At 37.8% G+C, this 122,588-nt stretch overlaps 5 protein-coding genes across 8 annotated transcripts; 3 read left to right on the forward strand and 2 right to left on the reverse strand.

Moving 5' to 3' along the window:
- The first annotated feature begins 8,761 nt into the window (after positions 1-8,761).
- Positions 8,762-71,324, forward strand: ncalda (neurocalcin delta a). 2 transcript variants are annotated; one of them, XM_084385546.1, is made up of 5 exons: positions 8,762-8,951; positions 13,558-13,635; positions 61,741-62,140; positions 67,060-67,165; positions 69,163-71,324. In XM_084385546.1, the coding sequence occupies exons 3-5, from the start codon at positions 61,763-61,765 to the stop codon at positions 69,258-69,260; spliced, it is 582 nt and encodes a 193-aa protein (XP_084241672.1). In that variant the 5' UTR covers positions 8,762-8,951; positions 13,558-13,635; positions 61,741-61,762; the 3' UTR covers positions 69,261-71,324. The 2 variants fall into 2 exon arrangements, with proteins under 2 accessions (XP_084241672.1, XP_084241673.1); XM_084385547.1 differs by lacking the exons at positions 8,762-8,951; positions 13,558-13,635 and adding an exon at positions 43,763-43,972.
- Positions 71,325-74,524: 3,200 nt separating this feature from the next.
- Positions 74,525-90,880, forward strand: grhl2a (grainyhead-like transcription factor 2a). Of its 2 annotated transcripts, none has more exons than XM_084385549.1 (16): positions 74,525-74,827; positions 75,724-75,910; positions 76,026-76,084; positions 76,456-76,801; positions 76,942-77,000; positions 78,528-78,684; positions 78,768-78,879; positions 82,728-82,822; positions 84,535-84,693; positions 86,009-86,093; positions 86,725-86,861; positions 87,047-87,084; positions 87,659-87,741; positions 87,859-87,944; positions 89,274-89,338; positions 89,438-90,877. In XM_084385549.1, the coding sequence occupies exons 2-16, from the start codon at positions 75,755-75,757 to the stop codon at positions 89,550-89,552; spliced, it is 1,752 nt and encodes a 583-aa protein (XP_084241675.1). In that variant the 5' UTR covers positions 74,525-74,827; positions 75,724-75,754; the 3' UTR covers positions 89,553-90,877. The 2 variants fall into 2 exon arrangements, with proteins under 2 accessions (XP_084241675.1, XP_084241674.1); XM_084385548.1 differs by having other exon boundaries at positions 74,536-74,814; positions 89,438-90,880.
- Positions 90,881-91,264: 384 nt separating this feature from the next.
- On the forward strand, positions 91,265-100,650 carry tapbpl (TAP binding protein like). Its single transcript, XM_084385550.1, has 9 exons — positions 91,265-91,491; positions 92,574-92,786; positions 92,877-93,155; positions 94,023-94,223; positions 94,303-94,470; positions 95,316-95,419; positions 95,520-95,748; positions 95,934-96,008; positions 100,385-100,650. Exons 1-9 carry the CDS (start codon positions 91,431-91,433, stop codon positions 100,390-100,392), a joined length of 1,338 nt encoding a protein of 445 aa, XP_084241676.1. The 5' UTR covers positions 91,265-91,430; the 3' UTR covers positions 100,393-100,650.
- Positions 100,651-104,885: 4,235 nt separating this feature from the next.
- vamp1b (vesicle associated membrane protein 1b) lies at positions 104,886-111,546 on the reverse strand (the record flags this gene model as incomplete). Of its 2 annotated transcripts, XM_084385552.1 has the most annotated exons (5): positions 104,886-105,194; positions 106,032-106,083; positions 109,624-109,782; positions 109,954-110,086; positions 111,008-111,546. In XM_084385552.1, coding segments are annotated over 5 exons (363 nt in total). In that variant the 3' UTR covers positions 104,886-105,177. The 2 variants fall into 2 exon arrangements, with proteins under 2 accessions (XP_084241678.1, XP_084241677.1); XM_084385551.1 differs by lacking the exon at positions 111,008-111,546 and having other exon boundaries at positions 105,069-105,194; positions 109,954-110,094.
- A 668-nt stretch (positions 111,547-112,214) lies between these two features.
- On the reverse strand, positions 112,215-119,638 carry psmd4b (proteasome 26S subunit ubiquitin receptor, non-ATPase 4b). Its single transcript, XM_084385185.1, has 10 exons — positions 119,561-119,638; positions 118,893-119,033; positions 118,674-118,788; positions 118,140-118,226; positions 117,942-118,010; positions 117,629-117,844; positions 117,448-117,556; positions 116,686-116,799; positions 116,523-116,587; positions 112,215-112,854 (listed from the first exon to the last, which is right to left on the reverse strand). Exons 1-10 carry the CDS (start codon positions 119,584-119,586, stop codon positions 112,681-112,683), a joined length of 1,116 nt encoding a protein of 371 aa, XP_084241311.1. The 5' UTR covers positions 119,587-119,638; the 3' UTR covers positions 112,215-112,680.
- Between the last annotated feature and the right edge of the window lie 2,950 nt (positions 119,639-122,588).

Below are 122,588 nucleotides of genomic sequence, written 5' to 3' on the forward strand. Positions count from 1 at the left end.
TGTGTGATTGTCTCTTCTCTGATATTTTTGATGAAATCTTGCATTAACAATCTACGTCTTTTGTTCCAGAGGCATTGGTGATTTTTTTTTCTTCTTTTTTTTTTTTTCTGGCCATCTATGATGATTCTGGAATGTGGTTAGTCTGGAGAGAGAGAGAGAGAGAGAGAGAGAGAGAGAGAGAGAGAGAGAGAGAGAGAGATGCTCATGTGACTCTCAGCTCTTCATTATTGGTCTTAATTAGCTTAATTAGTGTAATTACTTAATTGTGGTTAGTTAAAAAATGATAAATACCTACCGGTAAAAGATTAATCGCTTGTAAGAGAAATTAATGAGCTTATATTTCATTAATATAACTTTGACTCAGAGTATATTTTTCCTTTGAAATTCCATTCATCTTTTTTTCTTATTTAATAGTCTCACCTATTACCTATATGTGTTACTTTCTCATGAGCATATCTGAAATACAATTAATAAAATAATAATATTAGCGTTTTATTATGAGTTAAAAAATTAAAATATATTACAGGCCTGCACATATACAGTATATCCAGATGATTTTCAAATGAGCAGCATGTTGATCTGAGACTGTTTAAGTAAATGTTTTTAATACCTGAGATATTTTAGTGACAGACACTGATCATTGATCAGCAGTGAAAGAAGATGGGCAGAAAGCATGAATGAGCTTCTGGGCCACACGGAAACCAGGCTGTAGTGGTGCCAGCTGACTGGTCGCCAGCAATGGAAACTTCCCACAATTAACACAAATTACTGACAGTCTGCCAGCTATCAGCGCCTGGCATCAGCCTCGGGCCTGGCAGCCATGCAGAAATAGGAGGTGGGATCATATACAACAATGATAATGTGTGCTTCTGTGTGTTCATCCATTATCACCAGTGTCACTGCCAATATGTGTCTCATGTCTCTGCATGTCATTTCTAAGTGGCACACAAGTGTGTGTGTGTGTGTGTGTGTGTGTGTGTGTGTGTGTGTGTGTGTGTGTGTGTGTGTGTGTGTGTGTGTGTGTGTGTGTGTGTGTGTGTGTGTGTAAAAATTGTTAAGATGAATCATTCTCTATTTTAAAGTAGGCCTAGTCTTTAAACATGCCCAGTTTCAAAAGGCAAATCCAACTGTTTATTTCCCTTAAGTTCACCTGCATCTCCGATCATTAGGGTGTAGAAACGGTTATTTAACTTCTCTTGCCCAATTTTTATTTAGTGAGCCTATATCATTCATATTGTCCCAAATCCATCTAGTCTGTAAGAGGAAAACGGAAGGATGTGATGTGACATACGGGTTTAAAATCAGAAAATTTGCCATTTTGATTAGTTCCACACATAAAACCAGAAAAGGCTCAAATTGTTGCAGATTTCAACTGTTAGAATAGAGTTATAGCTCCATCTACTGTTGAAAAGTGGATGGCAGATTTCTAGCGCCTCTGATCACAATGCTGGAAAAGGTTTCGTTTTATGAAGAGTTTGTGATGTCCCCTCCATGCAATAATCATTAAAAACAATGTTTTGAAAATCTAAAACTACATTTTGTTATGTCCTACAAGAGTCTAGGGGTTTAAGCAGATGCAACAATATTAAAGGATTTAAAGTGCACTTGTCAGAGCCCTGCCACGGTACCACAAACAACCAGATCATATTCAATATTTTTAGTTACAGCCTGTAAAACAGAAACAATAACTTAAATAGGAAGTGTTAGCTTCAGGAGAAGGCAAGGCCAAAATAAGCAAGAGTCCTGACTTGGAAATAAAACCTTTAACTAAACTGCTCAAAGAAAAATAAATTAACAACAGAAATATACACTAACTCCCTACCTGGTCACAAAACAGGAGAAAAACGGGATACAACAAAAATGGCATCCACCTCCCTACAGCTTCCATTAGGGAAAAGAAACAAAACAACCGTTAAAGTGGCTAGTAGGCAAACAAAGAAACAAACATGTAAACGTTAACCCACACTTAAACTATACAATAAGTGTTGGAGTCACACGCAACAATCACTGAACTAACACAATGCCCAATTATGTAGGAATAGTGAATGAGGGGATGGGGGCGATTTCACAGCTAGGAAAAACACACCAGAATACACCAAAACACAGTTCTTTAACAACGATGATACCAAACTGTGACAAAGTCAATAACCCACTCGTAACAGCGATAAGAGAATACATCTCTGGACTTAAAATTTGCACATTTACCTGTTACAATAATCAGGGTTCTCAAGTTTTATCAAAAGCTTGACGTGAGATCACATGCGGTTAGGGGTGGAGCCCTAATGGAGCCCCGCCCCCCAATTTTACCTATTGTTCGTAATAGGCTAGTTGCACGTGGCCGAAATACATCTTCATTCCATCCCATACCCACTAACATTTCCCTTAGTTTCAGATAACATAAGCTAGCCAAGCTGAGCCAAAGCTTCTGGCCTGGTTGCAAAGTAGTTGTAGAGTTTTTGACTGCATCAATAATAATGTATACGATGGGCTATATATTAAATGTTCTAGCCTAAAAATGTTAGATGAGCTTTCTTCCAACTTACCTTCTCCATCACGACTTGTGTTCGCGCGATGTTGACGTACGGTGGCCGAGAATGTTCCGTCAACTTTCGTGTGTTCGCGCATCTATGTTGCCTATAGTAACAAACGCAATCTGGCCGAGATACGTGCTGGCGGCACTTTGTGTGCCTGTGCCTTGTATACAACGTTATATATAAAGCTTGCAGGACAACTTGGTTGGCATTGTCTTTTCAGCGTGAGAAATACACGGTGTGGCGTGTGAACTGGTTGAATTGCGTGTGTCTCACGGCCAATGCGTGAGACTTGAGAACCCTGCAATAATTCTAAATCTAACTACAAAAAGAGTAGGCTACATAACTAACTAAATGTATTTCATTATGCATTAATTTTCATTATGTTCAGTTCCTGTTGTGTCTGGACAGTTAAACAGTGTCTGGAGATTGTTTTGCATGCCTTTGTTTCAACCCGGTTAGACTATTGTAATGCTCTTTATCTAGGCATAAGTGAATCACTGGTTACTCGTCTTCAGCGTGTCCAAAATGCTGCAGCGAGATTCTTAACAAATACCAGAAAACGGAATCACATAACACCTTTATTGATATCCCTTCACTGGCTACCTGTTAGATACGGAATACAATATAAGGTGTTAATGTTTGTTTTTGAAGCACTACATGATCAAGCTCCTGAGTATATAAAGAACATGTTAATCCCTTATCGGTCTCAACGTCACCTTCGCTCCTCTCAGAACATGCTCTAACCGTCCCACGGCCTCTCTTGAGGCGTAGTGGAGATCGCGCTTTTTCTGTTGCGTGTTGCCATTATCTTTAAAATCCTCGTCAGGGATGGATATTTTTAAAAAGGAATTGAAGACTTGTTTATTTTATCAAGCTTTTGGCGTTTGATTAGGTCTGAGAACTGTGAGTGATTTGTTGTTTGATTCTGTTGGTGTCATGTTTTAATGTCATTTTATGTTTCTATGTATTTTAGAGTTATTTACTAGGCTACTTATGGACAGCACTTTGGTCCATTTTAATGGTTTTGAAAGTGCTTTATAAATAAAAGTTGAGTTGAGTTGAGAAGGGTGCTCGCGAGTGCGATGCAAAGGTGCCCTCGATGTGCACTTTTGCCGAGCCCACACTGATGCGGGCTCTGCAGCAGACTTCTTCCCGACAGTCAAAGCGGCATTACGTCACGAAAGTGTGGACTCATAGGAAGACCACGAGTGCTTAGGGTGCCAATTGGGACAGGGCCTATTGCAAAGGTTCTGCCAGTGCCAGTAGTGGGCACTCATGCAACGTAAGCAATGACGTAAATCCGAGTGAACGAGACGGAGGGAAGTAAGTGAGTGAAGGGCATGGCAATTTTGGACTGGAACGCAGCCCTATACTTGAAACAAACACACCCCTTTCTTCATTGCTCCGCTTCCAAAACTCACACACCAATTCTAATCCAATCCCCGTCTTGCTCCAAGTCGGTCTCCAACATCGATCCCCTGCTTGCGAGGCGAGTGCACTAACAATGACGCTAAACACAGAATTTACTACCAGTCACCAATTAAGGAGACTCACTAACTGGCCTCCGTTACACACGCAATCCAAGAGTGCCAACCCCCATCTCTATACGATGTTCTGATACAGAGAGATAGGAATTGCAAAATGGTTGCTAGGGTACTCTGGTTGCTAGGGAGTGGCTTGGCAGCTGCCAATCATGAAACTCCAAAGGCTGCTTGTCAGTATGAATGATATAAACCAACTCCCATGGCTCTGTGACAATCAGAATGGAAGATATCCCTCTATGGATTTTGGTTGCTAAGGTGATCGACAATGGTTGCTAGGGAGGGGCTAGGAAGTATTTAGGTGATTCATGATTGGCTGTTTGCTGCCCTGAGTCAAACAAGACCACCCTCATGTTTCCATGACAATTCAGTCCAGAGATATCCCTTTTATCTCTTTCAATGGAAGTCTATGGAACTTGTTGCTAAGGTGCTCTAAATGGTTGCTAGGGTATTTTGGGTGGTTACTAGAGCGTTTCTAGAAGGTTGCTAGAGTGTTCAGGGCAGTTGCTAAGGTATTTTTGGTGGTTGCTATGGTGTTACTAGGTGGTTGGTAGTTGTCACAGATAGTTACTATGGAATTCTTCAAATCTTTAGTAACGAGTGCCTTTAGTACAGCATTCGACCTGCAGCCTCGTGCCTATGGCCGAATCCCAGCCGTGCTGATATACAGCGAAATCGCAAGGCTACGAGTGTGATATTGCTAATTTAAAATGTATTTATTGATTTAGGGTGGTTGCCAGGGAGATTTTAGTGGTTGCTAGGGAGCTCTTAGTGGTTGCTAGGCTGTGGCTATGAACATTTTAGGCCATTACTTATTGGCTGCTTGATAATGTAAATTCTCTGAGTGAGAGAGAGATGCAGGGCTGTCAGGCCAACAAACATGTCTGTACGATAGTGTGGGGCTGAAATATAGATTATATATGTTGCAATATGGTTGCTAGGTGGCTCTAAACGGTTGCTAGGGTATTCTGAGTGGTTGGTATGGTGTTGCTAGGTGGTTGCTAGGATATTATGGTGGTTGCTAGGGTGTTCTGGGTGGTTGCTAGGGTGTTGCTAGGCAGTTGCTAGGGTGTTTTGGGTGGTTGCTATAGTGTTGCTAGGCGGTTGCTAGGGTATTCTGGGTGGTTGCTAGGGCGTTGCTAGGCAGTTGCTAGGGTGTTCTGGGTGGTTGCTATGGAGTTGCTGGGCGGTTGCTAGGGTATTTTGGGTGGTTGCTATGGCGTTTCTAGGCGGTTGCTAGGGTGTTCAAGGCGGTTGCTAAGGTATTCTGGGTGGTTGCTATGGTGTCACTAGGTGGTTGGTAGTTGTCACAGATGGTTACTATTGGAGTTCTTAGCATTTTCTTGGCATGATTTAGCACTTACCTAATTGCTATTAGCATGTAGCTATTCATAGCTAGCATGTGCAACATGTTGGAAATCCTGTTTGCTAGCATGAGTCAAAAGAGCCAACCCCCATCTCTATATGATGTTCTGACAGAGATATAGGTCTTGCAAAATGGTTGCTAGGGTACTCTAGTCTGCGGTAGGCTACTTCCGTTACATATGTATTGATACCTAAATGTATTAACTGAAAACAATACACAATTCCCTATTATAATTGCTAAGGTTTTACAGCAGAGAATAAAATGTTTGAGTTTATCAGATCTATGCAGATTTCAAGGTTATGGATCAAACACATCTTCATTCCCAGGACTAAAAGTGAGAAGTGTATTAAAAATAAATGCGGACGTGGAATTTTGGTTGTTAGGACGTATAGCCTACCTGCCATGCTCCAGCAACGTACAGTTATAACGTCACCACAACGAATACAGGAATCACAAAGTTATGCTGCTGGAACGTTATTTGGCACGCTGCACCGACTAATATGGTCCTTTGATGTTACGTCCTCGCAACATGCCAGTTTGGTCACTGAGACGTACCCGTTACGTTCTTGCGACATACCACTATTACGTCGCCACGACGATTATGGGAATCACAAAGTTACGTCGCTGGAACGTTATGTGGTACGTCGCTACTACGAATATGGTCCGGTCCGGTTACGTCTTCACAACGTAACTGTGTTAGCTGGGTTGTTAGTTGCCAACAGCACAGCAGCTCCAGACAAACAATGACACTCAAACCCAGTGTTACTCACGTGTGGAGCAAATCAAAGCAACCTCAGCATCTGTTTTCAGGCCTTCCCGCTTAGCTCTCAGCTTTTATAATATTAACGCGAGTCCTAAAGCTCTTGCCCAGCCATAACCCTTTATTTTCCAGTTATTTATTCTTCTTCAAATTTACACAGCAAGAAGAAAATAGCTGTCTATGAAATAGGACAACTAAAGGAAAAAGTCTTGCTGTATCAGTGCAAGTAAAAATTGTGAAGTTAATTTATTCAGTTGATAAAGGTATAGTGAGAATTGAACATTTAAGCTCTCATGTAGTCATATTTTATATTTTTATCTATATTGATTCTAAAGTGTATTTATAGTACCTTTGTATATTTATTTACAGTACCAGTCAAAAGTTTGGAAACATTACTATTTTTAATGTTTTTGAAAGAAGTCTCTTATGCTCATCAAGCCTGCAGTAAAAAAAAAAAAAAAGAAGTAATATTATGAAATATTATTACAATTTAAAATAATGGTTCTCTTTTTTAATATACTTTAAAATGTAATTTATTTTTGTGATGCAAAGCTGAATTTTCATCAGCAAGTACTCCAGTCTTTGGTGTCTTATGATCCTTCAGAAATCATTCTAATATGCTGATTTATGATCAATGTTGGAAACAGTTGTGCTGCTTAATATTTTTTTTATAACCTGAGATACTTTTTTCAGGATTATTTGATGAATAAAAAGTTAAAAAGAACTGTATTTATTTAGAATAGAAATCTTCTGTAACAATATACACTACCGTTCAAAAGTTTGGGAACAATAAGTATTTTTTTTTAAAGAAATTAGTACTTTAATTCAACAAGAATGCGTTAAATTGATAAAAGGTGATGGTAACGATTTATATTGTTAGAAATGTTTTTATTTTGAATAAATGCTGTTTTTATGAATAAATGCTGTTAACGTTTTACTCATCAATGAATCCTGAAAAAAGTATTCCAAAAAAATATATTAAACAGCACAACTGTTTCCATCATTGATAATAACTGAGTATCAAATCATCATATTAGAATGATTTCTGAAGGATCATAAGACACCAAAGACTGGAGTATTTGCTGATGAAAATTCAGCTTTGCATCACAAAAATAAATTACATTTTAAAATATATTAAAAAAGAGAACCATTATTTTAAATTGTAATAATATTTCATAATATTACTGTTTTTTTTTTTTTGTTTGTTTTTTTTTAACTGCAGGCTTGATGAGCATAAGTTTTCTTTCAAAAACATTAAAAATAGTAATGTTTCCAAACTTTTGACTGGTACTGTATTTAAACTGTGCGTAATTATATTTGATAAGCTAAAATTGTACATGTGTGATCGATTAAGTGTATATTAATGACATAAATAATATCAAAATGATACAAAAGTTTTATTCTAAATAAAAGCCAGACAATTTTGTCTTTAAAGTCATTTGCTATGTAGTGACCTTTCATTTGGAGTAGAAACAGGTGGAGTGACTTTATCGCATCAGACATGTGTCACTTTGCTCACAGCTGATTGGTCTAAGTTTGGTTTGCAACCTCTTACCTGGAACATAACCTGCCCCGGACCAGGTTAGCCGTGGAGCGTAAGTTACTATGGCAGTGAACACTGCTAAAAGCCGAACCACATTCATGGTGCCTAAAACTCATGCGCAAACTAAAATGAAACATACCTGGCTAGCCACCTAAACGGGCTTCAGGGTGTAGGCCCCAGACCTTGTGCTTTGGCCCTCACTTAATGCCCTTAATGGGAAGGTTAATTTCTGTCACTGCTCTGTGTGATGAATCATTGAAACATATGAAATTCACTATAAAATAATATCATTTTTATGCATAACACTTTTTGCACCTCACCTGTTTCTTAAAATTGTATTAGCATATCAGAACTATAATGATTTTAATTATTATTATTGTAAATGTATAATGTAAAAAAATAAATAAATAAATAAGTAGGTTATGGAAAATATAAACTATATTTGTTATTTGGTAGTGTGACATTGCTTGATCCTTAGCAGGACTCAATCGTATATTTTGAAATTGTATATAATAAAATATATTATAAAATTCAGATTTTGCGTTCAATAACATTTTTACTCGTTATGATATAACAATTACATGCAGAAGTTTATTTTAAAAAAAAATATGAAAATGTAGTAAACTACACGGCGGTCAGTGTTTTATAAATGTTACTGTAACACTCACCACTAGATGTCAGTAAATTCATAGATTTAAGAATATTTTCCCCATGACGTTTGATTCTTGTCATTTGGGTAAAATACATAATTATACGAAACATGCATGAGGTCAAATCAGACGGTTTCGTATTACGACCTGCATATTTAATTCTGGTTATCGCATATAATATTACCAAATAGAAATACAAATCCAACACGTGGATTTAATGACTTAATAAGACTGTTATGGGAAATCTAAAATCGTAGCCTGTTTAAAAAACAAAAGGTCGGTGAAGATGCACCCAGATTCCCTAATTTATACAACAAAAACGATATCAATAATGTATAAGAATAAAATCCTCACGCTAGTGCTAGTTGATGCAGCCATGAGGAAGGCGTGCCGCGCGCATGACGTCATCAAGCATTTATCGTGCCACATTCCCCAAACGGCGCGAGTGCAAAACCGTTTTCGGTTTATTTCCTCTTCAGTTCTCTGGTGTTGCATTGGACCCTACAGCTGCTTTAGGTTCTAGGCTTCCTCCAACCGTCTGCAGAAAGTTTGTTACCGTGAGTTTATTTTTTCTTCTTTTCCTAAACTTTTCTTCAAGTTTGCCGATGTTTGTCGTCATTTCTTTGAGCTCTGTGTTTTTGTTGTTCAACTCATCACTCTGTTCGTCGCCTATGATGAACAACATAGCAGTAAAAGCAGCTCAAGAGTTTCTTAATAACCGATAACGTCGTGTGTATTTTGTAACACAATTCGTGCGCTGATACAACGTGTGCTTTTAGCCAGTTAGCTTGAGAGTAGGAAGTCTCCTCAAAACTAATTTTGTTTAATTAAGGTTCCTTGACACTTAACAAAAGGGGAAGACTCGTTACACTAAGTTAAATGACTCTTCCAGTTCGTGACAAAATATTTTGTCTGGCTTCTAAAGACATTTTTGTCGTAATGTGTCACCGTTAGACATTAACATAAACAGATGGTCCCTCAGTGTTTTGATGACGCATGTTATCTACAGTAACGTTACACGAGCTCTGGTGTTTTCTTATTTCAATATGCTTGTTGTAGCTGTTGAAACGTTATGAGTTAAGGTTCTCATGATTGCGTGTTGGATTTCTTTATCATTGAGGACTTCCAGATCTCAAGTGGATGTCATGCTGTACACTGCCATCCTCCAGAACGAGTGAGGATTGACAGTGTAGGTTAGAGTCAATGTTTTTGTCTTGGTGTGAGATTGCCAAGGATGCTGACCTAAAGCAGTTTTGATTATGAAAACTCTATCTATATATTATTACTATTTAAGTCGTATCGGACTCTTGGTGACTCTATGGACATCTCTTGCCATACGCGAGAGACTGTCCATGAATTTTCTTAGCAATGATTTGGTTGCCAGGTCTTCCCCCAATCCTCCCCATTACATTACAATTCACCTATACTACATGTTTTTCGATAGTGGTGGAAACCCATGCAGACACAGGGAGAACATGCAAACTCCACACAGAAAGGCCTCCTGGCTCAGCAGGGACTCGAACCGGGGACCTTCTCGCTGTGAGGCACTTAATGTGATCATATTTAAAGGGATAGTTCACCCCAAAATGAAAATTCTGTCAGTAATTACTCACCCTCATGTTGTTCCAACCCCGTAAGACTTTCGGTCATCTTTGTCTTTACTAACTTTTCTTGGCTGGCAGATATCAATTACCTTGCTTGCAGCCTATGAAGGAGTGAGCCAGCTCTCAGATTTCATCAAAAATATCTTAATTTGTGTTCCGAAGATGAACGAAAGTCTTATGGGGTTGGAACAACATGAGGGTGAGTAATTACTGACAGAATTTTCATTTTTGGGTGAACAAACCTTTTTATGCGAAATATTTGTTAGATTCATTGTGATACTGAAGAAATCCTCTTGAAATCGCTATATATCTTGTTTTGGAATGGCTGCTTGTTTTTGAACTTATTTCTTTTAATGCACATGCTTCTTTTCTAGCCATGTTTGAAGAGTCCATCCATCCATGCCCATTACTTTTCCCAAAAAAGATGAAGTCCTTTGGTCTGTGTACTTTCATGACTGCGGTTGAGGAGCCCAGATCTGCCTCCTCCCGCATTCTCCCACTAATGCAGACCAGATGGAAATTAGAGCCACTGATGCAAGCCAAGTGATAACACTCACAACCGTGTGTTCCCATGCCAAATCCAACCCCCCCAAACAAACACGCGCACGTCTGTCCTATCTGTTGGCCAATTTCACTTAAGCATATAATTTGCCAAAGGCGGCTGATCATTCTGTTGTCACTTTGCATGAAGAAGAGGCACTTATAACATGCATAACATGTTGTGGAGGTGTCAACCTCGCAGGCATGGACCTCAGCAGCACTATGGGTAGCCACCCGACACAAGCAGGTTGGCATGCGTGACAGTGCAGATTGTGGTCAAGGACATGTAAATATGTGGTCTTATGAATTGACAGGGCTTGATGCTTATTTTTTTTCCCAAGGTGCACATGCTCTCTTAAGTTTAGATTTAGGAGAGCATGAAAATGATTTACAGTGGGAGCCAAAATGACTTCCACTGTGGCGGGAGATGGTTTAAATCTTTTGTCTTGTTATCCTTTTTTTTTTTTTTTTAATCACTTCACCAGATCCCCCGCCCTGCAGCTAATTTCATTGGTTAAGGTTGTAGTGATGTGTAGGTTTAGGGATCACTGTTTGTGTAGGTTTAGGGATCACTGTTTGTGTAGGTTTAGGGATCACTGTTTGTGTAGGTTTAGGGATCACTGTTTGTGTAGGTTTAGGGATCACTGTTTGTGTAGGTTTAGGGATCACTGTTTGTGTAGGCAATCAGTACTGTGATTGACATGACCAATAAAATCTTAAGAATCGGCTGCAGGGCGGAGTTTCCGCTGAATGGTTTTGGGCGAAAAAGCGCTTCAGAGATTACACTGCCATCTATCGGTCGGGGTTTAAACCGAACATGAAGCCACTACTACGAATCTTAGATCTAAACAAATATATAAACATTGATTTTTTTTTTTTTTTTTGAGAATCGATACAGTATCGCTAAACATAATATTGTGATATTCATGTGAGTATCGATACTTTCTTACACCCCATTTAAAATGTCTATGCTTTTCTAACTGCTTGTTAAAGGGGTCATATAATGGTACATGCACTTTTACAAGTTGATTGTACTGAAATGTGTGTTGGCAGTGCCTGTACACAACCATCATATAATGATAAAAATCCATCCAGTGTTTTTTTTTTTTTTTATCTTCTTATATGTTTTCCCCTGTCTCAAATCAAGCCTCAATCAAGGCGTCGATTTTGTGACGTCACAAAATCGACGCCCCTCCCACGATTGTTGATTGACAGCAGCGTTTCAACACAGACCCGCCCTCGCTCGTGAGCGAGCTGTCAATCATAGCCCGCGCGTCATTGTTGATAGAATGGCGTCTAAGCGATTGTGGTGTTCTGTTCTTGGGTGTAATAACGAACACAGCATAATTTTGATGTTCCTAAATCTGAACCGCTGAAGACGCAGTGGCTGAGTTTGTTTTCGAAGGGAATATTCCCCATGATCAACGTCAATGCTTTCATGTTGGCGCAAATCATTTCACACACCAGACTGTTTTACAAATGAGGGTCAGTAACGTTATAAAGCTGGTTTTGCTAAGAAGCTGCTCCTGAAAAAAGGATCGGTACCAACTATTCGTGTTCCTGCTGCACCTCCAGAAGAAGAAGTGAGTGTAACGTTTTAGTAACCTTTAATATTTATAATAATCTTTGCAAATCGCATGCACGCTTCACGATGAATGCGGCTGTTTACACTCAGGGTACATTACGGCATGTTTTCTATGTACGACGTTCTCAATATAATTCATAATCCCACGTTTATAATGAACAACGCGTTATGGTTATTGTGTTATTAAAACTGTGTACGCAGTACGCACAGAACAGAGGGGCGGGGTGAGCAAAGCTCATTATCATTTAAAGACGCATGCACTTAAACGGCGTGCTGAAAACAGAGCTGTTTTTGACCAGGTAAAATGAGTGTTTTCTTACAATACTAATGAGAATTTTTAATTAAAGTATATTACAAACTTTTAATTTAGACCCTAAAGAATCATATTAGCTTGTACAAAAATGGCATTATATGACCCCTTTAAGTCTAATGTCACGCATCACCGTTGCCTGGGTCCAAACCATAGACTGTAAAAAAAAATATGGACGTAGTGTTTGTGACGTCGGGTTTGTAAAGATCATTTTTGAAGCCCAAAAGTTGGCGGAGCCGGCCTTGGCCATCTTGGCAGCGCGCCACTTCCGGATAACCGAAACTGGCAAAGGGTGAGGTGACGTCACGGCTAACAGACAGCAGACAAACGGCTAGTAGGGACAGCAGCAGCAATCCACCTGTCACTCAAGTGGCCACGCCCTTAATTATGCAGAACTTTAAGGCTTAATAATATAATTTTTTTGTCAATATTGCACACCCCTAATGTACAGTATTTCTTCAGGTCTTAAAAAGCCTTAAAGTTGACTTTAAAAAGTGTGCAGCAACCCTGTAAGACATTATGCTGCACAATTCCTGGTTTTCCATTCCCAAATTTAAATCATCATAAAATTACAATTAAGATGCGTTTTAAAACATTTAACTTTAAGACCTTAAATTTCATAAAGCAAAAAAAATTTTTTTAAGGGCCTGTGGGGACTTTTGCACATATGCTGCTAAACACATTTTACAGTTCACAGACATCTATTTTAATCTCAAATTCGAGGGAAGCGATTGCATTGTCGAGCGCTGCCTATTTTAATATCAAATCAGCCCTAATATATTGTATTTCATAGCTTGTGTGTTTGACGTGTTTATTAAACCAGGTTCAGTAAACATCAAAGGGCTGATGAAGAATTGATGGCAGATGTACAGTCAGAGCTGTAGGTTCTGCTGTTTTATTTTTTTGTAGCTGTTGAACAACATCAGAACAATGAGGGGATGAGTCAAGGTTTCTGTTGCTTAGAAACAAGAGCACCCACCCAGAAGACAATAACCTCTTCTTTTTCAACCCATTCTTCCAATAATAGTTTTTTTTTGCCCTCATTTTTGTAATTCAACCCCTGATTGAGATATCTGGTTTAATACAAAGACTTCTCTAATGGGAATCTTTCTGTTGTCTTTCAGGTGAAGAGTTCCCTGGTCGGCAGCTAAAGAAAGCAGCCTGGTCAGTTGGTCAAGCCTGTGGATTTCTTCTGGCACTTGGTGAGGATCTGTGTTTCTTTAAGAATAACTTTCACGACTAATCTATCTGTAAATCTGTTACAGAACATTTGGTGGGTTTTGTTTTAACCAGAAAAGGAAGGAAGTGACCTTGAGGTTTATATTGTTGAATTACTTAATCAGTTGCATTTGTTTTTAGGTAGTAATGACTAATGATTCTTTCAAGAACATAACTTAGAACTTTCTTCGAGCTGCTGTTGCCTAGTTACAGAACGGAAATAAAAGCCCACCTGTGTCACTCAAATCAGTACATTTCTAGCATGGTGACTGTCTATTGAGAGCTCTGAAATGACAGTTTTACGTCATGATGTGTAGCAGTATTCTTTTAATATAATGAGAGTTTTTCTTGTCAGCACCAAGAACTCAGTACCATCCAAACAAATTTAGGCTGACAGACATTCGTTGTCATGGTGAGGGATATAACTGACCATTCCTGACTGAGTCTTATTGTGTGTTCTCAAAACTGGTGAAGATCAGCTGACTTTCACTGGAATTTCCTTCTGAAAACCACTGTAGTGTCGCTGCCCAAATCATGGTGCTATGCCTGAATGATTACACCTACTGGCTCTCATATCCGTGATCATGAATTGCCTGCAGAGCTTGAAGTCTCACGTCTGCTGTATTTTCACTGGCTGCAAGGCTGTACTCTGGTTTACATTCTTCTTTTTCCCAAAACCCTGCATTAGCGTCTAAGAATATGTTGTTTGGAGGACGTTTTCCATACTATTAACATAAAAGCCATCCTGTTGGTTAAAGCTACATGATTGTGGATGAATTGACCCTTCGCAAGGAGTTTGATTGACAGACGATCTGACCAATCATTATCCGCTGAAACCGCCAATTTTATCCGACAAAGCAGTCACGAGAGTTTATAGATTAACGTTGGAGGATTAACTTGAAAAACGGAGTGTACTGATGTCTTTCCGCGGTTATAACAACATTCCTTCTTATGTTCATTCATGTTTATTTAATGCTATAAGTTAATTAGATTGAAGAGATGATCAGTTCACGAGCAGCTTTAACTGAGGCTCTACAGCGATCTGGCAGACACATTAAAGAGCCACAAAACGGTATTTATTGTTTAAATTTCTTAAAAAAAAAAGACTAAAGTTGAGACATTCATATCAAAAGTAACCTAGTCTATCCTGTCTGTCAGCACGTTGTCAGTGATTTTTCACTGCGTGAGAGCGGCGTGACTTAAAGAGCAACAGTAACTAAAGGGGGCGGCTCTTTGCGAACGGTCAATTGAGAATCTCAATTTTTTTTTGTTTCAAATGGAGAGATCACAATTCTCCCACGAACAGACAACTAAATTAAATAACGCAATTTACTAGAGGTTCTGACAAAATATTAATTGCTGCAGTCTATTTAAAAGGGTTTAATTAGAATGAATGATTAAAAAAAAAAAATTGGTTTGAATGAATGTTTCTATGACTCACTCATAAAGACTTCACGTGGTTCATTAGGCTACTTTATGAATCACCATTTTTTTTAATGAACCTCTTGAATGAATGATTCAATGACAAATAGGCTAAAAAATTGTTAGTCACTTGTTGCCACCTACTGGTGTAACAATGTATTCAATACAATCATTGCTTGAAGCTCCAAGTTGCTTTCGAAAGGGAGTGTGCTCTATTTTGATTGGTACCATAGGCATCAGTGTTTTATCCGAACTGTAAACTTTTATCCCAGTACTTCTGTGATAACTTGAATTATTGTAAGACAGAAATAACAAGTGTGATTGAAAAGACTGTTTGTGAAGCTGTGTCATACCTATACACATAGGTGGAGGGTGAACCAACTCCAGGGTAAGTCTAAGGAGATGCACATTTAAAAACACATTTAAATAGAAAGTCACAAAATAGTTTCAAGTTACATGTCGCCTAGCAACAACCTACACACCCCCGGATAAATGCTCCCGATAAATGATTTGTTAATGAAGCGGCTATGTTCACAAACCACTATAATTTGAACAGAAAAGCAAGCATATTGTATGCGTGATTTGGCAGGGCAGCCAATTTGAATAATAAATAACCATTGCCTTAACTAATGCAACAAAACACGTTTTATGCAAATTCTAAATGGATTATATATTGCCTAGAAAGTCCGCAAAGAGCGCTCTCTTTAAAATACCTAACAAGCTGTCACTCATCTCAGTTCATCACGATCTCACAAAGTTCCACTATAATCAATGAAGCTCACTGAGTCTCTTAGGTAAAACTGTGTGAACTTTCTTCTTTTCCCTAAAAGTGTTATGTAAAGAGGCTCTCAAAAACAGTTTGGCAGGGTAAAAAGATGTAAATAGCAACATGACAAGTGTAAAATTATACCAGGGTTAACCATATCTGTGGTAACTTAATCAGTTATCTTTGAAAAAAAATAAAGCTGCAAAATTGCATTACACTACTGTGTATTCAGTAGGTAAAGTAACTTCATGGGTAAATTCATTCTCAAATGAGATGTTATGGAAATGTTGCTGAATTGGAGAAACATGGTGGAAGGCATAGTGAGCAAAGTATGAAAATCCACACAAAATCCATGTGTGTAAAACTCCCATCGTTATAATAAGATACTGTATATTGTAACATTTATGTTTGTTTTTGCAATGTTGAATATCATCAACAAATGCAGTGGGAAATAATATATCTCCACAAAATAGGCTAGTGTTTCGTAATTCTAAAATCATTCTTGACTTGATAAATGTCTTTTTTGTGTTGCTGACATGTTGCTTGTGGTAAAACCGCAGTGAAAATTGTTGTCTATTAGAGGTATTTAGTTTAAGTAAAATTTTGTAATCTAAGATGAGAAACAGCTTGCAGCGTTCTATAAATAATCTTAAACCCAATCTTTTTTCACTTTATTTCAGAGCAGAGGCATTCAAAACCTGGCTTAACTCCACAGCTGATCTCATTTAACCCAGTGGTCGTGTTATCGCGTTGCTGATTTAGCCCACACAACACTCTCTGCCTAGTGGGTTGGTTCAAAAGGTGGTTTCAGTGAGGCAGTGAAACATTGTTTTTCTGTCCACGTTTTAAAAGACTTGGCTCAGTGGAAAAGCCTTGGGTTATTTCAAACTGGAAAAGCAACACCTTTTATTGCAGCGGGTACTTTATTGTCATGAGTTCTTCATTGTCTGCTGTTGGCTGAATCCCAGAATTGCACTGATGCCCAGACTAGTGCTAGATGCACTCTCTTCTTTGCTTTATATGGTTGGAAGAACTTGTATGAAGTACTCTATAATTAATATGTAATAATTAATACATTTCTAGTTAATATTTAATATGACATTCAAAAATAATTTAATACTTGTTGTTTTAGTTGTTTATTATAAGTCTTGACATTCGCATAACAAAAAATGTCATTAATATTGAGACTTTTATATAAATATGGGCTAAATGCAACCATGCAAAGTACCATCATAAAGAATGAATCAAACAGAAATAAAGAGTCTATTTTTGTTCACCTCAGATTTATAGAAACATTGACGACGAACACCTGTTCTTTTGTATGTGGGTCAGGTTTAATAGGCATGGCAATAACCTGTGGTAACCTGATGTTTTGTTTGTGGAAAAATTTGCAGATTAATTTTTGCATGTTGTTTTACTTCGTCTATGTCTGTGACCACAAATGTTTACTGGGCTTAAATGAGACTCTGGATTGATGTGTCATGAACTCAGGCCTCGGTGATGGTAACCTGCATTTGTGTGACTGATTCTTACTCGATGTTGAGCTGTCAAACCAAAGGTTATCATTTTGCTAACAGCTGCTGACTTAAAAACCTCATACCTTTTAATACTTCTAAATCATCGGTGGCTCCTAGAAAGAGAATGGTGAAGTCAGGAAAATGTGTGCTTTACAGCTGCGGTGCGTTTTAAGTGTGAGAGAACCGTTCTGCTCAGCTGTGTTTTGCGTCATGGCTCTTTTTCAATTTGTTTTTTTGTGGACAGAAATATTACTAATCGCTGGAATCTGGCTGTGTCGTGCCTGGTTAGGAGATGGTTATTGGTCCTTGATAGGCATACAGTTTCCATCGGTCCAGTCATCTCCGTTATTACACAATAATCAGGGTATATGTTTGAGAAAATCTGTGGTCATCAATGTAGACGTTCTGTTTTGACAGAAGGATGTTGACGTGAATTAAAGCTCGCAGCCACATCCCCATTCTCACATTCAAATGTCATCTTGCACCAACTGTGTATAAGAAAGCACTCTTCTGCTCATCTAAAACAGAAAACAATGAATCAAGAGTGAAACTGCAGAATAGCTCTGTGGGAGGCATACAGACAGCCATTCGTCGATAATGTTTTATCAAAGGCTGAGCTGATGCCGTCATTGCTTGAATAATGATGTCTGTAAATGTCATTATTCTCCAGGTGGTCTGCTGAAAGGAAGTCAATAACAGATCACTCAGCCTAAGCACAAACTGTCAGCAGACGCATGCCACCAGAGCACTGCCTACACACTGAAACCATTCACTGCAGCACATGGTGTTGACTATTGGCAAAACCTGGGTTTGATGTCTTTGGACAATGTGTGGTGGAACGCTTTCAGCACTGACACTTTTTCATTCAACATTGAGAATGTTTGACCTCTGTGATTAAATACAAGGCCATAAAAAGTTGTACATATCTTAAATGGTATAAGAAATCATTAAAAGAGGTCTTAAATTTGCGGAAAGAAAAATAGGAATTGAGATATGGTTTAATGTGAGTCAGTGTTTCCCATACATTGATTTATTTGTGGCGGCCCACCGCAATATCAACATTGACCGACACACATAGATTTCCGTGCTTCCCATTCTTTAGCTAGACTGTGGCGGCCCGAAAATATATTTAAATTTCTCATAATAACATAAAAAGGTCTTTAATGTCATGTTTTGCGGCATTGCTGTCAAACAAAACTAAATTCGAAAGCTCCATAAGGCTTTGTGTGTTTATCAAATCCATCTGTGCATGTGCTGAGTTTAGTGTGCATTTGGGAACGTAGCGGGCACCAGTTACGCATATTTTCACATATGCATAGTTGACTATTTCCGCATTTCGCTAGATTTGTAGCTTTGTAAGTTTTCCACCAAATTAAAAGCTTGACTGCCGTTTTCGTCAAAATAAGAGCTCAAGTGTTTATCTCTTTCAAGTATAGTAATTAGGACAAAACTAATTATGATTTTTTTTTTTATAAACGAAAAAAAAAAACGTATTTATTTTTCAGTGCCTTTTTTTTTTTTTTTTTTTTTTTTTTACAATATATGGCTATTACTGTCATAGGATGAATATTAAATATTATGTAGTGTATTGTAGACAGACACTATCTCAACTAAAGAGGTTTCAGTCCCCTTTAGAGTACAGGTACAAGTCAATGCACAGACTTTCTTCTTTGTTCAATTTGATCACTGAATATGGGTTGGAGCTAGTCTGGCTATCACCAGACCAAGCTCAGTCTTTTAAGATAGTCTGGTGGGTCTGCTCTGTATTTTCTACTGCACAAGAGGCGTGATCAACGGGCATAGTTCAAATGACTGGATAGTCCTTCAACCAATCAGACCAACGACCTGGACGTACTTTGCAGCGAAAACTCCAGGCAGGAAATGTGTCAATTGTCGAGAGGTTAAAAGGAATTGGATTGGATTAAACATGCCAATAGTGCGCCAGGTGGATAAGCCAGTTTGTGATTGGTCCCTGCAGATTTGTAACGGAAGCAGGATAGAAGAATGTACAGGTTTCCAGCCTGAGCTGCCGGAAGATTGGGCTGGGTTTACCCAGTCTGGGTTGGGGAGCTTTTCATTTTAATCTCTCAAAGTGCACTAGACCAAACCCGTCACATTTCTAAAAAAGCGCAGGAGCGTAGGGCCATAAAATATTCGTGCAATCATTTCATTTGGTCCCAATAAAATGATACCATGTGTTCCATGTCAGTCAACGTGTTGTTGCACACCTCTGCGCAGCCTGTTCACGCACACATCGTACTGTCATCAGCGCATTTCATGGACGCTGTGCAGACAGAGCGAGAATGGCAGGCAAACAACCTAACTTTCCTTCTGAACCGACAACAAGTGGCAAGGATCTACATTTCAGGTTTGACAGTACAGGTCTATGTACCGCTGACTTTGCCCTATATTTCAGGAAGATTCGACTGTGTTGCCACTTGCCGGGGAGGGGAGGGATGTAAAAAAAAAATCATTGAATTGTGAAGTTGTTTATATTGTAGTTTTTACAGTCATTTTATGGTTTGGATGTTACTATATCTCTACCTCACTCCATGGCATTCTTTTTTTTTTTGTGCAGGACTTAAGGGGATAGTTCTCCCAAAAAATTTAATTCTGTCATTTGCTCACCCTCGTGTCATTCCAAACCCGTAAGACTGTTGTTCATCTTTGGAGCACAATCATTAAAGTAATCCATGTAACTCCAGTGGTTTGATCTCAATTTTATGAAGCAATGCGAGTGCTTGCTTTGCACAAAAACTTAATTTACCACTTTATTTAAAAAATATTTATCTCATACGCGCATGTTCACATGAGCACCATGAAATGTGACGGGTTAACATGCATGTGTATATGGTACGCGAGAGCAGACATTGTTGCGTGAACTCGCGTTGGAGATTAATAGTAGAATCAGAGAGCTTTGCTTTCCGTCCCTCCATTGATAGCTACGCAACTACCACAAGTAGTTGTGGCTACGCAAGCGCCGCAAGTGCTTTGTTTGCATACATTTTTTTTTTATTATATTATATATAATATAATATAATAAAAAAAAGTATGCAAACAAAGCACTTGCGGCGCTTCATAAAATTCAAACCACAGGAGTCACATGGATTACTTTAATGATGTCTTCTCTACCATTCTGGGGCTTGAAAGTGGTAGTTGCGTAGCTATCAAAGCAAAGCTCTCTGATTTAATCAAAAAGACCTTCTCTTACGGGTTTGGAAAGACATGAGGGTGAGTAATTAATGACAGAAATATCTTGGGTGAACTAACCCTTTAAAAAGGTCTTAACCCTTAAATTAGATTTATTTATTTTTTAAACCAGCAGATACCCTGTAAATAAACTATGGAAAATGTAATGATGGCATTAGTCAAACACTTCAGTGTCAACAATGTTTACCTGTTTATGAAAAGGCAATGGGTAACTAACTGCATCACTGGAAAGGTGGAAAGGGGTTATATTATGAGGAATCTTTTGAGATAAGAGCTTATTGTACCCTCATGAAGACGTGCTGCTTTTCTTCCATGCCAGTAGACGCACAAGATAATGCTTCTTTGTGATTGTCATGTATTGTTTCTTCCACCACAAACAGAAGTGAAACATGCATCTGAAAACAGACTTAAAGTTTAAACTTCTCCTATTAGTATTGGTTGTTATTGAATGGCTTATGGCCTAATTTAAAGGGTTAGTTCACCTAAAAAAAAAAAAATTCTGTAATTTAATTAATAACCCCTCATGTCGTTCCAAATCCACGAGATTTTTCGTTCACCTTCAAAACACAATATTTTTGAATGTTTAACATTCTTTCATAATTTTTGCCCATCCATTGAAAAAATTAGTGTGAGTAAATGACATCATTTTAATTTTTGGGTGAACTAACCCTTCTGAATCACTTCTGATCGACCAATGATGGATTGGAAGTAGATGTAAAGTGCCAGTTAGTGTATTAAAATGTGAGGACCCTATTGGAATGCATACGTTTTATTATTTTCAAGCAAATGTGCAGTGCACATCCTGAAAAGTGAAACCAGCACATTTTGATCACCCCCTGGTGGCTGGCTCCAGTATACGTCAGCTTTACAGTCTGTGTTCAAGTAGTTTTCACATTAATCACAACAGCATAATTGTGATTTGATGGTGCAGTCCTAGTAAAGACTTCGTCTGAGTTTGTGTAGACATGGTATTTTGCGTTAGAACCCTTTTTCAGTTTTTTTATTTTTTGTATTCATTATGCTGCATTGCACAGTTTTTTTAAACTGGGCTGTTTTGAAGCAGTCGGTGGTAAGAAATGTTAATGGTTTTGGCACCTTTCCCTGAAAATGTTTTAAATGTTTTACATTTTTTGGATCGTTTTAACAGAAAGATTTGAGTTACCTAATATGTTCATGAAAAGTTTAAGAGTGTAAGTTCAAATTGATTTCAGCTGTGGTGTTTAAAGTTGGCCTTTTCACTGTCACTCTGGGATGGGTGGAACCAGCTAGCGAGAGACACTGTTTTGAGAGGGGTAACTAAGTGATGCTGACAGCCCTGACTTCACACACCACATAAGACAGATTCTGGCCTTACCCTCCTAAGCTGGCGAAACATTCCTGATGCATAACAGAAGCAAATGTTTGGCAAAGGTCTTTACACTCAGAGGGGAGTGTGCTACTTTGCTGCAATTTTTTTTAATTTTTAATTTTTTTTTTATACTTGTTAAACCTATATTTGCTGCACTGATTTGACTTTTTAAAATTGTGAAGTAAATTTTAGATTATTTTATTGGGTGGCAGCAGACCACTGTTTCCTGAATGCATAAAACAAAACGTCATCTTACTGTGTGAAATCAACCTGTTAAACCAGTTTGGTATACTATCAAATATCTATAAAATAGGGCTTGTTTTAAGAATTGTTTAGGAAAGTTCCATTTAAACCTGCAGAGCTGTTCAATAAAACCTGACAAAGAAACACTGACCTGCAAAAGAGACCAGCAATGACGGCGTAAAACCACCAACCTTGTCTATTATGTTAAAACCACCACAGCTTCTCTTTCCTCCCACACACTGGATGCTTTTCCTCCATTAATGCCAAATATATTGGCTCATATATTTGCACCCCCATTACACTCATGCTTCATCATTAATTCATCACGAGTTTAGTTAGTCCATTCAACCATATATTTTTGTTGTTGTTTTCCCCAAGGTTGAAAAATGTCACTCTCTAGCAACTCTTTGGAAAAGGGTTAGGGTTGTTCTGTCAATGTCAGAAAAATATAACTGCATAACAGCTGTTGTATTTTTTTATAGATATAGATATAGAGAAATATAGACTAGGGCTGAACGATTAATCGCAACAAAACCGCACGCGATTTGCGATTATTTTATGCGCAGCTTGTCAGTGGAGTGCGGCTGACTGGTAGTAAATACTGCCCCATTAGAACGCCAGAGGGCGCTCTCATGCGAACACGATAAATATGACCCGCCACAGAAGTACAATAATGCGCATCATTCCAGGAAATCCCTATCGCTGTAGCTGAATAAACCAGGGGGGGCAGGGTTTCATAAAATATTGAAGCTTCCCCGGGCGCCGCCATTGATTAGCGGACCATCACCTGCTGTTAGCATTCCATTGACTCCCATTCATTTTGGCGTCACTTTGACAGCGATTAACTTTACATCTGAGGCGTTTAAAGACTCCATTTGTCCATTATTTATTTCTAAAGAAACACGAAAATGTATAAAAGGCTCCATTACCTTGTATCTTATGTTATGGCCCCGTAGAAGCAGTTTTTGTAAAAATAGGCTAACGACTCTCTGTCGCACAGTAGAGAAATTACCGTATGGACAGGAGAAGCTCGCGGGCAATCGGGGGGACGTGGAGGCAAAATGACAAAGTAATTAATCAGAATACTTAGCAAAAGTCTCTCCTGCTCCAAGCTCATGGACACCTCCTACTCACGCTCTCCGTCTCTGCAAGTTTCAGAAGGGAATGATTCAGATTTCTCTTGGCACAGCTACTAGAAGACAGACAGGTTGCTCACGTCACATCTACGTCGTCAAGCTCAGTTTGAGTCTGCGCAGTACGCTCGGCCATCAGGAAGTGAGTGCTTCTAATTGACTTCACTTTTCTCCGTTGAAACCTATGGGGTCGCTGTGTCCATTTATATACTGTCTATGGAATAAACAGAAGATTAAAACGCTTTGATTAAACATGACTTATAAATACACGACTGCCTTATTCTGTGTAAGAAGGCACATCTCACAGAAGGAGCTCAACTGTCGTTATGAAGTGAGTTTGGAGTAAATGCATGTTATTAAATGTCTGTTGTTGGACGAGGTTCATAAATGCTTCTCATGTTTGGAAAGATGTTTGACACGTTGTTTTTTCAAATGCACGTTATAAGTGACTCAAACTCACAGTGCTTTCATAAGGAGCAGCGTTTACAGAGCCGTACATCAATGACAAACTGCGCATTAAAAATCATCGCCTTTGCGATTTTAGAATCGCGATAAGCCATCTCGATTTAAGTGCGATTACATGGAAAGTGCGATTAATCGTTCAGCCCTAATATAGACCATTTTAGTGTGAGTAAATTACATAATAAAAATTTTTGGGTGAGCTAACCCTTCTCTTCTGATCGACCAATCAGTCACATGCTCAGATACCGTGACGGTTCTGTTGCAGCTTCCCGGCCTGTGTCTATTCTGAAACCGTATAGTTTGCCGATAGTGCTGCACTGATCATAATCCGCGGGTCAAATAATAAAAACATACGATTCCAAGTAATCGAGGGTGGATGACAGATAAATCATTATAATGTGTTGAGTTTAATTAAGACACGGAACTCTCATCACGGTAAAACGCCATGAACGTGTGGTGCGTCACTCTTTTACTTCAGTTTTCAACAACGTAATTCTCTTCAGGGAAAACCAATAAAGGAAAACACATCAGGGCTCGACATTAACGCTTGTCCGGGACACGTGTGTTTTTTTGTTTTTTTTTTGAAGGGACAAGTGAAAGAGAATTGTACTTGCCCAACTGGACAAATGCCCTGATAAAAAAAAAACGTTAATTAATTAAAAAAAATTCAAAATAACTAGGGAATCACCGAAAATGCTAGGATTATTCTGATTTTATTTCATTTAATGTAAGTGGCGATTGATAGCCTATAGTTGATAATAATATATACCTAATGTAGGCTACTGACGGTAACAGTTGCGATTTTGAGGCTCGCACAGTTATTTATAACATTATACAGTTAAGAAACATCACACGACCAAAGAGCTGTTTTCCTGAATACCATCACGATTGAAACCGAGACACTGATTTCATAAGTTCAAAAAACAAATAGTTAAAATTAAGTCCTTTACATTTTAGACGCAATGACTGTTTTTGTTCTTTTTCAGCAGCGAAAATAATCCAAACAAAGATCACAGCAGAACCAGAGCGCATCTCACGGGAACACTCAGCCGTGTTTCATTCCTGAATGATACAGCGTTTTGAACGAATCGGTTGAGTCAAAGATTCAATTACCCGGTCATAAACTGCCTCATTTTGAATAAATCAGCCATTTGAACAATGAATGACTCGCTCATTAAGACGGTCGCCTGCCGCCTCCTACTGGCAGTTTAGTTTCAAAGTATCATTCTTTTCAACATTCCTTATTTGTATATTCAAAAAATATTTATAACACTCTCATAATCTCATTTAAGGCGAGACACGGCAGGCAAAAACATCGCTTTTTCATGCAGTGGTCAGTTTTGAGATTTTGGGCTAGTATACTCCTTCAATATGTGTTCTTTCAAGCTGCTATAAAGAAAACGTTGAAAATATACATTAAGATGTTTATTTTATTACATTTTGTTTACTTGCGGCAGCAAACTTCTCCCGAATTTACCAAGAAGTTAGCATTCCAGCGCGACATGCCGAGATCCGTCTGTTTACTGAAGTCTGTCGTGACCGTGATCGTTGTAAAGCTCTGAGTCTCCTGCACAACGCTATGTAACCCAAATATGGGCATTTCCTTTCTATCAGTAACCAATCGTGAATGTCCAAAGGGGGGGATTTAAAGCTAACGACGAAATCTCATTTAGAGCTATTTAAATCTTTCTCAAAATGAGTTTGTCATTCTCCAGTACAAACATCTCAGCCTATGTAGCACCTGTGTACACCAAACTTTCCAGTTATACACTTAGCAGTATTCTGAAGATATTTTCAGAGGGATTTAATAAATCATTCCTTAGTCCATTTTAGTCAAGAAAATATGGCGAAAATTGATTTTTTTTTTTTAAGCCTATGGACAGTATATTTTGATTTCCTAGGAAATGAAAGCATATATCCTGAAATCCCTCTGAATTTTTTTTTCATCTTGTGTGTAAACAAAATGAAAAAATAATTTTGCACCTGGCTTTATCATATGTTCAGTTCTATCTACCGAAAATATATGCAAAATGGTGCATATTTAATGAGATAATGCCTAATTTGCATAATTAAACATGCAACATTTTTTAATATACTTGTGTAAGTAATCAACTGAGGAAGTTTCATGGTGATATCACCTGTAGTGTCTCGCCTTAATACATTTGTAATTTTTCAGTGTAAATTATTTAATTTGAATGGTAACAGCCCTATAGTGTCGTATTATTCTAATTGAATGTATTGATCAAATTTAAGAATTTGAAATGAAAGATGGAGCATACATTTAATAAAATAAGGGGAAAAATGCCCTTTTATAAAGGTAAAAAAAAAAAGATTCTCATAAGAGTGTTTTCATTGACAATTTAAGTTTGAAGGGAGTAAAGCCTCTTTTTAGGCTATAAAGGAAATCTAATTTTGCCAAAAGATGACCTTTTATTTTAAATAAAATCAGCCTACATTTTAAATCAGCCTATTCAGTGTGATATGTTACCATATTATCATGCTTAACACTGAGAATTTGAATAATTGTAATGTGGTGATCAGATGCAGATATCTAAATCAAAGAATATCATAGGTTTGGGCGGCTGGTGGGTGGATTATTTATTTTTTACTGCGGATTCGGGTGACTCAAAGTGCACCAGATTAATGAAGTTTTCTTTAAATTGTACAAATTTTCTTACGGGGGCGGCATGCCCCCAGATACCCCTAGAGGTACCGAGCTCCACCCACAAAAATACAGTGGGAAACACAGTAGGCTATATGACGGTCTACGAAAAATACAAATTTAATTATCTTATTATTATTAAAATACAGAAGAAGGATTTACCACCTCCGCCTCGTTTTGAGCCAGGAAAAACCCTGTATAGAACTTTTTTTATTGCACCAGCGGTCAAAGTCTGCTCAGACATACACACATCCATGTAATCTACTGCTGAGGAGGCTGGATGGCAGAGACTTTCATTTGGTTTTTACTGCCTATAATGATATCTGCACTCCTGGACTTGATAGGAATCTTTATATCAGACGCCTACTGTCTCAGAACTGCAGTACTGCACTTACAGAGACAAATACCATTGAGGATATTCTCTCAATGGTTTGCCACATGTGGGCCATAGTAGTGTTGTCAAAATTATCAATATTTCAATACGTATATAGGTACTGATATATCCGAAGCGTTTCAAGTAATCCTTTTCTGCAGTATCGATGCGTTGATACTAGCTGCACGTTCTCGCTCTCTCTTTTCTCAAACTGGAAATTGACAGTTTGACACACACCCGCCTCCTCTCATTCACTCTGGGTGAATAGTGTTGGTGTTACAGGTCCTGAATTTCAGAGCGAGGTTGCAGGTATTGCGCATAATTTTACTCATTCATGCAGGTTTCACGCTCACACCAAAACTATGCGCACCACCGATCTACACAAGTGCCGTGCATGTAAAGCCGGCCTCTCAAACCGCTCGTGAGTACCAAATTTAGTACTTTTCGTGGCTTATTGCACTGCAAATACACACAAAATTATGTCAAAATGCCCGTCTTGCCAAGTATTCAGGAAAACTGTCATTTTTAGAATATAAATAGAGATAGAAAACAAATGTTGGGTAACAGTAAATAGGATCTGTGCATAAACTCTTAAAGTGACAGCAGCCTAATACACCTGCTGCTGTCTCTCATCAGAGAACAAAAGACACAGGAAAAATCACACTTTGCTCTTTGACTGAATAACTTTTGTAACTTACCTTGTACTTGTAAGCATTAATCTGCATTTCATTTTTGCAATGAAGACTATCCAGTACATTTGATTACTGCATTTAATTTCTGTAGTATTTCTTACCTGAATACTACTGTTAGACCCACCTGAAAAATGTTTATTTCATTTGCCTCTTTATTCTATTGTATTTATTTGTGCTATCTTTTGCAATTAGTTTATTTGTTCTTATTTTATTACTGACTGTTTACTTGTTTTTTTATGTAAATTTTGTTCAAAGTTTCAAAAAGCATCCCTGTACTGTAAAGCTATTGCAACAAAATATAAAATTATCAAAAACTTTGTTTTATATAAAGTCTGTTTTCCCTATGTATAGAATATGGATATTTTTCAAGGTATTGTATAGAAGTTAGAAATTCCAGTATCGTGACAACACTAGAGCCTAGGCACCCAAGATGTTCAAATTCAGAAATCATTAGCAGTGTTTAACATGCCTGTCCATATGCGTTAATCTAAATTGAATCGTAAAAGGCATCACCCACGCGGCTCTGTTGACAGAATAGAACCACTGCAGAGGGATGAATCACTCATTCTTTCATTGTTTCGTGACCATCTGCACTCTGGGTGAGGTGTGGTGGTGGTGGGGGGGGGGGGGTTGGTTAGGCGCCACATGATGAACAGCAACACTGTTACAAATACATCCATTGCATCTCTGCTTCCCTCCCTGCCTGCCTATATGAAATAGGAGGTTCTTCTGTGTGAGTGGGCAAAGTCGTGACAGTCGTCTCTGCCGTGAGGAAGATAACTGAAACACTCGTAGGAGTGCAGCTGCCCACGCACTTTCATATAAACCTATGTGCGTCCACGACTGTACAACCTGCACACCTCAACAGTCTAACACATCTCCATAGCAGGTGTCCAAGCAGATAGGCACACAGTGGGTCATTCTAAAACGCTGGATGCCCATTGTGGGAATGATTGCGCTTCTGTGCATGATGCCAAATATCAATCAATGGATTATGTATTTGAGACTATAATAATGGAAATGGATGCAGCTCAAATATTTTGCATATAATTAATTTAGACTGTTTAGATTTTATGTAACTATTTAATGTAATAAAGTGTGGTATTTTGGTTGGTCCTTCACCTTCTGTTTCACTCATTGTTTGAATGGAAGAATGGTGGCTAAACTACCAGCAGTGCAAGCCAGACACTTGCAGTTTCTTAAATATTCCTTGTGTCTCTTTGTGGTCTTATTCTTAGTTAAAGATAAATGGTCTAAGTCTAATACCTCACTCTAAAACTCAACTATCAAGTTATCAAAATGACTCATTTTAAACAATGAATCATGATTTACTAATTGTAGAGTCAACGAAAGTTATCGTGAGCATTGTAATGTTTGAAGCAGATGTCATAACAAATTTCTGTAGACCGGGAAGATTTTAAAACGAGCTGTTTATTCATAAAGGTCCCGATATACTTCAAGCGAAATCGAAGAACGAACTGATGTGACCTCATTTCGAACAAAATCAGGCTGAAACGAAGTTCGTTTGGAGTTTGCTTTGGGAGTTCGAAACAGCTTGTCATATGGCCTCTGGGCAGTCCTTGTGCAATGAAAGCTGCTGTGGAGTCCAGACCTTCTGCCGTCAGTCTGAAGGTCTGGCTACGTGAGACTATCTGTTTGGTAACTTAAGAGGGACTTAAATAATGTCCTGTTTTCATTTGTGTTCATCACACTGGAGGCCAAAGTTTTATGGACATGCTTGCTATTAATAGAAATTGTTATGAGTCACAAAATTATTATTCTGTATTTTAATCTTGGTCATAACATGACCATGTAGTCTGAAGAAACAGAAGAGATTCAAAAGCGGTTCGCAAACTTCAACATATTAGCCTTAAAACTTGTTTTTCCATTGCAGTGATGTATTTTCAAGGTTAGTTCAGTGAGTGTAAAGAGCATTTGTGTGGAAATTCCATATAGTGCGTAAAATACAAGGAAAAACTTGGGTAACTGCTCCAGTGGAAAACTAGATTATGGATGGTAAATTGACAATGAGAATGGTGTGGTGTGAGGACCAGTAAAGTCAAACGCTTTGTGTGGGTGTCACCTGAGGAACCTTCTGCTCTCTTCTCTTTTTTGAGTGGCACATGTCAAAGTTGAGAATGTGGCCTTTTCTGGATAAATTGAGAATCACGAATTATTTTTTTTATTTTTTTTCCAAGAACATGATTCTCCCTTGATTCTGAACAAACAACTAAACAAAATAACGTAATTTATTAGCGGTTCTGACCACATGTAAATTGCTACAGTCTATTTAAAATGTTTAATTAATCTGAATTATTTTAATAACTTGGTTTTGAATTAATGATTCAATGACTCATACTTTCATTACTAAATGAATTAGGGCTGTGTATTGGCAAGAATCTGGCGATACGATACGTATCACGATACATGGGTCACGATTCAATATATTGCAATATATTTCGATACTGTGCATAAGGCGATATATTGGGATTTTTTTAAAGTAGGACTATAATTTTAGAAAAAATAATATTTAAAAAAAGACATGATGTGCATAAAAGTCAAAGAAGTTTACTTTAGGTTAACAATTCAGTTCACAGAAAATCAGACTGCCAGTTTGGTATTGTGGTTCACAGGTTATTAGTGAGCAAATTTTTATATTTCTCAAGTAGGCCATAAAAAAAAGAAAATACATAGCCCCTGTCACAATACAAAACAACAACGTGAACTGGACGAAAATGAATGAAAGTGAACAAAATGAATGTGTCATAGGCCTATTGAAATCAAGTTTTTATGTGATAAAAGATTTTAAAAGAACTGGACGCGCGAATGAGGCAAATTAACGTCTGCCGCGCTAAACGCCTCATTCGCGCCACAGGACCTCTAGACGCGCGTAAACGCGTCTTTGCATTAACTTAACATTGAAATCACTCGCGCCAGACACTCTATTCGCGTTTGGTGTGAACGCAGCTTCACGGTGCGCGTCCACTACAGCGGCAAAACTACGCTGTAACGTCTCCGCTTTGGGGTGTGTCTGTTACGAGTGTGTTTGTTTTTTTCAACACACGGACAGTATAATCATCATGCACGCGATTACATTTAGAAATGGACAAGCTTTGTTTCCAAATGCACCAAGCAAAGATCCTTTCAATTTTATAAACCCAGCCAATATAATAACAATAAACACATCCAAAATAAAATCTTTAACATATATAAACAACTGCAAAGCGTCTAATTTGTAAACAAAAATGATTTACGCACTAAATCCATCATAAACTGCCGACCGCGTTTTTCGCTTGATATTTGCATAAAGTTGAGAACTGGCCAACCTTTTGACGCTCTCAGTCGCTCTCAACGCTTTCTCCGGTCCGCTGTCAATCCCAAAATGCACTGTTGAGCGTGAAGCTGGACTTCCATGGAATGAATTGAAAACGCTTGCTCCGCTCGCTCCGTGCCAGTGGACACGCACCGTTCGGCGAGCCTTTTAAACAACAAACGTGAACCACCGTCTTAACATGAATATTTTTGGACGTAAAAAAAAAAAAAAAAAAAAAAATTGATATTGCGTTTTTGAAAATCGATACAGTATTGCAAAATAAAATATCGCGATACTCATGTGTATCGATTTTTTTTCTTACACCCCTAAAATGAATCAGTGTTTTTGAGTCTGTTTTTTAAAAAAAAATTCTCAAATCTCTTGAATGAATGATTCAATGACAAATACATTTTTTAACAGTCAGTTTGTCGACACCTGTTGGCGTAAAAGATGTAATCGATACATCCATTAATTGAAGCGCCATCTTACTTTCAATTGGTGATTTAATCAATTTTGACCACTACTGTAGACAGTGTTTATATCTGAACTATACACTTATCCCAGTACTTCTGTGATAAGAATATTTGTAACAGGAATTATGATACTTTTATACTTTTTGTGGTTGAAAAGACTGTGTGTGAAGCTGTTTTATACTAGCCTGGATGCCAGCCGAACTTAGCCCCGCCCACAAAACTTTTAGGTCGGGAAGTTCGGTCTGGACTCGATCTGTTGAGGAGCTATTATGCCCGAACAAAAATGGTTCGGACCAATCAAATTGTCAGGGTGGGCTTTATACGATGATGGACAGATGAGCAACGGTAACGTAATCATCCACGTCATCAACAAGCGCTTGGGTTGAATTCATTTACAGCAAATGACTGCCGCTGGAGAATTGAGATTTCACGAGTTCACACTTACAAATAAGTCAGATTGAATAAATGCATGTTTGGCGTGCTGTCCGAGGAAAGGGCTCCGGGCTCGGTAATCGGCCCAAACCCAGAGTAGGCTACTCCCTCCGTATTCCAGGCTGTGGAAGAACAAGCCGAGAGTGAGTGGAGGGATGCTGAAAACTGTCAAGGAATGTTAGGTGAGTTGACAGAGTGAATAAATATATGCTTCCTCTCATGCTGATAGTGTAGACCGTAGACCGTAATTGTTTGACAAGATGATTGGATTGATTATTTGAATGTTCTCTTCCCAAACTTTATTTATAAAACATTGTATAGATTCCACCATCACGTCTGTTATAGAAGATATCGACAGCGCATTAGTTTTAAAAGAGGAACAGAGAACCGCGATCAAGGCATTTGTCGATCGGAAACATGAATGAAAAACATACGTCACTTACTCCGTTGCTCTGATTGGTTGTAAGTCTATCCAATTGAGTGCAGAGGCATTTTCTTTCCTGGTTCGGTTGAAACACGCCCCATAATCATAAGCCCAGTGGAGCAGTATCAGACTTACATTCTGACTAGAATCTGAGTATGACGACGTCAGGCTAGTTTTATACATGACAGCTGCCTCGTGGCTCAGCGGCAGCGCCAATGCAGATCTGAATATCTCGGAGTGATTGTGTTAAAGGTTTAATGCGCTCAGGCTATTTAAGGCAGTTCTGGCTATGGTTCAATGACAAATGTTAGTTTGCCATCAGTTGACAGAAGATGAATATCGATATCTTTGTCATGGTATCCTTTTAAGGGGATTTCCCATGACTGGTGTCAGCGCTGTTCAATGCATTGATCTCTATTCAGCTATTCACCGTTGCCCAGGTGATGCATTGCTCATCGATTGAGCCTTGTAACGTTGGCACTCAGTTAAATCAATTTCAACAACTTTACATTCATGAATGAATCACCATTTTTAAGCTTATTAGTTGAATGAATGGTTTAATGATGGCTCACTCATAGAGACAGTCCCTTGCACCCCCTTCTGTCGTAACAATGTACCTGCACTGCACTGATTGACAGCATGAAATTGTTCAGTTTTAAAGTCTTGTAGGTTCTTTAATAAGCCCAAGTATCCTAACATGGGTATTGTTTTGCGCAAACTCTGTTTTAAAGGCCTATTAAAATGTTCAATGTAAAATGAATATTTGTTGTGCTTTGAATCTTAATTAAAACAACCAATTACAGCATTACTGTAAATAATATAAGCAAGGCAACATCCATGTGATATTACTCTATCTGAAAAAAGTAAGTTAACAATGACAGTCAACAGAGAGCTTACATATCACTTATATAAAGCTTGAATGATCGTGATCAGTATCGGCCTATCATGATGACGAGAAATCTGTAGTCGCTTTCGGCTGCAAAAATCCTGATCGGAGGATCCCTAATTAGCAACTATCACTGTGCCACCAACTCTGTGTCAGTGAAGGGCTCAAACAAGTGTTCCTTAATAATGTCAGAGTCCATTTCCTTCAATAAAGGACCAAACCCTCATCCTCAAAAGTATGTGCAATCAATAAAATGGAATAGCCTGTGCATGAAATAGTTTTAATTAAACCATATTGTTGATGAAAATGAGAAAAATAAATAAAACTGCTAGTTATTATTAATAATGCATCAATGTTTTTTGAAAAAGAAACCTCTTAAATTTGTTACCGTTTCAAATACCAGCATTTCTGTTTGAGCTGATTGCGCTGAAGCTGAAAAGCTGAATGTACACTGATAAACTGAAGCGCTTTGTTGGTGGGTTAATTAACTCAATGACACACATCCTATATGAGATGCAGATATTTATGCAACATATGACAGTCCCAATCATAGTTAAGTTATTAATGTTGTGCATTTGTGTTTGAGCTGTGCACTGAAGCTAAAGGATGATCACCAGTAAACTGAAGTGCTTAACTATCGTGTTATTTAACTTGACCAAATACACAAAATAAACAATGTCGCAACTTATAATTGCACAAAACTTGTCTGTGCTAGTCGTGAAGGTGTTACTGTTGCGGATGCGCATATCCCGTAACAACACGCTAAAACATGGGCACATAAAGAATTCGCAACCTTTTACAGTAATGTTCTCATTATGGTTTTATGTAGCTTATATGACAGACTTGTCATGTGCATGTTGCACTTTAACCGTATTTTCCTTTTCTAAGTGATTCCAATCATATGTCAAGCAATTCAAAACCATCATGGCGAACAGTGCGCATCTGAAGTGTCTCGTCTGGAGAAAAGTCCATTATTTATCGGCTTTAATACATCGGCCTAATTTTCTTATCTTACCTAATTTTTGCAGATGACCATTACATTTAAAATGAACACATTTCTGCCGAGATATGGTGACCGATATATTGTGCATCCCTAGTTGGGATGTAATATTGTTTTCATGCTTTGTCATGTCACATTTGGAAAAAGGTAAATTAATTGAAGTTACATCATCTGAGTAAGGCTTGAAATGCCAGCTGCTCTTACTCTTGAGTCAGCCGTTCCTATCTGACTGCAAGTTTTCAGCATCCCATTGCCCTAAAATCTCAATGCTGGCATTTCATAATCCAAAGCATTATTTTGTGCAGGAGTGTATGATGTGCAGCAGTAAGCGCCTTATCTAATGCACTGCCGTGACACTTAAGACGTGCGTTCTTGGGTTATCTTGACAGGCAAATGTTAGAAAACCTGTGTTCACCACACTGAAATTTATTCATGGTTTATGCAAAGCAAGAAGAGTAAGACAGTAAAAAAAAAAAATTGTTCTTGCATAGGAATAAGATACAGTGTGGTATACGTTGAAATTCATTTGTCAAAAATGTATTTATTACATTTATGGTCCTGTTACAAACTGTTAGGCCCAAGGGTATTCACTTTCATTTTAATCGTTACATTTTAGTCTATTTTACTTGGCCGTTTAGTTGATGTCATGTAGGCCTATGACATTAACCCTCTGGGGACCAAAAACGCGCCCGCGCGTTTTGCTCGTTTTTTTTTTTAGCAATGAAAAATAAACACAAAATGCTCTGTTAATTTTGATCTTTCATTTTCGTGTAATACATCAATCGATCCTGTTCAGTTTCTATTTTTTTTCTGTATACTCACAATAAAAATAAAGTGTTTTGCTTTTTGACAAATAAAGAAAAACTAACATGATGCTATTTCTGCCTTCTCTCTGTCAGTAAACTCCCATTTGAAACGCGTTCGAAAATGATCTATAACTCCGCGAAAATTCAGTCAAACAGGCAAACAGACCCACGGGCATAAAGCTTGAGATCGCAGCTTTTAAATGAAGTAATTTATATAAAAAACAAATATTATCAGCTTCTGTAATCTGTATAAAAAGAGAGCGACTCCAGTCGAGCTCATTACGAGCCATTCAAAAGTAATTTGACCACGCCCCGGAGAGCGCGTGCTATTCAAACGCAAATTCTGAGAACCATTTCAGTCTGTGAAACGCCCCCACATCAGCTGTAAACAAAGAGGCATAATAGCCTACCTTATGGAGAAAAGTTTCCGTGCTGATATGAGGAGCAATATGAGGAGCAGATCCCGCTGAGGAGTGAGGTAGGCTAAGTTATCCTTTCTCAAGTGTTAAAGTGTTAGTGTAGGCCTATGTAAACAAAAAGATGAATCGCGTTTCTATAATATGAATCGCGTTTCTGTGAGATGAATGAAGGGTACATATTTGTAAAGACTGTTTAGCCTAAATATGAATCGCGCGTCTGTGTGTGAAATAGGGCTGGGCGATATGGCCAAAATTTCATATCCCGATATAGCTCATTTGATATCCCGATAACGATATACATAACGATATAGCAATTTTTCTGTTAATTCAGTTCATGAATAGTCTACCGTAAATCCTCTAATATTGGCCTGTATTCCATTACCGGCCGGGTCTCTAACATTGGCCGGTCTCGCTGTTGGCGGAGGTAAATAATTATTAGAACCAATGTTTTTCTGGGCAGGCCACAACATTATGCTTGTGATAGTAACATGCAAATACCACAGGGGGGCAATGTTTGCTAACGAATCCAAGCCATAGCTACAGTAGCCTGGTCATGTCAATCACTTCGCTCTTGACTCGCACGTGACGTGAGACTTCAGTCACCGGTAGGCTAACGTTGTTTACCATGGCAGCCGCGGAGCCAAAGAGGATTTTTGGCGAAAATCTATTTTTTAACCCCCTGGGTTCGACAATCGCGCCGGCGCGATAGGTTTTTTTTTTCTTATAAGTGCAAAAGAGATTCAAAATATTCTGTTGACTTTGATCTTAATTACGGAGAGCGCGCGCTATTCAAAAGCAAATAATCTGAGGCAATCCACGCAAACCTGTGACAGTGAACACCCACAATCAGTTGGATATGTTCACTTTCAGGTTGACCTCGTTTTCATTTCGAGGAGCAACGGATCCGGTTGAGGAATAGGTCAGTTCTATATTTGCTTTGTTCTAATCGCAATCTGTACACGCAAAAAGACTGTTTAAATATGAATCGCGTTTCTCTCTCTGTGTGTGTGTGTGTGTGTGTGTGTGTGAATGAATGAATGCACAGATGCGCGCTGTTGTGGAGCTACTAACGGGTTGGGTTGGCTGGTCATCTAGTTGAGAATTAACTTACCCTGGTCTGAACCGCGTCTACTACCGTCTTCCTCCATGTTTGTTTATGTATTGCAGCGTGCATGGGCATGCCGTGAGGTTAATTCTGCCGTAAAACGCCTTATCGTGGCGTAAACGATAGAGCCTTATATAAAACGATAGACATTTTCTATCGTCCAGACGATATATTTCGTCATATCGCCCAGCCCTAGTGTGAAAGAATAAACTGCTTTGCTATAGCCTACTGAGATGAGTAAAAATCGACTGAAATATGTTGAAATAAAATGTAGTTGGATAAGCAACGTATTAAACTGCAAATTAACATTTATAGGCTATGCCCTAATATTTCATAAAAACAACGTTACAGTCAGGCGAAGTATGAAAGACAATATTTTGTTGACTAGATTTGGGTACATTTTTTACTGTAGAATATACTGTCACATCAAATAAGCTTTTCTGCTCATATATATAAAATACTATTTTGTCAAAAATAAAGTCATAGACTAAGATGTTCAATGTTGGCTATATTCAAACTAATGAATACATATGATAAAATGTAGGCCTATAATCTTTTTTTTTTTTTTTTACAAAGAAAGAGTACTTTTTTGCAGAAATATTGCTGAAATTGTAATTATTGTTGTAATTGTAACCTTTTTAATAAAATAGCAAAACATATTTACAAGATAGATGTAAGCAAAATCTTAAATGGTCAATATAAGTCTTCTTCAAAATATATATTTTGTCCTTGCATTGTGGCTCAGTCAGTGTCATACCTGAATGAATGGCTAATTATGCAGAGTCATTATGCAGAGTGGGTGGGACTAAGGTGTAAACTACTCCTCCCCCTCGCATATTGGCTTTCCAAGCAAAACCTGTTTTACACCATTTAAATCAATGTATTTTTTTTTGTGAACGATAAAGCAAGACTATTTTCACATAATTTTGAAGCTAGAGCTCGAAGAGACAACATCCATTAGTCAAAAGTCTTGTGGGCACATATTTTGTATGAGTTTTGTGGTCTTATTTCAGCAACTTTCATTTTTATTTTTTTAAATAACCACGCATAAACATTATTCTCTTAAAAATACAAACATCTACATACATGTTGCTCGCATATTATGGTAGGCCTGTTTGTGCTATATAGAGTGAATTTACACCTTTGCCATTAACATGTTTATAAATAACTGAAAAAAGCACAAATGTCAGAGCATGTCAGAACATCTCAAGGGCCCCAAAAACAGCTTGGTCCCCAGAGGGTTAAATATGTCATTTCCATCCTTAATTTTTACTTTGTTCAGTGTGATTCCAGAGGGTTAGACTAAGAAAGAAATCTTTGTGTCCAAGTATATTTGTTTTGAATGTTGATTTTCAACACCTAGTTCATGACTGCATTAATTACGAAATAGTTTCTGAATTCTGTCCTCAATATCATATATCATTATCTTTTTTGTTTTTATTTGTTGGGTAAAACTTTACTGGAATACTAGTAGGCAAGAGACTACAACATAATAAATTTATTTATTTTTACCTATCAGCCATAAAGAGCTCTTAAAGTGAACTAGAAAAAGGCTCTCATTTAACTATTCACACTGTTGCTTTTGGAACCCAGTTTAGGTTAACCTCAACCTGTATATGCTCCCAATGAGCCAAATAATGAGAAAGAACCAAATTGCTTACCACAGCTATGCAGACGACACACAGCTCTACTTAGCCCTATCGCCTAACGATTACAGCTCCATTGACTCCCTGTGCCAATGCATTGATGAAGTTAACAGTTGGATGTGTCAAAACTTTCTTCAGTTAAACAAAGACAAAACTGAAGTCATTGCGTTTGGAAACAAAGATGAAGTTCTCAAGGTGAACGCATACCTTCACTCTAGGGGTCAAACAACTAAACATCAAGTCAGGAATCTTGGTGTGACACTAGAGTCAGACCTTAGTTTCAGTAGTCATGTCAAAGCAATAACTAAATCAGCATACTATCATCTGAAAAATATAGCAAGAATAAGATGCTTTGTTTCCAGACAAGACTTAGAGAAACTTGTTCATGCTTTCATCACCAGCAGGGTGGATTATTGTAATGGACTCCTCACTGGCCTTCCCAAAAAGACCATAAGACAGTTGCAGCTCATACAGAACGCTGCCGCCAGGATTCTGAGCAGAACCAGAAAATATGAACATATCACACCAGTCCTCAGGTCTTTACACTGGCTCCCAGTTAAATTTAGGATTGATTTTAAAGTATTATTACTGGTATATAAATCATTCAATGGCCTAGGACCTCAATACATTGCAGATATGCTCACTGAATATAAACCCAACAGATCACTCAGATCATTAGGATCATATCAGCTTGAAATACCAAGGGTTCACTCTAAGCATGGCGAGTCCGCTTTTAGCTATTATGCCAGCCGCAGCTGGAACCAGCTTCCAGAGGAGATCAGATGTGCTCCTACTGTAGTCACATTCAAATCCAGACTCAAAACACATCTGTTTAACTATGCATTTACTGAATGAGCACTGTGCCAATGTTCGTCCGACTATTTGTACTGTATTTTATTTTGTATTCTTCTAAACTGTTTTAATTATTCTTATTTCTTTTTATTATTTTAATTTCTTCTATGTAAAGCACTTTGAATTGCCATTGTGTATGAAATGTGCTATATAAATAAACTTGCCTTGCCTTGCCTTAACAACAAATATTATTCACAATATTTGAAGTTAGACAATGTCAAAGAAAGAATCTAGGACAAAATTCATTCTGACATGAAGCAAGAGCTCCTCACATACGCATGTTCTGCGAAAAGCTCTCGCGCTGCACAGGCAGCAGAGCACCCTGAACATCCAAACAAACAGCTTATCAGACTTGCTAACTAATAGCTTTTGTTTCATCTGTACGTCACAATCAAATCAAATGTTTCTTCATGCGGAAGTCTTTGCATTTAAGTAATTGGCATTTCTTGTCAAATACCAATTTTAAAGGGGTGGTATAATGCCCTTTTCCCAAGATGTAAAATAAGTCTTTGATGTCCCCAGAGTGTGTGTGTGAAGTTTTAGCTCAAAATACCCCACAGATATTTTTATATAGCATGTTAAAATTGTCACTTTTTGAGGGTGAGCAAAAACGCACCGTTTTGTGTCTGTTCCTTTAAATGCAAATGAGCTGCTGCTCCCGGCACAGGGGGTGGAGCCTCAAGAGCTTGTGTCCTTTTACCTCACACAGACATGCACTGAAAATGGGTGGGGCTTATGTAAATTTTAGGGTTCATGATGTCACTAACCCGGGAGGAATGCAGTGTAGTCCCTACCAGCCAGTTGTTGTAGTCCTTAAAAAGCAATTTCTGTAAAAGAAAATATCTCCCTTTGCTTTGAACTTTGAGCGTCGTAACTTTGCAGATGTTGTTTATGCTCAAACAGCAGCATTACACACTAACTAAAGTTATAAAAGTGAAATCATAATCAACTTTAAATGTCTTGTAAGCTGTTGGCCATAGTGGCCGGCAGATGAATGGACCAGAATTACCCACCACTGCCCTAAAAGCACCTACATTTGGCTAAATGTGGTAATTTCATGGTCACTTTTTGTAATTCTTAATGCTTAATGACAGGATCTCTTTTATCTCATTTATGCATGGGACATGTGGTCACAGAAGTTCATAGTTTGAAGTATAATTTGAGACTGGCTGTCTGTCAGTCCACCCCACCCGAAACAAGTCTCTTTTATTCTGTTCGCCTCAAGCATTTTAATCCATGTTCTGATTTATTTGGCATCTCATTTTTCCTTGTATGGTCGCATCCGTGTTTCTCAAGCATCCTCTCCCCCTACTCTACCCATCAACTCTTTGGGGGAAGCTCTCCCTTTCTCTCGGTGCCAGACCTCTCCCCCTGTGGTGCTCTTATTTCCTGACCTTGCCCTTTTTCTGTTGTCATCCTTCTTGCCTCATTTTCAGGGTACCCGCGGGGTCTTAAAAGCATTGAAAAAGTCTTAAATTTGATAATATCAAATTAAGGCCTTAAAAGCCTTGAATTTGGTATACAAAGTCTTGAATTTCGTTACAAAGGTCTTAATTTTTGTTTGCCTTTTCTATGATTAAATTCAAACCGTAACAAAATTAGCTGTAACTAATGTAGACTAATTAAAAATTAGTCGCGTAACGTTGAGTGCACCTCGCGCTTCACGTCATAGAAGAACGCGCGAAAGCGCGCGCACCCGTTACGATGGTTACTAATCAGAGCTTTTCTGTTAAAAGAGCATGTTTTCTACCCGGTCTTTTCAGTAGTATCTGGCCACAACCATCCACGCGCGCTCTCTCTACATTGTTGAAGAAGCGCGGATGATCTGAAAACACAGACAAGCTGGAGTTCAGCGATCTTCATTTGAGAATATCTGTCACGAGCCGCTTGCGCTGTTTGTGCGACTAAATCTGCGATCAAAATGCAGGCTGATATACAGCAGTGTTTTTAATGTTGATCATTATGCGAGCAAGAATGCAATGTTTCCCAACTATCCACACGATTTCAAATGTGACATTGATTTTATACAACAGTAAAAAAAAAAAAAGTAAAAAAAAAGGGTAACATTAAGTGATGTACTAAATTTTAAACAGGCTTATTGCTCTATTTTGCAACAAAATCTGTGGCTTTGACAAAGACAATGAGTTACCGCCACCTACTGGCGATTTTAATATCATATTTTTATTAATATTAAACGTTTTTTAACATTGAATATTTATTGAACATTGTTTTATTTAAAGCATTATTTATTTTTAAAAGTATTATAAAGGTGAAAAATGAAATGGAAAAATCGATTAAATGGGGCAAATATTGTCCCTTAATGGAAAGATGTGACTGCAGTCGTGGAAGAGTACAGCACTCTAAAAAATTGGAGAACTAAGGAAAAGGGATATGTAGAATTGCACAAGTGCTACTGCTAAAGAGTGCAATGTCAATACAGCCTGTTAGCTTACTTTTAATTTCTCATAAGCTTAATCGAATTGGCCTAGAGAGAATAATTATGACATTTTCTGTCTAAAGACTACATATAAAATAGTTACCAAAATTAAAGTAACTGCAGTTTGACTAAAAGTAATGACTAAACGTTGACAAAAAATGCAAACACATTTCGTCAACTAAAACTATGAAAGGCAGAATGACTCAAATGTGACTAAGACCAATAAGCATTTTCGTCTGAAGATGAAGAGTAAGACTAAATCAAAAATGGCTGCCAAAATTAACATTGGGCTACACATGTGCACGCTACAACGCTGCTGCGTATGTATTAAATATGACTGATAATTTAAATAAAATGTTTTATTTACTTGAAATAGTCTACTTGTACATAATTATTTTTTAGGGTTTAAAATGTATACAGATTTGACATTTTCCCCTCATACTTCAGTCGGAATTGGTACGAAGTTGGCATTGAATTTCGTTTGAAATGGTATTAAAAAGGTCTTAAAAAGCCTTGAATTTAAGTTGGAGGATCCTGGGGGTACCCTGATTTTAGAGGCTTGGTTACCTCTATTCAACTATCCACCAGATGGTATTCAAATTAGACCCCTTGCATGAAAGCCGATTTTTCCACGCTCTTGGGCTGGAGAGTGGGCGGGTTCACCCTGGAACAGTGACCCAGAGACCCCTGTACGTCTCTTTCCGCTGTCTGTAAGGGAATGCAGAGACCAGGACTCACTCCCTTGGCTGCTAGGCCAGAGCAGCCCGCAGAATCTTTTATGTTTCTGGAAGACACAAATAGAAAAATGTGCTGCCTATTTTTCAAAGTTATGTTGAAAGGGAAACCACACATATGCTGACAACATAATGCTAGAGTTTAATCGGGTTTCATCCCTGAATGTTGATTAGAGTGAAAAAAGTGTTTTATGACTAGAGCACATTATTTTTACACTACTCTCATCTAAAAAGCAATTTCAGTTTCTAAATCCTGCAAATCTTCCACTAATTCAAGTTTGGGAGACCTTCTTAGCTCCAGCACACTTTAACAATGTTAAAATACTTTCTCCTATCCCCATTTCATGTGCATAGAGAACTTTATGTAAGCAGTTTGTAGGTTAACTTAAACACTGTGGCTCTGTTTCACTTTAAGTATTGCTCATTGTTTGCATTGCCTGACATTGGATCAGTCAGTGACACGAGTTTGGAGGAGCATCCGAACTCATCTGTTTGTCCAAGCAGTGGAAGAGGTCATTTATTTTGCGCAATTTTGTTTGGTGCCACTCAAGGCAAAGAAATTACACACCCAGATAGGCCTGGCCCATGGGTTTGTGTCTGGCCCTTGGAGAGGTCATTCAAATGAGCCCATAATATTAGAACCTCTGCAAACGTGTTTACTTTTTTCCCCACATTTATGAGACATGCTTCCCCGCCATTGACATAGTAGTTCATAGTTTTTGAGAAAACGCTTTTTGCACAAAATGTTGCTTTTTATGAAACTTAACCAGATTCAAGTGTTGGGGGAAAAAAGAATCCATTATGCTAGAATAAAACAGTTTTTTTGTTTAAAAGGGTCTGTTCTTTATTTTAATATATTGTATGTTCAGAGATTCATGCAAAAAAATTGTCTGGGGGCCATGAATGCTGGCGCTGGCTCTCAACTTTAAAAAAAAAAAAAACCTGCTGGGAAAATATTTAAAAGAAAGCTGTAAAATGTAATTAAAATGAATTATATCACTTGTGTGACATTTGTGTGTTATCTAAATCTTTCCTTGAATTTGAGCCTTAATACTGTTTCTGTCATTCAAAACCGCCTATTGTTGTGACCAGCCTGGCCTGCACTCGACTGCTCAGTTTTGTCAAGTTGCAACTATTGATTCTGAGCTGAACCATTTAAAGGCTCACTTTCAGTTTAAGGAATTTGATGACAATACTAAGTTTCATTGCATCACACAAAAGCAAAATAAATTCCATTCAGGCAGTTTGAACACACTGGGATTGTAAGGTTGACATCATAAAGGTCTGTTTATGTTCTGCCTTCCAAAGAATGTTTATAATCTGGATTCAAAGTCTCATGGGAACCATTGACTCAGCACCAGCCACTGTTCCTGTCATGACTGAGAACAGCATGTCTGAAACGGCTGGGAACTCTGCATAGAGAGGCGTTGTGGTATGAAAAGCAGTGCAATACACTGCAATAGTCTGATGATTTTTGCGTATTCTCGTTTCGCAAACTGTTGCATACTTCATGCGGTTTCTCTTTCACCGTTCGATGCAGCTTCCTGTCCACACTGAAGCTTTTCTTCTACAACACTCGCTTATTATGACTGCAGGATTAGACTGTGGTTTTGTGAGGGTCTCTTTCACTGCAGCTCTGACAGATGACCTATTGAAATCACTATAGAACTGTCTGCCTGTTGCCAGGGCAACACTAGCTCGCTTCTGCTTTTTATGCGCTCACGTGACTGGCTGTTGACGTCACCGGGGGAGGGACGCTGCCAGAGTTTGGTCCACTCTTGACTGCATAGGGCTTCGAAGAATCTTGAGGACTTGTTGAATTGACACGGTTAGTCTTAGTCTTGGTTGTCTCTTTTCACTGTCTGTTACCACTATCATCATCGTCGCCGTCGGCTGGTGTCAATAGCCAGGTTATGGACTGTTGAAGGCAGTGGATTGCAGGGGAAAAATAGAAATAGAAAAAGAGGTAAGTCATACTCCTTATTTTTCTTTTGTAGCAGTGCCCAATGGTTTCAAGGATTATTTGAGTATGTGATGTCACAGAACTAGTGAGATTTTATTGGTTGAGTTATGCAAGATGTCAGTGTGATTATTCGTGCACAGCTGTTGCATGCTGGCTCACTCCTTAACGGTGCATTGGGGGTCTATGAATAGGAGAAAGATGTAGTTAAGATGTAGTCATTCACTCGATAAACTCCCCCCACACACAGATCATCTCCTCCAATGTTTCCCTGCCATTTTATATCCTATCCATCTCTTTATATTGTAGGTTTGTTTGTGGACGGGTTAAATCAATTGGAGGGAGATGGTCCACTTAGCGCTCCACCACCAGCTCTGAATATTGTCATAGCAGAAACAGCTACATTAGAGAGCCTCATGGGAAAGGAGGAGAGATGAGGAAGCTTGCATAATGTTTCCAAATTCTTCCTCTTCTCTTCCACAACTTTTCATTTTCACCTTCCCCCACACTTTCACTGCTCGCTTAACTCATGCATGTGGGTGAGCGTGTGTGTAAAGAATGCGCTCTCTGAGGAGACGCACTTGCACTGAATACCAGAATAGCCCCATCCCCCCTGTCGCATTGAACGTGGGTGGAGGGTGATCTATGGCAGGAAGAAAACGGTTATTGCTAATTGCTGGAGGTTTTTTTTGTGGTCTCAACGGTTGGCTTTATTCAAAAACAGTTTATCACTTTAAACCCCAAGAAAAGAGCTTTCTAGCAGACAGTGCTTTTCGCACTTTCATTAAAGTAAAAGATTCCTTCTGTTCCTAATGGAAGAATCATCATATACATCACTAGCTAATTTAGCAAGAGCTAATTTAACCTAACGACCCACCTGAGGGACAGACTCGAAGCGGCTCAATGCTCGGCTCGACTTCTGCTGCCAAGACATATTGGTTATTAGATGTTATCGGGTCCCTGTAGTGATGTGACAGTATTTCCTGTACACATACACACACACACACACGTGCACACGCGGCCTACTGGTAGTTCAGAAACACATGGCACCAAAGACAAACACACTTCTGCGTTGGAGGCCTGCTGGCAGTAGGGATGAGAGACGCTGCTGGCAGCTTGTTCAGCACGGCCCACGTGTGTGGGAGGAGATTATCCTCGCTGCAACCACTGCTATTGTGTGTTATCAGCCCTGTCTGTTATTACAGCGTGCGTTTTTCTGTCTGTGTGTGTGAGCAGTGTGTAGGTGCTGCTTGTGTGTTATGTGTATCTATTAAATGGCTTAAATACACAGAGTGCAAAGTGAACATGATTTTCTTTTTTCTTTTTTTTCATTATCAAGCCTCTAAGTGCAGATTTAATTGCATTCTCACCGTCAGTATCAGTCTAATGAGCACTTAATGCCATAATGTATGTATCTCAAACCTACGCTACTAGTGTTTACTGAAAGCACTCTTTAATTTTCACGATGTCAAATACATTTTCCCATTTCAGGAGCCTCTGAAATAACTGAAATTTTTCTGTTGCAAGTGCTCAAAAAACATAGTTAAGGTCTTTTCACGCTAAGACGAATGTTTGAAATGAAACTAATTGTTGCATGCAGTCTATTTACACATTAAAGCCGTTAAATTCCAATAAAATTGCAAGATTGATTTTTCATTAAATACACAAATGTGCTGTTCACACAAGCAGCTATGTCCACCTGGATGAGAAGCGCTTTAGTTTCACTATCTGTCAAACTTTCTTCTTTTTTTTCTTTTTTTTTACTTTAATGGTATTTTATTTTAGAAAAGGTCCTATTCACACATGATCTTTCAACTTAAATTTACAGGTAATTTGCCAGTTAAGACTTTGTGTGAAAGGGGCTAATGTCACTTTGCAGAAGTTTTTGTTATTGGTTGGCCAGTTTTATTTTGCAGTGCAATGGAACACTTCTCAGTAAAAAATAAATAAATAAAAAACTAACACTAACAGCATGTGAATATTTGTCATTCTGAACAGGCGCATTAACAGCCGTTTGTTTAAATTAAATTATCGCACCAAATGTTTGCACTGAACATTTTGCCTTGGTGTGAACTGGCCTTTTAAACTGGCTTTTCATCCAAAGTTGGGATGGAACGACGCAAATTAGTCGATTTGTGTGAAATGCATTGATTTGTCACGCTGTTTATGTTCCCCAATGATGGTGGCATAGTATACAAATACCCCTTTTCCACCAAAATGGTTTGCGTTCTAGAGCCTGAGCCTGTTCTCAGCCAGGCGAACTGGAGTGTGTCGCGAACCAGACACGTTTCCACATAAGTCACTCACTCTTTCGCACACTGGGGGCCCTATTTTAACAATCTAAGCGCATGGTCTAAAGTGCACGGCGCAAGTGCAGTTAGGGCGTGTACGAAACCACTTTTGCTAGTTTAACAATGGGAAAAATGGTCTGTGCACCTTTGACGTCTAGTTTCAGTTAGTCAATGGCGCAGTCTTTTTCAGTTGCCTCAAAATAAAAACACACCAACAATGAAAAGTGAAAATGATAACTGCGTCTGGCTGAAACTAGCTAAAAACACTTGCGTTGCGTCGCATTGTGCCGGGTGTATGATAGGGCCCTGGGTCTCTCTTGTGCCCATAGTTTTATATATTTAGATTAACGAGCAATATAGTGCAATGTTATTACATTTATCAACGGTTCGCCAGTGTTTCTCCCCACCCCCCTTCTTCCCAGCTCCGTTCAGTGCCGGAGTTGAACCAATCTTTCCAGCCCAGAATCCCCTTTTCTGCAATGGAAATGCACGGAACGGTTCGAGAACGGACAAAGGCCAGGAACCCGCACCGGAACAGTGTCAGTGGTAAAGGAGTATTAGGCCCCATTTACACTGCATGGTTCAAGTGACCCAATTCCGATTTTTTTTTTTTTTTTTCTCATGTGGCACAGATCGGATATGACCGGTGAACGTGTAAGCAGGAAAAAAACGCATGGATTCCGATTTTCTCAGATCGGATTCAGGCCTCACTCATATGTGGTAATTAATCGGATATGAATCGGATACGTGCTTTTGCGTCTGCCATTTAAGCAGACAAATCGGATATTCCCCAGTAAATGTCACATGACATTAAAAAAGGGACGTCAACAGCGATCACATGACTTCTTAATGGTGCGATGGAGGACGAAGGCTCAACACAGTGGAGTATTTTTTTTCTCCGCCTTACGAGAGCAATGTTTTGCTGATTTTTTTAAATAGTGCGGAAAGTAAAACACTGGATAATTAGAGATGCGCGGATGAGCACCAACGTCACCCAAATCCGCAGCCAAAAACAAATCATCCACCCGCACCAATATTTTTGTCTGATTTAAGTATCCGTACCCGATGATCAAATTACGTATTCGTATGTGTTGTTACGCGTGAGGATAAATGGATGATCATCTCCTTCAACAGCGGACTCGAGGCGACGGCTGATGCGCGCATCTCTAATGGTAACATAATACACTGATGAATGAGCGCTGCTTTTAAATGAACATTTCATTAGAACAAAATTTATTTGACAGAATTTCTTTTTTTTTTATGGCATAAACAGGCTTTACTCCCTTGAAACTTAAACTGGAATGGAACATACTCATATTTTAGAGAATGTAGTTAATATTTTCGTTAATAATGATTTATCATATCCACCCGCGACCCACCCGAAATTAATCAGAATGTTATCTTTATTAGCCTACTTGACCCGCCCGATATCCACAGAGCCCCCGCGGATATGACCGCGAGTCGCGCATCACTATAATAATTTTGTCTGCTTCTGCGTCTATTGCATATCGAGCTGTTTTACTTCATTTTCCGGGTCAGAACGTCTACATTTGGTTGTTTTGGCAGTGTATAGTGTAAATGCAAATATCGGATACGGGTCACTTTTAAAAGATGATGTAAGCGGGTCGTCAAAAAAATCGGATATTGTCAGCAAATCGGAATTGGGCATCAAGACCTGCAGTGTAAATGCAGCCTTAGTGGTCTTTACTAAGTCTTTTCCCAAATAATACCGCCCCTTAACAAAAGGTTCTGGAATGAGTTTTTGCACTTGGGATTAGAATTCATGTTGTGTAGATTTCTGTCTGCCTGTCTTTGAGTAGATATGATGAACTTTCTCAGCATGTCTGCTGTTTCCATTTCAATTTCCTTTCTGTAGCTGAAAGTGTCTCAGGACAAAAAAATGCATTATGAAAGAGACTTGGATTTGCTCTCAGTTTGAAATAAATAGGAGTAATTTTTTTTTGCCGTGTTTGTGTCCAGATCATTCTCTGCAGGGCTCCGCATGTCAGAAAATATCCTCCACCATGCTGAGAGCTGGACACAGCTGTTCTTGTTTTGTTACACTCATGAGTGTTGCACACTGCTTTTTTTCTCCCCATACATTTTGTACATTTCTGGAAAGATGCTGTAGTTTATATGAATGTAATTTTATAGCGTTAAGTCTGTTGCTAGATATGCTTTTTTTATTTTATTTTTGTCTTCAAAGTTAGTGCCCTAAAGTAGAGAGAACTAAAAATGATTAAATTGTACCTTTATTAGCACCATATTTCTGGTACTTCTCACATCAAATGCATTGCCATTTGCTAAAAATATGGTTCTCAGAAAACTTGGAAATGGATACTGTTGCATTCCTCTTTTATTTGCACTATTTATAATGTGTTACTTGGAAGTGTTAATAGTCATTCTGTTTGTTTCCTTGGTTCTCAATCTCTGTGGGAAACTTTATTCTCCTGTGCTGTTGTTTAATTTATTGCCAACATGAAATGCCTGTTATTATATTAGTCATTCTTTAGGCCGGCTTCTTGGTTTCAGTTCCCTTTTCTCAAACGTGGTCTCGCAATCTTTAATTTTTTTTTTTACTTAAAAAAAAAAATCTAATCTTGAGCAATTATATAAATACTCATGGAAGGAAATGCAGCCAGACTCCTTGTTTAGACTGGTGTGTGTCGAGTGCCATGGATAATGAGGGCAAGGCATGCACTACTGGACAGAACTGTGACTGAATGGGAGAGTCCTTGTTACAGTTTTCATCCACAGAATTAGATGGTTGTTCTGCAGAAGATATTGAGATTATACCTGTATGTTGTCTTACGGGTTGCCCTGTTGTTATGATTTTGCAGACACTGCTAATAAAGAGAGAGATAATTTAGCCTATTAGGGCTGCAAAACCTAAATTGCAGTGTCATTGATATTGTATATAGGATTCCATCAAGTCATTTCAGGTATCGGTTTTCTTTCTTTTTATGCTGTTCAATCTATAAATGTTACCTGAATATGCGTAAACTCTTACGAGACATATGAGTGACATTGGACAAAAGTGAAATAAACCATGCACAAGATATTGAAACCATTGAACCATGTTCCTTTACCGTCTATTTCTCTGTGCTGTGACGGTGGATCAATGTGAACACAGTGAATGATTTGAAAAGCTAGAAGAGTTGGTGACTACACCATTAAGGTTGCCATCACAACAGATCATCACTGTTGCCCTGGATTATGTCATCCAGACAATTCAGGAGGAAAACAAAATATTCTGTGGAACAAGAAATTGTTTCTTTTTAGGAGAGGACGGTTTCCTCTTTTACCTCCTAGAGCATTTTTGTTTCCTTGTGATCACACAGATCAGACATCACTGTTTTCAGGCTTAAAGTTCTGTTCATATCAGCAGATAAGATCTTTGGAAAAATTACTAATATCTGCTACAAAGAGGTAGTTATTTGTCAGTTCTCTGTAGTTCGAGGTTCCCACGATCACTGCAGGGCTGTTAACTCTCACGCATTCAGTGTGAGCCTCACGCAATTGACACTGTTCTCATGCCACACATCCATTTTCTTGTGCAGTGAAAAATCGCGAAGCAAAGAGGACACTGACACCGACAGACAAGACAGAGCAGGTTATTTTGAGTTTTATTTGTTGTTGAATTAATTGATTGTTAAAATTCAAACATTACTGCTTTGGCCCTCTTAAATGTGATGTGACAGATCGTTGTAGTGCCTCAGATCGCGGCACGTGAACTGATCATCTTTTCCTCTTTACTACTAGTTAAAAGTAAATAAACTCGAATGAACACCAGAAGGTATGTTGAAAAGATACAGCACAACTTCCTGAAATGTCTCATGTAATCGCTCAGTGAGTGTTTCAACCGCGAAAAGAGGTCAATAATACAGCTTGTAAACAATGTCTCGTAACGTTACATTTACCTCAGGAAAGCCATTTAATTACCATAGCATGTTAATTAGCTAGAAAAATTAAAAATTTGGGAAAATTGAAAAATTTGTTAGAAAAAAACAAAAAAACATATTATATTAATTTGAGTTGGTCATTTTAAACCTCGATAATAATTCGTGATGCACCGATACCACTTTTTCCAGAACTGTATTTTCCTTGCATTTAGGGCTGCAACAAACGATTATTTTGATAATCGATTAATCTAACGATTATTAGAACGATTAATCGACTATTCATCGATTATTTCGCCGACTAATCAGTACGTTTGGAACGATTATTCAGCCTTTTCAATTAGTTAAAACACGGAGTTATACATATTCTAACTATAATATAAAAAAAGAAAATCACTTCAGCTTTTGAAATGGTTGTTTTAATGAACTTTGAGCAACTAAACAGGTCATTCTCTTTAAGTTTTCAGATTTCTGTCCAACTCAAATCACACACAAATGCTCTCTAAGCATTGTTTAAATATTCTGTTCTCTTTCAATAGAAAAAAATAAACAAAAAAAAATTATCAGCTGCATTACAGACACACTTAAACTGCAAACAATTATTATAAGAATCTTTTTTTTTTTTTAAATTGATATGACAATTGAGCTGAGCTGACAGAGACATTCTCATTCACCTTTTAATTTACAGTATAAAAAATTAACTGACATGATTTTCTTCATAACATCTCCTTTTGTAAGTCTTCATGAATATGTAACAAAATACAGGCAAGGGATAAGACTGTAATAACGTTACCTAATAGAGCTACAATAATAAAAACAGCCCCGACTCCTAAGCTCGATCAAGCTTTATTCTATGCAAAAATGAATCATCACATTACTGTAATTATATTATTATTGTTATTATTAGTAGTATTGCATTCTCTAAAAAGAGATTTACTGCTAGTTATTTAGCTTCAGATGGAGAATATTCACCTCTCACCGGCTCGTCTCGTGCCGGGTTTTTCCTCTTTAAGTGTTTTAACATGCATGTTGTGCTCCCGTGAAAAGCAAGTTCCGCCTTGCATGTATTGCATACGACAGCATTCTTGGTTTGCAGTTTTGTGAAACTTTACACACCTTACTAGCTCGGATTCGTTTGCACTCCGTCATAATACGCGCTGTGTTTTCTTCTACCGCAATAGCATTTGTAACGGCTGCATTACACTCTAGCGCTACAGCGCCGTAGCGGTCAAATCGCGATATTGCAGGCCCTTACATTAGGTCACGTGGGATCAAACGACTACTCGACAACAAAGATATTTGTCGACAATTTTTTATTGTCGACGTTGTCGACAATGTCGACTAATCGTTTCAGCCCTACTTGCATTTTTAATTTTTACAAATATTGTGCAGAGAAACCAAAAGAATATGAATCAAATTAGTTGGCTGAGCTAATAGACATTTTCAGTTATTTTCATGCCTACTAACTATGCTTGTTAAAATGTTTTATAGGAGCTACAGTTACTTTAACTGTTTATATTATTGCTCTATCATATTTTCTTTAATCGCACAGTGAATATTTAGAGCTGCTCTAGCAAGCCTCAACCAGTCAAGAGCAGTGAGTCTTTTGTTGTTAGATTAACATTGAGGACTAAGACAGCAGTAGGTTTATTATGTTTATTATGCTGCTGTCACTTTAAGAGCTGCACATGTCCAACATACTGGTACACACGCGTTTTCTTTTCAACTGTTTACGTTCACTTAAGATATAACCGACTTTTTCACAAGGATACTTGCCTATACAAGCATTTTGATATAATTCTGTGTGAATTTGTCCATTTAAAGCACAAGACATGAAAGATAACTCGAATTTATAGGCTATTCACACGCTGTCTGAGAGGCAGCATTATGGGCACACAGAAAACCTCTGAAAAACTACTGTACCACCTTCCTGTAGGGAACCACTCGTTATACATAAGTCACGCAACAGCTCATGTTTTTACTTGCACATACTAGTTTAAGTTTTAATTCAAATGATGCATATATGCTGAGTGAACGATCAACAATCAAGAGCATGCAACACTCTCTCTCTCTCTCTCTCTCTCTCTCTCTCTCTCTCTCTCTCTCTCTCTCTCTCTCTCTCTCTCTCTCTCTCTCTCTCTCTCTCTCTCTCTCTCTCTCTCTCTCTCAGCTCGCGCACAACAGCTATATGGACTATAGGCGTACATATTTACTTTAACATTCTATTAATTTGATACATTTACTTCATAGACATTCTTCTCTGATATATCCATTCTGCTCTCTGTTGTATGAGCAATACTGTAATGAGGTATGTTGTTCAGGGAAGGAGGCTATACCATGTATATCGCGATATATACAGTACAGGCCAAAAGTTTGGGGTTTGGGTTTTTGAAAGAAGTTTCTTCTGCTCATCAAGCCTGCATTTATTTGATCAAAAATACAAAAAAAAATTGTAATATTGTGATATATTATTACAATTTAAAATAATTGGTTTTCAATTTATTATACTTTAAATTATCATTTATTTCTGTGATGCAAAGCTGAATTTTCAGGATCATTACTCCAGTCTATCACATGATCCTTTAGAAATCATTCTAATATGCTGATTCATTATCAAAGTTGGAAACAGTTCTGCTGCTTAATATTTTTTCATAACCTGTGATACTTTTTTAGGATACTTTGAATTACAAGTAAAAAAAAAATTATAATATATATTATATAAAATATATATAATAAATCAATACTTTTATTCAGCAAGGATGTGTTAAATTGATAAAAAGTGATAGTAAAGATTTATATTATTAGAAAATATTTATTTATTTTTAATAAATGCAGTTCTTTTTAACCTTTTATTCATCAAATATATTAGGCAGCAGAACTGTTTCCAACACTCATAATAAATCAGAATATTAGAATGATTTCTAAAGGATCATGTGATAGACTGGATGTCACATGTGACACTGAAGACTGGAGTAATGATCCTGAAAATTCAGCTTTGCATCACAGAAATAAATGATAATTTAAAGTATAATAAATTGAAAACCAATTATTTTAAATTGTAATAATATATCACAATATAAAAAAAAAAAAATCTGTATTTTTGATCAAATAAATGCAGGCTTGATGAGCAGAAGAAACTTCTTTCAAAAACATTAAAAATAGTAATGTTTCCAAACTTTTGGCCTGTACTGTATATAGCACTATTGACACTTCAGAGTGATTAAATGCATGAATGAGAATATAAAAAGTTGATGTTAAAGAGTTACGCACAATAAGCAGTGATAAAGACCTCAATGTGGTGCACATGCTGACTGACACACAGCTAACCGGTGCGCAGAAAGCCTCGTCTCTCAGCATGTGATCACAAATTCAATACCTTTAATAAAGAGTTAAAGGTAAAACAAGGTTAAAGGAAAGGTTTAGTACAATAGGAATACATTTATATTTAATTCATACAGTGAAGACTATGCAATATCTTATTTTTGATTATTTTTGATTTTATTAAATCACCATCACTGCACTAATTCTAACTACATATTGTTATCATTAAATACAATTTCTCATATCGTGAAATAAGAATTTGGTCATATCGCCCACCCTTATTCATGTGTTTTCTAGTTATGCTTAGTTCTGAAGTATTTAATTGTAATCTCTATAAAATCCTTTTTATCAACTGGAACAACTGGAAAAGTCATGAATTCACTGGACAAAAGGTGCAGGGTCATTACAACATGGCAATAGGCTGAAGGCAGCAACAGTGTGGACATCAAAGATCAACCTCTTAGACATTGTTCAGCAAGAGCTCAATTAGAATAATTTCTCTGCCGTTAGCGAATTACCACTACGCCTTATTTTTTTGAAGATCTGCTTTCAACCTGACGATATGAATGATTGTGGCCATATACACTGTTTCAAGAAGGGAAAACAGGATGTTGTTTCTACCAGTGCCCTGCTGCTTAAATTTACTTTAAGTTGTCCTTGTGCTTTTGTCATTTTTATTATTTTCTTGTTTTTTAAATATTTCTTTTTAGCTTTGATTTTATTTTTTTAGTGTTAGTAATTTTAGTAGTTCAACTTACTACAGTACTTCAAGGCTTGGTTTCACATACAGGGCAGAGATGCCAGGATTAGGCCTTAGTTCAATTCGCTCCGTGCACGGCGACCGTTGACGTTCGAACTTGAGTGTGTGGGCCAGTACTTCCGGTGATCTGACAGCGAGAGCGAGAGACAACAGCGACCGAATTCATTACCACAGAGATATTTTTTCACAATGAGTGTTTTTAGGATTCAAGAGAGGCGACTTGCCTTTCAGAGGGTGACAGCCTCAGCACTTCATCGTTGTGTGCCGTTGTGTACCGTTTCGTCACGTCAGCTTTCATGCATTCCCCATTGACGCTGCGATACGGGCATGAGTGGATACAGAAGATCGGGAGGCATGACTTCAACCCGACCAAATTTTTAAATGCACATAATTTTCAGTGTATTTCACGTGTGCGTTTCTATGCTTTCTATTACTGCATTTATTTTGTGCAAGTGAGATGAGTAAAGATCTGTTCCATAGATCATCATCTGTCTGGTGTTTATAAGCAGCACATATTGTATTGTACTACGTAAAAATGTAAATGTAAAATATTTGATGATAATATTGATCGAGCAATTGATGCAAGTAAAAATATATGCGCAGAATTTAGAAAATAGTATTTATGGAGATAAATTGTAGCCTATCACAGGGCAAACATGTTCACGGTGCATTTTATGCAAACAACTCTAATCGTAGTTGTAACTCTATATTTACAGTAAGCATAATTGTCATTGCGTAATGGCTTCGTATGTGTATATGCAGCATGAGTCAAATACAATCTTCTGTTCGTGAACAGTTGTATTTCATTCATTAATCTGACGATGCATCCGTGCATTTAATTGCCATTGGCTTGTGTGATAGTAATATGGATCTTAGTAGTATTTTTAAGTGACAATTGATTCTATAAACAACTCTAAAAGATAATTTTCGGCTTTCTCCGGCTCCCTGCACCGGGCGTAATGCGAAACCGGAAGTTTCCACGCGCACACTCGCTGATCCGAAATCCAAAATGGCGGCCACGTGCAACTAGTCCATTGGGACATCTTGGAAAAAAAACAACAACAAAAAAACAGTTGCTTTCAGTTAAAACAGCTCAAACATGCATTTTAGTGTGTGACTAGCTTAAAAGTCGGTGAAACCGGGGGATTTAAGTTTTTCATCCATTGTTTTATTTCATTTCAGCTTTATTTCAATTACCAATCACCGCTTTCATTAGTTTTGAAATTTTAGTTAACAATGAAACACTGGTGTCCTGCTAGATATTTTTAACCTTTTCTTGGCTATTAACCTTACCAAATCCTAACACACTATTGTCCGCTAAGATCCAGCTTAAGATGTTGTTCTGCTCTGCTGTGGAAGTTGTTGGTTGAAGTGTGAATAAGCAACAAGCTGCCTGAAACGTTTTTTCCTCATACATATTCTTGGCTAATGATTTGAAGATTACCTTTGCTTGATCACAAACAAACGGAAATATGGGTAGAAATGGTCAGAAATTGTATAGTTTTCTTGTGCAACACTAGCACTCTACCTGTACCATTAGTCTCCTCTCTCCAAATGGCTGAAATCCCAGTTTGATAAGGAAATCCTCTTGGAGCAGCAGTGTTCCGTCTAGAGACGCAAACATCTGTAGTCTCATTGATTTATTGTTTTCTCTCTGCTAACCAATGCTGAATGGAGTGTCTGTTTCCATAGCAACATGGCAAGAGGTCACAGAGTTTCGTTATTGTACATGATGACAGCATTGCTGCTTTGTAATTAAGCCCCAGTCTGTCCTCTTTGTTTAAATTTGATGTTCAGTTTAATCAGGAGCATTAATGCTGGATACTTGATAAATGCCTGTCAGCCATGACACCTCTTAGCTGAAAACTGTTTCTTAGCACATGACATATTAAATATAAAAAGGACATTGATGTATGTAGCTCATAGCTAATGCAGTGTGACCTCAGCATCTGCTTTCCTTATCAGTTAAAGATAGTTTAAACATGTAAAGCTCTATAAATATGAATTTGGAGACATGCAATCAGCCGTTTCAGTCTTCAACTCAAGGGCTTGTTGTTTGGGCTCTCTCATGTTGTTCTGCGTTTACTGCTAATGGACTCTATCATTAGACTGAATGGCCAGGTTCCTGGGCAGACATGCAGTGATTCGATAGGGAATTTGGTTCCTGTCTGCTTTTATATGTAGTTAAAGAACAAATTTGTTTGTTCTGATTCTGGTCCTCCTCTGATTTTTAGTCTTTCCATTTGCTTTTAATCTTGTTCTTTGTTCAATATTGAAATGGCATGAAGTACAAATATTATTAGTCAAACAAGAAAAGGTGTGTCTGGTTGCCTTAAGGGATTCATGTATTTTAGCTTCCTTTGTTCCGTGAGACAAATGTCAGTACCATACCTTCATTTCTAGTTTGAGTAACTGAATTGAGTGAGTGTGATTCATATAAATTATATATATTTATGTATTTCATAATAATATTAAAAATATAAAAACAATAACACTGCCATTTGTCATCTCTACAGTTTGGGCATGGCAAGCTTTTTTAAATGTTTTTGAAAGAGGTCTCTTTTGCTCACACAGGTTTGTTGTATGTAGACTATTTGATAGAAATACAGTAAAAACAGTAATTATTGTGAATTTATGAAACATTGTAATTTGCTGATTTGGTTCTCAAGTACATTTCTTATAACAGTTAAATGGTTGTGCTGTTTTTGTGGAAATGTCGATGCATTTTTTTTATATAAAAAGTTCAAAAGAACATTTATTTTAAATTAGAAATGTTATTCTTTAATTTTATGTAAATGTCTGTACTGTCCATTTAATGAATCCTTGCTGAATAGAAGTATTAATTTGACTTATGTATTAGTTTATGTATTTGAAAGGTTTAAAGGCATAATGCTTCAGTCCCAAGTGTTTGAAACCTTGACAATTTTAAAGATCTCTGGCAGATTTTTGGTGTTTTTAAAGCATTGTCATCAGCAGATACATTTTCCAGTTTAGTCGATTACAAGCCTGACTTTTGACCACGCCAGAAATGCCAACTTGGATGTGAAGGAGCCGTACTACTGGCATGCAAAATAATAAACCAATGTTTGTTTTTACATGTCATTGTTGCACGACAGCCTATTATTTTGGTAACACAAAGTCTCATTTAAGTAGAATGGCATTTTTGGCAGAGCCACTGCATAGCAGACACGTGAAAGCTTGTGATATGTACTGTACAGTGCTCCTGTTTTTTTTTTTTTAAGTTTCCTTTCACTAACTATTTTGTCTAATGTTAAAAAGTCTAACATTAACATTAATATGGTGCATACTAAGGTTCGGATGGCAGCGTTCACACGTGTTCAAATGAACTGCATTAACAGAGCATTCCCACCAGAGTTTATTTAAATTAAATCAAACCTGCCAAGTGTGAACCCTCTGTGTGATCCAAATATATTAGCATTATATCCCAAATCCTTTTAAATTCATACTTGGAACAGATATGATTTATGTTCAGAATAGTTTTTCAAAAAATGTATTCATCTGAAATTGGCATAGAGAATCTAATGCAACTGTTAAATTGATGATCCAAAATAGTTCCAGTGGGTTGACAACACAGTTGTTCCAGCACTACTAGCTTATATACCAGTAGCCTGATGCCTCTAAACGAGGGAAGTTATAAAGCCTAATTAGACACCAGGCACCGGATTCGAGAAAAATTATGATGATTATAAACTTCAGAAAACTTCCAATGCTAATAAGTCTTGCATTCATACAGGAGGCTGTCTGGTAATTTGATGGCAATATTTTTCCAGAATCAAAGCCCAGTGTGAATGTGGACCTTTTTTACACGGCACCTGTTCCATGATGAAATTGCTACGCCATTCTTTGGTCTGTTTTTGTGAGCTTTATCTTTAAAAAAAAATTTTTTCTTTGTTTGTTTCGGTTTCCAGTTTTATGGAAGCGCTACAGCAACAAGGTCTTACCCTACATTATACCAAACAGCAAAGACAGGATGTAGTGTACTTGTGTGGGTCATTAAGAAAAGCAGTTTCAGGTCTACAAGTGTTCTTAAGTTTGAAGAGCTAGACTCCACTTCCAATCAAACAGTGATTACCCTCTTCTTCTTCTGCCCTAACCTTTACCAATCATCTAGTGCATGATTCATTCGGCTCATTTAAAAGTACTTACATTTTACACTGTATTGTATATTGTTTTGCGTATGTGCTAGCGTCTGCCTAGACCTTTAGTAAAACCGTTGTCTGATTAGTCCAAAGATCCATGACCCAACTGAGAAACTGGAGTCAATTCCTGCATATGGAGAAGTCCCGTAACAGCTGATGCTCTCCAGACCTTCCGGCCTGAGTGGAGATGGGGACTGTGAATGACCTGTCTCGTGGACACATTATTCATTTTTGTTTTGCCGGTTTTATTGAGTACTAGACATTTATGTCTTGATATGTTTTGTCTTTTTTAGATTTATCAGAATGTCTTTGTTGGTTTTGTTTTGGCATGTTTTTATTTATGTTCTGGCTCATTTGTCTGATACTAAATCCTGAAATGTGTAGTTAGCTATTGCACCTTTATAAAAAAAAAAAAAAAAAACTCAAGTACTTCGAGATATGGAGGTGGATGTCTTATATGTTATTATAATGTCTCCCAAATGGCCAGATCTCAACATCGAGCCTTTAGAAGCAGTTTGAATACAGAGGAAAGTGTCCTAGTGTTGCTGATTGGTTTTTCTTAACATCATTTTTGTGGATATTATCATTCTGCAGTTTCTGGTATCGTTATGGAGCCCCACAACACAATCTTTAGATGATGATGATGATGATGATGATGATGCAGCTGCTTTGCAAAATGGATTACTGAGCAGAGAAATTGGTGTATGGCTTTATAGTTTTTGTTTGTGTGTGTCTTCTGTTGTTGAATGTAATTGGTCTGTATGCTTACTGCAGTGTTGAATTGCAGCTAAGACTTTACTTTAGATCTGTGTTTTTCAACCCTGCTCCTGAGGGAACCTAGCCTGGGTGCCAGCCCGAACCCCGCCCACAATATTTTTTGGTCGGGAAGTTCGGTCTGGACTCGCTCCGTTGAGGAGCTATTATGCCCGAACAAAAATTGTTCGGACCAATCAAATTGTCAGGGCGGGCTTTATACGATGATGGACAGATGAGCAATGCAACGTAATCGTCCACGTCACCAAAGAGCGCTTGATTTGAATTAGTTTACAACAAAGACGACTGCTGCTGGAGAATTGAGATTTCACGAGTTCACATTTACAAATAAGTCAGATAGAATAAATGCGTTTATAAGATTTCACACAAATAAGTCGATAGAATAAATGCGTATATGACGTGCTGTCCGAGGAGAGGGCTGTGGGCTCGGTAGCCATGCTCCCCCGTATTCCTGGTTGTGAGAGAACAAGACAAGAGTGAGGATTCGGGGTGGTGGAGGGATGCTGAAAAACTGTCAAGGAGTGTTAGGTAAGTTTACAGAGTGAATATGCTTCCTCATGCTGATAGATAGGGTAACGTTAGACATGGTATTGTTTGATGACAAGTTTATATTGGATTGATTATTTGTACGTGCTCCTCCCGAACTTTGTTTATGAAACATCATGTGTAGATTCCGCCATCGCGTCTGTTATATCGACAGCGCATTCATTTTAAAAGAGGAACAGAGAGCCGCGACATTTTGTTGGTTGAAAATATGAATGAAGAACATGCGTCATTTACTCCGTTGCTCTGATTGGTTGTAGGTCTATCCAATTGAGTGCAGAGTTTTTTTTTTTCCTGGTTTGGTTGAGACACGCCCCATAATCAAATCTCTATGGAAAAGTATCAGACTCACATTCTGACTAGAATTGAGTATGACGACGTCAGGCTAGAGGGAACCCCAACACTGCACATTTTTTCTTGTGTCTCCCTAATCAAACACCCCTGATTCAACTCGTCAGCTCATTAGAAGAAACTCCAGGACCTGAAATGGGTGTGTCAGAAAGAGGAGACTTTCAAAAATGTGCAATGCTGGCTGGGGTCCTCCAGGACCAGGGTTGAGAAACACTGCTTTAGATCATGAGGAATAGGGATGTGCCCAAAGCCTAAATCTGAATTTGGAGAGGCACAGAAAATGAATAAACCATTCTACGGAGCACCTAAAGCCACGTTGTTAAGCTTGCCGTGGCAGTCTGTTGCATTACAGTACATCAGATTTCACTTTTCACGTGAAGATAGTATGGAGATATGGATGTCGGAGGATTTTGTGCGTAACAGATCCTGAGCGTCACTGATAAATATCTTATATTGTAAAATGTATGGTCAGTACTGCCGCTCCCTATACACAGAGTATGCATGATCGCGAATTGGAAAGTGAAAGTAAAAAGCAAGCGTGCGTGCATTCAAAAGCGATTTCAATACCCTGCATATTGATAGTGGCTCCCTGATGCCCGAAAATTATACAGTTGAACAGTGAACACAAACTCAACACAAAAAATATTTTTTCTCCTTTCAAGGGCTCCATTTCTTTTCCGAACATTCTGGTTCGGGCACATCCCTGATGAGGAAGTCAGAGGCCGAACACATTTCTCTGAATTAGAACATTTAAAGCCGGTGGCTTTCATTGCCTGATACCGTAACTATTTCAGTGACTGGTTTGATTGGGTATTGTGGAAAAATTAGACCCCATTCACACATACAGGTCTGGTTTCACAAACGGGGCTTAGATTAAGCCAGGATTAGGCCTTAGTTCAATTAGGATATTTAAGTAGCTTTTATAAACATGCCTTGGAGAAAAACATTACAGGTGTGTATCTTGAAACAAAACAACGGCACTGACATATTTTAAGATAGATCAATGCAAGTTGCTCAAACATGCGTTTTAGTCTGGGCCTAGTGTAAGCCTTGTCTGTGAAACCGGGGGGCAGCTTTACTGCTGCAAGTCACCGAGTGGCTTCATTTTTGCTGTTCAATATAATGAGTTGTCTGACCACACATTAAGCTACAATACTAACTTGTTGAATTTTTTTTTTTAATAGTGTTGTTTTTTTTTTTTTTATCATTTCCTGAATAGGAACCTGATATTTTGCTGGTTTCAAAACACGTGGTGGATAATGGACCTGCCTTCGTTTTCACTTAAATGTAATGCTTGAGCGGCTGGTGACATATCCTCGGAAAAACTCCTGAGATCCAAAACCTAATGCCAGCGCATTGCTATTTCGACTTACCTATGATGACATGACAACTGAGCTCTGGCGTTTTTTTTTTTTTTTTTTTTTTTTTTTTTTTCTGTTTTTGTTCCTTGAACCGGTTCAGAGCCCTGGTGTAGGGTACTGTATGAACAATATTGAAATGTGTATGATGGCACTTCTTCAAAAGCGGGCTGGTATTGCATTCTTGACTGTGCCACAGATAAATTGGGATAATTGGCATAAAGGATCATGGCAGAATAGGGTACCAAAATAATAACACTATGTAGACTTGAGCTTTCCATCTATGCTCATTTTCTCTCTTCCCTTTCTTTCGCCAGCGCTGTCTTGTGAAACTAAAACATGGGGAAGCAGAACAGCAAGCTCCGCCCTGAGGTGATGCAGGACCTGCTGGAGAGCACGGACTTTACGGAGCATGAGATCCAGGAATGGTACAAAGGCTTTCTACGGGACTGTCCCAGTGGCAACCTCTCCATGGAGGAATTTAAGAAAATCTACGGAAACTTCTTCCCTTATGGAGACGCCTCAAAGTTTGCAGAGCACGTGTTCCGTACTTTTGACGCGAATGGCGACGGCACAATAGACTTCCGGGAGTTCATAATTGCATTGAGTGTCACGTCACGAGGGAAGCTGGAACAAAAGCTCAAGTGGGCGTTTAGCATGTATGATTTGGATGGAAACGGATACATCAGCAAGTCGGAGATGCTCGAGATTGTGCAGGTATGTCAGGCTACTTAAAGCTTTTAAGATTTTACCTTAATAATGGCACTCTTTAAAAGCTTTTTTCATGACTGCTTAAGTCTGCAATAGATTCAGATATCGCTTAAGGAGACACAAGAGAACCGAACAGAGTCCTGCTATACCCAATTTTCACATCGCATATGTTGTTGTTTCTCACTTGCAGAATGTAGTGCGTTAGCAGCAAGGATAGCCGTGGTGTTAGACTGTCAGGAAGCTCCATACTGTAAAGAAAGCCTGAGTCTTATTTCTGTCTCTGATAAACAAGCTTTCATCAAAGTGCACTCCTTCACATGGTTATGTTTGCTGTTAATGCAATTGGCCTGATTTCTCTCTGCTTTCTGCAAGTTATTGCTCAGATCCTGAGGCCCTGTTGAAACCAAACCAAGTTTGAGGATTTGTAACTCGTACGTTACATTGCACCATGACATTTCACTATAACTAGTAAAAAAGGAAAAATGTTACACACAAATGATATTAAAATAACATTATTAAAGGTTTAGTTGACAGATTTCATATGACTTATGACGTGTAAAAATGTTATTTACTTCTGTTTTGGTGGTTATAAAGGATGCGATATGAGAACATCTCTCATATCTTGATGGCATTTTTATTTTGATGCATGATTCACTTCCTCGCCTGGAAGGCTGATGTAAATCTAATGTTATGCTGAATGTCTTGTCCTCTTTTAATGATGAATAGCCAGGTAGTGTGTTAAAAAGGAGCACACAGGCTGCAGATCTGTAATGGAGCCCATCTGTAGAGTGAAGACTCAATAACTTCACAAGAGAGCTGCGCTTCACTGCACACACTTCTTTTCCCCTCCGATGTTAAGGTTATTAATAAAAGTATATATCGCAGATGGAAAAGTCCTTTAATAATTCATTAATCTCTCGTTCTGCTCAGCAGCCGTCGTAGTTGAGGTAGGATTGTAGAGAAAACACAAAAGATGAGGAAAAAACACAAGATGATACGTAGTGATGATAGGGACCATTCGTACTAGGGATGTGCTATGCTGCACTTTTTTTTTTTTTTTTTTTTTTTTTTTTTTTTAAATAAACTAGTCCTTGCATTCAGAAACCACAATCAACATTAACCCTCTGGGGTCTGAGGTGTTTTCTGGGTTTCGTTTTGACATGCCCCATTTTTGTGCAGGATTTTTCCTGCTGGCCCTGTTGCTCGCTTGCTTGATTTGGTACTTTCATTGGCTTAATCATAATTATGTTTTTCATAAAGGATTATTTATACAGATAAAGTCTACAAGAAGATTTCCAAAACGCTAAAAGTTCTTTGAGAGACAGTTTGACAGCCTTATTCATGAGTTTAAAATTTGTTGTATCAAAAAACCATTGAGGGTTTTGAAGAAAAAGCACAGAGACTTGCAAGATGACCCGATGAAAATAGGAGAGAGAAAAAAAAAACATTTCAATGCAGAGTATAAGAAGCACTAGGCGAGCACAGCCTTCATGTTGGGACATCTTGCCGAATGCCACAATTGACCAAGGAGGACATAAAAGGCAGACTTGAATATGCTAAAACTCATTTGGATAGACCTGTGGAGTTCTGGAAGAATGTTTTATGGAGTCTCATACCCATGGGTCAGTCGTATATCTGGTGAAAACAAGGCAAAGCTTATGAGCAGAAGAACATCATCTCTGTGGTCAAACATTGAGGCGGTCCAGTCTTGTTATGGGGAAGGGGAAATCTTGACTGTATGAAGGACGTCATGAATTCTTTTAAGTATCAAGCCATTTTGGCAGCAATGGTGATTCCTTCGGTGCAGAGACTGAAGCTTGATGATCAATGGACTTTCCTGCAGTATATAGCCAAATCTAGTTAAACTTGGTTCAGGGATCAGTCGTAGAATGTCCTTGAGTGGCCTGACAGTCTGCAGATTTTAATCTCATTGAAAATATTTGGTGGCTTTTGAAGAAAGCAGATTATCAGTGATCTGGGAGGAACGAGCCAAGATTGCAGTAGAGAGGTGACATGATCCTTCAGAAATCATTCTAATATGCTGATTTAATGCAAAAAAATGTGAAAACTATGTTGAAAACAGCTGTACTTTGATAAATAGAAAGTTCAAAAGAACAGCATTTATCTGAAATGGGAAGCTTTTGTGACATTATACACTACTGTTCAAAAGGTTGGGGTCAGTAAGAATGTTTTTTTTGGGGGGGGGAATAAAAGAAATCAATACTTTTATTCAGCAAGGGTGCATTAAGTTGATCAAAAGTTACAGTAGACATTTATAATGTTACAATTGATTATATTTCAAATAAATGAACTTTGTATTCATCAAAGAAACCTGATTTAAAAAATGGCACAAAACTGTTTTCAAGATTGCTAATAATAATAATGAATGTTTTTTGAGCATCATTTTAGAATTTTAGAGGGATCATGTGACACTGAAGACTGGAGTAATGATGCTGAAAAATATTATTTAATTTTTTTAAGTTGCAACAAATGCTAAACTTTACAATGAAAATGTAACATTTAAATTTGCAATGCATAAAAATGGATGTACTAAATCAATGAATGCAAGATTTCTTTGCGGCTAATTTGTAAGGTTGTTTCCTATAAAGTTACTTTGGAGCAGGAAGGATTTATTTTAAAAAGTTCTATACAATTATATTATACTTTGAAAAATTTCAGTTGAGTACCTGTTGCCTTCCTGAAGATCATCATACTGGACGCGTTTCTAAATGATCTTCATGCATGCCACATTATTTGTCTGTAGATTCTGTGTTCGCTGCAGTCAGTCATGTGCTGGTTATTCGCTGAGTGTGTAGTCAGTACTGTTAGTATATTAGTACTGTTAGTCTTGTTCTAACTTTCATACTCTTATTCCTTTGATAGTAAAGTCTGTTTAGTGTTCACTTGAACATGAGCTATTATAAGGGGAGTAACGTCTGTCAAAGGGTTAGTTCACCCAAAAATGAAAATTATCCAATTGATTGGTACCTTGAATGGTACCTTAGATTTTGAAGCCCCAAAAAATGCATCAATCCATCATAAAAGTAATCCATACGGCTCCAGGGGGTTAATAAAGGAAGAGTGACCTCTGACCCGATGAATCAACGAGAATAGAGCAAAACAAAACACCGGTCACGAATTAGAAGTTTAAAACGATAATTTTTAAAGAGAATGTCGGAGTAGGGCTGGGACGGTATTGATTTTTTTCTTACCGCGGTTGAAAAGCAAGAAATTACCGCGGTATTGCGGGAAACCGCTTTAAACCTTAACCCCCCTCCACACCCTCCCCACGTTTTTTTTTTCTGCAACGTCGCGGCTGGAACAACAAACAACGTGTGGCAATGATAATCGCAGGTACTGTTTATGTGCTTTATTTAATGTTAAAAGCATGCAATGTGACTCTGAATATCATTTAGTGCTCCAGCTTTGAGGCTGTAAAAGCAACAATGGATAATTCACCTCAGATCTTGAAATTAAACAAATGGAAATAAGAACGTTCAAACTGTGAACATACAAGTGTATTCTTTGACAAAGATTGTTTTAGTAACTCAGTAGCCTATGTATTTTTAATAATGTTTAAATGGTGTAATATTTGTGAATTCGATTATGTAGCTGCTTTTCCATTTTCTTGCAAGTGCCATCAAGATTACTCTCTGGTGCTGTGCACTTGCCGCGACTCCGCGAGGGTTGACAAACGCGGTCTTCACGTGAGAGAATTGTGTTAAATAAGCACGTGCAATTAAAAGCTGAGGTCCTGCTTTTGGGGCTTCAAATTATGGGCAATATAATTGGGAGTCTGCACAGGGTGTTTATTTTGAAATTGACTTTTTTTATTTTTACTTTTTTTATTTATTTACTTGGCTTGGACGCGGCGTCCGTCGAAAATAGACTAGGCGCCTATCTTTAGCGAAGCGGCGCTTCTGAAACGCGCCGCGTCGTGGCTGGTGTAAACACAAGCATTGAGTAGAGTGGGCGCGATCAGCTCCGGCAGCCATGTCATGTTATTATGTGTCATGGAACATAGCGCTGCCCAACTTGCGAAAGGTCGGATTTGCTCCATCTTTTGATGATAAGTTTTGTTTAGAAAACCTTGAATCCATGTAAGACACAATGTTATTAGACACATGTCATTAGAATCAATGAATCCATGTCATTAGACACAACGTGAAGACATGTGAAGGCCAGTGTTTATTTGTAAAAAAAATTTTTTTTTTGCGGTGATGACGGTGACTAGCTCAGACCCGCAGTAGGTGTCACGTGACCGCGGTATTGCGGTAACCGTCCCAGCCCTATGTCGCAGGAGCTTGAGTTTGTTTCCTAGCCCTGTTTGTTTAAACCGTGAGAGGCGTCTAATCTCACCTAAGCTTACGCTACGCCTACGTCATGCGTCGGGTCAGAGGTCACTCTTCCACCGGAACTAGACTCGCTTACGGCCGTTACCGGAAGCTAGTGAATATAGTTTATGCAGTTATAAATATGGATATTTTTCTTACAAAAACGCATCGCTTCATTAACCCCTGGAGTCGTATGGATTACTTTTATGATGGATAGATGCACTTTTTGGGCTTCTAAATCTAAGGTACCATTCACTGGCATTATAAAGCTTGGAAGAGCCAGGATATTCTTTAATATAACTCTGTGTTTGGCTGAAAGATGAAAGTCATATGCACCTAAGATGGCTTGAGGGTGAGAAATTATGAGATAATTTTTCATTTTCCCTTCACCATCCCTTTAAGGCTTTCCACCTCGTTATAGTGATTCTGCGAGATTCATTGTGGTGTCTGACTTGCATCATTGAAATTTCACATTTTATACACTTGGGGTATGATGATGATTGTAGCATTAATATATGAGATTACTGTATTTTGTGATGTGATAATATTTTTTTGATTGAGGGAATCTCTTGTGTATTGTGTCTCCCACAGGCGATTTACAAGATGGTGTCATCAGTGATGAAGATGCCAGAGGATGAGTCCACACCTGAGAAGAGAACAGAGAAGATCTTCAGACAAATGGACACCAACCGAGATGGTAAACCCTTTTTTTCCCCTTTTCATTAAACTTGTTTGGCAGTGGTAGCCTATATGAAAAATGACATAAAATGAAAAATGACATTTAAAGTTCAGATAAAAACGTATCTTTTTAGAATAGCTTTTAATGAAATGATTGTATGATGTGTAGCATCGATGTGTTTGTATGTTTTGTATTTATTGCTTTGTTCTATAGTGTGAGGTGTCCTTGAGTGCCTTGAAAGGCGCCCATAAATAAAAGGTATTATTATTATTATTATAATACACGGGTGGTCTTTTGAGGGATGAAATCATTAACCAAAAATGATTTTTAGTTATTTCTTCTCCGGTGACGTGGTTTGACTGTCAACATACTGAAACGTCGCTTTCTGTTTGTTTCGCTTGGAATTAATTCGTTTTGACTTGACGTTTATACAGCTACTTTTATTTTTCATTCTTGTTCTGTTATGAAAACTGTTAAATTTAAAGAATTTATTGTCGATTTAGGGGAATTAATCAACCTTTAGCTACGTGTTTGTAAACATTTCGCTTTATATTAGGCCTAACAGTATTTTACACTAATGTAATAATAAAATGTGACTTATACACAACGTTACAGTCTTTTTTTCTCTGAAAAGCTCAATCTTAGATGTGTAGCATATTTTTTTAACCATGCAACAAACATTTTTAAAATAACTTGAAAAATTACTGTTGCACCGATCGGTCAAAATTCTTAATGTAACCAGTTAATTATGAGCATCCCTAGTCCATAGCTCATTAATTAGCTATAAAAAGAGCTCTAAAGAGGAGCATTTTGCTAATTATTTGCACTATATTAGATAGCAACACAAATATATCATTAAAAAGTTGATATAAAAACAGCCTTATATGCTATTGAAATGTGTATGTACAACAACAAAGCGTTGATTAAATATGATTTCTGTTTTTCGGTTTCGGTAAAATACATTTTGGTGCAATTAGCTGCCCTAAAGAGCCCCATTAGCTGTTAAACAAGGCTTAGGACTGTCTAAGTGCATGAAATTGATGATCAACAACCAAACAGATGGCAGTACACAGAAGCGAGTGGAAAGAGTGGTCTGATTCTATGGTCAGATGATCTTTTGCGTTTCCTGCTCTCTCGTGACCAGAGTCACGTGGGACGGAGAATGTGTGTATATTTGTGTATCTGTGGGCAGCTGTCTGCGGAAGCGTGGTATCACTCAGTACAGATACTTTATTGATCACAGGGAGGTAATTGAAGAACATAGGACCATGTTCATTTGTAGTGGTGTTTTTATCTAAATAAACCGTGCAGTCCATGCATGAGCGATGAATGCTAATGTTATCATCACGTACATGTTTGAGAGGACCTGTTCTTTACTATTTCATCACTCCTCACTGGGGTAACAGTGTCTGTATGCGTCCTTTTGATTCTTAGCATTCCTTCGCCACAGCTCACTTTGAATGCTGAGAGTCGGCATTGCCCCCTGCTGACCGATGCTGCACACGCCACCTTTGGGGAACTTCAATCACTACATGTTTTTTGGGATGCCCCTATATTTAAAATCTATCAGATAGCAAATAACCCATACTATTATATCCAATATTACAATTTTACTATTTTTCTTGAAATAAAATGAAAACTAAAATATTTTTTATATAAATTTTAAATCCTACAAGTCAAATTATAATAAACGGTTTTGAGATTAAGATTAAAGATTACATTACTTTTTTTTTTTTTATTATTAAGCGAGTGTTTCTTTGTTTGTTTCTTGACTGTCAAAATGGTGACTATACCCTGCCCTTTTTTAAACCCAAAGACCTGAAGGCTTATTAGATTTAATAGAAAAGCTCAAATCTCTTCCATTGTTTCCATAACACATTTTTCTCTAGCCATATTTTTACAGGTTGATTCAGATCCTAACACAACGAGCCGGATATCGGAAAGCTAGCCATCATTTTCCCATTGTAAATAATATGATTTTCTAAGAGCCTGTGTCCTCTCCTGTTTTATTCCAGGAAAACTGTCTCTGGAGGAGTTCATCAAAGGGGCGAAGAGTGACCCATCCATCGTGCGTCTGCTACAGTGTGACCCCAGCAGTGCAGGACAGTTCTGAGAGCAGCCTCGTGCTTCATCCTTTTATTTATTTATGGGTTTTAATTTAGTTTTTGATATAGTCGCAGGGAAATGATGGCGGGTCAGGTGTTTTTTCCAGAGTGGCTCATCTGGGTCTCATCAGACTGAGCTTGGCCAGATCTAGTAACACACACACACGCGCACACACACAGAGAGTTATTGGCTGTGCTATCTCTGCAAGAGGCCTGTGATGGAGTGAATCAGGGGAACTAGAGCATTCATCTGAGCTCCTGTCACTTCCTGATTAGAAAAGAGCTTTCAATGTCATGTTAAATACATAGTTTTATTATTATTTTCTCTGGGTTTTAGATGCAACATTTCAAGACGGATTTAAGATGAGAGATAATTCATGCACCCAGTAGAAGAGAACGTTTTGTTCCTAAATCTTTCTTTTTTTATGAATAATAATCTGATGCCTGAATCATTGTTCGGACAGGTGACAGCAGTGGCATCACTAGTTGTTGTTAAACTTTAAACACCTCAGCCTTAGTGATCGAAACACTGGGGGAGCTATTAACTTCATTTAGATTAGATTATATAGTTAAGTTTCTCTCAACTCATTGATAATCATCACAGTATTATTATCCCATGGGACCAATAAATCAGGCGTGTAGATTTTGTAATTGTACACGGAAGTTTCCCCACGTTATGCTTCCGATCTTAAGAGCCTTATTAGTGCTGGAAGCACACATTCAGTTTAGTGTGGATTAGTTTGGTTTTGGTCGTACAGTCTACTGTTCAAATGACATGAATTGAACTGCGTTCTCTTTTTCCAGTTTTCTAATGTTTGTACTCTAGTAACTGTAGGCCTGTATATAAATCTGAAGTATCAGACACGCATGCAAAACTGTACTCAAGAGTTCCGTCTGAGGATGCAGCGATGGGTTTTATTGACGTTTTTAGCAAAAGCATGTAACATCAAGTTTATCTGCATTCGTGGACAGGAGAGTATTTGTGTGATTTTGTATGCATGTGTTGTGGTCAATATCAGTCACGGCTCTGTTCGCTCACCCTGGTTATAGGTGTCGTGATGCATCGTTTGCATTATCGCAGAACGTTTTTGTTATTGAACAAGAACTAAAGCTTTATTGATTCAAAGCTTCTTTGATTTTTAGAATCATTTTTATCTGTATCTCTGGATTGTACACATGAGCATCAAGTTACTGAATTGCCTTAAACGCACTCAAGTGGTTTTTATATGGTGTTTTTTTTTTTTTTTTATCAAGCTTAAGTTGCAGTAAATTTGCTTGCATCTGAAATGATAATCCTTCACATGTTGGAGAGTTTAACTCTGTGCTCTTCCCATGCACCCCTTGAACAGATGTAATTATGTTGCCGAATCATTCTGAGAGAGAGCGAGACACTCGTTTCAAAATGACATGAAGTGTGTAAATGGAAATAGGACCCATTGCTGTTCAAATGCCCCTTGCACTCATGTGGTACCTATACTCGTGTCCATTTCACTTGATGCAAACAGTAGGTAGAAAGCATTCATTCAGAACTCCTAATAGTTCCCACGTCACCCTCTGTCGTGCCGCAGAGATCCACACTCCTCCTCCTGCTGATGTTCAGTGTTCTTGATGTCCCTGTGAACGTCAAATGCCTCACCGCAGTGCATTTGGTTCTGCTATACTGTTAATGAACATAATTGAATGTTTTTATCGTTTTATTTTACTCATTGAACAACTGCTGTTTTGTAAAAATACTGAAAAAAGAAAAGTTAAAGTGGCAGGTCAAAACTGCTCTACTTCATGTTCGATGCATATTTTATGTAGTTTTTCGTTCTTTTCTTTTTTTTCTTTTTTTTTAAACATCTGACGTAACATTTCTGTATCACAATTATATCGTGGTCAGGTGCCAAAAATATGAATGCAGTATTGTAGAAATTTATACTGTACAATTGTTATTTCTCAAACAAATTGTTTGTAATTGTTGCATTTTGTAGATTTTGTATGGTAATCTGTATTTCGTGACTGTAGATTTGAGACATAGAAATTTGTTTTGGTTATCATATTGAGCAGAAATTAAATCTGGAGAGAACGGAGTGTGTTGTTGTTGCATTTATTTGCTTTCAGAAAAAAGACATTTCTTCACTGGCAGCTACTAATAGAAAATTCCCCAAAAGTGTTTGAAATGTAGTAGTACCCACTTTGGCCACAAGATGTCATAAAATATCAAAGAAAAGGCTCCAAATAAAAACGTTTATAGAGCCTTTTAGGGCTTTATGGATTAAGTTTTAATTAGTTTGTTTTTGATTAAGTGTTATTAATTAAACTGCTCATACACATACTTTATAACTAGAATTTTCTTTTCTTTTTTAAATAACCTGTTAAACGTGAAAGCATTATGCAATACTTTAAAGGAGCTGTATGTAAGAAATGTATTTCAATTAATCATAAAATGGCCCTGATATGTCACTAGACATTAAGAAATCGTGTTAATTTCAAATACTTATATCACTGACAACAGTAGTCAGGCCAGGATATTGTCATTTAAAAGTGAAGTTGCAGCCCTCAACTGATGTTCATGTTGTCATGTTGTGTTTTGGCCTGAAGCGCCACCCTCCACCTATCTACCAATCACGAAGTCAGTAGTGTTTCGGCATCGGGGTTGCCAGCTCTGCTCTAGTTACCACAGCTATAGCAGCCTACGTTTCTGCTGGATCTTGCAGCCTATCTGGCAACCTCGAGTCAGGGGGGAGGGGGAGGGGATACACCGCTCTACAGTAATTTAAAAGTGATTGCAGTACCAGTTTTGGCCACAATCTTATAAACGGCTCCTTTAAGACATTTTTCCTTATATAGTCCTTATAATTTTTATGTATTAATTTATTTTATTATTTATTTATTTTACTGGTTGATTCTTAAATTATTACATTTGATTCACCCTAATCCTGTGGTTGCATTCTTGGGTTTAGTTAATAAAATCTAAACACTGATGATTGTAAACACTTGATTTTGTATAGTTAGGCATTCTAAAATATTCGTTCATTTAAGTGACTAGATATTGGTATTCTGTTTCTACAAAATTGTCCTCTCCAAAAATAGCATTGACTTAACATTTTTGTCTGACACGCATTTCAAATTCCATCACTTTTGAAAGTCTTTTATTCTTCCCAATGTTGTGAGTGCTGTTGAGGCGTCCTGCCCAGCCCAGGGGCTTCAGTGAGGAGACATTACACACGTCTGAGACTCTCGCTGCTACGCTATATCACTGTCTTTGCAGAGCTGGAAGATTAGGTGATGAATCAAATCTGAAATTTCCGCTTCTGCCCCCCCCCCCCCCCCCCCCCCACCACATATTAAGGTGAAAGGGAATTGTTCTTTATGCGGGGTGTGAATACTTAAGGCAAATCCAGAAGAACTGTGGCATCGTCTCCAAGACGCTTGATGAAATCTTCCTGCAAAGCTACAGACAGTAGCCTACTGTGAGGAGTTTTAGGCAGTGGTGTAAAAATGCTGTGAAGTCTATTAACTAAATCAAATCAGAATTTGGTGTGACCACCCTTTGCGTTTAAAACAACTTGCACAGTTTTGAAGGTCGGTTTCTTCAAGCGTCTTGGAGACGTTGCCGCAGTTCTTCTGGATTTAGTCTGTCTCAGTTTTTTCTGTTTCTTCATGTAATCCCAGATGGACACGATGATGGTGAGATCAGATCTCCGTGTGGATCGGCTGTTGTTAAGTTTGGAAATGTAAACTGATATTTCCTACTGACACACTACAGCAAAAGATATGAATAACTGGCATTTTTGGGGTGAAAATACTAACGTGCCTAAGACTTTTGCACAGTATGGTGAAAAATATAAAAAACGTGCCTTTGGCATTTACTTTTTTCCACACGGAGTGAGAGATTGATAGAGAACAGTATAGCCATATTAGATGGTTTTGTATTTTCAGGAGGCACGAGTGTGCTGTTGTAAACTATCTGGTTTCTGTAGATTGGGGCGGGCCTTGTTCCCATGCTCAGGCTAGAGATGACATCATGTGAGTCAGCGGGGTTAGTCCTGAATTGCTCGCTGATATTTTCCCATCAAATTGAATTTAATATGTCGTATGCAAGTGACATAAAGCATGTACACCTTAAAAAGATGATACGTGAGAAAGATTTTCTTCATTTGAATTATCTAACAATTAACAGACACACAATATGAGGATACTGCGTATAAAGTTTTCAGAAGACAACTCTTTCCAGAAGTCTCTGCCCTTTATTGGACTGGTGCGACTGGTAAAATGCGTCGATGCAGTGTGTGTGTTTGTGATGTATAAACTACTGTCACATTTTGCTAACAAAGCAGAATCGTTACCTGTCAGACAGGAAGAAGCTGAAGCGTTTCTCCAGGTCAAAACAGGTTATTTTTCTTTTCAGGCATGCCACACCTCCTGTGAAATGTCCCATGAAGTGTGATAAGGATGTAAAAGCAAATCAAACGCAAAAAAATAAAGCAATTTAAAACAGACTGATAATAAATGTATTTGTGCATGCCTCTCTCTCTAAATGAGTTCATGTTGGTGAAAATTGCGAAATATTGTTCTGCACTGAGTCGTCAGTTTCGGTTCCCATGACTGACAACAGTATAGGTCATTAGTAGATCTCACCTCACTTCTAGTCTTGTTGAAGCCTGCTCATCTGATCTGTCACGCACACAATAGCACAAAAATTATGACTGAGTTTCTTTAAATCATTCGTTTTTTAACCCCCCCATCCAAGCAAAGAAAGAGCACATTTGACGATTTTAAAACAGAGCCACACCTGTTAGTCTAACACACACTTTTATTTGCAGCCCTAACAAACAAATATCAGTCTGCTGGTCAACAATAGCTGTATTTGGATAAGCTCAGACAGAGGCCTAAACGTGAACAAACATTCCCCTTTCCCAGCAAAAACAGCTCAATGGAAACAGAAGTCGTATTTCATTATACTCAGTTGGTTAAATATAGACAACTCTGCCATCTGTCAATATTATGTAAAGTACAGACCTAAAAATCTCGCTTCTCAAATCATTCATCCTTTTTTAAAAGACAGGTTATTTACTAGAGGTTTAGCCAACATTTATACATTTTCCATAAAAACGCCTATCGAGTGATTTGTCATTGCGCAATTAAGATTCCCACGAACAGAATGATTCTCTATCAGATGCATGTTTTTAACAGTGTAACGTGCAGGTAGGCCACGCCTTCTTTTTTACTTTTCAGCCAATCACCGTGTCCGAATCAAAGCCGCTGCGTGGTGATTAGCTGGCTCGTCTCCTCCTCCACAGGTAACGAGAGCGCACCTTTGCTTGCTCACAATAACAGTCACCTTGAGACTTGCCAGAATTAACACAATTTACCGCTTGATCCTGAATGTTTGGCTGTTCACCTTTGTGCGGAACAGACGGAGGATGCTGTAATGAGATTCGGATACGAGAAGTTGTTTGACCTGTAGTCCGAGTTTTCTTTCAGCCGTTCCCTGCGACTCACCTGCCGCATCTTCACCGACCTGAAAGTCCAGTTTCACTGTGGAAGCCCCGCACTGCACATGGCTCAGGAGGAGAAGTAAGTCACCAATGTAAACACTAATTCTATCTATAAGAAATTGCTAACTTAATTAAATTATATAGCAACAAGTTTTTAGACTAGGGAATTTCATGATGTGTTGTATTTTAATATGTGACGTCACGTTATCGTGGCAGGTTGTTTTGTTAAAATGCTAAGTAAATTTGTCAAAGCTTGCTTTGATCAAGTGGTTCTTTTATTACATTATCTAAAGGTAACCTAAATGGAAAAAAGGAAGAGGCCCACGAATAGAACCCTGAGGAACTCCCACTATATTTTATTATGATTATTATTATTATTATATCTGATAACAGATCACTCTAAATTTTCTGTAAAGCTGCTTTGAAACAATATGTATTGTGAAACGTGCTATACAAATACATGTGAACTGAATTATTATTATTATTAATGTGTTTAATTAATTATATAAATATTTGTTTTTATATACGTATTTAGATGATTACCAGTGTAAGGGGTTCAAAACTATATACACTGTAACAAGAAAGAACAAGTGTGACAAATTGATGGTGTTTCTTTTCCTTTTCCTCTTCTGTTTATGTTTGTTTGCTGTAGAACAACTATAACGGTGGGCCCGGGCAGGTGGCTTATATTAGCTAACATCCTTGTACCGCCCCTCCCATGCAACCCTTCCTCGCTGTAGTATCAATATCCAGCAGGATATAGTCCATTGTCCCACAGTTTTGTGGAAAATGTAAAAGGATAGTTCTGGGAATTTCAGTTGCATGCTCCAGCCCTTTGTAAAATTAATGAACCCTAAGGTATAGAGAGAGGTGGTATTATTGGGATCAATCCTGTTGCCTGTATATCTTCAATCTTATATATCATCATACTCGTACCTAGACCCTTTTATGTGCCCTCTTTTTAAAATAGCGTGCCTGTATTTTACAGTAAGCGTCTGGTGGTTGTGGTCCCCAATGAGATGAGCATTCCATCACGCCGTGCCTTCACGAGTGAAGATGAGGCATGGAAATCTTACTTGGAGAATCCACTCACCGCTGCCACCAAGGCCATGATGAGCATTAATGGAGATGAGGATAGTGTGGCCGCCCTGGGAATCCTTTATGATTACTATAAGGTCAGAGGTCATCTGTAACACACAGATAAGAAGGAAATGAATGTGCCGGTTAGGGGTGTAAATATTTGAAGACATTGTGTCAGGAAGTTATTATACTCATCTCTTTTCCCTTTAGGTTCCTAAAGAGAAGAGGCTCTTACCAGTACCCAGACTTCCAGAAGATCATGAAAAGAGGTCAGTCAATCACACAATTTGTTAAAGCTTGCTTTGATCAAGTGGTTCTTTTATCACATTACCTAAAAGTAACCTAAAAGGAAAAAGGAAGAGGCCCACGAATAGAACCCTGATGAACTCCCATTTATAAAAAATAAATGTGAATTGAATTATTATTGACGTAACAATTTGAGTGAAAGATTGATCCTTGTTTTCCAGCATGAGTTGGGCTTTGATAGTAGCAAGTCAATCATTTACTACCATTTTGTTTTTAGAATCTTAAATATTTCTTCATTTTAGGCCTTTAATTTAATTCTTTATTTTTAAAAAGTCCATGTTCCGACTGGATTAATTTGAACTAACCCCTTTGATTTCTGACTACTTTCTTTCAGTCGGATCGGTCAAGATGGTTTTGAGTCCACGGAGAATCGTATTCATGTCCTGAAGTCACTTCCAGTCAACCTGTCCTTGAATACGGACATGCACAGTGCAGAAAGTAAACAAGACCTGTACGATACTATGCCGGTTGAGGAGGGTGTTGTGGCCACTGTGAAGGCTGAGGTTTATGCTCAGTCATTCTCCAACCATCACCAGCAGCAGGGGCTTCAGTATCAGCGCATGCACTACCATTCTTTACAGGACTCAGCGAGCGCCAGCCACGACGGATACGCGAAGGATGAACAGTGTAGTACACCAGATAGTAGCACCTATGAGGACTCCTACCCTGAAGAGACTATGGTGAGCTTTCTGCTAGTTTAGGACTATCACTGGTAATGGTAGTTACAGGACATTGCACATCTCAGCGATAATATGTAATGCAGTTTAGAACAATTTGTCTCTTCGGTACGTTCACACGTCTGTCATATGCTGTTTTTCAGAAGTACAGAGCGCCCACCACAGTAGGGGCTGAACATTTCAGCCAGGCACATCCAGGGGTGTAAGTACAGCAACCCTTAATCTTTATTTACACTACCATTCAAAAATTGGGGGTCTGTAAGATTTTTTAAAAATGTTTTCTTATGCTCACCAAGGATGCATTTATTGACTTAAAGTACAGGGTAACACTTTACTTGAAGGGGTGTGCATAAGACTGACATGACACCTTCATAATCATGACATGGCAGATGTCATAAATATGAAGGAGGTCTTATGCATGTTTATGACAACTGTCATTAAGTGTCATTCGCTCAATTATGACATTTTTAATGCAAATATGACATTGTTTGAGATGTCTTTGTTATGACAACTTGACATAAACCAATACATCATAACCTGTCAGTGTCTTTGTCATGACAACTTGACATTACCAAGACAACATAAATTGTCATAAATATGTCATAAACATGACATAGCACATGAATTATCAAACTTCAGAAACCACTTAGCTTTATGGGTTAACATTTCATTAAACTGTCAGGTGGTTGGTTTTGACATTGGCTGTCATGAGGCCATTATAACTGTGTCATGAATGTTTTTCTTGACCTCAACTACAGTGGTACAAATTTAATTTGTCATTAAAATGTTATAATGGCTTCATGACAGCCAATGTCAAAACCAACCACATGACCCTTAACCCATAAAGCTAAGTGGTTTCTTAAGTTTGATAATTAATCCGCTATGTCATGTTTATGACATATTTATGACAGGTTGTGTTGTCTTAGTAATGTCAAGTTGCCATAAAGACATCTCACACAATGTCATATTTGCATTAAAAATGTCACAATTGAGCGAATGACACTTAATGACAGTTGTCATAAACATGCATAAAACCTCCTTCATATTCATGACATGTGTCATGTCATGATTATGACGGTGTCATGTCAGTCTTATGCACACCCCTTCAAGTAAAGTGTTACCTTTTGATGATTAGAAAGTTCAAAAGAACATTTATTTGCAATGAAATGTTGCAACAACATAACATTGTAACAATGTAAAAGTCAAAAAGATCAATTTAATGCAAATTTTATCACTTTTATTGCTGTCAAATCAATTAATCTTGATTAATCGCATCTAACATAAAAGTTTGTTTACATAATATATGTGTGTATATGTATTATGTGTGTGTATATATATATATATATATATATAAAACACATATTATGTAAACACATATATTATGTAAACAAAAACTTTTATGTTAGATGCGATTAATCAAGATTAATTGATAAGCCTATTATGTACAAAAAGATGCAAATGTCATGGAAAATGGAAAATGGAAGGTTCAATGATCATTTGTATATGATTTATTGCCATAAATATATTGACTTTTATACTAATCAGACCCATACCTATAAACGATCATTTAAAAAAAGTTACTTTTCTTAATGAAGAATGTGAACCATATAGCATATGAACTTGTGCCAAAATCTTTGTTGAATGCAGATTTGCTTACAAATATAGACTAAAATGTTTCCAAAAAAAACAACATCTATTCACACAAAATGGTTCCCATCCTCTCCTATAGAGACATGTTCCAGTACAATATAGAAGCAAGTCGTTCGGCCCGTGAGAAGGCAGGCGAGGGACCCATGATCTACCTGAACAAAGGCCAGTTCTACGGCATCACTCTCAGTGAGACCGGGGCCAACAAGGGCCTTCGTCACCCCATCAGTAAAGTGCGGGTGAGTTCAGCTGTTACCAAGACAAGCAGCATATTTGATATGAAGGACCAGAAACATTGCAATGCAACTCTTGTCTCTCTCAGAGCGTAGTGATGGTGGTGTTTGGACAGGAGAAGTGTCGAGATGAGCAGCTCAAACACTGGAACTACTGGCACAGCCGTCAGCACACGGCCAAACAGAGAGTCCTTGACATAGGTGAGATTCTGCTTCATGTAGATCTTTTACTTATGTCTTAAAGTGCCCCTAAGAGTGCTATTTTAAAGGTTCCTAATTTTGTTTTGGAGGACAGTTTACATTAGGGGTGTTGGATCTTGCTGCAAAGTTAAGCTCTAACCTCAATTAAACACACCTGAACCAGCTAATGAGGGTCTCACTAGGCATACTAGAAACTTCCAGATAGGATTGTTGAGGGTAAGTTGGAGCTAAACTCTTGTTTGGACACCCCTGGTTTACATGCATCCAAGATCAAATTTTCTCATAATATATATTGCAGCATCAGCTCTTTGCTCACACTGTCTAAAACGGTTCGTTAAAGGATTCAGTCTCTCTAAACTCCTCCTTTCTGAGAGCCTACTCTGCTCTGATTGGTCAGATGGCCCAGTCTTGTGATTGGTTTCACCGTATCAATTCCAGCCCTCATCCTCGTCTTTTGGAAGTGCATGCAAAGTGGATTTGCTTGCCTCATTTTGGCATGTCAACAACCCTAACCAAACTCTTCCGGTCTCAGCTTCAACCACGGTGTTTGAGGCTCAAAGTTGATGATGATCGCAGGCAGCCAATGAAGACCAAGCTGGCATTATGCAAATTACCTACAGTGCAATCCTATGTAGGTTCATGCAAGAAGTAAGACTGGAATTACTGACGATTCGTTTCGGGCAATTCAGTTCAGTTCAGGCAGTTCAGTTTCTTTTGGGAGACAATAACTTCATTTGTCGTGCACTTTGATCATTGAAACTTTGCAGACCTTTTACATTCACGAACATATATATATAACACACTACATGAATGGAAAAAGCATAATAGGGGCACTTTGAACCTGCACGTTTTTGGCTAATTTCACGGGCAAAAATGTCCATTGTCAATAGTGCAATGTGTGAAGCACAGCTCACACAGAAGTCACTTTCAAACCAAGAACCTTTCGCCCTCACGCACTGCAAAAAATTATTTTCTGCCTCAGTATTTTTGTCCAGTACAAATATCTAAACATTCTTAAATCAAGATACAATTACTCAAGAAAAAAATGACTGAAGATAATAGTCTTGTTGTCTGAAAAATGTATCAAAATGAAGTGACTTTATGCTTTAAACAAGAAAAAATGTCTATTATTTTCCAGTTATTTTCCCTTTAAATTGAGTTTATTTTTCTTACCCCATTAGCAGATATTTTTTCTGGTTTTAAACATAAAGTCACTAAATTTTGAACAATTTGGAAAACAAGACTTAATATCTTAAAGGGATAGTAGACATTGGACTTCAAGATTATAATTTTTCCCTACTATGGCAGTCAATGGCTACAGTCAACTGTCTGTTTACCATCATTCTTCACAATATCTTAATTTGTGTTCAACAGTAGAAAGAAACTCATACAGGTTTTGAACAACATGAGGGTGAGTAAATTATGACAGAATTTTAATTTTTTGGGTGAACTGTCCCTTTAATTAATTTTGCTTCTCAACTTGATTTAAGGATGTTCAGATATTTGTACTGAAACAATATAGAAATACTGAGGAAGAAAATATTATTTTGCAGTGTGCAAAACTCCCATGTGGATTCCTATTAATGACTGGATTTCACATGCAATAATTGGTAGAACAATGGTAAATGTGACCGTACCTTAAGAATGACACCTGCCCAGTGTTTCGGGGTGTGTCTTTATGTGTAACTCTACGTGTGCATCATTATAGGCCTTTCTTTTTTCTCTTTTATTCTCTGTGTCTGTATCACTGGGATACCAGATAACTGGAGTCCCCTCCTTTTGTTCATCTTTTTTTCTTCCCAGTTCATTCACTTTATTTAAGGTGTATCCTAAAAAAGGGTCTGCAACTTTAGCACAATGCTTAGGGCAAAGTATTCCATCATAACTCCCAGTTGGGAAGCATAAGGACAATGGTGGGGGGGTCAGGTTAAAGGAAGTTTTTTCTTTTTTGACACCTGGGGGTCACTGTGATGGTCTTCTCCGTGGCAGCTGGCAACCTGACGTGGTTTGGGCATGATTTTGGAAGAAAGAAACCCGATCTGCTTATCCTGATGTTGTCCTGATTTGAATAACAGTATCCAGGGATTTTTCATAGTGCCTGAGGCTGAAGATCAGGATTTGAATAGGAGCGTTAACCGTTTCGGAGGGGGGAGTCGAATCCTCAGACAAACGGGAGCTTGGGAAAGGGTCCTGCTCTTTTGTAAACGGAAGGCTTGAGTAACATCTGCCATACATTTAAGCGGAGTTATATTTACACAGCAGGCAGGTACCATATCATAGCCGTGAAGCGTGTAATATAACGCCCGCATCTGAGGTCAAAATTCATCTCGCTGTGGGTTTTTTGTTTTTTCTTTCTTTTGAATCTTTAAATGACTCTGAATTTAACCTGAAGTGCTCAAATTTGTTTGCAGCTTTGCATATTCATATTTTACTCAGGGCAAAACATGAAAATGCTTTCCCACATTTATCTGGTCTTCTTCATGTTGTTTGAAAATTCAGTGGGGAGCAAAAGATTTGGTATTGTCCACCTTTTGTTTTAATACGAACAGCACTCAAGCTGGTAAAACCTGATGATCATGTTCTCCAGCATGATTTGAGCTTGTGCTTCAATGAACTGGACTTTTGCGCAAAGAAGTTCAAATGGTCACGACCTTGGTTAGAGACTTAATGTTGTAGAATAAAACTTGTTAATAATATGTAAGGGATAATGTATGGCGAATAATAACAGGCTGTAACGGGACTTGAATCAGCATGAAGGGGTTGTTATTCGCTATAAAAAACCGCCTCGCTATACATTATCCCGCTTATTACATGGCTACCTACAAAATAAATAAATAATTTGACACAAAATATTGATTTAAAAATGAGTTTATTGATTTAAAAACGATTGTATTGCTTCCGCTAAAGAAAATAGTCCGTTCCGCGTCCATAGCAACGCTCTGTTTTTCATGGCAACGGTGCGTTATACTTCGCAGCGGTCTGTTATCAAGAAATAACAGACCGCATTCTACATTGGAATTCAACCAAGCCATGTAATAAAAATAATGTAAAATAATATGAATTATTTCTTATTCATTTACATCATGTAATTTCTTGTTTTTTACAAAAAATAATAATAATAATTTAATTTAATTTTAATTATCTAAACATAATTAGATAAATCTATTTTATACTATACTTATTTTAGTCATTTTAATGTATTTGTACAAATAAGATCTTGAATCCCAGATTTACCATGTAGCCTCAGACATTTCAAAATAAAAGTTTGTATATTATTTCTCTAAATTTAATTAGATGCATTTATTAGGTTCAGTTTGTTTTGTTCATTGAAATAAGATCTTGAATCCCACCTTTCTTTGAAAAAACATATATTTAATATATCAATTTTATTCCATTTTTATTCCATATTTTATTTATCTAAATAAGAATCTTTTTTCTTAGACATTTGAAGTCAAGTCACCTTTATTTATAAAGCGCTTTTTGCCATACAGATTGTTTCAAAGCAGCTTTACAGTGATAACAGGAAGATAATGCAACAGAGTTTGTTTCGGCTGAACGGCAGATCTAGAAAAAAAATAGTGTCATTGAGTTCAGTGTTGATTCATTTTGGTTATAAAAAACATTTTGTTCATTTATCGTGATGTCATCATCCAGCTCAGTTCAGTTCTCATATAATGGTGTCTGTCAGTGCAGGCAGATCAATAATATTGTTGAATATTAAGTGTCCCCCATATATAGTGTTGAACCCCACTGTACACTGTCAAGGTCTTAAAGAAATTATATTAAAGAAAGATTACAAATCCAAATGATTAAAATATAACTAATATTATCTTTTCACTACCCCTCAGCTGACTATAAAGAGAGCTTTAACACCATTGGCAACATTGAGGAAATCGCATACAATGCTGTGTCCTTCACCTGGGATGTCAATGAAGAGGCAAAGGTGAGTCTTCGGTTTTGATTCTCAGTCTTTACCTGGATGTTAAGTTTGCTGTGTGTGGGTCAAGCTGAAGGTGTTTGCTAACAGCCGCTCAGCCTTCTCCTCCTCTTCCCTGCAGCATCCTATTCACTGTCAGGAGGCTTTTTCCTTCTTAGTTCCAGTGCTTAACAAGCTTACTTTAAGTGCACTCTTAAGGGTGGAGGTCCGCCCAGTGCTCATGGTCAATATTTGCCTTTTAAAATAGGGCTTTTGAAGTAGCCGTATACTGTAATTGTAATAGCCGGTGGAAGACTTAATAGAAGAAGCCCTAATCTTTGGGAAAATGGTTTCTGTAAGTTTCCTAATTCAGATAATGTGTGTGAAGATGGCATTTTCTGAAAATTGATACGTTTGCAAAAATATGAACCTAGAAATATAAATCAGATCCAACTGATGGTGTTAAGATTTCAGTGATATTTGCTCACATGCTCCCACACGCACATTCACACAGAAAGACTGTGGGCTCTAGAGAGATTTATCCGTGTAAGCGTTTGCTAACGGATTCTTGTCAGAATTGATCACGTGGCCCTGAGAAAGCAAGTGGTTCTCATAACATTGAACAACAAGCTCCTCTATTAAAACAACAGCTACAGGCACAGACATGAAAGAACGGGAGACCGTCAGTGGGAAACTATTTTCACCTCGGGCTGAAAGATTCGCTAGCTTTCATCTTTCAACAGTCGTTTTTCCAGTGTCTCTTGATGTATTGGCATAAAACAGGTTACAGTTGGGAATATTTCAAATCAATTTTGTTTTGCTTACTATTTGAATAAAACACTGACGGGCACACAATGGATGAGCGGTTATGCGGTTTTGTTTAAAGTCGCAATTTAGAGATTTTATTTGAAGATTTAACATTCAGCGGAGAAGATTGATTATTCCATAATGAAGGTCACAACTGATAGAAGGTTTTCTCTGCAAAGAAGCTAGATTTTTTTAGATTAAAGATAGACTAGTGCTAAAAAGATTAACATTTTTCTACAGTCTGGGAAGCAATCCCGAAATAGCTTTTTATTCAGGACGAGTCTATTAATCAGACAGTCTGTAAAGTGTGAAGCTGAGGTGTGTCATTTCACCACCTCTAACATGTTTCCCAGAACCTATGTCTATCATTGGCCAAACCGATAGTGCCGCCCCCTAAAATGATGCCACTGGTTGAACCAACGGCGCTAGTCCTGGACCGTTGCAGCTCGTCTTTACAGCTTTTATAAGTACGAAAGACGCTGTGTTAAGTTAAAAAGTTAAAAATACATGTTTTTTTGTAAATATGTGCAAGGTGGGCATATTAGTTTTAAAAACATGCAGTGGATTATTCCACAAAAATGGGGGAAAATTCAATGTCCCAAGACACGTTTCTGCTGCATTTTTAAACACAAGACGGGAACATAACACTCACAGATGTCTATCTAGCATATTTACATAGAAAAATAATGGAATGGCCCCTCACTATGTTGTTTTCTAGGTTTGAAAGGCAAAAACAAGTTCCTTATATTCCACTTTTCTAGGAAAAATGCTAACATTCCCCAAGCAGCTTGGTGTGGAAAAACTTCCCCCCGGCTCTCCTCTCATAAGATAATACGACATGATTGCCTGACCATGCTTGACATTTTCCAAGCTCAGAGATGCATGTTTTGTCAAGCTGATTTTTGCATGTATCTCTTTTTTTTTTCTTTCAGGTTTTCATTACGGTGAACTGCCTGAGCACGGATTTCTCCTCACAGAAGGGAGTCAAAGGTCTTCCGCTTATGATTCAGATTGACACCTACAGTTACAATAACAGGAGCAACAGACCCATCCACAGAGCCTACTCGCAGATAAAGGTCTTCTGTGACAAGGTTGGTGATGCGTCAGTGTGACTGTTGTCGACAGGTCATAAACCTGCATTTGAGTCACAGACCGCAGTCATTTTATTTGCACAAGTTATACAAAAGTACCTACAGTTACAGTGGTAATTTCCTTTGTTTGCCATTGCCATTTCCTGGAGTGGCTGTAATTACTTGACTAACATGTAGTGTGTAGTGGAGTATTATTAAGTAGATTTCATTTCTATTTGTACATTTTTTTTTCAATCTCTTTCTACTGTCTTTTCCTAAAGTGGCGGGAGTCGCTACTCCAAAAGTGGTGGGCTTTTGAGTGTATAATGAGGAATTATGACTTTGTGATTCCAAACGCTTTATAACAAGATTGTTAACATTATTTACACTGTTAACATGTACTAGGTTTCATGAATTAATATACTTTTCATGGATTTGTTCATCTTGGTTCATTTTATTTTATTTATAAATATACTTTTCTACATTTGTAATATCATGGTAGTTTTTTGGTGATATTACATAACTTAATTTTAATATTAAAATAATTAGTATGAGTAGAAATGTACATAACCCAAGATTGTATACACAGTCTTGGTATATTCCCAACCAATCCTAAACTAACTTCTATTCACTTAATAGTAGTGGTGTCTTCACTTGTGAAATTTCCGGGTATTATTCTTATAACTATATTTGTGTATAAAAAATTAAACAAATATATATACAAATTTAAACTAAGACCCTTATGGTATGCAGAGTTGTGTTATAAAATGTTACTCTGCAGCCAAAGATGATTCTGAAAGGAAATGTGCAGAGAGTTTACTGTTTTGCTGTAACAAACGCTACATTCACACTGACAGATTAACCACAAGCTCATGTTGTTAATGTTGTGGTTATTTCCGCAAACAGTTTGCTTCGCACATTCAGTTAAAAAGCAACACAAGTTAAAGAGGGCAAACTTTATCATCTGTGAACATTCATTTTAGACACTTCATCTATTGCTTGGTCCATGCATGAGTGGGGTTTCTAGCATATTTACTTCAACTGCTCAGGTCATGTTCAATGGTATGACCCATTTCAGGGGTGGCCAACATTACAATTTAAAATCAGAATATGAGCATAGCTCACTTACATAATCGAAACTTTGGATATACTGATTCAACACACTATTATTAAGCTCCATTGAGTGGGAGAGTGCGTTTAACCCTTTAACGCAATGATGGGCGCTGCCCTGGTTAGTTTTGAAAAGTACCAGGTAAAAAGCCAGCTCGCCCTTGTTGCTCTGATGGCCCTCAACAACAGTATGATCACACAAACTCTTCTCTTCTCTTCTGTACAGGGAGCTGAGCGAAAAATTCGGGATGAGGAGAAAAAGCAGCTCCGGAAGAAGGTCAAAGGTCAGACTGTCGGCCAGGGCCATGATGGTGAGAGTTCCGTCAATCAACCAAACATTCATTTATACAATGTGGTGCCATTATCCTTAGATGCTGTATCCATGAATCATACATTTTGCTCGGATAATGGATAAAATGCACTTAAGTCATATCAACTCTCGGGATAGTTCATAAAGCATTTTATTAATGTAAATGGAGTGTACGTAGGTTTGGTCTTGGCAGACTAGATCTGCTACGATGGTTGCTGATGCTACCGTTGTTAGAGAGAGGGAGACCCGCGTAACAGATTTAGGCAGGTGGTGCTGGGGAGGTGGAGGGCTAGAATAATAATTTGCATATAGCGCACAGAGCTGGTGTATTCGTTTGGATGCGTCATGGTTATAAAGTTCCCTAGTCATGGATATGTGAAACCGATTGGCTGTGGAAGTTACATTGAAACAACCATTCAATAGGCAAGAACTATTCCTTCATATTCAACTAATCCATGGCTGAACTATTCATATAGTCGTCACATATTAGGTGAAAACCTGTAGTGCAAACTTTGTCATATTCTTATTCATCACAAAATGTCTATGACCTTTTTTGTCCATGGTGTCTCATGAATATATGTTTCAACTTGCTGATTTTGACCTGAGTCACTGGTTTTCTTTCACCCTGTTAGGTAAGAGAGGAAGTTTCGCCACTTTATCTCAGAAGAGGCCAGATATTACACTTTTCAAAACTTTGACGGACCTGGAGTCCCAGCCTGTCCTCTTCATCCCCGATGTCCATTTGAACAACCTCCAGAGAGCCGGTCAGGTGAGGAGGAATGATCAATGCAGGTCTTAAAGTAACACTAAATTGTTGGGAATTGATGTGGCATACTCAGAAGTAATTATTAAGGTGATCATAGTGAGACTTATAGGATATTTTGAAAGCACTGTCATTATTATGTAGAGCATGTGCAGTTTTAAGTCTCTATAATGTTTTCTCTTTGTTTATAGGTGTTCAGTTTTGGTGTTGAAGAAATGGAGAGTGATGGGTCAGTGTGATTACTGTGAATGTCCTCGTTTAATCTAATTGTATTGGTATTTAGGTATGCAAGATATGGCTTTACCATACTGGTTATCTGTAGAATTTTTTTTTAAAGGTATGGTTGTGGAGGATATTTTTTTTCCCATTTTTAACTGTACATGATTAATTTTCCTGTTTTTAGATTTACCTTTACTCTCATCTAACTCTCACTTAAAGTTATTTTAAAAAAAACAGTAATAGCAATGTAAAATGTAATCTTTAGCAGCTCTCTGAATGAGGAATTAATAATGCTGATGCCTAAGTTTGCTTAATCGCTGATTTTAGCTGAACTGTTTTATTTTCAATTTATTTAGGCAAAATATTTTAGAATTATTAGCCAGTTTTTAATTATGAAAATATTTATCACCTTTTAATCTAATTTTAATGATGCATCACTTTGAGCTCAGCAAACATCAGCCCAGTAGAATCAATCCAGTGTGTTTCAAATTTATCTTCATTTATTTCTTGCAGTAATAATTGTGACATTGAAAGGATTCATCACAGAAGTATAAGAATTATAGATTCATCTGTTTCTCATGCAGGCTGGCCATGAAAAGATCGTTCGTTCATCGATCAGAGGAAGATGTTTCTCCGCCCGCCAAATACAGCAGAGAGGACAAGAGAGGTATGAATTACTGCATGTGAGATTTACATGTCAATGCAACAGAATATGTCCCATTCTTCTATATTAATGCTTGCTGATATTCATTTATATACATACCTGCACATTATGTTTCTGCAGTCCTACTGTACGTAAGGAGAGAATCTGATGAGGTTTTTGATGCACTGATGCTGAGGTCTCCAACACTGAAAAGTTTACTTGAGGCAGTAAGTACAGTGTCACGCAGCACATGGGATTTACACTTTGTTTCTTAAAGGGATAGTTCACCAAAAAATTTAAATTCTGTCATAATTTACTCAGCCTCATGTCGTCCCAAACCTGTAGGACTTTTGTTCATCTTCGGAACACGAATGAACACACTGTGTAACACACGGAAATGAAGCTCATTGGTTCTTGCGGAAGCTCAAACGTGCTGCGTAACACAAAAATGAACCTCATTGGTTCTTGCAGAAGCTCAAACGTGCTGCGTAACACGAGAATGAACCTCATTGGTTCTTGCAGAAGCTCAAACGTGCTGCGTAACACGAGAATGAACCTCATTGGTTCTTGCAGAAGCTCAAACGTGCTGCGTAACACGAGAATGAACCTCATTGGTTCTTGCTGAAGCTCAAACGTGCTGCGTGACATGAGAATGAACCTCGTTGGTTCTTGCTGAAGCCCAAACGTGCTGCGTAACACGAGAATGAACCTCATTGGTTCTTGCAGAAGCTCAAACGTGCTGCGTAACACGAGAATGAACCTCATTGGTTCTTGCGGAAGCTCAAACGTGCTGCGTAACACGAGAATGAACCTCATTGGTTCTTGCAGAAGCTCAAACCTGCTGCGTAACACGAGAATTAACCTGATTGGTTCTTGCAGAAGCTCAAACGTGCTGCGTAACACGAGAATGAACCTCATTGGTTCTTGCAGAAGCTCAAACGTGCTGCGTAACACGAGAATGAACCTCATTGGTTCTTGCTGAAGCTCAAACGTGCTGCGTAACACGAGAATGAACCTCATTGGTTCTTGCAGAAGCTCAAACGTGCTGCGTAACACGAGAATGAACCTCATTGGTTCTTAAAGAAGCTCATACAGAAGCTTTACCACAACTGATGTGTGCGTTGATAAATGTTTATATGTGAATAAAAGCCTAAATTCAATGTTTATCATATCTCTTTAGAAAATCTTGGACTAAACTGCTCAATTCATATGGGATTAGTTTTACGATCTCTTTATGAACTTTTTGAAGCTTCAAAGTGTTAGTTGCGTAGACTGTCAGTGGAGGAAGAAAAAGCTCTCAGATTTCATCAAAAAGATCTTCATTTGTGCTCCGAAGATGAACGAAACTCTTATGGGTTTGGAACGACATGAGGGGGATTAATGACAGAATTTTCATTTTTGGTCCTTTAAGAGGTAGAAGTAATTAGGTATTACACTGCATTTGGTTACGGGTCAGGTTACTTTTCCATTGAATACAACAGAATTGGAAATAAGCTGCCATTCACAGAGGTTTTTTTGTTTAAGTTGCTGATTTTAAGGTCTTTTTCCCCCCCAAGATATCAGGCAAATATTCTCTTCCTGTGGAGAAGATGACTAAAATCTATAAGAAAAGCAAGAAAGGGTGAGTAAACAAAATCCATTATCAGTGCTAAAAAGCAAAAATACATCTTTTTGTTTTGTTTTTGAATTGTTTTAATATTCACTCTCATTCAACCACTAGTATCCTGGTCAACATGGACGACAACATCATTCAGCACTACTGCAACGAGGACACGTTTATCCTGGCCATTGACAATCAGGCCGACTGTTTCCGGGTCACTCTCACTGAAATTTAAGTGTTAGTGCCGCAATAACGTGGTTCTACTGGGAGAACTTGATTTGGACCCTGAAGCAGCAGCACACAATTCATTCTGTGCATCAGCACTGCTATTTGGTTCTTATGACATCTGTATTAGAAGATGAAAACGCCTTCGGAAGTCACTGACTTGGGAATGCACTTCAGTGGACCTGCTGGTACATATTACATTGTTTAAATAAACATTATGATGGACAGTATGAACAGCACATAAAAATGCTCTTCCAAAGCACTATAATATGCCAGTCAAGTTTAATGCCTTTTTTTCTCTGTGTGCTGTCTCCCCCTTGTGGCCAGCCAACAATGTGCAGCCGTAAAAAAAGTACCAGACTTTATCATGCGTTGACTTCCTTTATCAATACTATAAGAAAGAGATCATCGAAAAAAGAAAAAAGAGATAAAAAAAGACCATGAAAGAGATCTTTATCCTTCAAGGAAGACATATGTGTTGTACATTATATCCACAACAATGCCATGAATACACTACTCTTCACCTTATGTGTTGCATTGAATAGTTTACCCATTATTATCTGTGTTATATGTTGTTGTTGTTTTTAAAACATACCTTGTACATATTTTTTATGGTTGTATTTTATCTGTTGAATAAACAAGTCAGAGTATCGTCACTGTTTTACATTCACATGTATTCATTTGGTAAACTGTTGACTGACCAATTGAAATGTAGGGCCTTGTGGGACTTGAAGGTGGTTGTTGCGTAGCTGTCAACGGAGGGACAGAAAGCTCTCAGATTTCATCAACAACAAAAACAAATCTTCATTTGTGTTCTGAGGATGAATTGAAGTCTTACGGTTTTGGAATGACAGTAAATAATGACAGAATTTTCATTTTTGGGTGAACTAACCCTTTAAAATGCAAAATATTATTAAAGATTAATCATGGTTTTTTTGTTATAATGTTGCAGTATTTGTTTTTTGTATTACTTGTATGAAATTTGCATAAAATATGAATGTGTCCTTGCTTTTGCTAAATATTAGTTAATTGTTTGTTTAGGTATAGTCTGTCTGTGCTTGTTCAGGAGAAAGAAGAGAACTGAATTTAAAACCACTAATCATATCACATTTGAATATGCTAACACACCCTTTGTTTCTTTATTTGTTTCCCAGGCTTTAGGTGTGTAATTATGCAGGAACAGGTGTCTCCATCAAAGTCTATGTATTAAGGAGGTTCGGTCTTTAACCCTAGGGGGGATTTGCTTGCTTTGAGTCTGATAACTGCTGATTCCTGTTGCAGTGTTTTCCGATCGCAAACAATATGAATATTAAAACCTTAAGCATCTGACAAGTTCCCAAACTGGTTTCTGGTGTTTTCTGAGAAACATGATGCAGGTCATATCATACTGTCTATGGGTCATATAGGCCTAACCCAGAGCTTGAGAAGTAGCCTACTATGGTGAGGTGCAAAAACAACCTATTTCTGTGCTTTTAAAATGTGTTTTAAATTGTATATATTAATTTATCATTTATTTTAGGCAATATGTTAATATTTTGTATTAATCTAGCTAGCTATCACATACTACACCTTTGTAGCTTGTACTTTTGTACTTGTACTTGCATTTGTGCAAGCCTATGCCATATATATTATATGGGCCTATATATAATAGCCTACCTGTAATATCTTATAATTTACATTGTGACTAAACTAAACTGAAAAGTTCACTCTTATTTTGAACCTGCCCATGATGAGGAAGAGCCAAAAGTGAAAGTAGTATATCACCTATTGAATGCATCGGGTTTCGAGGTTAGCCTAGCAGAGTTCATGTCTTTGAATGAAATGCGTTTTTGCTCACTTAATGTAAATATATGCATATAATAAGCGACATCTAGCAAAATTATTAGTTATGGCTAATGGCTCCTGTTCGGTGATGTTAACACTCCTCGTCTTCCTTTCGTTGGTTTATGGTGAGTTTTCGACATTTATTCGTATGTTTATTCCTATATTCAGCCGAGCTGCTTCCATAGATTTGCATCCATAGATTGTTTATTAAAAAAATGAAATATAAACGTAATGTTTTACGACGTTAAATAATCTGTTAATGGATTTCTCTTTCGGTTTTATTTTCAATAGTCTGATTTTGGAAGATTTGGTTCCCTCTGCTGTTGAAGTGAACGTACTGTCCTAACTAATGTTAAAGGGATAGTTCACCCAAAAATGAAAAATAGCCCATGATTTAAGTTAGCCCTTAAGTCATCCTAGGTGGATATGAAATTCTTCTTTCAGACGAACACAATCAGAGCTATATTAAAAAATGTCCTGGCTCTTCCAAGCTTTATAATGCCAGTGAATTGCTGTTTCTGTTTTGAAGTCCATAATAGTGCATCTATCCATCATACAAGTGCTCCACACGTCTCCAGGAGGTTAATAAATGCCTTCTGAAGCTTGTGTAAGAAAAATATTCATATTTAACACGTTACAAAGTAAAATTCTAGCTTCCGGCCAAACGGCCATTTGCAGGCCTAATGCACAACTTATGACGTCAGAAGTAGCGCAGTGCGTCATGGCGTAGCGTAAATATCAACAGTACGTCGCATTACTCGCATAAGTTGAGCTTTACACTTAAGTTGAATCCGTATGTTCGTTTGGCCGGAAGCTAGTTATTTTACTTTATAAAGTTTTAAATATGAGTATTTTTCTTACACAAACTCATCGCTTCGCTTCAGAAGGCCTTTATTAACCCACCGCAGTCGTGTGGAGCACTTTTATGATGGATAGATGCACTTTTATGATGGATAGATGCACTTTTATGATGGATACATGCACTTTTATGGACTTCAAAACAGAAACAACCATTCACTGCCATCATAAAGCTTGGAAGAGCCAGGACATTTTTTAATAAAACTCTCTGATTGTATTCGTGTGAAAGATGAATGTCATATACACCTAGGATGACTTGAGGGTGAGTAAATCATGGGCTAATTAAAATTTTTGGGTGAACTATCCCTTTAATACCGCTACTGTGCTAACTACTGTTCTGTCGTCACAGGGCTGGAGGGAGCTGATGTGGTTCTGTCCTGCTCGCTGATCGAAGAGGGGGGAGGGATGGGAGGCATGATGGGCGGGTCGATGTTCAAGCGCACTCCCTCCACGCTGGTGTTCAGGGATCTGGTTGGGAATGCTGATCTGTCACCGGAGCTTGTGACCCCATATAACCCCCCCGAGACCCCTAATGCCGACGATCTGATCTTTGAGTTGATGTGTAAGTGCAGTGAACCTAAAGTCAGCAAGTGAATATGTCTAAATTAAAAACATATAGAATATCTTTCTGTATTGTTTCTCACCCCCACAGTACCATCCATTCAGATTCCTAATGCAGACTTGCTTCTTCACGCTGATTGTAATGAACAGGAAGTGGTTTGTGAGATCAGCCGTTATGTTCCTCGTGATGCTGATTTGGATTCCCTGCCTGCTCATTTCATTGGCTCAGTTCAGCTGGATGGAGGCGGGATCAGCCTCACGCTGGTCCTGCAGACCCTTCACAGTGAGACCACACAATCCCACACGCAACCACTTGTGCAGAGTACACTGAACCTGACTCTCAGCCAAGCAGGAACGTTGCTGACAGAGGGTAATGTTGAAATATGTTATTATTATTGGTCTATGTTCATATATACAAAGGCTGCATCCGAAATCACATACTTCCCTACTATATAGTAGCCGATAAACAGTATGTGATAAAAGAAGTATGTCTGAATTCACAGTACTCATAAAAGAGTAGGCAAAAAGTACCCGGATGACCTACTTCTTCCTGTGAGATTCTGAAGTGTGCATACGATGGACACTTTACTATCCCATGAGGCCATGGGAGAATTTGTGACTGGCAGTGAAGTGACGTAACTGACGCTGATAGGTCACATGATAATGACAGCATGGCAGATGTAGTACGTCCGTATTACATTCATACTAACTACACACACTCATGCTATATAGAAACATACATTTTTAGCGGCCGAGAAGTAATTACTTATTCAAAATAAGTATTCAAGGGAGTGTGTGATTTTGGATGCAGCCACAGTCTCGCGTATAGCTATATGCTATATAGTCAAACATGTTGAATATGAGATGGGAGGAAAAATAATATTCCAGTGCTTTTACGTTGCTCACAAAACTTTGAGTTCTCTCACAAAGTGTTGCATTCCCCTGAGAGACTTTACATTCAGTAGCAAAGAATTTGCGTTCTCTCGGAAAAAAATATTGCGCTCCCCCGTTTTATGAGCGAACACACATTTTCTTGGGGGAACTGATTTTTATACGTTTAGTTTTAATGAATGAATTTTAATACTTAGCATGTGTAATACAAATGAGGATGATAGTTGTTTCTAATTGGCCTAGATTGCCAAACCTTGCACACACAACAAACACTACACTCATACTAAAAGATCCTCTCTCTCTCTCTCTCTCTCTCTTTCTCTCTTCTTAATATCTCTCCACCCAGTTGTGTTTGTGGTGTTCTCGCGTGTCCCGTCCATAGTGGCTCCAATAGGGGGTGATGTGATGTTAGACTGTGGCTTTAGACAGAAGGACTCCGTCCCAGGGCAGGAAGTGGCACTTGAGTGGCGCATACAACATAGAGGAAATGGCCGTAAAATTCTTGATATGAAAGCGAGGGAGGAGGAGACGGACACGGCACCAGAACGTAAGTGAGAAGTATTCAGATAATTAAAGGAAATGACATGTTTGTATGCTAAATATCACCATACTATTGTACACCACAGTATTTGTGGACCGGGAAGGCACAAGCGCTGACGCAGATCTTCTGGTGAGGGACGGGAATGCGTCTCTGACTTTGCAGGGGTTAAAGGTCAACGATGAGGGCACGTACATCTGCACTGTTGGCTCTGGGGAGTTTCAGACTCAACAGATCGTGCAGCTGCACATTACACGTGAGTCTTTCATAGAATGATCAAAATATCCCAGATGTTTCCTGACATTCTGTAAAGGTGTTTCTTCTGCTGTGCAAAGAATTGCAAATTGATCTGACTTTATTTCCCAGCTAGGCCTATATCTCGCAGTTCAGACTTTATACTGTTACTCGCAATTATGAATTTATATTTCACAAATCTGAGAAAAAAAGTCAGATCTGCGAGACATGCAATTCTGTCTTTTTTTTTCTTGCAATTGCAATTTAATATCTCTTTTAGAATTGTGAGATATAAAGTCACAATTCCGAGTTATAATGTCAGAATTGCGAAAAAAAAAAAAAAATCTGAATTATGAGATTAAATTGTTTATTTAATTTAATTTAATATTTTTTATTCCATGGCGGAAACAAGCTTCCATAGCCGTGGGCATGGAAATAAACTCTTAAAGGGATAGTTCACTCATAAAGGAAAATTATTAACATGGAAGCCTAAATACACAATTCATATTTTAAAATATGCTTTCTTTCATTCTTTTTTTAGATTATCATATTTTTTAAGCATAATACTTCCTATTTGTATAACGTAATTTCATTGTTTAATATTGAAAGTCTAAAACTGTAAAAAAAAAAAAGAAGAAAAGTATCAATAAATAAATGCATGATAAAACTTTTAATGTGAGCGGCCTTCATATAGCAAAAAGAAAAACTGAAATCTGTTTGTTTTTATAAAAATCCAAACATTGGATTTACAGTAAGTGCTCAAAGTTGAAGAAACCCGTAAAATTGTTCGCATCCATAAATCCTAAATTTCATGTGAATGTAATTAGTCAAAGATACCATGCCATATCACACTCCATCTTTGCCCAGAACCTCCTCATGTCACTCTGTCTGAGGAGAAACTGATATTTCAGGATTCGACACCTGTGAAACTGAGCTGTCATTGTCAGCGTTACTACCCTCTGGATGTGCAGGTCAGCTCACTTTCACAACAGCCACAGTACAAAACCACATTCTGATCTTGTGCAGTCGCCTTGTTCAGTTCAGCGTCCTGACGGCCCTGTGCTCCTGTAGGTGGAGTGGTTATCCCAAGCACCCTCTGCAGAAGAGCCGGTCTCTTTTACAAAAGAATCCTCTCTCTCCAGCCATCGGCAGCACAGTGATGGGACATACTCCCTCTCCTCTTACCTCACCCTACAGCCCGACGAGCACCCACCGGGGACGGTGGTCACCTGTAGGGTCTCTCACTCCGCCCTAGAAACACCGAGTGATGTCAGTCTGACTGCGGACAGAACTGAGCCAAGTAAGAGATTTTTTAAACGTAAACCTATTGTAGGAGAGTCCAAAATAAAATTAGGAACCTTTGAAATAGCATAATAGGGGCACATTAATATGCAACATAGTGATTACTGCAAATGTAATGTCTTAATTTAAATATTGATGAAATCTGTTGCATATAAAAGCTGTGGACCTTGTTGAATTTAACAGGAAAAACCTTCTGGACAGTTGTCTTAATGTTGGCGATTTCAGTTGTGTTTTTGTATCAAGCATTCAAAGGTGCAGGTGAGTTTCGTTTTTTTTAACACATCAACATTTAACTATGTATATATAATTTAACTATATATACTACCGTTCAAAAGTTTGGGATCAATAAGAAAAAGAAAAAAAAAGATTTTTATTCAGCAAGGATGCATTAAACCATGACAGTAAATGGTGAAATGTAAAATACTCTTTTACATTATTGTTACAAGAAAATCTACTTTAACCCTTGTGTGGTGTTCAAAACCCTATAACCCCCGGGATCTTCCCGGTCAAAAATGACCGGACTATAAAAAATAGCTTATAAATCTCTCATTATACTATATTTTCACCCAATATTGGATTCAATCTTTTTGTCAACTTGTTCTCTTTCAATTAGGACTGGTTTTATATTTCTATTTGCATCTAATTAATCGTAGGCCTCATTTATTTGACAGTAGGGATCTCATTTTTTGAGTAAAAAAAACATTATTTTTGAATAATTTTGGAAATATTAAATAAAATCTGAAGAAAATTGGCACTGTTTATCACACTAGTCTACTTTAATTTTTCACCAGGAATTTTGTTTTGAAAAACTTTTATTTTGTACAATATGGCACATTGTCACACTTGTGGTCTTCCCGGTCAAAAATGACCGGCCTACAAAAAATTGCTTATAAATCACTCGTTACGCAATATTATCACCCAATTTTGGATTCTATATTTTTGTCAACTTGTTTTCTTTCAATTAGAACTGGTTTTATATTTCTATTTGCATCTGAATAATCGAAGGCCTCATTTATTTGACAGTAGGGATCTCATTTTTTGAGTAAAAAAAAACATTATATTTGAATAATTTTGGAAATATTAAATAAAATCTGAAGAAAATTGGCACTGTTTATCAGACTAGTCTACTTTAATTTTTCACCAGGAATTTTGTTTTGAAAAACTTTTATTTTGTACAAAATGGCACATTGTCACACTTGTGGTCTTCCCGGTCAAAAATGACCGGCCTACAAAAAATTGCTTATAAATCACTCGTTATGCAATATTATCACCCAATTTTGGATTCAATCGTTTTGTCAACTTGTTTTCTTTCAATTAGGACTGGTTTTATATTTCTATTTGCATCTGAATAATCATAGGCCTCATTTATTTGACAGTAGGCATCTAATTTTTTGAGTAAAAAAAACAATATTTTTGAATAATTTTGGAAATATTAAATAAAATCTGAAGAAAATTGGCACTGTTGATCACACTAGTCTACTTTAATATTTCACCGGGAATTTTGTTTTGAAAAACTTTTATTTTGTACAAAATGGCACATTGTCACACTTGTGGTCTTCCCGGTCAAAAATGACCGGACTACACAAAATAGCTTATAAATCACTTGTTATGTTGTATTATCACCCAATATTGGATTCAATCTTTTTGTCAACTTGTTCTCTTTCAATTAGGGCTGGTTTTATATTTCTATTTGCATCTGATTAACCGTAGGCCTCATTTATTTGAGAGTAGGCATCTCATTTTTTGAGTAAAAAAAACATTATTTTTGAATAATTTTGGAAATATTAAATAAAATCTGAAGAAAATTGGCACTGTTGATCACACTAGTCTACTTTAATTTTTCACCAGGAATTTGATTTTGAAAAACTTTTATTTTGTACAAAATGGCACAGAGTTACACTTGTGGTGTTCCACTGGGCCATTGAGGGCCATTGTTTCAATGGGCCATTGAAAGTGAATGGGAGAGACTGAAAAGTTTTCAGGAGCATGTTCATTGTTTATGTACACATATGTGCATGTGATGGATTATGGTGAGTTTGGGCTCTTTTTAATCTTAACAATCTCATGTAAATAATGATGTGCCATTTTTCACAATTTATGCATGCTTCATTGAGTTATGAGTTAAAACGCGACATAAGTGCTAGGCTACATCTATATTCAAGGCTCTGTGAGCGCCTGTGGGGGTTTGTGTGTTACAACTCCATTAGGAATATCTTTAGATCTGAGTGATGGATTATGCTGAGTTTGGGCTCTTTTTAATTGTGATAGTCTACTCAAAATAATGATGTACATTTTTCTACGATCTGTGCATGCTTTGTGAAGTTATGAGCGAAAACCAAACGTGAGAGCTTCATGAGTATATACTTGGCTAGGTGCGTCTGTGGTATTTTTTGTGTTAAAACGCCATGAGGAATATCTTTAGATCTGAGTGATGGATTATGCTGAGTTTGGGCTCTTTTTAATCGTGAGCTCCTGCTGTAAATAACCATGTTTCATTTTTCATGACCGATGTATGTTTCATGAAGTTACGAGTAAAAAGGCCAAGTCTAAGCTACCTTGCTTGGCTATGTGAGTCTGTGTGTCTGTAGTATTTTTTGTGTTAGAACTCCATGAGGAATATCTTTAGTTCTGTGTGATGGATTATGTTGAGTTTGGACTCATTTTAATTGTAAGCATCTGCTGTAAATAATGATGTGTCATTTTCCACAATCGGAGCATGTTTCATGAAGTTACGAGCGGAAATGTGTCTAAAATTCCATCATCCATATATGGTTTACACATGGGTCTCTTGAAGGGCTTCTTTTACAAAAACCTCGCTCAAGTTTAATAAAAAGCCTGAAACAATTATGCTTGCTGTATTCTACTCATTGAGACCTTTCAAATGACATATGACACAGGACTATCTGAGCTGTATGATGTATTTGACATATTGCTGAATGTAGTACAAAAAAGTAGTTTATAAATTATGAATTAGTTTTTTTTTATTTATCAGCAAATAACTCAGCACTACTTAGGAGTTTATCAAATTGGCTACATTCATTGTAAATGTCAGACTCTAAGCTTTCAAATGACACCTATTTTAAGTTGATCAAGGTAAAAGTTTTGAAAAATATTATGATTATTTATTTCGCAGCTAGGTGGCGCCTGCGGGTGGTACACTCTGTTTTAGAGAGATAACTCGGCTCTCGTTAGGAGTTGATCAAAGTGATTAGATGCATTAAAAAGCTGAGATTCTAAGCTTTAAAATGATACATATTTTGTGTTGTTCCATTCATTGTTTGCATTGGTCTCTCCCATTCACTTTCAATGGCCCATTGAAACAATGGCCCACAATGGCCCTCAATGGCCCAGTGGAACACCACAAGTGTAACTCTGTGCCATATTGTAAAAAATAAAAGTTTTTCAAAACCAAATTCCTGGTGAAAAATTAAAGTACACTAGTGTGATCAACAGTGCCAATTTTCTTCAGATTTTATTTTATTTTCCCAAAATTATTCAAAAATATAAAAAAAATTTACTCAAAAATTGAGATGCCTACTCTCAAATAAATGAGGCCTACAATTAATCAGATGCAAATAGAAATATAAAACCAGTCCTAATTGAAAGAGAACAAGTTGACAAAAAGATTGAATCCAATATTGGGTGATAATATTGCATAAAGAGTGATTTATAAGCAATTTTTTGTAGGCCGGTCATTTTTGACCGGGAAGACCACAAGTGTGACAATGTGCCATTTTGTACAAAATAAAAGTTTTTCAAAACAAAATTCCTGGTGAAATATTAAAGTAGACTAGTGTGATCAACAGTGCCAATTTTCTTCAGATTTTATTTAAAATTTCCAAAATTATTCAAAAATAATGTTTTTTTTACTCAAAAAATGAGATGCCTACTGTCAAATAAATGAGGCCTACGATTAATCAGATGCAAATAGAAATATAAAACCAGTCCTAATTGAAAGAGAACAAGTTGACAAAACGATTGAATCCAATATTGGGTGATAATATTGCATAACAAGTGATTTCTAAGCAATTTCTTGTAGTCCGGTCATTTTTGACCGGGAAGACCACAAGTGTAACAAGGTGAAAAAATCCCCCCTAAAAAAGTAAGAAAATTGTCAAAAAACATTTGAGAAGTAGTTATACCATCTGTGAATAAAGTCACTAAGTTTCAGTCCAAAGCGATAACATTAACTAGTATTTTGGGGTAAAAGAAAATTCTCTCCGGGTCAAAATGACCCGAACACCACACAAGGGTTAAATCAATTTTGTTCTTTTTAACTTTTTTTTTTTTCATCAAAGAAAAATGTTTATAAAAATGTTTCCACCAATATATACAGCAGCACAACTGTTTTCAACATTGATAATAATAATAAATGTTTCTTGAGCAGCAAATCATCATATTAGAATGATTTCTGAAGGATCATGTGACTCTGAAGACTGGAGTAATGATACTAAAAATTCAGAATAATATGTTATAATATGTCAAAATTACTGTATTTTTAATCAAAAAAATTAATCCTTGGTGTGCATAACATAAGATACTTTGAGAAACACGAAAACATCTTTTGAACGGTACTGTATACCACAAAATAGTGAGGGGACTTAAATGTTAAATGTATTATTATGTCTTTTAAGAGAACTGAGGACCCGTCGTCTTGAAATCTTGGAAGGAGCCGTTTTAGTTTTTTACTTGATCCATCTTTCCCCATCTGTCTTCCAGTGGATTTATTTTCATTCAGTCATGGTACATTTGCTTAATAGAAGTTAAATGTCAAAAAAAGGTTTCCTGCGTAACTTATTCAATAAATGTAAAATGAATTCCATTGTTTATCTTCTGATCTACTGGATGTTGTTTTGTTGTACATTTTCCTTGTGTTTGATAAATAAAAACAGAAACAGATCAGGTTTTGTTGATGGTTTTACTGGCATCATCTACACACATATCAGGGACATACAAGCATGCTGTTTATGCCATTACAGTCTAATCCTGGCATCAGGGCTGATGGCATTACCCCTCTGTTACGGTATATGTTTTCATTCATTCATATTTATACGTATAATCATTTGTCTCAATTGATCTTACAAGAGAAATATAAGACATGTCTACAGTCTCCAACAGAACAAAATATAAAAGTCTGTGCTTGACGAAGGAATGTGAACCAACAGCTGTATTTTGCATGGCAGTATAGATTATAATTTATGCTCTTTTTGCATTGATTATCTGTTATTTTCTGTACATTTCAGTACATTTTGGCAGGGTTGTAGCATTCACAACTTGTTCCCCGGTGAGGCTTTTCCACAGTACAGGAAAATGAGGCTTTTTTTGTACAGGCAGTTAATAGTAATATAGTAAACATTTAAACATATTACTAGTAAAAGAGTCTAACAGTGGGATTATTCTGCCATGCAAGTCAATAAACAACAAATGAACAATGTGCACATGTTCTCATTTTTCCCATTTCACACAGTTATAGAATTTTTTTACTGTTTGTTTTCATTAACTTGTGCACCTCCAGGTAAACACAGAAAATAAAAGTACAAAAGCTGTCACTGGGGCGGATACCCTTTCAAAAGATACTATGTAAGGATGGGGAAATAAAGCATCATAAAGCACATAAAGCTTCAAGAGTGTCAAAAACGGCACCATCTGGTGGTTAGTTACAAATTAAAGCAGCCAAAAGTCCGTGAAAAAAGCTACATCGGATAAAGCAGCCACCACACACACTTCATAGTTTTAAAGGGGACCTATTGTGTAAAATTCACTTTTACATGGTGTTTGAACATAAATGTGTGTCGGCAGTGTGCCTATAATGGTAAAAATCCACCCACTCCTCTTTTTTTAATCCCCATAAATCATAAGCAGTGTCTCAGAACAAGCTGTTTGCAGATTCTAGCTTTTCTGATGTCACAAATGCGTAGGCCCCACCCACGACTGCTGATGGACTCCGCCCTATTAGCATAAACCCGCCCTGTATGAGCTGTACACTCTCTGCCATGTTTATCTCCTCGTCAGAGCATTTAACAGCAGCATTCAAGTAAGAAATCTATTCTTTTCTGTTTTTCTTTTGTTGTTTGATTCATATTAACAACAATATATGACTTATGACAACAACATACATGACTTGTATTACATCTTGTAATAAGGGGCATAATAGGTCACCTTTAATGTTATGTATAAACAAATAAAAGCCTAACACGACGTCTCTGATAAATTCATTTACCATTAGAATGTGGCAATAAATGGCAGTATGAATATTGATATGATGTAACAGAAGAATAGTAATAGAAGTGTATGACTAACAGTTACATATGGAAAGTATTTTATTTTCCTGAAATAATTTTTATTCTTCATATTACTTTTATGACTGGGTATTTAAAAATGTAATTAATAGGTTTGATCTAAATTAAAACTTGTAAAGTAAGATCTGGCGTTCGAGCTTTCTGACACGCAAAGCAAATTGTGCACGTGATTGGACAGAAAGTGAGGCTTCGTTTGTCGTCGTTTACGTGACTCAGTGAAACCATTAGCAAAGTAGATAAAGTTTTTGCCAAGTCACGCCCCGATACGGGGCTTCACTGGAGATTGTGCTCAGGAAATTGTGCTGTGTGATATGTTCCTCAAAGATTCAGTTTCATAAAAAAGAAAAGGAAATCATTGTCATACGTAACATCACTACTTATATGTACTATTTTACCACCAGAGTGACCGCTTTTGTAGCTTTTTATCTCATTGCATTCTCATAAATTATCTGTCTAGTTGTGTGTTTTTTATTTTAATTTTAAATCTGTATCTTAAAGGTGCAGTAAGCAATTTCTGAGAAACACTGTTGAAAGTGGATCGGACCGAGCACCACAACACACTAGTAGCCAATCAGCATTAGGAGGCGTGTCCACTCATGATGGGGGAGGAGAGAGAGAGTGAGCAAGAGGGAGATTTAAAGAAAGACTGTAGAAAGAGAGATGGCTGAGAGACATTACAAAAGAGAAAAGGTCAGGGGCCGTATTCACAAAGAATTTTAAGGCTAAAAGTAGCTCCTAACTGGCGAATTTAGGAGCAACTCCTAAAAATAATGGGCGTGTCACTCGTAACTTTAGGACTCCTAATTTATTTGACTAAGAGTAATTCACGAAGCATTTTAGCCCTAAAAGTAGCACCTAAGCCTGGGACAGCTTAAAAGAAGTCGAGAGGACTCCTAACTCACTAAGACCTATTCACAAACCGCTTTTTGTGGCATTTCACGTTGCGATGTTTTGAAATGCGTACGCGGAGCTTCCAATCGCGAGGGAACAATTTAGCATTGTAGGCATAATGCAATAACGCCACCAACAACCAAAACTAGGCTACTCATTGCATGTAAACTAATTGTAACGTTTCATTGTGAATCAAATTAAAATGTTCTTCTCTTTGCAAACGTAGGCAGAGGCATATAGTGACAGATTAATTCAATAATGTTGCAAAGATATTGCATCAATCCATATGTTTCATTAGGCTACTAGGCTATTTGTTTTGCCTTACTCTTTATTCATTTAGGCTATTTATTCAGTTATTCATCATCTTCCGTCCTTCGCACTACTTGTGTAGCGCACGCATTCTCAGACCTGTCACCTGTCACTCATCATCGTAGGGGAGGTGTTTGGAATCATTCCCGCGTTACAATCATCAGCCAATCAAGGTGGTCACTTCAGTCAAGCTCGTGCATGAGTAATGACGTCATCCATAGCAACGAAGACTCACTCTTAGTTTAGGAGTTGTCATTTTTCTTTACTAAGAGTAGGTCTGAAAGGCGTTGTGAATAACTTTTAAGAGAAAACTCCAAGCTAAAATCTTTTAGTGCGATTTAGGAGTACTCCTAGTGGTAAGATAAAATGCTTTGTGAATACGGCCCCAGATGATTATCACTGGAAAAAGAAGGGTTATGATCAGGGAGGAGCTTTAGGACCCGCGCTGATATTAGAAAAGCTTTCCAGAGCCGAGACCGAAGTGGGAAGATCTGAAACCGGACACAGAGGTTGAGTTGTTTCTGCTCAATACGTAACATTGGTTTTGCTATGTTTCACAGAACCAAGATATGGTGTTGTTGAAATGTTAGCTACAACAACAAACTCTTGCTTGTATATACTCTTGTCTGTTAATTTTTTGTTTTTCCTTGTCTTTCATTCATCATTTTAGCTTTATTTTGCTTCGCTTTAGCTATGATAAAGAGACATCCACTCTTGCTTTGCGTGTTCGTGCATTTTGGGGGCAGAGCAATGAAGAGAAGTGTGTGTCTATTTGGGTTGATTTCAAATATCAACAGTGTTTTTCTCAGAAATGCTTACATTTAGAATAAAAGTCAAAGGATGACAGCTCATGAATCGTCTCTAAATAACAGGGTTATGGCAACAGCAGTAGTGATAATAGGATGGGGGCGTATCTGAAGGGACAGATTATGCCAGTATCAATTTATAAAATTTCTCCGAAAGGTCAGATGAGAAAGCTTTGGCATTACAGGGACAGAAAGAATGTTTACTGACTTTACTATCATCTATTCCCCCACCAACACACACACACACACACACACACACATGCATACAGACTCTCTTTGTCTCTCTCTCTCTCTCTCTCTCTCTCTCTCTCTCTCTCTCTCTCTCACACACACACTCTACCGTTCAAAGGTCTGTTCAAAATGCTCACCAAAGCTGCATGCATTTGATAAAAAATACAATAAAAACAGTATTAATGTGAAATATTATTATATATCTTAAAATGTAATGCATTCCTGTGATGCAAAGCCGAATTTTCAGCATCATTACTGCAGTCTACATTTCCTTCAGAAATCAGGATGTTGATTTGGTGCTCAAGAAACAACGATTTTTGGGCGAATAGAAAAGTTCAAAAGAACAGCATTTATTTGTCTTTGCTGTCACTTTTGATCAATTTTATGCTTCCTTGCTAAATAGAATTATTCATTTCTTAAAAAAAATAAAAAATCTAACAGACCCAAAACTTTTGAACGGTAGTGTGCTCCTCCCATGAGCACTGCATCTCCTTTTTCATCCTCCTACCTTGTCTTCACAAGTGTCACCACATTTTTTTCCTTCCTGGCTTCTCCCACTTATTCTTAATCTGTTTTTCTTCTGCTTTCCCTCTCTTTACTCTTTCTGTGCACTCATGTATGAATGTCTGCAGAAGGTCTGAATAATGCAGGAGATTCCAAGAGGGAGGGAAAAGGAGAGAGGTAGACAAAAACTGAAAGATATAGAGAGCATGTGACATGTGTTCTGATACAGGAGAAAGGAGAGCAGACATCTACATACTACAGTCACACCAGTGCAAAAGGTCTAAATGGAGAGACCTTAGGATTGAAGAAAGAAGTATTTGGGAAATAGGTGGAGCTCATGATTGTGTTTTCTTCGTTCATTTTCTTGTTTGTTGCAGGTGGATCGGCTCAAGAGAAGAAATACACTAGATAAGGAAATATAAAAAGGGAGAGTGTGAAAAAAAGGTGCAAAATGTGTCTCTTGTCGGGTTCAGTAGCCATAAAAAATGCTGGGTTGTTGGGTCAAATATGGACAAACCCAGCCGTTGGGTTAATTTTTTTTTTATTAAATTTTTAACCCAACGTTTGGGTTTGTCCCAAAATTGGGTTAAAAAGTTTTTGAGTGTACCATGACGCACAACTGCTCTCAATGAATAATTCACCGTAATGATGAATTATTGAGCTTATGCTGAGTTGGTCCAGTCTGAGCTCTAAACACAGTAAAGAGTGTATACAGTACAGTCAATACAGTAAACTCGCGCAGGCGGTTGGTCTGAGAACCAGCACTGATGCCTCTAATAAAGCTAAGCATCACTTAAAGAAGCCTGAGCATCCCAGAATGCTCTGCGTGCCCACGACAGGTAAGCATGTACTGTAAGTGTCTGCACATTCAAAACTACCTTCCTTTGCTAAAGAGAAAATGATGTGTAAATAATGGTATTAAATCATGAATAAAAAGTAAATAAATTCTTGAATACGATAAAAAGCAATGAAATAAAAATGTAAAAACAATAAATCTTCAGAGCTCAAAGCTTTAAAATTTTCATATAAATACAGAAATATAATCAGAAATCCCCAAATAAATGGTAATAACAGGTAATTGTGCTATTATAATACAATATAATATATAATTGCCTTTGTAACAATTAAAACTAACAGACGTTCTAGTATAATAAGATAATAGGAGATAATGGCAAAGTTGTCTGATCATAAAGAGTAAAAGCAATTGCTTCAATTAACCCATTAAATGATTCGAAACTCACAGAAAATGATTCCAACGAAGAGGACTCCAATGACACCCATAATAATCATCATCTGAGGGAGAAAAAAAACAGGCTAAAAATGGTTACAATTACACAATTCATCACTGACTCCGCATTACAAGAAGGAAGACAGCAACACAAACATCCTGGTTATCAAGACTCATCAGATCAAGAATCTGACAACAAACGCTTACAAATCCTTAAGTTTAAGTGTATGTAAAATATATTTTTAGGTGCCTGCTCGAGCAACTCAAGGATTATGGGATTTGTTAATTTTATCATCTGCCTAGCATTGTCAAAAGTACCGACTTCAGTACCAGAAAAAAAGAAAAAAATGTGATGATACTAGCATTTCCCTCTAGCATTTTGAGCCCTGTTGAAAGGATTCTTAAACACCTCTGATTGGCCACTGTGTTCAAGCGCTCAACATATATGTCTGTGATTGGCTACAATGATCAACGCTTCAAAAACATGTTGTCTTCACTGAGTGGCGAGCGCTTACACAGATACACACGGGAGTGTTTGAAAGCAGGCGTCTATCAGCAGATCCGTCTATCAGTGGATATATTAGGGATCCGCTGATATAAGCCTGCTTTCAAACACTCCCGTGTGTATCTGTGTAAGCGCTCGGTGAAGACAACATGTTTTTGAAGCGTTGATCATTGTAGCCAATCAGAGACATATATATTGAATGCGTGAAGACAATGGCCAATCAGAGGTGTTTTAGAACACAATAATTTATGGTGTGGGACAGGGGTGTCCAAACCTGCTCCTGGAGGGCCACTGTCCTGCAGAGTTTAGCCTACTCGCCTTAACACTCCTGTCTGGAAGTTTCTAGTATGCCTAGTGAGACCTTGATTGGCTGGTTCAGGTGTGTTTAATTGGGGTTGGTGCTGAACTTTGTAGGACAGTGGCCCTTCCAGGAGCAGGAAATCGACACCCCTGGTGTAGGGCCTCCTTCTGCAGCCAATACAGCATCAATTTGTCTGGTATGACAAATAGAAGTCAGAGGGATTTTGAGGGATTTCGAGCCATTCTTCTTCCATAACAGTGGCCAAGTCCACTATGTGAAGCTGGAAGAGGATAACGTTTGCTCCTCCTAAATAACAAAAAATATTTAGATCTGGTGACTGTGCAGGCCATGGGAGATTCAACTTCACTTTCAGGTTCATCAAACCATTCTGTCACAAGTCTTGCTGAGTGCATTATCATGCTGATATACGGCACCCCCTTCAGGGTACAATGTTTGAACCAGATGCACATGGTCCTCCCATCAAGCACAGTTGGGAATGCAATGATATTGCAGCCCAAACCATCACTGATCCACCCCGTGCTTCATTATGGGCACACAACAGTCCAGATGTTAAGCTTCTTTTGGGCTTCTCCACATCATAACTCCCACGGATGCGGCAAAGACAATGAAGGTGGACTCAGAGGACAATACATGTTTTACATTGTCTACAGCCCAAGATTTGCACTGTTGGCACCACTGAAACTGATATTGACATGAGTGACCAAAGGTTTGGCTATAGCAGCCCGACCATGAATTTTGATTCAGTGGAGCTCCTGACTAACAGTTTTGGTGGAAACAGGAAAGTCGAGGTGCACATTTAATTCTGCAGAGTTGGACAGCTGTGGTTTTATGTTTTTTGGATACAGTCTGGGTTAGTACATGGACATCCCTTTCAGACAGCTTCCTCTTGCATCGACAGTTACTCTTGTTGGATGTGGTTCATTCTGCGTGGTAGAACGCCGTAGGGGCATGGCCACAAAAATGAGTTTTGCCACACCAGTTGCCACCCCAAAGTTGCCCAGTGTCTCAGCTCGCATATTTATGCAATGCACAAACAATTTAAGGATTTGGTTTATGGAGGTGCGTAACTTAGTCAACATCCCCATCGGCTCATAATAAAAGTTTATCTTACCTCGATTGGGTCACTTAAAAGCACATATCTAATACGAAATATAATTTGCAATTGTTTGTTTTATGTCTGATGTTAATTTATTCAGATAAATACGCATTTTTGTCCCTGCAGTACTATGCAGTTTAAAAGATCAGCATGAATCCACAGGCTGCGCCTCTGCAGTATAACCGGAGTGTGGAAAGAAGAACGCACTAGTCTTGTCTTTTATTATCAAATCACTGGTGGTGCTTCTGAAATTAGTGAGGGTTCTCTAGTAAAGTGCAGTAATGTGTAAGCAACCATAACAACAATAACAATGTACAGTGAGATATTTACAAGATTTACAAGTTATTACTTTTACAAATAATTGCACAAACTTGCTATAGCAACTAGAACGTGCGCAAAATGCATTCCCTTTGTAATCACTAAAGAGCAGTCATTCATCTCAGTTCATCGCAATCTCACAAGTAATCATATCAAGTAAATATGATTGAAGTAATCATATTATAATTAATGAAGCTATCTAAACTGCACAATGAATCTCTTATTTACATCGTGTCAGCACTTTTTATAATGAGTGGATACGCGAACGTGCAGAACTCGCCACTGAACAAAAAATCTGGCGATTTGGGCGATGAGTTGATCCTGATTAACTTTAACAACTCTGATTGGCCACTGCGTTGAAAAGATCAACTGACATGTCTGTGATTGGCTACATTGCTCAATGCTACAAAAGCATGTTGTAAATAGAAACCATTGACGCTTTCCTGAGCACAAATTCACACTGGAGCGTTTGCCAAATCTGTTTCGCCAATATGATATTATTACAGTTTCAACTTAAAAAACTCTTGAACTCTTGCTTTCCGTAGAACCGGGCCTGCTTGTCCAGAGACGAGTAAGTGAGAATCTCACATACCAAAGCAATCCTTTCTTTTGAGTTGTGCATTCTGGCAGGTGTAATGGTATCGAATAAATTGTTATTCAAATCACAGGGATTTCAGGGGACAAAACTTGCCTTCATGCGGAGAAACGGCCAAATCAACAAAATATGTTGAAGATCTTCGTTGTTGAAACTTACTTTTTTTATGTTATTATTATATTTAATGTCAATTATTTTTTATTTTTTTTCAAATCCCTAAGTGGGAGTATATGATCAAAAATAGTAATGCATCAATTACAAAAACATATACATGTTCATATACATATACATCCTACTCATAAAGTAGTAGACAGTACACAAAGAGATGGACGATGTCCAAAGTTTCTCTGCATCAATCGGTAATTAGCAAAACCCAGAAGCTCCAGTTTACACATATTAACTAATTAACACTAGCAGCTGTTCTGAGCAAAATTGCTGAGCACAGCATGAGCACTGACCTATTTACTTCTGCGTGTTATTTCATAGAGCTCTGAGTACAGTAGAATTATCTATGTAGGCTACTATTATTAATATTTTGAAATCGTTTCAAATCTTTTTTAAATGTTTTCATTTTCATTTAAGTTGTAGTAATTTTATTTACTTTTATTATTTTGTTATTATGATTATTTCCTATACTGCTTTATTAAAAAAATATATATTTTAATTTTTATTTAGTTTTAGTACTTCAACATTAGTACTTCAACTATAAGTTTTTCATCTAATATTTATATTTTATTTCAGCTTTATTAATATAATCAGAATGTCCCACCTTGCAGTTCTTCCACCAGTATTTGTTCTTGAGTTTGGCAGCACAGCTTTCGAACTGTGAAGCCCCGGCCTGCAGAGCATCTGCCCTGTCGTCTAGCTCAGACAGCTTCTGGTCTCTCTCCAGAACCTTATCCACATTCACACGCATGATATCCACCACCTGCAAGACCACAAACACACAGAGGACATGAGGCAAGAAATATCAGCACTGAACACTTGTGTTGCAAAAGCATTGGTTCATAAGGAAAGAAAGAAAAGTATACAGAAAGTCTGCAAATCTTGCCCATCCATAGCTAATCCTTATATCTCTTGTCCATAAAAACTCACTCACCTCCTCCACTTGTGCTTGTGTCTGCTGTAGTCTGCGGTTGCTGGTGGTGTTTGGAGGGGGAGGAGGACCGGCTCCTCCAGGGCCACCTGGGGCTCCAGGAGCACCTGCTGCGTTGGCATCATCTGCAGAAGACCTGAACATCCAAAGACAATCATGACACATAAAAACTGCTGACTGAATTTGCTTAACCCTTACAAAAATTAACCATTTTTATAACCACAGTTTTAATGCAAATACCATTAGTTAAGCAAAACCATAGTTAATTTATGGTTACCATGGTTTAACTACAATAACCATGTTTTGGGGGTTTTATTTGTTGTAAGCCCATGGTAAATTTACATAATATTTCTGATTTGATGTTCCAGTTATGTCGAACACAGGGTATTAATTAGTGCATTAATTTCTTCTTTTATTTTAAGGTCAAAATTTCTGGTTGACCGATATGGGTTTTTCATTGTCTAGTACCAAGGCTGATTATGTACTGTACACGTGTAGGCTATTACGATAAAGGTTCAATGTTTATTATCCATTGAATCCTGGTTATCAGTCTTTATAACAGGGAGGTCTAGTTTATATACTGGCCTACCAAAAAATGTAAGGCCTGGTTTCACAGACAGGGCTTAGATTAAGCCAGGATTAGGTCTTAGTTCAATTAGCCTAGGACATTTAAGTAGCTTTTATAAACGAAAAAACATAACTGGTGTGCATCTTGAGACAAAACAATGGCACTGACACATTTTAAGATAGATCAATGGAAGTTGAGTTCAGTTAAAACATGCATTTTAGTCTGGGACTAGGATTGACCCTTATCTGTGAAACCGGGGGGTAACGTTAAAAATATAAACATTTAATCATACAGTTTAGTGTTAGGCAATCCATGCCTGAGATCACTCCAGCGTTTCCAACAAATCGATAAAAAAAAATGTAAGTCACTCACACTCATGAGGAATTAAGCTTGAAAACTGTTTACAAAGTTACATATAGGCTACGTAACGTTAGGTCTATACTTGTAGCAAAAAAATTGGTAGAATATAGAGTCTGCGAAAATACTTACATTCTCTTTCAGAGTACCTCGCCGAAGGGAAAAGAGTCAAAAGTTGATACAATTCAAATTAAAACAGCGAAGAAGCGGTAGAAATGGTTAAATTAGGAAGGAGAGACCGATGTGCGGTATTGAAGCGGCTTGCTGCTGATGCAGAATCCCCACGCGAGTCATCAGTGCGATTGGCGCATTATCGAGGCACGCGCTGGACAGTTAAAGCGGTCGCGTGCTCGGACGCACGAGCGCATAAATAAACGTTCAGTTGCGCCTTGAGGGAACTCCAGTAAAGGATTTCTCTCTTTTCAGTTTTCTCCCCAAAAAGTTACAAATTTCAACGTGAATTAGAGAAACACAGTGGTTAATTATAACATACAGAATGCAGTGCGGGCTAATTTTGAGTGCTCTCGCTGGTTTGTAGGTTAGTGCAGTAAATGTGCGCGCGCTGCGCTCCTGCACTGCGTCGCTACTGTATCTGAACTCATGAGGATGAGGATGATGATGATGCGCTGCGTGTTTTTACTACCCCCATCCTCATCCTCTCTCTCTCTCTCCCTCTCTCTCTCTGTACTGCGGTACTTCAGTGAGTTAAGAGTGCTGAGTCGGCTTGTTCTTTCTAAAGGGATTTTTTCTCTCTCTCTGATAACAGGTTTCTCCACATCCCCCACTTGCTATACTTCTCAAGTCCTGCATATAGGCGAGTATGGGTCTCATAGGCCTGGTTTCACAGACAGGGCTAAGATTGAGCCAGGATTAGGCCTTAATTCAATTAGGACATTGAAGTAGCTTTTATAAACACAAGAAAAAAAACCCTTTCCTGATGTGCATCTTGAGACATACAATGGCACTGACATATTTTAAGATATCTCAGTGCAAGTTGCTTTCAGTTAAAACAGCTCAAACATGCATTTTAGTCTGGGACAAACTTAAACCTCACCTGTGAAACCGGGGGATAGTCTAATAAACATCATGGCAATATTCTGACGTCATCCCTGCATCCATGCACTTTATCCAAACTGGGTTTTATGAGGCGGTTAACTAATTATTTAATAAAAATGCTGCATAACATATTATAGAGCATAATGATCACTTTTGTAGATGCAATGCAGACTCAAAATGTTAAAAACTAATTTGTCAGTCTCTATTGTGATTGTGATATTTTTTGCACAGAAAAACAGAGCTTCGGTGGTTTACACCTTCAAAAAACATCACAACTACTATCTTTAGATTCATAACAAAGCCCTTTATTAAAAAAGGAACTGAAAATAGTGATACAAAATTGACAAAGAAACCATAACAATAAGTCATCCAAAAACCACAAGAGAAATTATAGCTGGGTGTCATAAGGTAACCTATCTAGCAAACTGAAGTGAGCACTACTATTTGAAGTAGTGCGTGACAATTTTTCTGCTCCACTAAATAGGTTCAAGATCAGATGTTACTTAAAAGGAACAAATGAAGATGATCATTCACCATTACATGTAAGAAGTGTTTTATGGATATTCTTTTCTGTCAATAAACTTAGTTGTTAGTCTGTTCTGTTGTTCTTCCCTCTAACAATTGTAAAGAAAACTCTTATTAAATCATTATTCTTGCTTTTTTTAATCAGTTATATGCATTGTGTTTATCTCTATCCATCATCCAGTTGGAAACCCTTCACGCCCTTGTCCTCTGTCTGGACCGTTTCTCTATTTCTTCTCATCCTCTTTCTTGCCCTCAGGTGGTTTTGTTCTGTTCTGGGACGCCAGAGAGCCCATGGCATTACGGATGGCTTCATTGTTGGGGTCGACTCCGGGAAGGTTCTCCAGCACACTCTGCAGAAAGTCTGGATCCTGCATCACATCGTAATCCTCCTCATCCTCCTACAGAACACGCACAAAGAGTTTCAGTTGGGCACTTTCATGACATTGTGCCAGGTTGTATACGATTATGCATTTACCATGTGACAAATTAAATGCAGTACCTAATTGTGTAATTACTTTAATTATCCTATGCACATGGTATAGATTATCTGCTTCCTCAGACTCATTAACAGTTCCATCTCAAATTTAAGTTTAGCTTCAGGTTCTCTTGGCAGACAGCTGGCATAAACCTAAATCTTCCTTTGACTTCTGTTGTCAGGATTCAAAATATAATCAACGGTGACATCATTGTAACATCTGCATACTGAATTACTGTCTTTTTTGCATATATTTAATCATAGATTGCAACAGTGCCCGCTGACTTTGTCAATGGCTTTTGTTCCAAAGGTATTTTTCCCCATTCTTGATTTTAATAGTCTTCGTTTAAGAGTTAGCCATGAACCAAAACAACCAGCTAAAATGTGAATTACAACATTACAAACTTTAAAGTGGAGCAAAAAAGTATTTGAAAATCAGTACAAGTGCACAAGACTGTGTACTTAATGGCTTTAACGAGGGAAAAAAGCTACAGCCCCATGAGACATTGCGAATGACAATCTAATAAAAAAAACGATGGCGAAAACTATTGATGTTGACGGCTTCAACAAAAGCATCTACCATCGATTAACAACCTTGTGGCTCACAGTAGGTCCGTCTGTCTTTAAAGGTTTACTAGTGCAAAATGCCCGTGCAAAATCAGTGTTTGTGTGTGTTTTTAGTAATTGTTGGTTCGGTGTGTTTGAGTGCTCATTGTTACAATTACACAGCAAAAGTTCAGTGACATTTTTTATTTGTGCATGGTAGAAAGCAAATACTGATACTGACATAATGACATACAATAAATATGAAAAATTGAACTACACGATTGAGGGAGCAGACTACACAGTGAACTCCGAGAAAACGCTACGCTTGAGCAAACAGTTTGTGTATAGGCTACTACAAATGATGGCCGTGAAAGAGACCGTGAACGCACTGAATAGGATATGTTTAGTTGGTGAATAGCATAGGCTACTATTACACAGTAGCGATAACGTTAAGCGCACCAGAATAAAATATAATATTCAATAAATAATAATAAATATTTATATAAACAGCGTAGCTGACTTACAGATTCAGTTAACATCCACAAATGAATAAGTGCGACGATTCAGGGAGCAGGCTACACAGTGAACTCCGAGAAAACGCTACTTAAGCTCCACTGCTTTCTTCTACCCTCTCTGTCTCTGGTCCTGGGCTGTGCTCACTCAGTGTCAGTGTGAGAGGGGGAGTGGCCAGCTGTGCTCACTCAGTGTGCAGTGTGAGAGGGGGAGTGGCCAGCGGCTAGAGCGGCAAAAGCCGATGTGTGCTGCTTTTACAGATATATTTAACAATATCTTTTGCATTTCTAATCCAAACAACGGCAAACTTGGCACTGCACTTACTCGTGCCCGTAGCAAGACACCTGTCAAGTTTGAAATCCATCGGACTAACGGTTCGCGAGATATGCAAATAACAGACACACAGACAGACACACAGACAGACACACACACAGACAGACACACAGACAGACACACAGACAGACAGACACACAGACAGACAGACACACAGACAGACAGACACACAGACAGACAGACACACAGACAGACAGACACACAGACAGACACACAGACAGACACACAGACAGACACACAGACAGACAGACAGACGTTTATGTAATTTATAGATAGATAATATTCAGAAATAAACAGTGTAGCTGACTTACAGATTCAGTTAACATCCACAAATGAATAAGCGTGACGATTCAGGGAGCAGGCTACACAGTGAACTCCGAGAAAACGCTACGGTTGAGCAAACAGTTTGTGAATAGGCTACTATAAATGATGGCCGTGAATAAAATATAATATTCAGAAGTAAACAATGTAGCTGACTTAATGTTTAGCTGACAGAGTTTATGACAGAGCTAATGTCAGAATGTTTATTTTTAAACCACAACCTTCTAAGTGCTTCTTTTACCGATATATTTACCGATATCTTTTGCATTTCTAATCAAAACAATGTCAAACTGGGCACTGCACTTATTCGTGCCCATAGCGAGACACCTGTCAAATTTGAAATCCATCGGACTAACGGTTCGAGAGATATGCGAATAACAGACATACAGACAGACGTTTCTGTAATTTATAGATAGATAAGTTATCGTGAAAAATCAATTCCCCTATGGAGAAAATGACTTCCAGCACCCGACTGTTGAGACTGGCGTCTTTACACTGCATATATGGTAGGGCTGTCACGATTCCTCAATTAAAGTCGAGTGTGCGATTAAAAAAATCCATACTCCGGTGTCGAGTAACCGGCAAAATACTGAAAGTGGCACATTCCACGGACGAGAATCCATGAACCGCATTATTACACTGTTGTCTAATGCTGCACGATATATTAAAACCATTTAAAATCATAATATAGCATACTGCTATTGTGAAATCACAAAGGCTGCGATTCAGTTTAATAAATATATACACTGTTTTGTTTTTCCCACAGAGAACCATGACGCTTTATTTACATGCGTGCAAATTACATGTTAAAAGTACCTCAGCTCCGTTCACAGTAAACGTTGCTCCAACCAAACTCAGTCTCTGCATGTGCTGTTTGTTTAGGTTTCCAATAACATTCATTTGGGAACGCAAAAAGTCAGAGCGGTTTGTGTTTCATATTTGCACTGTTGATTTATATGCGTGGAGCGCGTTTCGGGTTTCTCAAACTCCATCTCTGCATGCTTTGAGTTTGGGTTGCTAACGTTCATCTAGAAACACAGTGTGCGGCGCGCCATTTCACATTTGTAAAGTAACTCATTTTTAAATCTATGCCAACACAGGAGAATACATAAATACGTTTCTAAATATGCAACTTGTTGTTCATTGCGATTTCAAAATAAAAGTTTAAACCCTCGCTCTGAGTTTGCATGTTTTGATGTGCACATGTTCTTGTTCAAGAAATTACAGCGGCTGTTGCATTTCTATCGTACATAAGTGACCAAAGATTAAGAAGACATTTGAATTAAATGTTGTTTGGCCAATATTAAGCAAGGATTTGATCATGCCGACAACTATCACCAGGCCGTTGGCGCCCTCTGCAGGCATTTGTTATAATACGTAATGTACATAAGTTATGTTTATATTAGTTTAAATCGTTTATTTTACATGTTGTATTTTAACAGTGTTTAATAATACCCATATGATTACTTACTTTGATGCTTTATTTGAACCAATTATTATCACTTGTTATTATATTTGTATATTAAGTCATTTTAAAGGCTGTTGTTCACTTGGAACTATTTTTATTACCACACATTTTTATCCGATTAATCGATGGAATAAGAATACTATATTACTAAATTAATCGATAGCTAATATATGGCGTTGCATTCTGCGTTCTATTCACAAATCTAATAACATGTAATGTTTCCGTTATTCTGTTTTGTGTGGTTTTGACTCGCTTTATCATATTTAGCAATGGCTTTTGAATGATGGGAATGAAGAATTTGCAGCTGCTTTTGATTATTCCCACAACATGACTGTGTTTCGATCTAAAATTCTCATCTCCTCTCTATAAGAAAGCAGATCTGGTTGGAGGAAAAAAGCTGTGAAACGCACCTTAGGAGCTTCACTGTCGGCTGCTGCACTTGTTTCCACATCCATGGCCTCTGAACAGCCAAACTCTGTGCACAAAGACAAACATGTGGTTGTATAAAACAAATCATATAAAAATGACTAAGAAAACCAAAAACAAGAAATTATGAAGAGTAATAAGCCTGACCTCCTCCTTGCATGGACATCTGTAGGGCGTATGCGATCTGTTCATCCTCCGTCATGCGGCTGAAATCGGGCAGAGCAGGAGCCGTCGACATCTTCAGCAGGGCATTTTCAGACTCTAACACAAATACAGAAATACACAATCTTATACGGTTAAACTACATATGGTTTCACTCTTGAATTTGGAGCATAGAGAAACTTTCCTTATACACAACTCAACAAATATGTTATGTTGTTCGGAGCGTGTCGAGAAATCTCTGAAGCTTTCAGTAAAGCGCGTATCGAGGCTTGTATCGCTTTAGACCAATGACTTCATTGATGACATCCGAAGCTTTGCTTCGGCCGGACTGGTTCAGGAAGCGGTTTGAATCTTGCCGCAACATTTTGATAGATATATAAACCCATGGTTTAAACCCAGCCACTTTCCAGTTTTAGAATAATTATATTGCCCCTCCTGCCTATTATGACCAAAGAATTGATTTACACACATTTGATAGGCGCATTCATTTCAAGCCAATACGTTTATAACACAGTTATGTTATACAATCATTATATACCACCAGAAAGTAGGGCTGGGCGATATATCGATATAAAAAATATATCGATATATTTTTGAAATGCGATATGGATTTAGACCATATCATGGACCATTTTTAGGGGCTCCACTTAAACCAAAAACCCACAGCTACACTTGTCAGGGACCCCGATGTGTCCACAAACCCCATCTGGTTCAATCCTCATTTAAACATGCCCCTCCTTCTCTCACCATCGGCAGTGGGTGATGCGACTCCAACCTCTGCAGCTGAAGCCACTGTTACCCTGCGAGCCTCCTCCTCCTGCCTCTGTCTCTGCTCCTCCATCGACACACGCAGAGCCTGGAACAGAGACACAGACAGTTATGATCTGGAGCATTTCTAGCAGAGGAGTTTGTCCTGTGTGCTACTAACCAGAGCGAGCTCAGGGTCTGCGCTGGGGTCCACTCCAAACTCGAAGTCACTGGGACCCAGGCCGATGATGGTGCCACCCTCTCCAGCCATGATAGGAGAGGACAGAAGAGCATCTGCCAGGCTCGGGCCCGGAGGCACCGTTACCAGGTGAGAGCCTACACCCTCCTTTCCATTTAGGGTGTTTACAAACACGGTCAGCTTATCCGTGTTGAACTCCTAAAAGACAAAAAGAAAATGGGAGTAAATGACAAGGAAAAATAAGTCATTTCTGGAGGAGTGTGGTAAAGTACATTCCCTCAGAATAAATGTTCACCTCCTCTCCAAAGTTAACAATGTCAACGCTGACTTTTTCCTTCTTCAAACGTTTTGCCATTTTCACCAACTGAGAGAAAGACAGGTCGGAGGCAACAAATGAGAAGGTTAGGATTCTCATTGAATTTTAAATTCAAACTCATACGGTGCAATGTTTACACCCAAGATACATGAAGAAGAAAAAACACATCTTTCTCACATCTTTCTCCAGGTCCTCCACAGGGCTTCCCACAAAAGCAATGATCCTCATCTTATGGTTCTTTCCCTGTCTGTGTTTCAATGCCAGCTGTGAAACAGCAAAGAGCAAAGAGAATCAGAAATATAACCGTACAGAGGAAATTAACATATCCGGTAACATTCTGGACTTAAAACTTCACTAGTTCAAAATAAAAAGGCCGTTTATAGCAACCAAGCTGCCAAAACAATGACTCCACATTTATGTAACCTTCTGAGGTTTCATGTTGTTACTCGTTTCACATACAAATAGTTCATAAGAAATGATGTCATACAAATTTGGAAGTTACAGTAGCAAAAATCAAACAATTTCATTCTAAGGCTCAGACATAAGGTGTCATCTAAAGTAAATTATGACAGTTTTTGGTGCAAGAAATCATAGTTATAACTGTGGATCTTAGTGGCAAAATAAAAACAAACATTTACATTAAATAAATATTGATAAAATAAATTCTAAAAATAAATCAAAAACAATTGTGATGTGATCCGACCCACTCACATGTGCTACTCTGATGCCAGTGCAGAAGCAGATGACTCCTATGGGCTGAACGGCATGAAGCTTCGACAGGATCCGGCCCGTGTCAGGGGTCAGTGTGGTCAGGACCTCACAGTTACTGAAACACACACAGTGGATCTCTTCTATAGATTCTCTCATACACAATAATCCCAAATTATACCTGTGAGTAACATAAATAAAGTATAAAAAACGCCATCCTACTTGGCCATAGTGATGAGCCCAACGTTGTTTTCTGGGTTACTCCGAGTTTTTGAATGACAGATGATGTTGACAGCGTCTTGCTGGGCCTGAAGTCTGGTAGGTAAGAAGTCTCCATTGCGCATATATTCACTGTTGTCCACACTAGAAATAATAAACACACATACACATATATATATATGTCTACTCAACATACGAAACATAATTCTGCACATACGCGTGGTTCTATTTAATATTTAAATATAAAATCTTGCTAATAAAAGGCTGAGGACGCCATCCACACTAAAGAGTTTATTATGCTAGCAAATTGAAAGTAAAAAGAAGGATTTTAAAACCTATCTGGATAGGTATTTATACAAAAACCTATATTGTTACAAGAAAATAAAACCGACAATTTACATTCAAAACTAATTAATTTCATAATAGGACAACTCGCAGCTATGAGCTTTCTTACGTTTTCCACTCATAACATGTCAACACAAAGAAGCTGTTTAACAAGCTGAGGTTCCATCATGACTAAGGAAAACCGCACATCTGTCATTCCGTTCAACACAACCGCTCTCTCAACTCCAAATCACAACACTTCACTACACAATTGCGTAATATTTCAAACACATCACGTTTATCAAACTGCATTTGATGTTTGAAGAATATAAAGTATTTTTTCTTACCAGACCATAGTACTTTCAAGCACCATCTTGAAAACGTTCTGTCGCTCTACGTGACGTAAGCGCGTAAGTGGACCCTTATTGGTTAAAGTACCGCTGATAGGAATCATGGGAAATGTAGTTCATAGTGTGTTTTCTATCAATCCTCATTAACTGTTTAACTGACACGAACGACTTTTCGTAAAATATGTATTATTTTCTGAAATTTTCATTTCATTTACAAATGCAGCGTGTGTGCTGGCTAGCATTCATTGTAATTTTGGTAACACTTCTAAACACAGTAAGTAAACACAAGGTTTCATTTAACATTAGTTAACTACACTATAATCAACTAACAATGAAAAATAACATTAATCTTAATTTCAACATTTATTAATATGTTAAAATGAACTTGAGCTAATTTGAACTAACAATACAGTTGTATTTTTATACAACTTTATTGTTAACTAACGTTAAAGATAAATACTGTAACAAATATATTCCTAACTGTTAATGTTAGTTAATGCATTGGTTTATGCTGATTTGGTGATCAAAAACCATTTCTTACTAACTATCATCAGGGCATTTTCAGACTCTAACACATATCAGAAAACATCAGGTCAGATTAAACACGGACTTAAAAAACAGTATTAGCCTACAGTAAAAAAAGAAGAAAGAAGTAGTAATAATAGTAATACTGTGGAATATTATTACAATTTAAAATACCTGTTTACCATTTTAATATACATTTTAAAATATAATTTCTGTGATGGTAAAGCTACATTTTCAGCACCAAAACTCCAGTCTTCATGGAGTTTTATACAACTTTATTGTTAGTTAACTAGCATTAAAGATAAATACTGTAACAAATATATTCCTCATTGTTAATGTTAGTTAATGCATTGATTTGGAAAAAAATCCACAGCAATGGTTTGGAAAATATTTTATTCTTTTTAAATCAGAAAGACAATGTGAAAAAACAGAATCACCACATCACTGAAAGATGGTAGGAGAAACAGGCTGCAAACACCACACAAGAAAAAGGCATTTCCGTGACTCGCTTATATACACATTATATACACGTTTTATACAGGCCAGGTAAAAATATAGTCCTCAAAGCACTTACGGTTGCCAGTGTTGTTCCTGACACCGCCAGACATTCACAAGTAGAAAAGCTGAGGAAGAGCTTTCACAGATTTAGAATGAATAGGAATATTTACCTTGGACACAAACACGTAAAATACAAAAATGGTTTATATTGTCAAGAACTTCCCTCAGACCCAAAATAAAATTCATACTAAAGATTATGTAATACATACAATCATCTACGGTACATAGAGAATTCAAAATACATACAAAGACAAAGTAAAAAAGAAAAACAAGACACTTCTTAATAAATACAATCACTGAAATACATTGGCAGAATCGTTCATATTGCAGTAGATTGGTTGGTCTGTTTAGTGTCAGAGTTGCCAGCATTTAATCGGATGTGTCTGTTGTGCAAATATCTGTTTCACTGTATTAAAACAAAGACTGGATAAAGCCCTACATGAACCGAAGCATAAAGAATATCGCGCTCAATGCGTTTACGGTCTTACTTTCATTTGCATTACGCATTGTCAGGTCAAAAGTTTCACTTTTGGAATATTTAAGTCAAGATGTTTTAGTGTGGGTTTCTAGCCTGTAAGAATAGATCAGTATTGAGTGTTGGTCACAGAGAAAGGCAGTTATTTTTGCATCTTGAGACCATAAACACATGAATAAATAACAGAAACATAAATGAGTGAGGCCTGAATTGTGAAAAGAAAACTACACAAGCCAACTGTGAAATTAAGCCACTGAGAGCTGATCCAAGATCAGTTTATGGTTTATGAATTTCAGAACCTCAAAACTATAAAAGAAGATGCATCATGCAGAGCAGATACAAGCACCACATTGGAAAGTGAAATGAATACAAACATTGTGTGCAATATTAGTTTTTATAAAAGTAACTTCATCATTATATAGACCTATATCCTTCAACAGAGAGGCGATAAAAATGTACTATAAAATGTAACAATGTTAATCAGGGCATTGTTATTAACTGTACTGTAGGACTCTAGAGTTAAGTGTGAATCTAGGACATTCGCAAATAATCCATAAAGTTTAGAAACGATGTAAAAAAAAAACTTGTGTGACCAAAACCAGTAAAATATACCAAACTGCTTCACTTTGTTTTTAATATCAGTGCCAAAGCAAATCCTGAAATGTGTACTTTCAGAGGACAACTGTGAGTTTAGATCTAGCTGTTTAGAGATCGTTTTTTTCCCCCTAGATAAAACGCTATTGTGAAGCATTAAGGTGCATTATCAAAATGTTCTGTAACATGGTCTGAAAAAGACTTGAACAATAGACATTGAAATGATTCAAACCAAAAGACAGAAAAATACCCAAACCAAACTTCTGTGCACAAGTATACATTATCACTTTGATTAAAATACATTAAACATAGAATATGCATAAATACTGCATCCACTGTGAAGCATTATAGGTTTCTTCAATACAGACTGTCGATGTACTTCCTGTGCATATTCTATCTGCGTTTTCTTCAGGTCCGCAAAGACAAATCCTTGGCAAACGATCCCTTCGCTCCAACGCTTCTGTGATTTTAAGAGCTGCGGTTCACCGACTGTTTTATTTGGGACAACACGACACTGTTCAAGCCTAGAGTCAGCCCTTCTTCGAAGTACTTCAAGACTGCATTGTCAGTCTCAGATCTGTGTGTGGCAGAGGTATCAGGGCCTGGAATCGGCCAAAGAGAAACTGTAAGTAATGCCTGTCAACCAATGGATCCATTAACAACTACTTCCTCTGTTAAATCGATCCAAACGGGTGTGACAACAGAAAGGCGGATTCATCAGAGAGCTTGAAGTGAGCCGAAGACTCCGCGGTTTTCTTTCCAGCTCCTCTAAAGTGTTCACATGTGCCCTTGGTAAAGTCCATTAGAGTCCTTTATTTATTCTCAGGGTGAGTCGAACTACAACTGTCGAACAGATTTAACATCCCCATCAAC

This window comes from Rutilus rutilus, assembly GCF_951802725.1.
Source record: "Rutilus rutilus genome assembly, chromosome: 17".
Lineage (NCBI taxonomy): Eukaryota > Metazoa > Chordata > Actinopteri > Cypriniformes > Leuciscidae > Rutilus > Rutilus rutilus.

Excerpts from the sequence above, each read along its gene's own strand:
- ncalda (XM_084385546.1), top strand. The coding sequence starts at position 61,763 with ATGGGGAAGCAGAACAGCAAGCTCCGCCCTGAGGTGATGCAGGACCTG. Across the intron at positions 62,141-67,059 it reads AGATGCTCGAGATTGTGCAG|GCGATTTACAAGATGGTGTC; the intron begins GTATGTCAGGCT and ends TGTCTCCCACAG. Across the intron at positions 67,166-69,162 it reads AATGGACACCAACCGAGATG|GAAAACTGTCTCTGGAGGAG; the intron begins GTAAACCCTTTT and ends GTTTTATTCCAG.
- grhl2a (XM_084385548.1), top strand. Across the intron at positions 78,685-78,767 it reads ACCCCATCAGTAAAGTGCGG|AGCGTAGTGATGGTGGTGTT; the intron begins GTGAGTTCAGCT and ends TGTCTCTCTCAG. Across the intron at positions 87,742-87,858 it reads CAGCAGAGAGGACAAGAGAG|TCCTACTGTACGTAAGGAGA; the intron begins GTATGAATTACT and ends ATGTTTCTGCAG.
- tapbpl (XM_084385550.1), top strand. The coding sequence starts at position 91,431 with ATGGCTAATGGCTCCTGTTCGGTGATGTTAACACTCCTCGTCTTCCTT. Across the intron at positions 91,492-92,573 it reads CTTCCTTTCGTTGGTTTATG|GGCTGGAGGGAGCTGATGTG; the intron begins GTGAGTTTTCGA and ends CTGTCGTCACAG. Across the intron at positions 95,420-95,519 it reads ACTACCCTCTGGATGTGCAG|GTGGAGTGGTTATCCCAAGC; the intron begins GTCAGCTCACTT and ends GTGCTCCTGTAG.
- psmd4b (XM_084385185.1), bottom strand. The coding sequence starts at position 119,586 with ATGGTGCTTGAAAGTACTATGGTCTG. Across the intron at positions 117,845-117,941 it reads TTGTTAACTTTGGAGAGGAG|GAGTTCAACACGGATAAGCT; the intron begins GTGAACATTTAT and ends TTTGTCTTTTAG. Across the intron at positions 116,800-117,447 it reads CGCATCACCCACTGCCGATG|AGTCTGAAAATGCCCTGCTG; the intron begins GTGAGAGAAGGA and ends TATTTGTGTTAG.